The sequence below is a fragment of the Schistosoma haematobium genome, chromosome ZW (genome assembly GCF_000699445.3).
Source record: "Schistosoma haematobium chromosome ZW, whole genome shotgun sequence".
Classification (NCBI taxonomy): domain Eukaryota; kingdom Metazoa; phylum Platyhelminthes; class Trematoda; order Strigeidida; family Schistosomatidae; genus Schistosoma; species Schistosoma haematobium.
In genome coordinates, this window is record NC_067195.1 from 75,252,819 (window position 1) to 75,381,236 (window position 128,418).

At 35.0% G+C, this 128,418-nt stretch overlaps 1 protein-coding gene across 1 annotated transcript; it reads right to left on the bottom strand.

Annotated features, from left to right (window-relative positions):
- Positions 1–30,934: 30,934 nt before the first annotated feature.
- On the bottom strand, positions 30,935–120,491 carry ROCK1_1 (CDC42 binding protein kinase). Its single transcript, XM_051212310.1, has 20 exons — positions 120,230–120,491; positions 119,142–119,244; positions 116,613–116,835; positions 113,218–113,470; positions 110,920–111,240; positions 93,945–94,143; positions 88,228–88,710; positions 86,066–86,497; positions 82,539–82,690; positions 68,124–68,579; positions 65,739–65,879; positions 59,497–59,646; positions 56,236–56,496; positions 53,215–53,601; positions 50,656–50,937; positions 46,725–47,118; positions 41,646–42,010; positions 39,596–39,884; positions 38,220–38,980; positions 30,935–31,931 (listed from the first exon to the last, which is right to left on the bottom strand). Exons 3-19 carry the CDS (start codon positions 116,822–116,824, stop codon positions 38,253–38,255), a joined length of 5,505 nt encoding a protein of 1,834 aa, XP_051072480.1. The 5' UTR covers positions 116,825–116,835; positions 119,142–119,244; positions 120,230–120,491; the 3' UTR covers positions 30,935–31,931; positions 38,220–38,252.
- Between the last annotated feature and the right edge of the window lie 7,927 nt (positions 120,492–128,418).

Below are 128,418 nucleotides of genomic sequence, written 5' to 3' on the forward strand. Positions count from 1 at the left end.
ATAGTGATAGATGTAAAATCGATTGTGGATAGATGCCTATATGTCAACGTTAGAAGCGTAATGAAAAGTGTTTCGGTTTCTGTGTTGTGGCATCAAGAGAAACGGTGGCTGCATTGTTCACAAACGGTGTTATGGTTGTCTACAATGCTGCCGTTAATTATGAATAGATTGATGTATTAAGAGAATTTGATTTCGTGCGAGGTTTGAAAAGCCCAAGTGTTGATAAGTCTGGGTTTTTGCTGTCTAAATCTCTATTCTCCACAGCCATAAGATACCTGGGCCGAGATAAATGATTTGTAGTGGTATTGGGCTCTAACCACACAATCCTCAAAGCTGAACACGAGACGACTGGGAAAATAGATATTCAACACTTAATGCAGAGAAAAACCCAAAGATTGTGAAGACAGGAGGAAGGAATTCAATTGAATCTAATCGGGTGGCATGGCTCAGCCTTACAGGTGTGGTTATTCTGTATGACATGTTTTACTCATATTATAAATATTGTTTAATCTCCGGCCTGGATGTGTTCTCCATCATATATTGGTAATTGTTAAGATATGATGCCTCAGTGTAGATAATGATGTGACTTCCACGAAAGATCTTGTAGATCAGGCACTTCAGTCAGTCAGTCAGTCAGCTAAAACATAGGATCAGGCACATATCTGCATCGTTCCCAGTTGCCATACCGCATTAGCACAACAAGATAGATACCGGATTCATAGAAGAATTTACTTCAACGGTAGTAAAAAGATTTCATATAAGTGAACGGTACAGGAACGAAGAATAAGATGGTAGAAAGAAAGATATGATCGATTTTAATCTCTTAGTTCAAGGAAAGACAAACAGTGTTTACACCGACGCCATTGTGATCGATTCTGAGCCATGTCACCAAGAGTCTCCAACCATTGGTTAACATTGTCACGCGGACCCCAACCAAGTAGTCTGCATCTACCAACATGACTCAGACCAGAAGTTAGTGACTTCAAGCACTGATGCCACGTTTTGGTTTGGCCGCCCCTAACATTCTTCCAACCATCTCCAGCACCGGTTAGCATTGCGCATCGTGGTAATCAGTGTTCAGGTATACGTAACGCGTGGCTCAACCATCTCAGTCGATGAAGATTCACAACCTCATCAACTGACTCACTGTTATTTCATAATACCCTGCTTCTAGGCAGTTACAACATGACAAACCTACAATCTCAGGATAGGCTCTATTCTTAGAGCAGTACTAATAAAGAAGTATACCATAATTCTACAGATTTATACCAACCAAGTTGGCTGTAGAAGTGATCAAACTATACAATATGGCAATTGGAAAAATCCCGACCGTTGTTGCTACCTAGACGTGGTGGTCAGGCTTGCAGTTATGACTTACAAAAAATAATTCGCGCTGAACACATAAATGTTACGTAAATATGTATTTTGAATGTTTGCATTCAACTTTATGGTTTATAAAAAGATTGAAATCCACCTTATTCCACTGTCACTTTTCAAGTGAGTTTCAGTCAACTGAAAAGTTGACGGCATTTTACTTACTGTCCGTATTTATCATATTTGTAGGGTAGTTCGGTCCCGAGCTGAGAAAATCGAATAAAATCTCCTTTAGCCAATCAATAATGTCTTTTTGGATACAACAACAAATGTAATTATAAGCTGAACAATCGTCCAGATTTCAAGAAAACTCAATAGACACGAAGATATATTATACTGCTAACATGGATGAATAACAAAGAGCTGGAATGTATGAGTATTTGAAGAGGTTTTGCTCCGATATTACTACAAGTTAATTGTTGCGTAGGATTTTAAATTACTGATGAACGTGACAAAATCTGAAGATAAGGATATGCATCATAAAAAATGAAGTGGTAAGGTTGTTGTAATTTCTCTCATTACAACCCAGCTATTCCTATTGCTTAGTATTCTTGGACATCAATTCACTAGGCAAGTCCTCAATTCAGAATACGATTGAACAGGACCGAAATTATATCCCAAATAACAAGTATCAATAGAAGTAAGAATCACAATAAGAGAAACGTTAGTATATTTATAGTTTTTACATCAGAAGATCCTAGAGTCTTCTCCAAATATTGACTAGCGCTGATTGGGTAAGAAATAGCCAATGTGTCATCTATGATCGATTACAAAGGCTTGCAAACAGTGACTGCGTTACATTATCATTATTTACTTCAGCCTACTTGTCCAGTATGTCAGTAATTCGCTACAATTTGTTATTCCAGTGAACAGAAAGTACGAACTATTAAAGACATGTTACTCGGTTACATTTCAAATAAAAACTGGGGTGTAATACTAAGATACGTGACCACGCCGTAAGAATTCCGGTGACTCCCCACTCAAAATTTCTATCTTTTATTATCTAACTTCAAACATTGAATAGATTTTATCTATATCCTTTAAATTTGCTCGATTGACTTATGCTCTCTCCTAACTTCAGTATTTAAGTAGTGATGATAACCGATTCTAGTAAACAAACGAATATACTTTACCACATATCGACTATATAAGTAATAACAGTGGTCAATTACTTCAGTAATGACCACATAGTCATCATCTATTAAACAGCATCACTTTTAATCATAAGTTAATCTGTTATACAAATTAGAAGTAACCAATATTGATACAAACAGATAACAGAGCTATAAGACACAATCGGAAAAGTCCTGTATATCATATATATAATATTGAAAGCAACAACCATTTGCTGTTATATCCTAGAGGAGATTAAATTACGAGTAACTTCTGAGAACTATTAATGGACCAATATTATACATATATTCCTATTGTATAACTATTCAGTAACTAGATTGTGTATATCTATGTTCCTCTTATTATAAGCTTCATTTTGACCTATAGATTATCATTATTATACGATTTACTGTTTTTAAAGTATGTTCAGTCAAGAAGTATGTTTGAATTAAACAATTCGCATAGTAGAAGCTGCTATGAGCGCTCTGGACTCAACTGAACGGGCTAGGTGAACAAAGAACCAATAAGGACGCTAGGCTGCTCATACCGGTCGAACGTCATTGGTTTGACACAATGCTAAGATTGTATAAGTCGTATTTCGATTGGCGGATGAATCATGTGATAACTAGTCGGGCTTAAAGTCACGTCTACCATGAAAAGATCTATATTAAAGTGGTGATTTTGTATCTTACTGGTCCTGTTTCGGTTTGGGCACCTGGGCAATGTCACAGCCCTCATACAAATCAAATGAGATTGGTGTGGCGCATATGTATTCGGTGCCCCTTTGTACCAATATTTATGTGTTTAAATAAATACATAATCTTACTGATGGGAAACCGATTTATCAGATTTTTTTTGTCTTTTTTGGAGATATGTAACATTTGTCCAATAGCAAGTGGGAAGTCAGAAACTTAACTCGCAGCGCACCCACGTGATCTAAGTCAAGCTGGTTCCGGTTAGCAAATCTATATTGTGAGAAACAAACTGCAAATAATGTTGATCAAACCACGTAAGTAGTGAGGCTATGCTAACTATAATTATCATTATCAGCAGTCACTTTTTATCCACTGACGTCAACTAGATTAACCAATAGGTACGAGAACAACAAAAATAACCCGTATTCCAGGGTGACGTGACACAAACTGTTCAAAAACCATGACGTATTCACATGCAAAAGATGTAGTTCCAAATTGAGCGCAGAAATCTCTGCTTGATTACTGAGTTGCATCAGATCCCAGGACGCAAGAGCGATGAGCAGAAACCTGGTACCCTTAAACGGCTGACCATTTATGACTACGACCAAGGACGTTCTACTCAGTGAATCTATGTGATATTTTTACAAGCGAAAGTAAACAATCAGTGCAAAACTAGGTTGAAATATATGGCAATTGGAAAAATCCCGACCGTTGTTGCTACCTAGACGTGGTGGTCAGGCTTGCATATCGTGATGAAGAAACCAAGCTATACTGGCTGGAACAATCGTTCCTCAAGGTCCTACTATGTCAGACAGGTCGGTTGAAGAGCGGTAAGACTAAAAGCAACAAACCTAAGGTCCGAAGGCAAAGTCGTACTGCTGACTGTACAGAGGTGTGACAGCAGTAAAGTGTTTCCTTCAGACAACCAGCACGACAGCGATGCTGCATTCCCACAAGGAGGGGTGGGGTTAGAAAGGGTCGACCCTAAAAATGCACACCTCGCCTTATCCCATGGATATCCGTCTCCGGCGGTAAGGTCTCAACAAGTACGGAGCTAACACAAAAGTTACCCACAAAAGGTCGTGTGTGACCGACCTCAAGCAGTTGTCCCTTGGGCACTGCGGTCACTAAGACAAACTCTAACCCAATTTCCCTTTCAGGTACCTTCAGAAGAACCCTTCCACTGTGGGGGCAGCCGGGAAGTGATAACCGCCTTCATACCTCTAACAGCACTCAAGACCACTGTATTCATAATCAACCTCCCTCTTCAATTCCTATTATTTCTCCTACATCGACTTTCACCTCTAAACTTCCTCTTTCGGCTTCCCCTCAAGTGTCACTACAGCCAACGATTCTAGTGCGCAAAACACTGTCCCACGTCTACTGAAACCTCGCTTCGAACTACACATTGGAGCCTTTAACGTACGCACCCTATGTAAAATCAGTCAACAGGCTTCCTCGGCTAGGACCCTACAATCCAGTGGATGGGTTTTCGTAAACCTACGTTAAGGTTATTATAAGCTTCATTTTGACCTATAGATTATCATTATTATACGATTTACTGTTTTTAAAGTATGTTCAGTCAAGAAGTATGTTTGAATTAAACAATTCGCATAGTAGAAGCTGCTATGAGCGCTCTGGACTCAACTGAACGGGCTAGGTGAACAAAGAACCAATAAGGACGCTAGGCTGCTCATACCGGTCGAACGTCATTGGTTTGACACAATGCTAAGATTGTATAAGTCGTATTTCGATTGGCGGATGAATCATGTGATAACTAGTCGGGCTTAAAGTCACGTCTACCATGAAAAGATCTATATTAAAGTGGTGATTTTGTATCTTACTGGTCCTGTTTCGGTTTGGGCACCTGGGCAATGTCACAGCCCTCATACAAATCAAATGAGATTGGTGTGGCGCATATGTATTCGGTGCCCCTTTGTACCAATATTTATGTGTTTAAATAAATACATAATCTTACTGATGGGAAACCGATTTATCAGATTTTTTTGTCTTTTTTGGAGATATGTAACATTTGTCCAATAGCAGGTGGGAAGTCAGAAACTTAACTCGCAGCGCACCCACGTGACCTAAGTCAAGCTGGTTCCGGTTAGCAAATCTATATTGTGAGAAACAAACTGCAAATAATGTTGATCAAACCACGTAAGTAGTGAGGCTATGCTAACTATAATTATCATTATCAGCAGTCACTTTTTATCCACTGACGTCAACTAGATTAACCAATAGGTACGAGAACAACAAAAATAACCCGTATTCCAGGGTGACGTGACACAAACTGTTCAAAAACCATGACGTATTCACATGCAAAAGATGTAGTTCCAAATTGAGCGCAGAAATCTCTGCTTGATTACTGAGTTGCATCAGATCCCAGGACGCAAGAGCGATGAGCAGAAACCTGGTACCCTTAAACGGCTGACCATTTATGACTACGACCAAGGACGTTCTACTCAGTGAATCTATGTGATATTTTTACAAGCGAAAGTAAACAATCAGTGCAAAACTAGGTTGAAATATATGGCAATTGGAAAAATCCCGACCGTTGTTGCTACCTAGACGTGGTGGTCAGGCTTGCATATCGTGATGAAGAAACCAAGCTATACTGGCTGGAACAATCGTTCCTCAAGGTCCTACTATGTCAGACAGGTCGGTTGAAGAGCGGTAAGACTAAAAGCAACAAACCTAAGGTCCGAAGGCAAAGTCGTACTGCTGACTGTACAGAGGTGTGACAGCAGTAAAGTGTTTCCTTCAGACAACCAGCACGACAGCGATGCTGCATTCCCACAAGGAGGGGTGGGGTTAGAAAAGGTCGACCCTAAAAATGCACACCTCGCCTTATCCCATGGATATCCGTCTCCGGCGGTAAGGTCTCAACAAGTACGGAGCTAACACAAAAGTTACCCACAAAAAGGTCGTGTGTGACCGACCTCAAGCAGTTGTCCCTTGGGCACTGCGGTCACTAAGACAAACTCTAACCCAATTTCCCTTTCAGGTACCTTCAGAAGAACCCTTCCACTGTGGGGGCAGCCGGGAAGTGATAACCGCCTTCATACCTCTAACAGCACTCAAGACCACTGTATTCATAATCAACCTCCCTCTTCAATTCCTATTATTTCTCCTACATCGACTTTCACCTCTAAACTTCCTCTTTCGGCTTCCCCTCAAGTGTCACTACAGCCAACGATTCTAGTGCGCAAAACACTGTCCCACGTCTACTGAAACCTCGCTTCGAACTACACATTGGAGCCTTTAACGTACGCACCCTATGTAAAATCAGTCAACAGGCTTCCTCGGCTAGGACCCTACAATCCAGTGGATGGGTTTTCGTAAACCTACGTTAAGGTTATTATAAGCTTCATTTTGACCTATAGATTATCATTATTATACGATTTACTGTTTTTAAAGTATGTTCAGTCAAGAAGTATGTTTGAATTAAACAATTCGCATAGTAGAAGCTGCTATGAGCGCTCTGGACTCAACTGAACGGGCTAGGTGAACAAAGAACCAATAAGGACGCTAGGCTGCTCATACCGGTCGAACGTCATTGGTTTGACACAATGCTAAGATTGTATAAGTCGTATTTCGATTGGCGGATGAATCATGTGATAACTAGTCGGGCTTAAAGTCACGTCTACCATGAAAAGATCTATATTAAAGTGGTGATTTTGTATCTTACTGGTCCTGTTTCGGTTTGGGCACCTGGGCAATGTCACAGCCCTCATACAAATCAAATGAGATTGGTGTGGCGCATATGTATTCGGTGCCCCTTTGTACCAATATTTATGTGTTTAAATAAATACATAATCTTACTGATGGGAAACCGATTTATCAGATTTTTTTGTCTTTTTTGGAGATATGTAACATTTGTCCAATAGCAGGTGGGAAGTCAGAAACTTAACTCGCAGCGCACCCACGTGATCTAAGTCAAGCTGGTTCCGGTTAGCAAATCTATATTGTGAGAAACAAACTGCAAATAATGTTGATCAAACCACGTAAGTAGTGAGGCTATGCTAACTATAATTATCATTATCAGCAGTCACTTTTTATCCACTGACGTCAACTAGATTAACCAATAGGTACGAGAACAACAAAAATAACCCGTATTCCAGGGTGACGTGACACAAACTGTTCAAAAACCATGACGTATTCACATGCAAAAGATGTAGTTCCAAATTGAGCGCAGAAATCTCTGCTTGATTACTGAGTTGCATCAGATCCCAGGACGCAAGAGCGATGAGCAGAAACCTGGTACCCTTAAACGGCTGACCATTTATGACTACGACCAAGGACGTTCTACTCAGTGAATCTATGTGATATTTTTACAAGCGAAAGTAAACAATCAGTGCAAAACTAGGTTGAAATATATGGCAATTGGAAAAATCCCGACCGTTGTTGCTACCTAGACGTGGTGGTCAGGCTTGCATATCGTGATGAAGAAACCAAGCTATACTGGCTGGAACAATCGTTCCTCAAGGTCCTACTATGTCAGACAGGTCGGTTGAAGAGCGGTAAGACTAAAAGCAACAAACCTAAGGTCCGAAGGCAAAGTCGTACTGCTGACTGTACAGAGGTGTGACAGCAGTAAAGTGTTTCCTTCAGACAACCAGCACGACAGCGATGCTGCATTCCCACAAGGAGGGGTGGGGTTAGAAAAGGTCGACCCTAAAAATGCACACCTCGCCTTATCCCATGGATATCCGTCTCCGGCGGTAAGGTCTCAACAAGTACGGAGCTAACACAAAAGTTACCCACAAAAGGTCGTGTGTGACCGACCTCAAGCAGTTGTCCCTTGGGCACTGCGGTCACTAAGACAAACTCTAACCCAATTTCCCTTTCAGGTACCTTCAGAAGAACCCTTCCACTGTGGGGGCAGCCGGGAAGTGATAACCGCCTTCATACCTCTAACAGCACTCAAGACCACTGTATTCATAATCAACCTCCCTCTTCAATTCCTATTATTTCTCCTACATCGACTTTCACCTCTAAACTTCCTCTTTCGGCTTCCCCTCAAGTGTCACTACAGCCAACGATTCTAGTGCGCAAAACACTGTCCCACGTCTACTGAAACCTCGCTTCGAACTACACATTGGAGCCTTTAACGTACGCACCCTATGTAAAATCAGTCAACAGGCTTCCTCGGCTAGGACCCTACAATCCAGTGGATGGGTTTTCGTAAACCTACGTTAAGGTTATTATAAGCTTCATTTTGACCTATAGATTATCATTATTATACGATTTACTGTTTTTAAAGTATGTTCAGTCAAGAAGTATGTTTGAATTAAACAATTCGCATAGTAGAAGCTGCTATGAGCGCTCTGGACTCAACTGAACGGGCTAGGTGAACAAAGAACCAATAAGGACGCTAGGCTGCTCATACCGGTCGAACGTCATTGGTTTGACACAATGCTAAGATTGTATAAGTCGTATTTCGATTGGCGGATGAATCATGTGATAACTAGTCGGGCTTAAAGTCACGTCTACCATGAAAAGATCTATATTAAAGTGGTGATTTTGTATCTTACTGGTCCTGTTTCGGTTTGGGCACCTGGGCAATGTCACAGCCCTCATACAAATCAAATGAGATTGGTGTGGCGCATATGTATTCGGTGCCCCTTTGTACCAATATTTATGTGTTTAAATAAATACATAATCTTACTGATGGGAAACCGATTTATCAGATTTTTTTGTCTTTTTTGGAGATATGTAACATTTGTCCAATAGCAAGTGGGAAGTCAGAAACTTAACTCGCAGCGCACCCACGTGATCTAAGTCAAGCTGGTTCCGGTTAGCAAATCTATATTGTGAGAAACAAACTGCAAATAATGTTGATCAAACCACGTAAGTAGTGAGGCTATGCTAACTATAATTATCATTATCAGCAGTCACTTTTTATCCACTGACGTCAACTAGATTAACCAATAGGTACGAGAACAACAAAAATAACCCGTATTCCAGGGTGACGTGACACAAACTGTTCAAAAACCATGACGTATTCACATGCAAAAGATGTAGTTCCAAATTGAGCGCAGAAATCTCTGCTTGATTACTGAGTTGCATCAGATCCCAGGACGCAAGAGCGATGAGCAGAAACCTGGTACCCTTAAACGGCTGACCATTTATGACTACGACCAAGGACGTTCTACTCAGTGAATCTATGTGATATTTTTACAAGCGAAAGTAAACAATCAGTGCAAAACTAGGTTGAAATATATGGCAATTGGAAAAATCCCGACCGTTGTTGCTACCTAGACGTGGTGGTCAGGCTTGCATATCGTGATGAAGAAACCAAGCTATACTGGCTGGAACAATCGTTCCTCAAGGTCCTACTATGTCAGACAGGTCGGTTGAAGAGCGGTAAGACTAAAAGCAACAAACCTAAGGTCCGAAGGCAAAGTCGTACTGCTGACTGTACAGAGGTGTGACAGCAGTAAAGTGTTTCCTTCAGACAACCAGCACGACAGCGATGCTGCATTCCCACAAGGAGGGGTGGGGTTAGAAAAGGTCGACCCTAAAAATGCACACCTCGCCTTATCCCATGGATATCCGTCTCCGGCGGTAAGGTCTCAACAAGTACGGAGCTAACACAAAAGTTACCCACAAAAGGTCGTGTGTGACCGACCTCAAGCAGTTGTCCCTTGGGCACTGCGGTCACTAAGACAAACTCTAACCCAATTTCCCTTTCAGGTACCTTCAGAAGAACCCTTCCACTGTGGGGGCAGCCGGGAAGTGATAACCGCCTTCATACCTCTAACAGCACTCAAGACCACTGTATTCATAATCAACCTCCCTCTTCAATTCCTATTATTTCTCCTACATCGACTTTCACCTCTAAACTTCCTCTTTCGGCTTCCCCTCAAGTGTCACTACAGCCAACGATTCTAGTGCGCAAAACACTGTCCCACGTCTACTGAAACCTCGCTTCGAACTACACATTGGAGCCTTTAACGTACGCACCCTATGTAAAATCAGTCAACAGGCTTCCTCGGCTAGGACCCTACAATCCAGTGGATGGGTTTTCGTAAACCTACGTTAAGGTTATTATAAGCTTCATTTTGACCTATAGATTATCATTATTATACGATTTACTGTTTTTAAAGTATGTTCAGTCAAGAAGTATGTTTGAATTAAACAATTCGCATAGTAGAAGCTGCTATGAGCGCTCTGGACTCAACTGAACGGGCTAGGTGAACAAAGAACCAATAAGGACGCTAGGCTGCTCATACCGGTCGAACGTCATTGGTTTGACACAATGCTAAGATTGTATAAGTCGTATTTCGATTGGCGGATGAATCATGTGATAACTAGTCGGGCTTAAAGTCACGTCTACCATGAAAAGATCTATATTAAAGTGGTGATTTTGTATCTTACTGGTCCTGTTTCGGTTTGGGCACCTGGGCAATGTCACAGCCCTCATACAAATCAAATGAGATTGGTGTGGCGCATATGTATTCGGTGCCCCTTTGTACCAATATTTATGTGTTTAAATAAATACATAATCTTACTGATGGGAAACCGATTTATCAGATTTTTTTGTCTTTTTTGGAGATATGTAACATTTGTCCAATAGCAAGTGGGAAGTCAGAAACTTAACTCGCAGCGCACCCACGTGATCTAAGTCAAGCTGGTTCCGGTTAGCAAATCTATATTGTGAGAAACAAACTGCAAATAATGTTGATCAAACCACGTAAGTAGTGAGGCTATGCTAACTATAATTATCATTATCAGCAGTCACTTTTTATCCACTGACGTCAACTAGATTAACCAATAGGTACGAGAACAACAAAAATAACCCGTATTCCAGGGTGACGTGACACAAACTGTTCAAAAACCATGACGTATTCACATGCAAAAGATGTAGTTCCAAATTGAGCGCAGAAATCTCTGCTTGATTACTGAGTTGCATCAGATCCCAGGACGCAAGAGCGATGAGCAGAAACCTGGTACCCTTAAACGGCTGACCATTTATGACTACGACCAAGGACGTTCTACTCAGTGAATCTATGTGATATTTTTACAAGCGAAAGTAAACAATCAGTGCAAAACTAGGTTGAAATATATGGCAATTGGAAAAATCCCGACCGTTGTTGCTACCTAGACGTGGTGGTCAGGCTTGCATATCGTGATGAAGAAACCAAGCTATACTGGCTGGAACAATCGTTCCTCAAGGTCCTACTATGTCAGACAGGTCGGTTGAAGAGCGGTAAGACTAAAAGCAACAAACCTAAGGTCCGAAGGCAAAGTCGTACTGCTGACTGTACAGAGGTGTGACAGCAGTAAAGTGTTTCCTTCAGACAACCAGCACGACAGCGATGCTGCATTCCCACAAGGAGGGGTGGGGTTAGAAAAGGTCGACCCTAAAAATGCACACCTCGCCTTATCCCATGGATATCCGTCTCCGGCGGTAAGGTCTCAACAAGTACGGAGCTAACACAAAAGTTACCCACAAAAGGTCGTGTGTGACCGACCTCAAGCAGTTGTCCCTTGGGCACTGCGGTCACTAAGACAAACTCTAACCCAATTTCCCTTTCAGGTACCTTCAGAAGAACCCTTCCACTGTGGGGGCAGCCGGGAAGTGATAACCGCCTTCATACCTCTAACAGCACTCAAGACCACTGTATTCATAATCAACCTCCCTCTTCAATTCCTATTATTTCTCCTACATCGACTTTCACCTCTAAACTTCCTCTTTCGGCTTCCCCTCAAGTGTCACTACAGCCAACGATTCTAGTGCGCAAAACACTGTCCCACGTCTACTGAAACCTCGCTTCGAACTACACATTGGAGCCTTTAACGTACGCACCCTATGTAAAATCAGTCAACAGGCTTCCTCGGCTAGGACCCTACAATCCAGTGGATGGGTTTTCGTAAACCTACGTTAAGGTTATTATAAGCTTCATTTTGACCTATAGATTATCATTATTATACGATTTACTGTTTTTAAAGTATGTTCAGTCAAGAAGTATGTTTGAATTAAACAATTCGCATAGTAGAAGCTGCTATGAGCGCTCTGGACTCAACTGAACGGGCTAGGTGAACAAAGAACCAATAAGGACGCTAGGCTGCTCATACCGGTCGAACGTCATTGGTTTGACACAATGCTAAGATTGTATAAGTCGTATTTCGATTGGCGGATGAATCATGTGATAACTAGTCGGGCTTAAAGTCACGTCTACCATGAAAAGATCTATATTAAAGTGGTGATTTTGTATCTTACTGGTCCTGTTTCGGTTTGGGCACCTGGGCAATGTCACAGCCCTCATACAAATCAAATGAGATTGGTGTGGCGCATATGTATTCGGTGCCCCTTTGTACCAATATTTATGTGTTTAAATAAATACATAATCTTACTGATGGGAAACCGATTTATCAGATTTTTTTGTCTTTTTTGGAGATATGTAACATTTGTCCAATAGCAAGTGGGAAGTCAGAAACTTAACTCGCAGCGCACCCACGTGATCTAAGTCAAGCTGGTTCCGGTTAGCAAATCTATATTGTGAGAAACAAACTGCAAATAATGTTGATCAAACCACGTAAGTAGTGAGGCTATGCTAACTATAATTATCATTATCAGCAGTCACTTTTTATCCACTGACGTCAACTAGATTAACCAATAGGTACGAGAACAACAAAAATAACCCGTATTCCAGGGTGACGTGACACAAACTGTTCAAAAACCATGACGTATTCACATGCAAAAGATGTAGTTCCAAATTGAGCGCAGAAATCTCTGCTTGATTACTGAGTTGCATCAGATCCCAGGACGCAAGAGCGATGAGCAGAAACCTGGTACCCTTAAACGGCTGACCATTTATGACTACGACCAAGGACGTTCTACTCAGTGAATCTATGTGATATTTTTACAAGCGAAAGTAAACAATCAGTGCAAAACTAGGTTGAAATATATGGCAATTGGAAAAATCCCGACCGTTGTTGCTACCTAGACGTGGTGGTCAGGCTTGCATATCGTGATGAAGAAACCAAGCTATACTGGCTGGAACAATCGTTCCTCAAGGTCCTACTATGTCAGACAGGTCGGTTGAAGAGCGGTAAGACTAAAAGCAACAAACCTAAGGTCCGAAGGCAAAGTCGTACTGCTGACTGTACAGAGGTGTGACAGCAGTAAAGTGTTTCCTTCAGACAACCAGCACGACAGCGATGCTGCATTCCCACAAGGAGGGGTGGGGTTAGAAAAGGTCGACCCTAAAAATGCACACCTCGCCTTATCCCATGGATATCCGTCTCCGGCGGTAAGGTCTCAACAAGTACGGAGCTAACACAAAAGTTACCCACAAAAGGTCGTGTGTGACCGACCTCAAGCAGTTGTCCCTTGGGCACTGCGGTCACTAAGACAAACTCTAACCCAATTTCCCTTTCAGGTACCTTCAGAAGAACCCTTCCACTGTGGGGGCAGCCGGGAAGTGATAACCGCCTTCATACCTCTAACAGCACTCAAGACCACTGTATTCATAATCAACCTCCCTCTTCAATTCCTATTATTTCTCCTACATCGACTTTCACCTCTAAACTTCCTCTTTCGGCTTCCCCCTCAAGTGTCACTACAGCCAACGATTCTAGTGCGCAAAACACTGTCCCACGTCTACTGAAACCTCGCTTCGAACTACACATTGGAGCCTTTAACGTACGCACCCTATGTAAAATCAGTCAACAGGCTTCCTCGGCTAGGACCCTACAATCCAGTGGATGGGTTTTCGTAAACCTACGTTAAGGTTATTATAAGCTTCATTTTGACCTATAGATTATCATTATTATACGATTTACTGTTTTTAAAGTATGTTCAGTCAAGAAGTATGTTTGAATTAAACAATTCGCATAGTAGAAGCTGCTATGAGCGCTCTGGACTCAACTGAACGGGCTAGGTGAACAAAGAACCAATAAGGACGCTAGGCTGCTCATACCGGTCGAACGTCATTGGTTTGACACAATGCTAAGATTGTATAAGTCGTATTTCGATTGGCGGATGAATCATGTGATAACTAGTCGGGCTTAAAGTCACGTCTACCATGAAAAGATCTATATTAAAGTGGTGATTTTGTATCTTACTGGTCCTGTTTCGGTTTGGGCACCTGGGCAATGTCACAGCCCTCATACAAATCAAATGAGATTGGTGTGGCGCATATGTATTCGGTGCCCCTTTGTACCAATATTTATGTGTTTAAATAAATACATAATCTTACTGATGGGAAACCGATTTATCAGATTTTTTTGTCTTTTTTGGAGATATGTAACATTTGTCCAATAGCAAGTGGGAAGTCAGAAACTTAACTCGCAGCGCACCCACGTGATCTAAGTCAAGCTGGTTCCGGTTAGCAAATCTATATTGTGAGAAACAAACTGCAAATAATGTTGATCAAACCACGTAAGTAGTGAGGCTATGCTAACTATAATTATCATTATCAGCAGTCACTTTTTATCCACTGACGTCAACTAGATTAACCAATAGGTACGAGAACAACAAAAATAACCCGTATTCCAGGGTGACGTGACACAAACTGTTCAAAAACCATGACGTATTCACATGCAAAAGATGTAGTTCCAAATTGAGCGCAGAAATCTCTGCTTGATTACTGAGTTGCATCAGATCCCAGGACGCAAGAGCGATGAGCAGAAACCTGGTACCCTTAAACGGCTGACCATTTATGACTACGACCAAGGACGTTCTACTCAGTGAATCTATGTGATATTTTTACAAGCGAAAGTAAACAATCAGTGCAAAACTAGGTTGAAATATATGGCAATTGGAAAAATCCCGACCGTTGTTGCTACCTAGACGTGGTGGTCAGGCTTGCATATCGTGATGAAGAAACCAAGCTATACTGGCTGGAACAATCGTTCCTCAAGGTCCTACTATGTCAGACAGGTCGGTTGAAGAGCGGTAAGACTAAAAGCAACAAACCTAAGGTCCGAAGGCAAAGTCGTACTGCTGACTGTACAGAGGTGTGACAGCAGTAAAGTGTTTCCTTCAGACAACCAGCACGACAGCGATGCTGCATTCCCACAAGGAGGGGTGGGGTTAGAAAAGGTCGACCCTAAAAATGCACACCTCGCCTTATCCCATGGATATCCGTCTCCGGCGGTAAGGTCTCAACAAGTACGGAGCTAACACAAAAGTTACCCACAAAAGGTCGTGTGTGACCGACCTCAAGCAGTTGTCCCTTGGGCACTGCGGTCACTAAGACAAACTCTAACCCAATTTCCCTTTCAGGTACCTTCAGAAGAACCCTTCCACTGTGGGGGCAGCCGGGAAGTGATAACCGCCTTCATACCTCTAACAGCACTCAAGACCACTGTATTCATAATCAACCTCCCTCTTCAATTCCTATTATTTCTCCTACATCGACTTTCACCTCTAAACTTCCTCTTTCGGCTTCCCCCTCAAGTGTCACTACAGCCAACGATTCTAGTGCGCAAAACACTGTCCCACGTCTACTGAAACCTCGCTTCGAACTACACATTGGAGCCTTTAACGTACGCACCCTATGTAAAATCAGTCAACAGGCTTCCTCGGCTAGGACCCTACAATCCAGTGGATGGGTTTTCGTAAACCTACGTTAAGGTTATTATAAGCTTCATTTTGACCTATAGATTATCATTATTATACGATTTACTGTTTTTAAAGTATGTTCAGTCAAGAAGTATGTTTGAATTAAACAATTCGCATAGTAGAAGCTGCTATGAGCGCTCTGGACTCAACTGAACGGGCTAGGTGAACAAAGAACCAATAAGGACGCTAGGCTGCTCATACCGGTCGAACGTCATTGGTTTGACACAATGCTAAGATTGTATAAGTCGTATTTCGATTGGCGGATGAATCATGTGATAACTAGTCGGGCTTAAAGTCACGTCTACCATGAAAAGATCTATATTAAAGTGGTGATTTTGTATCTTACTGGTCCTGTTTCGGTTTGGGCACCTGGGCAATGTCACAGCCCTCATACAAATCAAATGAGATTGGTGTGGCGCATATGTATTCGGTGCCCCTTTGTACCAATATTTATGTGTTTAAATAAATACATAATCTTACTGATGGGAAACCGATTTATCAGATTTTTTTGTCTTTTTTGGAGATATGTAACATTTGTCCAATAGCAAGTGGGAAGTCAGAAACTTAACTCGCAGCGCACCCACGTGATCTAAGTCAAGCTGGTTCCGGTTAGCAAATCTATATTGTGAGAAACAAACTGCAAATAATGTTGATCAAACCACGTAAGTAGTGAGGCTATGCTAACTATAATTATCATTATCAGCAGTCACTTTTTATCCACTGACGTCAACTAGATTAACCAATAGGTACGAGAACAACAAAAATAACCCGTATTCCAGGGTGACGTGACACAAACTGTTCAAAAACCATGACGTATTCACATGCAAAAGATGTAGTTCCAAATTGAGCGCAGAAATCTCTGCTTGATTACTGAGTTGCATCAGATCCCAGGACGCAAGAGCGATGAGCAGAAACCTGGTACCCTTAAACGGCTGACCATTTATGACTACGACCAAGGACGTTCTACTCAGTGAATCTATGTGATATTTTTACAAGCGAAAGTAAACAATCAGTGCAAAACTAGGTTGAAATATATGGCAATTGGAAAAATCCCGACCGTTGTTGCTACCTAGACGTGGTGGTCAGGCTTGCATATCGTGATGAAGAAACCAAGCTATACTGGCTGGAACAATCGTTCCTCAAGGTCCTACTATGTCAGACAGGTCGGTTGAAGAGCGGTAAGACTAAAAGCAACAAACCTAAGGTCCGAAGGCAAAGTCGTACTGCTGACTGTACAGAGGTGTGACAGCAGTAAAGTGTTTCCTTCAGACAACCAGCACGACAGCGATGCTGCATTCCCACAAGGAGGGGTGGGGTTAGAAAAGGTCGACCCTAAAAATGCACACCTCGCCTTATCCCATGGATATCCGTCTCCGGCGGTAAGGTCTCAACAAGTACGGAGCTAACACAAAAGTTACCCACAAAAGGTCGTGTGTGACCGACCTCAAGCAGTTGTCCCTTGGGCACTGCGGTCACTAAGACAAACTCTAACCCAATTTCCCTTTCAGGTACCTTCAGAAGAACCCTTCCACTGTGGGGGCAGCCGGGAAGTGATAACCGCCTTCATACCTCTAACAGCACTCAAGACCACTGTATTCATAATCAACCTCCCTCTTCAATTCCTATTATTTCTCCTACATCGACTTTCACCTCTAAACTTCCTCTTTCGGCTTCCCCCTCAAGTGTCACTACAGCCAACGATTCTAGTGCGCAAAACACTGTCCCACGTCTACTGAAACCTCGCTTCGAACTACACATTGGAGCCTTTAACGTACGCACCCTATGTAAAATCAGTCAACAGGCTTCCTCGGCTAGGACCCTACAATCCAGTGGATGGGTTTTCGTAAACCTACGTTAAGGTTATTATAAGCTTCATTTTGACCTATAGATTATCATTATTATACGATTTACTGTTTTTAAAGTATGTTCAGTCAAGAAGTATGTTTGAATTAAACAATTCGCATAGTAGAAGCTGCTATGAGCGCTCTGGACTCAACTGAACGGGCTAGGTGAACAAAGAACCAATAAGGACGCTAGGCTGCTCATACCGGTCGAACGTCATTGGTTTGACACAATGCTAAGATTGTATAAGTCGTATTTCGATTGGCGGATGAATCATGTGATAACTAGTCGGGCTTAAAGTCACGTCTACCATGAAAAGATCTATATTAAAGTGGTGATTTTGTATCTTACTGGTCCTGTTTCGGTTTGGGCACCTGGGCAATGTCACAGCCCTCATACAAATCAAATGAGATTGGTGTGGCGCATATGTATTCGGTGCCCCTTTGTACCAATATTTATGTGTTTAAATAAATACATAATCTTACTGATGGGAAACCGATTTATCAGATTTTTTTGTCTTTTTTGGAGATATGTAACATTTGTCCAATAGCAAGTGGGAAGTCAGAAACTTAACTCGCAGCGCACCCACGTGATCTAAGTCAAGCTGGTTCCGGTTAGCAAATCTATATTGTGAGAAACAAACTGCAAATAATGTTGATCAAACCACGTAAGTAGTGAGGCTATGCTAACTATAATTATCATTATCAGCAGTCACTTTTTATCCACTGACGTCAACTAGATTAACCAATAGGTACGAGAACAACAAAAATAACCCGTATTCCAGGGTGACGTGACACAAACTGTTCAAAAACCATGACGTATTCACATGCAAAAGATGTAGTTCCAAATTGAGCGCAGAAATCTCTGCTTGATTACTGAGTTGCATCAGATCCCAGGACGCAAGAGCGATGAGCAGAAACCTGGTACCCTTAAACGGCTGACCATTTATGACTACGACCAAGGACGTTCTACTCAGTGAATCTATGTGATATTTTTACAAGCGAAAGTAAACAATCAGTGCAAAACTAGGTTGAAATATATGGCAATTGGAAAAATCCCGACCGTTGTTGCTACCTAGACGTGGTGGTCAGGCTTGCATATCGTGATGAAGAAACCAAGCTATACTGGCTGGAACAATCGTTCCTCAAGGTCCTACTATGTCAGACAGGTCGGTTGAAGAGCGGTAAGACTAAAAGCAACAAACCTAAGGTCCGAAGGCAAAGTCGTACTGCTGACTGTACAGAGGTGTGACAGCAGTAAAGTGTTTCCTTCAGACAACCAGCACGACAGCGATGCTGCATTCCCACAAGGAGGGGTGGGGTTAGAAAAGGTCGACCCTAAAAATGCACACCTCGCCTTATCCCATGGATATCCGTCTCCGGCGGTAAGGTCTCAACAAGTACGGAGCTAACACAAAAGTTACCCACAAAAGGTCGTGTGTGACCGACCTCAAGCAGTTGTCCCTTGGGCACTGCGGTCACTAAGACAAACTCTAACCCAATTTCCCTTTCAGGTACCTTCAGAAGAACCCTTCCACTGTGGGGGCAGCCGGGAAGTGATAACCGCCTTCATACCTCTAACAGCACTCAAGACCACTGTATTCATAATCAACCTCCCTCTTCAATTCCTATTATTTCTCCTACATCGACTTTCACCTCTAAACTTCCTCTTTCGGCTTCCCCTCAAGTGTCACTACAGCCAACGATTCTAGTGCGCAAAACACTGTCCCACGTCTACTGAAACCTCGCTTCGAACTACACATTGGAGCCTTTAACGTACGCACCCTATGTAAAATCAGTCAACAGGCTTCCTCGGCTAGGACCCTACAATCCAGTGGATGGGTTTTCGTAAACCTACGTTAAGGTTATTATAAGCTTCATTTTGACCTATAGATTATCATTATTATACGATTTACTGTTTTTAAAGTATGTTCAGTCAAGAAGTATGTTTGAATTAAACAATTCGCATAGTAGAAGCTGCTATGAGCGCTCTGGACTCAACTGAACGGGCTAGGTGAACAAAGAACCAATAAGGACGCTAGGCTGCTCATACCGGTCGAACGTCATTGGTTTGACACAATGCTAAGATTGTATAAGTCGTATTTCGATTGGCGGATGAATCATGTGATAACTAGTCGGGCTTAAAGTCACGTCTACCATGAAAAGATCTATATTAAAGTGGTGATTTTGTATCTTACTGGTCCTGTTTCGGTTTGGGCACCTGGGCAATGTCACAGCCCTCATACAAATCAAATGAGATTGGTGTGGCGCATATGTATTCGGTGCCCCTTTGTACCAATATTTATGTGTTTAAATAAATACATAATCTTACTGATGGGAAACCGATTTATCAGATTTTTTTGTCTTTTTTGGAGATATGTAACATTTGTCCAATAGCAAGTGGGAAGTCAGAAACTTAACTCGCAGCGCACCCACGTGATCTAAGTCAAGCTGGTTCCGGTTAGCAAATCTATATTGTGAGAAACAAACTGCAAATAATGTTGATCAAACCACGTAAGTAGTGAGGCTATGCTAACTATAATTATCATTATCAGCAGTCACTTTTTATCCACTGACGTCAACTAGATTAACCAATAGGTACGAGAACAACAAAAATAACCCGTATTCCAGGGTGACGTGACACAAACTGTTCAAAAACCATGACGTATTCACATGCAAAAGATGTAGTTCCAAATTGAGCGCAGAAATCTCTGCTTGATTACTGAGTTGCATCAGATCCCAGGACGCAAGAGCGATGAGCAGAAACCTGGTACCCTTAAACGGCTGACCATTTATGACTACGACCAAGGACGTTCTACTCAGTGAATCTATGTGATATTTTTACAAGCGAAAGTAAACAATCAGTGCAAAACTAGGTTGAAATATATGGCAATTGGAAAAATCCCGACCGTTGTTGCTACCTAGACGTGGTGGTCAGGCTTGCATATCGTGATGAAGAAACCAAGCTATACTGGCTGGAACAATCGTTCCTCAAGGTCCTACTATGTCAGACAGGTCGGTTGAAGAGCGGTAAGACTAAAAGCAACAAACCTAAGGTCCGAAGGCAAAGTCGTACTGCTGACTGTACAGAGGTGTGACAGCAGTAAAGTGTTTCCTTCAGACAACCAGCACGACAGCGATGCTGCATTCCCACAAGGAGGGGTGGGGTTAGAAAAGGTCGACCCTAAAAATGCACACCTCGCCTTATCCCATGGATATCCGTCTCCGGCGGTAAGGTCTCAACAAGTACGGAGCTAACACAAAAGTTACCCACAAAAGGTCGTGTGTGACCGACCTCAAGCAGTTGTCCCTTGGGCACTGCGGTCACTAAGACAAACTCTAACCCAATTTCCCTTTCAGGTACCTTCAGAAGAACCCTTCCACTGTGGGGGCAGCCGGGAAGTGATAACCGCCTTCATACCTCTAACAGCACTCAAGACCACTGTATTCATAATCAACCTCCCTCTTCAATTCCTATTATTTCTCCTACATCGACTTTCACCTCTAAACTTCCTCTTTCGGCTTCCCCTCAAGTGTCACTACAGCCAACGATTCTAGTGCGCAAAACACTGTCCCACGTCTACTGAAACCTCGCTTCGAACTACACATTGGAGCCTTTAACGTACGCACCCTATGTAAAATCAGTCAACAGGCTTCCTCGGCTAGGACCCTACAATCCAGTGGATGGGTTTTCGTAAACCTACGTTAAGGTTAACGTACCTTTTGCCATACGTAGCGATAGATTTTCTGTTTGCCGCCTGTAATTTAAAACCGTTTCATGATGCCGTTTGTTGCTATTCGCTGGGAGAACGCTAACCTCTGCGCCAATATCGATGAAGTGGCGAACTCTCGTTGTCACATCTGTGACGTATAACAGACGGCTTTGTTCGCCGGCTACGGTTGCCGTTAACGCGTGCCGGCTTGGAAGTTTCCTAGTTGTTTTTCGAGTCAGTCGGTTTTGAGATGGGAAAATTGCAGGGTTTTCTGCAATTTCTGTAAGACTTTCCATAGTGGTTATGATACCAGCACCAGTCAGGATTGCCCGTCTCTTGTGGTCTACATACAGATCGCTTACGTGAAATGCTTCTACGTGGTGTGCGCGATCTCTTACGGTCGGTACGAAGACTAAGATAACGCGTGAGTGTGTGACATAAGTCGGTTATATCATTTTGAGTCGTTTGAGGCTTTTCTTTGACTGAAAATATCTCGGTAGTAGAAGATTTCGTAATTTCTAAGATACGATCGGCAGATGCAGCCAGTTCGTCTGAGGCGTTGTTCTGAAACGAGACCAGAACCACTTGCACCTGTTGGGGAAGTTTTGACAAGAAGAGTTGTTTGAATAGACCTTCGTCGAAAGTTCTTGGGCATATAACCTCTCTCATTCTTTGCAACATGTCCGTCGCAGAACCGTGTTGCAGGTCTATGTTATTAAAGAGTTGGTCTAAAATTTGTCGACCGGTTAGGTCTTTTCGTTTAAGGATAGAACGTTTTAAGGTTTCGTACGGTTCAGAAAAATCGCTAGTAAACATACTAGGTGTTACGTACCTGTTGAATTTCCGCGGTAGTGCCTTGACTACTGCGAGGAACTGTGCACGTGTGTCGTTCACACCGTGCTCGTGGAAGTCGGCTTCTGCGTAGCAGAAGGGCATGAGTTGAAACGAGGGTGGGGACATGATCTTAATCTTAAATACCTTGGGGTCTGTTCAGTCATAGGGGAAAATTAAGTACGAGAATACGAGGGAAAAATATATAGATATCGAAAAACGCGGGGAAAATATCACAATGTATAAAAAATGAAAATAAAGCTATGATATATAGAATCCCAAAATGGGATAGACTCACAGTTTACGATTTGGTGTACCAGATCACATCGGGCTCACCAATGAAGATGGCACAGGTATTCAGTATTTGACAACGCTTTTACCAGTAACACCTTCTAATATAACTCGTACCCACCAAGAAAAATCAAAAGACAGAATCGACGAGATCAGAAGTTGTATTAGACGATTGCCAATATATCGGAATTGTCTGATCTAGTCTGGCTAGCGATTGCAGTAGATGTTGACCACGGCGTTCCCACACGTGATGTGGTGCGGATTCATGAATGAGGGCCTTCAGCTAGGTGAGTCCACTAAAACTAATTTGGTCAGCATCCAATGTCGAAAACTTACAGAGATATTTATTTTGAGGATTTATTTACCGCTACAATTGCTTGTATAAATACCACTGAAAAGATATGTAATGGTTTTAAAGTCGTTTGAAATAGTGGAGCTCCTAGTCAGCATGCTTATAGTTTCTATATTGACGTGTTTTTTGTGTGGTTCGGTTATAAGAGGGATAGATAAGGAGAGCAGAAACCTCTATTTTATGATAACTATTTCCAACTTCATTGTATACTTGTACAGATCGTTGGACGACATCTCTACTAGGGTATACAAAGCATGTATAAGTCAACTGCTTCCTCATTTAGTTTCGATGTCGCAGCGATAATTTCGGATATTTGATCAGATACTGCTTCAGAGTACCATGTTTCAGTGATAAGTATGAAATTAGGCCAGTCAAGTTAAGGTTCTCAAGACTGAAAGTTTGTTTAGAAGTGAACGTGCATTGATAAGTAATATTATTATGTATTATGTATTTTTGATTTGCCTGGACTATGGTTCAATATGTTTGATTGATCGTATGGGCTTTGGCTTGAACAATCTGTAGTTCTAGTGGGACCAGGGATTTCTTAAGATCAAAAAGCTATTTTAATGAGGTGGACTAATTTGCAGAAATTAACTTGATGAACAGTTAGAAAATCCACCTGTTGTTGGGCGTGGGTTGGTGGTACGTAACTAAGTAGTCGTCATGCCTATTTGGAAAGTGATGGAAAAGGTTATGTCTTGCAGATTGAATACTTAAAACGTTTGGAGGTGACCGTTGGACACATTGGTTCTCTGAAGTCTGTCCAATTTTATCAGTGATTATACGACGGTTGTAGTGGCCGTCTTGTGCGATGTTTGAACGAAGTGTGCCCATATAACCACCCCCAAGGATAGTAAGGTAAAACATATTGTCGGGAAGTATATTTTTGTGTGATAGAGTTACTGCAATATTTTTGGTATTAGGTCTGGAACCAGACGGTTCTGTATATACTTTCTTCTCACATGGTATAGACATTTTAATCTTAACAGTGTTTTGAAGACCTTTCACGTTAGATCTAGGTATTTGGGTAGATATACATTGGTTGCCTGAGATCACTACAGGCATAAGAGGCAAGTTAGAACTCTTTATTCGTAAGTCAGAGTACTGGCTAACATGAGATAGGTTGGCCGCATTAGTTAGTCCTGCTGCTGGGGGAACGCGATTTGTTGTTTTTTTTAATGGCATTATTTTCGTTCAAGGTATGCTTTCCCGTAAGTCTTGGATCGGTGGTTTTATCTGAGACGATACGAACGTTCCTAAACTTTGTAAGCGCGCAGATTAACCGTTCGGATTCCTTCGGCCGTTCAGCTAAAAAACGTGAACCGAACCTGAACAGGATAGGACACGTGTATTTCTCGTTCTTTTTATTAAGGCGAATACATTGACATGGACTATCTTGATGGTTAGCGGCTTTTAATATTCGATTCCTTACATACTAAAGGGTGATTTTTCAGATATATTGTGAATAATCACGTTATTCCTAGAGATCATTCACTTAATAAATTCGCTAGCGATAAAATCCATGACAGATACTGTCTTATTAACATCTTCAAGTTCCACAGGAACCACGTGCCTCGACAAAAGCTGTCTAAGTAGTGATAGTGTGTTTACTTCTTGCTTAAGATCATCATGCTTTGGTAGAGCCCGTAAGAGACTACACTGTAGTGTGCACATCACTTAATTGCTAGTAGATCTTGTCTATCTCATTCTTCATATTATCGATGCTTTTTGGTCTTGATGTAGAACTGGTTATTAAATTAGAGGCTGAGTCATCCAGCAGCAGGTGTGGTGTTAGTCCACTCCCAACATTATCTGGTTCAGAAAGAGTTAAACAGCATGGGGTATTGGCAATAACAGAACCATTATTATTTGAAGAATTTAATCTTTTCAAGGCTCGTTTTTCGACAGTCAACTCATTTTGATAAAAGTTAACCCTAATGCTACTTATGATTTATACGATAGGGTTCAATTAAATCTAAATACTTTATATTAAATACCGTATTGTCGTAACGCAAAGTTCAAACATACTGCATTCTCAACGTCCTAATTTTTAACCAACTTAATATGTTGTCCTGGCGTTGATTTCGTTGGGAGAATAAAATTCCGTCCAATGATTTTAGACGTGTGTGGTTGATGGGAAACAATGAAAAATTTGTTAGTTAACAATTCGTCTAAGTTAATATCCGCATGTGGTAGTCTGTATATGAGTCCCATTAGTGGGTAATTTTGCTATCCACGATTTATGGTAACCCAAGTGGAGTCATCTTGTAGTGTCAGTTATTAGGTTAGGCCCACATAACTTATTCTAGCTTCTGAAAAGGCCAGTTTATCCATTCTTCTTGAGTCACGTTTGACCTTGTTAATTATTCACTTATCAACCTTGACCGCTTTTATGTAAGCGTATGTGTGTTTATTTCCTATCTTACTCATCAAATGTCTGTAATTTATTTTTGTTCGGCTATAAATATCGATTAATACGTGATCGAATCTAGTTGGGTCACACTCCTATTCTACGCGTCATTTCGTTTCTTCGGTCATTTGTTTCGATTGCCAATTGCACGAAATATATGTATTCAAGAATCCATTCTCTTATCTGCCTTCTTTGGTTCAGTTATTCACCAACGCGAGTTAAGTCAACCATTATATACGAGGATTTGCGATATGTATATCTCAATCGCAATCAGAAATGATTCAACTAGTCAGATCTCGGGCCATTTAAATCCATAGCATCAAGACATTCATTCTCAAGTTTACATCCTTGTATGTTCGAAAGAACATAGATAATGCACCATCGAAAGAAAACGTGTTTAAGGAGTAGTCAGAAATGGACGATTTGTACTACTTTTCCGTAATAAGTACAATGCTTTTTTTCAAAAATAATAAAAAGGTTTTAAGATCACTCATTTTATTGGAGAGCAGGCATTTAATGGAAGAATAAAAAACTGTGAGGTATCATGAAGAGCCAGGCTAGAGAATAGATAAGTGGTAGCTCAGTGGACACTCGTGGGATTGGTCAATGTAAGGGGAGTGAATTAGTCAATTTTGTCACCATTTGTGGTACGTTCACCGTTGCCAATAGAGAAGCTGGGATAACTGTAAAAGCCTCGTGACTGCTGTCGAATTTAACATCTGATATATGCATATTGTACATCTTGGGAGTCGAACCAAGAAGGCTATCAGGTCTGTGTATACGACTAAGTAGCTACTTAAAATTCGAATTACGTTTTATATGTGATAGAAGTGTAATATGTTTCAGACGATTATTTTCAGGGTTTATTTCGACTCTTTTGTAATTTGGTGTAGAATCGAGTGTTATTAAGCACACTTCCAGTGGTTTGCCAGGTTCAAGCATATCAATGTCTAGTACATGATCAGTTATCTAATTTTCGCAACAACTTTACCTGTTGGGCCTTGCACAATTACTACAATCGAGTGTATTATCTGTATAACTGTTTATAGTCAGATCCAAATCAACATTTTTTACAAGAAAGGACAGCATCTACATCAGTTTGTCTGAATTTCAAGATATTTGGGAGCGTATGTCAGTGGTGGCGTATTAGTAAATTCAGAGGTTCTTTCAGGCAGACTTGATTCTATGGCCTTGTGTTGGTCGGTATTCAATATTATCCTTAACTTCTTATACAGTTCGTCCCGATAACCGTCACTAGATAGCGCCCAACGGTGTACTAATCAGAAGGTGAATACGAAGTGCTGATTAAGTTTATTATTGCACCACACACAGATATCCAACATTACAGGTACGTTAAGCAAGCATAAAAAAGTAGTGCCGGAAAGCAAGCGGGCAAGCGAGTCGAATGAGTGAACAGGATTAAAATGTACATACATATACATAGTGAAATGAATGAATCATCGAATCAATTAAGTGACTAATGGTAAGGGTAGCAAAATGAATATATGCTTACACAGTAAGCAATGCTCAAGCATACATATCCATATAAGTGCAACAATGATAAAGGTACAATGGTATAGATAAGTTGTTATTGTACGAATGACTTTATCTGTTAAATAAGTTAACGAAAAGACTTAACCAAATTTAATGTGGATAAACTCGTCAGCTGCTATAACCTTCAGAATTAGGATGCATTTCAGACCTTGATGATAATCGTGTAGATTTAATGACGTAGCTTATTGTTCCTACAAATCAATGATTCACTTTCCTATTTGGTTTTTCAACACGGTTATTGGTGCCATTACATGTAAGTGGATCTCCAAAATCAGTAGTTTTGTACTTTTTCGATATTGATGATTACCTCATTAGTTTCGCTGGACACAACCTATCTGAAGGCCGTCAGTCAAGAATCCACAACTGAGTACTTCGTGCTGCACATCCCTTGCAACAACTAGTCGGGTTAGATCATATGCTTGTCGATGCATCGACCATCTCCCAGATATATCTCCGAACTTCTTCATTCCTGACTTTTAGATTGACTGCCGTTGAAATCATCAATTTTAAAGAGCGTTACGAACAACAGCGTCGTAAAGCATTGAATATCCGTGATATGTTTATATGGACGTAAGTATGCCAATGCTGAACGTTGCATACCGACTGTGTTTCTGATTATTAAATATCTATCTTTATTATTTCGATCATACTTATGTTTAGGGAATACGTATTTAATCTCGCAATCGATTCCTCGCGAACAATGGGTCATATTTATTGTCTCCTACTTGTAGATCGGGAATTTTTACACAGCACTCTACAAACATGGAAAGCATGTAACATGATCTTTGAGCCGTGGTATGCTTCTTTAATGGTAGACTTCATGGATGTAGTATAACATTTTTGAATCAGGTTAGAAACAAAGAACAATATGATTTGGGACAAGCGAATGATAGAAGGTAATACTGAGAAGTACATTGATTTAATTTTTGAATTTCTAACTCCGCCTGTAGCTCTTCTAGAATTACTGCCGGTCCCAAGCCCGGGTAAAGGAGGAGGGTTGGGCATGGGGTTAGCGTACCCATCCCGTAGAAAACTAACTCGCTAAAAAAACGCTCACCAGAAAAAATTATTCAAACCATTCTAACTCTGCCCTGAAAGTTAGAAGGTCTTCATTTGGAAGAATTATAACGACTCATGGTGAAAGCCGAGTTCCTTCGGAAGCCACGAGGCCGATGCCCCTTCTAACAACCAGAGCAAAAATTTTCATAGGTACATGGAACGTTCGAACAATGTGGGAAACCGGGAAGACCAGTCAAATATCAATGGAAATGAGGAGATACAACTTGGCAGTACTGGGAATCAGCGAAACCCACTGGACCCAAACTGGACAGAAAAGGCTAGCTACGGGAGAGATGCTGCTATACTCCGGTCACGAAGAGGAAAATGCTCCACACACTCAGGGAGTCGCTATAATGCTGTCCAAAATAGCACGAAATGCACTTGTAGGGTGGGAGTTTCACGGATCCAGAATCATCAAAGCATCATTCAAAACAAAGAAGGAGGGTATCAAAATGAATATTATCCAATGTTATGCACCCACCAATGATAGCAACGACAACATTAAAGATCAATTCTACGAGCGGCTGCAGTCAATCATTGAGAAGTGCCCAAGAAAAGACCTCACCATTCTGATGGGAGATCTAAACGCGAAATTCGGAATAGACAACACCGGATATGAAAATATCATGGGACGACATGGACTGGGTGAGAGAAACGAAAATGGAGAAAGATTTGCAAATTTGTGTGCATTCAACAAATTGGTCATAGGGGGCACCATATTTCCACACAAACGTATACACAAAGCTACATGGATCTCACCGGACCATACTACAGAGAACCTGATAGATCATATTTGCATCAATAAAAAATTCCGAAGAACAATGGAAGATGTGAGAACCAGGAGAGGAGCTGATATAGCTTCAGATCACCACCTAGTTGTGGCCAATCTAAAACTGAAGCTAAAGAAAAACTGGACAAACAGCGCTACAAAGGTTCAATACAGCCTTCCATCAAGATACTGACAGACCCAGTGAATTCAAGATAGGTCTCAACAACAGGTTCCAAGCCTTACAGGATCTACTGAAGGAAGAAGAAACTACTATGGAGGACAACTGGAGAGATATCAAAGAAGCATTAACTTCAACGTGTCAAGAGGTTCTGGGTCTAAAGAAGCACCATCATAAGGAATGGATCTCTATAGAAACACTGGACAAGATCAAAGAAAGGAAGAACAAGAAGACAGCAGTTAACAACAGCCGAACACGAGAAAAGAAAGCCCAAGCACAAGCTGAATACATGGAAGCAAACAAGCAAGTGAAGAGGAGCATTAGAGCCGACAAGAAGAAGTACGTGGAAGAACTAGCAACGACGGCAGAAAAAGCTGCTAGAGAAGGAAATATGAAACAGCTTTACGATACAACGAAGAAACTAGCAGGGAAATACAGTAAACCAGAGAGACCGGTCAAGAACAGCGGGACAGATGGGTAGAATACTTCGAGGGACTCCTGAATGGGCCGGCTCCAATGAATCCACCGGACATCGAAGCAGAACACACAAATCTTCCTATAGATGTCAACCCACCAACGACGGAAGAAATCAGAATGGCCATCAGACAAATCAAGAACAGGAAAGCAGCAGGACCCGACAACATACCAGCTGAAGCACTGAAATCAGACGTCGAAGTAACCACAAGCATGCTTTACCTTCTATTCAAAAAGACTTGGGAGGAGGAACAAGTGCCGATGGACTGGAAAGAAGGACACCTCGTCAAGATTCCAAAGAAAGGAGATCTGAGCAAATGTGAAAACTACAGAGGCATAACACTACTGTCAATACCAGGGAAAGTCTTCAACAGAGTGTTGATGAACCGGATGAAGGATGCAGTAGACGTCCAACTTCGAGATCAACAAGCTGGATTCCGTAAAGATCGATCGTGCACAGACCAAATTGCGACACTACGGATCATCGTCGAACAATCAGTTGAGTGGAACTCGTCACTGCACATCAACTTCATTGATTATGAAAAGGCATTCGACAGTGTGGATAGGAGAACGTTATGGAAACTTCTTCGACACTACAGAGTTCCTGAGAAGATTGTCAATATTATCCGGAACTCATACGACTGACTACAGTGCAAGGTCGTGCATGGAGGACAGCCGACAGATGCATTCCATGTAAGGACCGGAGTCAGACAAGGCTGTTTACTCTCTCCCTTCCTCTTTCTTCTGTTGGTCGACTGGATTATGAAGACCTCGACATCTGAAGGAAAACACGGAATACAATGGACAGCTCAGAATCAATTAGACGATTTGGACTTCGCAGATGACCTAGCCCTCCTATCGCATACACACGGACAGATGTAGACAAAGACAGCCAATGTAGCAGCAGTCTCTGCATCAGTAGGTCTCAACATACACAAGGGGAAAACCAAGGTCCTCAAATTCAAAGCGGAGAACATCAATCCAATCACTCTTGATGGCGAAACTCTGGAAGATGTAGAGTCCTTCACATACCTGGGAAGCATAATCGATGAACAAGGAGGTTCAGATGCAGACGTAAAGGCGAGGATTGGCAAAGCGAGGGCCGCATTCCTACAGTTGAAGAACATATGGAACTCAAAACAACTTTCAACCAATATCAAAGTGAGAATCTTCAATACCAACGTCAAGGCAGTTCTACTGTATGGAGCTGAAACTTAGAGAACTACAACAACCACCATCAAGAAAGTACAAGTATTTATAAATAGCTGTCTACGCAAGATACTCAACATCCATTGGCCGGATACCATCAACAACAGCCTTTTGTGGGAGAGAACAAACCTGCCTCCAGCTGAAGAAGAAATTAGGAAAAGACGATGGAAATGGATAAGACATATACTACGCAAATCATCAAACTGCATCACGAGGCAAACCCTAACTTGGAATCCTAAAGGGAAGTGGAAAAGAGAAAGGCCAAAGAACACATTTCGTCGGGAAATAAAAACAGATATGGAAAGGATGAATAACAACTGGAAGGAGCTGAAAAGGATTGCCCAGGACAGGGTTGGATGGAGAATTCTGGTGGGCGGCCTATGTTCCTTCACGAGGAGTAACAGGCGTAAGTAAGTAAGTTTTGAATTTCTACCATGGTAGGATTTTCTAGTTTCTCTACAGATTCTCAAAAAGATATACTTTTAAAAAATTCACAACTTATATTCAACCAACTTAATGTATACACGTAATAGAATAATCTTTTTTATGACATAGAAACACTTTTCAGCACATTTTAAATATAATAAGCAAATAAAGCATTCAATGAAAAATGCGAAACTTTTGCACAACAGCATTATATATATATAAGCCTTTTTGCTCTTGTAAATTATATGAAACATAATAAGATACCAGTACCTGTTGCCATATTCCATGTAGTCAACTTTCAAATAACAAAACAGGCACTTTTGTTCTGTATGGAGCTCATCATGTCCCTTTATTTTATTGAGTTCATTAAATTTTTATACGCTCAAGAACTAAAATAATACTCTATTTGTTTAAATTGAAAATGAAAAGTCTATGCCTATTGGGATTAATTAAAACTGTTGACAATACAATTATTATTAGTGATAAAACAAGATGAATAAGTAAAACAGAACAAGTACAAACAACAATATGGAATAAAACAGAAAAAGTAAGACAAAAAAAGATGAAGAAGATGACAAAGAAGGAAAACAATGGCAACCAGGATCAAAGTGAAAATGTAAACGGAAAATATCTATTTATATTATTAATACCAATGTACTGGCATTACGTAAGTGACAGTGACGTGTGTGCGATTTATGAGATGTATAACTATGTATATATATATTCAATAGGTTTAAACAAAATTACGAATTTGAACTTTACAGTTTTATGAAAAAAAGTTGAAATACAAACATAATTTTATGTGATAAACGCAACAGCAAAAATATTTGCGCATATATATATATATATATATATATATATATATATATATATATATATATGGTCGGTTATAAAAGATGAGATCATAGGTAGGGATGAATGAATTATGACTATTCTGATTATTTAATATATCCTTTTCCAATTAGATTGTTGATTTTTACTATGTCATGGTGTACACATAGCTCGCTGTAATTAACTCGCAACATTGCTCATATATTTTCACTAACTGTATTGTGTATGATACAACTGTAAAATATAGAGAAGTAGAAAAAACAACAAAATAACCATTAATTAGATTGGAATAATACACTATGAAGGCATTATTAAATATTCCTTTAAAAATTTAATCGTAGCAAAAATAATAATATTGATCGGTAATACACTTAAAATAGAAAAAATAATTTGGATCCTGCGTTAGAAGTGAAAAACGACAAGTAAGATAAATTGTAAAATAAGATTTACTACGAGAATATCAAGAAATCTGGCTCATAGTTGAACGTGGTCAACGTCTTTTTAACAGTTATGTGATAAACTGTTGATGTACATGTTGAAACAATGATCTTATGACTTAACTTTGAAGTAATATCCTTCTTCGTCTTCCAAAAATTGTTTAAATGGAATTCATTGTGATACTACGAACTAAATGGTGTGACAGAAGGTAGGTTATGTTGATTACATATTAATTCTTTATGGTAGAGTTTATTATAAATTATCATAGTTCAAAACATCCAGAAAAATGAAAATAACGGTGTTTTATCTTATCACTTTCATCGACAATTTATAACTATATACAAAATTTGTAAAAGTTCTAGATGGACGTCAATATATGGTTTTTACATTTTTGTGACCCATCAATCTGACTCCGCGAAGTTGGTCTTATGATGACGCAATCAAAATATACTACTCGGCTACCCTTATAAATAATTATCAATTCAATTCGCGTTAGAGAATAACGGAATGAAATAAGTCAAATCTAACAACGAACTTTGGATACGTATAATTCGTACACTTTTTGATCCAGACAGACATTCAGGACGAAAGGCTGAAAAGCGAAGCGCAGAAGGCAAAAAGATCAAGCGTGACTCAATATTTATAGTCAGCTAGAATAACCCATGTGGGAGTGACAAAGTACTAGACACAACACAGTAAATGGGGATCTGTTAACCGATGAAGTAAACATATAAGGTCAAAAAATAAGCGATGAAAAACAGTCAGGCGGAACACATGTGTTAAATGTAAAAACACTGGTATTGCGTATAATCAACTACATCAAACATTAGCTGAGCATCATGTTGTATAAATTATTGATTAATGTAGCTATTTTTTAGAGAAAAATTATTAACCTAGTTTGGAAATCAAGATTTCATCAGGTAATTGTCCTGAATCGATATTTTTCATTATTGTAACCATATTTAGGACGTAAAAAACCTTGTCAATACACAAAGACAGGAATTTTAACAAAACAATGACTATACTGATTTACTGCAGACATTTTCTAGGAAGCTTTTACACTGTTGGTTTTTGGTCTCAGTTATGTATAATTCCTTTAGAAAATCATATCAGATGTGAATAATGTTTTTCAGTAAGATGAACTTTTACCACATCTAAATGCAATATATTTCACAATATGATGAAATATATAACGCAACAACCCGTTGTGAATTCAAAACAAGAGTTAATCAGAATCATATATTTAAATGAGAATGAATTAACCGAAATCTGTAGATGACTTCAATTCCCAGAAGAATCATGTTGAGAACCCCTAGTGCTTGCATTTAAAACAAACAAAAGTGGCTACCTTAAACTTTAGATGATTAGTTTTTAATAATTGAAGTTAGACGGTGCGATGATCTTTAATGATTAGACTAGATTTACATGAATTGACATCATTTCACTTGAACTACTGACCAAAAGTAAGTAGCTAAGAATCAAGCATCATAAAATACTATTTTAATTACTACTACATCATGTTGATTAATGAAAGAAATTGTGTTACACTAAATGAAGCATCTCGGTAGCAGTGATATGGGGCAGCTATATTGACTAGAATATTTGGAAGGTGAAATGAAGAAAACGGATTGGTCATTGAGCAAGACAGAAAGCAACGACATGAAAGGTTTGTTTCGATCAACAAGTTGACTAAAATGTTAGTTGTTTGTCATGTCGAATAATTGTGATTCGAAATTATGTGACTTTTAATTATTAGACATTCCAGCGTTCGTAATAGCAAAAAAAGCAGTCTATCCCATAGAAAAACCCAGTCGATGAAACATTCTTAATTTCATACACAAAACATTCTTAAAATAGTTCAGATTAAGCTATTTGGTGTCATATAAATGAATCAACATGACAGTGCAAACGGTCAAACGTTAAACGTTTAGTCATATCGTCTACATTTAGCATCTAAATAGGACTTGTCTGGACTGATCCCTTGATTACTTAGTCAATTCTTACTTTAAGGCACGATAAATGTATATCAAATAGAAAAACTAAAAACTTAGTGCCGTATAAACGACTACAGATGTCAGATTTATGATATAGCTAACATAATAATTGATGAATCAAGTTATTAAAATTCATAAGAAGTACATTAAGAACAAGCGAGACATATTTATAACGCTATTTCACACTTTGTAGGGAGAAATAGTGGGTCAAAGTTCCTCTGGTTTTAATTTTAATAATTTCAAAGATATTAAATTTAAACTAGGTTATTATATAACATAACTCAACTACCAGTATGAACATTTGAACAGGAAAATATGAGATTTATAACTTCTAGTCAATTAAATTGATTAGAGCTGGTTGATTTCAAGAGCCGAAAATGTGTGCCAGATAATTACTGATTACATAATTATGTTGAGTATCAACGTAGTTCTGTGGCTATCATAAAAAGAATTGTTATCGCTTTGCAAACGGGTGGAATATGCTATCAGCTGTGATCTTTACAAGATGATTAGAGCTGACTATTCCGTCAGTAGGACCCGATTCATTGTCAACTTTCAGTAAGAGATAGACTCACATAGACCAATTAATTGCATTGAGGACTACGTAGTAACAAATTTAATTTATAGCAAAGTATTTGGTAACCTAAATGTTAGCATGTCAATGTAATATTATTAGAGATTATAACTATGATACTACATCAGTCAGTCGGTTATCAAGCTTCTCAAAGAAATCTGTCGAATTTTATCTACTGGGTGTTGATCAAATTTGAAAGCAAAAATTATCTCGAAATACATATTCTCTGTGTACGTATTATTTAAGTGACTAATAGCGGTTAAATGAATTGAAATTTTTATTTTGAATGAGGTTCATTGATTTATTACTGGTTCCTTTAACCGGTAATCCTAAATAACTGACCACTCAATGTAGAGTTCCTATCTGTATATATCACTTAAAACTTGGATAGAAAACTTTGAAATTTATTATTTAAATCATATAAAGTATGAGGTACTGGGTGAATAAAGTGATGTATGACATAGTCAATCAGTTCATAATATACGTAGATCTAGTGGAATCTAACTGATTTTGTTGGGTTGTCTGAATTAATGCCGTCCAAATAATGGTCAGATAATGCAACATCATTAAAATTATCTGCGTTGCACATTATTAAAGTAACCTCGTAAAACCTAAATAGCACAGTTAAAATACAAGTGATAAGCTAACTAAACAGGTCACATTATATAAATATCGATTTGATTGTTACGTCAACAATATTAGTAGCTAACAGTAAACAAAAACAAAATGCTACAAGTAACATCCAATTCACATTTTATAGAATATTTTCAAAATAATTTCTTTTTAGACTAATTTAATAATTTATCAGACAATCCAGTTGTTTTCATATTTGTGTATAAAAGCGAAAAGAAAATAGATAAGATACTTAATACAGAATGATAACAATGTAAAAATCAAATCATACGATCTGTAAGAAAGTATTGATAGCCACGGAATTACGTTGATGCTCAACATAATTATGTAATCAATAATTACTATGATAAACTTATAAATTATTTGTGATTAAAATAAAACAACAACATTGAAACAAGAACAACAAAGTTTGCAGAATAAAATGGATTTATTATTCTACTTCATGATTTCTCATCATTTGAATACACCCTAAAGTTATAATTATTAATATGATTATAGTTATTAACGAATGTTTATAACATACTTTAATTTGTGAAGTTTAGATCAATGTTGAAGATGTAACGGAAATTATAATAATCAGAAGAATAGGGATACAAAATGTATGAATAAATATAATTAAGATCAATGTGTATTAACATGTTGGGAAGTAATAATTCACATGTTAAAAGACTAGTATTTGAACGAAAAGTATTCTTTTCGATAAATCATATTCAGGTTCTACAATTATATATCCAAATTAATAATCCGAAAAGTGGCCAAAGGCAAAGTACATCGTTTAAAGCATGTGAATTCACATGTTATATAAATGTGATAAAATGAATAAGTGATTAGGTAATCATTCAACATGACAAAATAAACAAGTATGTAAGACTGTAAGAGATGAATATCAGAAAATGAAAGAATAATAAAAATAAAAAGGTTGGGGACAGGGTTGAAAAAAAGATTAAAATTGACAAAGGTTATTAGACAAATATCCAATCAGTATGGCAGGGAAAAGTTAATCAGACTTCTCTACTGTATATATAGGTCAGGCCGAAAACGTTTGAGAGTGATTGCCTCTGCAAAACAGAGAGAGATTAGTGGTGTTTTTTGTCTATTGAGTGCATTATTCACATTCATTGCGTGCCCACCATCTAAAAAGTGTTTTGCAATCGCATATACCAAGAATTTACTCTTTTTCAGCCGTAGGTTCTTAGGAATGTGTTCAGAAAACCTAGTAGAGACCCTTCTCTCTGTCCTTTCTACATGCTTGCTACCTCAGGTTTATGTAAATTCATAGATACCATTGGAGGCAACATCGGAGGGATACTGATCTACCTTTGAATAGTATAACTAGCAATTGCTGTTGTATGGTGAAACCAATTGAGCAGAAGGAAAGCTTCCTTTCAGTGCCGCCTTGATTCTCCCATAGATCTTTCCTGAAATCTCATCTTCCTTGAACGGAAGAGGGATGAAAATAGGTTTTTTACCAACAGTTAGTTGTTTATCATCCTTAGGATGTTCTTAACCTTATTTATTTTACTTTTTTAAACATAACATTCTAGCTCCACTGAAGAGCGTTTTGACTGGATACCTTCTGTAACTGGTAGGTTAAAATTCATCAAGGTTTAACTACTTTCCTGTCCATGTTTCTTCGCTTTATATACTTTTCTCAAGAGTCCCATTGTTTTTCCGTCACACACTAAGATCTATTCTATTGAAAACATTATGTTTATGTGAGAGTTGTTGAAATGATTAGGCAACCAAGAAGCGTGATCCATACCATCACAGATAGTGAACGTATCATTAACATATGATTTTGATTACATTACGAACATTTACCTAAACTTCACAGACTAAAATATGTTACATATTTGTTAGTAGTTATATTAATTATTGTAATTTTAAGTTGTATAGAGCTAGCTGATGAGGAACCATGAAGTAGAATAATGAATTCATTTTATTTTGCAAACTTCGTTATCTTTGCTCGTTGTTTAAATTTGTCAAGAGAGCTGGTTACATGAAATAACAGAATGAATATCATCAAGATAATTCTCTTGAAAGTAGTTAACTTTCGTAGATGATTTATGAATATATACGTAGTGAATAGTATTTGTATTATATATACATATTAGAAACGACAAATTTAACTTAATGCATAAAATTATGCATATATATATATATATATATAAAGATTATTACTAATGGTAACAACTAAATATGTAGGTGTAAAATAAATGCAGAAATATATCGACCCCTGAAATATGCTTCTAAACAGGAAGTTATATTAACAAGAGCTCGGAAAACAATAAGAACAACACAGACTATAGGTTAGTGAACAGAAAATGATAGAGATACAAAGGACAATAAAACGAATTAAGGAGAAAGAGATTAAGCGAAAAAACCCGCTAAATAAAGTAGTATAATGAAATTTTCAACATTCGTTGTAAAATAATTAGTCAAAACCGATATTTCGATGTAATCAATTGTCAGGAGTATTATTTCATTCTGAATAGTGGTTATTAGCTGAATACTACATATGGTGCATGTTTTGTCGTAATCAGGACTAATGCATTAATGACCATCATTTAAATGGCATCAGATGTCTGCTTTCATACAACGTTTACTCTATTAAACAAACATGTACTACTTTGAAATAAGTATTTACATCTATTTCATTATGTAAAGTTCCGATGATACTACTGTTGTTTGAGAAGCAAATGTTGAATGCACCCTTAAAATATGGCAATTTACATTAATCAGAATGGCTCTATTGATAATGAAGGGGAAAATTTATTGAAAAAAATAATTTCCGCAAACATTAAAAAAACACATGATAACCCTACATAGTAAACTTTAAATATATGCGATATTATATTGGTAAAAGAGAATTGCGTTACTAACTTGAATAATATGTCCAGATGATAGTTGGCTGATTTATGACGACGACGTATCACCACCTCCACCTCCGCTTGTGGAATCTATCGATCCAATCGAGCTAGTTTGTTTTTGAGGATGATGATGAAGTGATGAAAGAATAGGCGGCGAAAGGTCGTATGATGCTTTACTGATATTATTGTTATTATTATTACTACCAGTATAACTATTACTATGGTGATGATTACTATTATTGATCGTATGGAAATTAGGACTTTCTCTCTTGGAAATCGATCGAACCACAACACCAGAATAATGATGATTACTACTACTATTACCATTGACTGAACAATCAGTATAATCTTCACTTCGATATTTTGTTAAGCCAAGTGTGAAGCTCCGACTCATTTGTTGTTGTTCATGATAACTGTTCACTCCTGGTAATTGTGACGTTGCTGAAGGAGTTGATGATTCTATCGAAGTTGTTGTACTACTAATATTACCATTACTAGGATTATTATTATCATTATTAATAGTGCATGTTGGACGTAATGAATAAGACACTAATGTAGGAATATATGATTGATGTGATAATAATGAACAGTCATTAGTACTATTATTAACAGATGAATTTTCAATAGGACGTGATTTCAGTGAATCTCGAACACATATTGAAGATTTTGAACGAGCGTGAGAAATCTGATGATCCGATGACGGTGTTAGATTGATAAATCGTATTGGTATAGCCAGATTTGTGCTTGGACTTGATGGTACACTTGGTGATAGAGCTAAATAGTGTTTTTTTAATCAGGATAAAACATTCAAGAAAAATTTCATTTACTTGCCGAATAGGCGTTGGTTTAATAGTTATTTTTTGGTATAATTATGAATTGATTGAAGTTAGATATGTAAACCATTAGATACTAAACTAGTGGTTTGAAGGTTAAGCACACTCCATGCGACTTGAATGTACTGCGTTTGATATCTAATGAAGTCATGGATATTCATTGTTGAACAGTCGCGTACTAGGAAGAAATAGCCGTTCTGTGCCTCCATGTTTTCAATGATTTTCTAAGATCCATGCGTGGCGTCAGCTGTGAAACTTTATTTAATCATTAGGTTTGAATGACTATTATGCACTTCGCTAGTCTAATATTATTGAAGAAAAGGAATGGAATTATCTCCATTCTTTGAAATACTTCCCTACTGCCACTAATTCATTCAGTAAGAAGATTTTCTGAGAACACGATATTTCTTATCCATTGAATTTACATGTTAAAGACGCAATTTTAAAAAGTGAAAGACGAAACCGAACGATTCATGTCGATATATAGAATGTTATAAATGATAGTATTACTCTGAGAATGATAATATAACACTAATAATAAAAACTTGGAACTTACATTGTAGTGGACCACATCCATGCACAGGAATACAACGTCCTGTTGGTGATGATGGCAATGTCGTAGATGGTATTGATACATTTGATAACTCTTGATTGAAAGATTTACGAGTTGTTATGTTTGGCGTTGAAGACAAAGATTTCATTGTTTTCATAGTTAATAATAAATACTCCATCCATTGTTCTTTATCTTGTACTGTGCTTGCACGTAATAAACAAACACCAACTGCTTTAGCACATTGTGGTAGAGGATAATCATTATTTTCTAGATGACATGCGTGTAATTTAATCTGTACACGGTATGATTAGATTATAAGAGGTATTAATCAATTAAAATTAGCTTACAAAAAAGGGAAAGAAGAGATTTAATAATTTGAAAATTTCCACGAGTCTCCATACACTAATTGTAATCATATGCTCACTAGTGCATAGCTTTAAAATGCAAATCCTGGAATTTTAGTGAGGATCTGTGACTAATGGAGTTTAGCCATATCGGATGTGAGACAATTATCAACTGCATATAATGGAAAATGGTCGCGAAATATCGTGAATTGATCGAAGTTAAGCAATGATAACGTTCGATTCCGCCTTAGTGGTCTAGAGGTTAGGCGTTCATGAGGAACACCAGAGATCCTAGGTTCGATCCTTGGATAGTTATTGTGTGTGTGTACGTTTGTTTTCAAGTTGAACAATCATATATAAAAAAGCATGGACAATAGTTTTGATGTATTGATGAATACAACATGTTATCCAAAAAACAAAAAAAAGATATATTCCAAATAAACGTGAAAGATATGCATAAAAAAGTTACGCACGCACACAGATATGAGAATTGACCGAACAGTGAAATATAGAATAACTACATGGATATTACTGTAACAGATTGTTAGTCATATCAATCACTATATATATATACTGAGAAAATCAAATAAACTTTCATTTATTTGCCTGTGGTTTGTTTGGTAACTTGCCCCGATATACCTAGTTTGTATATTTTAGTAGGCTATGACGCGTCACATGAAACAAATAGCTGATACCAAAATTAATGGAAAATTCAAAATCTCATCAGATATCTCAACTTAATTGCCTAGAACCCCGAGAATACCATCTATTCGGTGAAACATATATACTGATGGTCTCAAGGAATGAATAAGCAATCAAATGTCAGCTAATTAGAATGTAGCTGTCGCAAAAGAATGGAATATTACGAACACGATAAGACTACAAAGGATATGGTTTTAGAATGCCAGAATTAGTGTTAGGGCCTAACCTTTATATCTCAATCTCAAAACTAACCTAAACAGTCAGAATGGAGGTTGTGTAAACGACCTATAACCTTGAACTTGCAAGAAAAATGCCATTTCGAAAAGACTTCTCTTAGTAACAAGTAGTACACTATAAAACAATCTTGTTCAAGACTTCACAATTTCTTTATAGGTTGCCCCACAATTACGTGTCATGCCACTTTTTAATAGTTCAATGTCCTGTAAGTGATCACCGGTGATATATCACCATCATCCAAATGAGTAAAAATATGAAGTCTAGTTAAAAAAAATATGGTTTTTAAAAATTATGCTAAAATTCAACAATCGCTTTATTTATATTCCGATGGATCATTTCGACTAGTATTAAGGGCATCGATATAATTTAGTTCTACTATTTATATTCTAATATGTCTGTAATTACTATTTGTAGAAAAGCTTCTCAAAACAAAGTGTGTATTATTAAAGGGAATAAGAATTCTTAATTACTAGAAGCTACTAGAAAAAGAAATTGCAGATTTTTTATTTTCTTGTACACATTGATATGGAATTTACTGCCTTTAAAAAATATTAAGATTATTAATTTATTCGAACTGATGCTTTAGTTCACGAATTCAGTCAGTTAGCCAGTGATTCTGTCTTTTGACCACTAACTTGGCAAGTGATATACAAGTTTTATCAACTAATTGTCCGTTCTACTACCACAGTCATTTCAGTAATTAAATGGGTTGCTTTAAGAAATTAACTTCAATTAATAGTATTAACATTGTGGAACTATTAAACTCTTACCTGGCAATCTGTACACTGATAAGACACAGGAGGATGAAAAACACCGGAACATGAGTTTTGACAAAGATCACATGTTGCATATGACCTGAAGAGAATACGTTGTAGAACATGTCCTTTAGTGTAAATTGTACTCGACTCTACGTTATGAGGTGATTCACTAGATGGCGAATTTATTTGATGCTCAATAGTAGAATTTTCAGTTTGATTCAAACGTTTATTGGATGCATTTGAAACGGAGTGTGGATGAGAACTAGACACAGAGTCATTTCGTACAACCCGGCGTGAACTTGAAGGATGAGGACTGGAGGTAGAAAAGAGGGCAGATGATCCGAAACTTGATTTACGCGGATGAGATGCAAAATCACCTAAAATATTATTGGTAAATAAAGAACATCTTGACGCATAGAGAGAACTATAAGATTGTTTATGTAAAAGCCGTATTAACAAGATTTTGAATACCGTCAAAGAGAAATTAACTATAGGCAAAGGTTGTTGTATCATGAATATCAAACTATATGGATAAATTCGTAAAATCTCTGTAAATGAATGTAGTATTGTATGTTGAATGCTGAAAAACTATAGAATCTAGTTTAAAAATCCCTAATTCATTTATTGAAAATAAAATATGTATGTAAAACAAATAGATATAGGGTAACAATAATTTTAAAAAACAACAGCGGGTACTAAGTACGTGTGCATTCATAAGCTACTTAGCTGTATTTAAAGCATGAAGGCTAGTGATCTGTTAAACTGTTAAAACATAAAAATGGGGAGTGGGGTTTGAATTCAATGTACCATGGTTCTATATATACATCTCAGTGGTAAAATGAGACTGTGCCATAAATTAACCTTATTTTGTGACGATAGTAACATGAATTTGTACACAACTCGATAAACATGATATAAAAATATATTGATTATTTTTATCATGGAAGACTAATAGAGTAAACCAAGTTCCGGGTAGGACAATAACTCATTCATGTGTTTGGATGAGAATTATACTATGCAACAGACTAGGTATGGGGTCGGCAACCCCATCCCATAAAAAAAATCTTGCTAAAAAACGCCAACCAGATTAAACAAATTAAACCATGGTGGTAAAATAGTTATTAATAGGAGATTAAACCAATCGTTATTCAACGCAAGATTCCATGTTGTTCTGTTTAATAACGTCAATGTTTCTATCTATCAGTCTACCAATTTAACTTATTATCTACAAATAATTACATTAATTAAGTATTATCAGTTGCTGGTTACATTTTGATGGATATAAAAGAGGTATTTCATATACAATAGGTATGTTAAAATATTTTAACTGTGATAACAACGAAAAATGAGTAGAAGCAGGTTGTATCAGTACACTAGAACAATACGTACATATACATATTAATAGATGACAAATATTTTAATATTTATGTCATACTGAACAAGTTACATCAAAGAAATGATTATCACAATACTGACTGATAGTCTATACTAAAATCTTGATTTCATTCTTTAAAAGTATATGGAATGAATCATTCATCAAAAGATTATACAAAATGTCAAAAATTATAGCGTAAAGTTATAACGAGGATCTTATTTAGTTTAGTCAACAAAATGTTACACATGTAGCTTTCTGTTTTACATATAAAACATAATACTTTTCTTTGAGTATATTTAATTAATCGGTGAACAGTTAGATATATGTCACAGAAATGCATCTAATATTTTGTTATTTAGTTGAAATAACAGTAAGAAAACATTAATGTTATGTGTGTTTGGTCAGCAATATTCAAATCTGACTTCAATTAATTATATGTTACTTATATGTTGGCTGATTTTATGAGAACGTTTTAGTAACTCTGAAGTAAATTTCATTACGATTTAATAGCTAATTATTAAATATGTAATTATAATTGAGGTGCTTGTAAATGAATAAGATTTAGTTTGCTAGCTATAATTTAAAATGGTAAATTTAATCTCTTCTATACGGATGGAATAAGTCGGCATTGTTTTTCTCTTTGATCACATCGATCGATATTTCAACAAGTGCGAACAACATAATAACTAGCCCTCAATACTGCTCATATTGTGTAAGTGAAGTAGTGATTCGACTGAGCTGTTTACCATAGTAGTACAATGAGTGAGTAGAATGTTTCTGACCAATATTTTGAGCTTACTAAAACTTTTTAACAACGTTCTTGTTTCCTTTAGGATTCAGAGTAGAGATATGCATATCTACATACATGTATAAAACGCAATATGTATATATGAACGAGTTACTACACAGGAAATCAACCAATCAGAAGAGTACTCAGCAAACGATCGAGGAAAGGTATAGAATAGTACTAGTTTCAAGATTTAGGAGATGGAGTAGGTGCATCTATGTTACTGCAATAGTTTCTAAGCTAAATTAGCAGTGTCTATGTTGTAAAGCTTTGTCGAAAAATTTAACAGTCGTGTCTTTTATGTATCTTACTTTGAGTGTCCTGACTAGATCATTCTATGACATCAGGAATGAGCATCAATAATTGAATATCTGTGACTACAGATGATTATTCTCATTTTATAACCGACTCATGGTCAGTATACTTGTGTAGTGAACAAGAACAACAATGGGGACAATCGAATGTACCTAACACAAATTACAGGACTTGTTAATAAAATCTAACAATCATATGGTAAATGCTTAATATGCAAATGTCCACCAATTGTCTCAAAATGACTCAGACTTCATTGTCCTTGTATTTTCATGCAAATTGAATTCTGTTTCCATTCTTTACTGTTCGATCCTCTTGTCTCTCTGCTGCCAGAACTTCTGTTTACGACTAACATCATATACTACTTATGTCAATATAAGTAGCACACACCACACTTGGACTTTATTAAAGATAAATTTGCTTTATCGGTACAACAAGTGATATTAGTTAGGAAGTACAAAAACGTTTTTGACATCTACTAAAAGAAATCCTTGGCCAAATTACCCTCTAAAAGTGATGGAATCCGTATTGCAAATCTCATACTTACCCACCATAACATCACTATAAGAAATACGTACGTAAAACGAAAAAGTAGTTTAACTAATTTAATTCGATATTGTACAACAATCGATTATTTGATTTCAATATCCTTTACTTATACTAAACTAACACTAATGTAAAGAAAAAACTCTTTTATCAAAAGAATTATTTAGATACGATATGCCTGTATGAGTAAGTTGTGAGTATAGATAGATTATGATAGAATTCGGTAATGAATAAATAAACAAACTACTAGATTTTCATACACGGAAACATAATCTGTCTAGACACAAATACAAATGGATACACATGAAAACGAAATCCATGGTATAGTTCTACGTTTAAATTTAAATGTTATGTAAAACTACTACTAATATAGACACTATTATTACTTTATAATCTCAATGACTGTCGATAAAGAATCGAGAGATTTTACGTCACAACGATGTTGATCTTCTTTTTTTTATTTAAGCAAGGCACTTTCGTTTATAAAAAGGATAACACTTTAAGTGTATCTTTTTAAAGAAAAGGGAATTTTTTGGAAAAAAATCATCTACAACTACGCTGGAACAAGTTGGGCATTTTATTGATGATTGTTTAATAAATGAAAAGAATTTCAACATTTTGTTTGCTTAACTTGCTTCAATCAGTACTTACACGTAAAGAATCATATCAAACGTGCATATCTCACAAACCATCCACATATCTAAATAAACATACGACTCATAAGTTATGGACTGAAACTTATTTAATCATGGAGTACACAATCCAGTACAGGTAACTATAAACATTATAACATGAAGTAAATAGGCGAAACTGGATCTTTAGTATGGTTATGGTTGAAAATTCCCAAACTAAAATGATACTACTGTCTCACAACTCTTTGACTTTATAATCGATTTGAGTTTATGAGGATGATGAGCAAATGAACCAAGAAAAAAGAAGTGAATTTAAACAAATGAATTCTTGGAAAGTATAAGATTATGACTAGACTATTGAATGAGAACATTATTGTGCAATAAAATGAAAAGAAAAATTTTAACGATAAGAAACACAATCATGAATTCTAGTTACCTTTATTTACACTGCCCTATTCGCTCTAAAGTATAAGTTTATTGAGTTAGAGATAGTAGTGGTGAAACTATCTACTTCAGTAGTGGAATATTCCTTATCAATAGTATTGATAGTGTTTAGAAAGATTTTTCAATATGAAGTTCATTTTCATTTTTCAACATGAAAAGTAACTTGGAACAGTTCACAAATCTTCTACAGAAGTAGTAGTTATATGTTCATTAGTGGCTAACTTGAAAATCAGTCCTAAAGCTTTAATGAGGTGTCATAAATGGGTAAAGTCAACCAGATTGGAGATATTTAGACAGAACCACTAATGATAGGGCTATATAGCAAACTGAATGAAGTTCGAAATGTGTGAACTGCTTGATTTTCAAAGGGATTGTTTAAAAGTATTATGTTTATTGCTGGACCTAAATACCCCTGAATGGGTGGAGCACGAACGGACTGTCCAAGAGTCTGAAACCACAATGGCAAACATCTGTTTGGTGTTTTACGGTGATCGGATATCTCTGCGGACGGGTGTTAGCCCATGATGAAGAATAAAATTTATATAGAATAGATAGACTGGCTAATGTTACAGTCCAGGAAGCTTTTTTATCCTATTTAGGATTTTCTTGCATCCCAGAGTTGAAATCTACCCCGAGATTCGAAATCCAGTACTTCTGTTTTAGACGCTATCGCGTTAATCATTTAACAACTGAGTTGAGAGGGTTGTCCACTAGTGAAGCGGTATAAGTTTTACTTCAATTTAAAATGATTTGGATCGCATATCTTGGATTCCGCTGCTTGTCATATTCCATTTATTCTATATAAACTTATGTCATAATGACTATATCGAGGCGATCAGCAAAGGATGCACATACGCCAACTAAGACTGATCAATTTTTAATAAAGATATTAACAAAGGGATAATCCGAACCACCGTGAATCGAATTAACCTTAAAATATCAATATACTCACGCAAAAGGAAGACAAACAGGCATAAAGAAAATAATTGATTTACCTGAATGACTTGTATTTGACATTTTACCAACATTACTAACTGCATTACCACTTGAAGATTGTTTCATACCTCCAGTGTATATACTATTATTATTACTAGCATTATTCTTATTAGTAATACTAGTACTAGTACTCAAGTACTGACGATCATAGATAATTTGAAAAACTCGAGGCAAATCTTCAACACGTTCATGGCATACATCACATGAATTCACCGAGCGTACATGATATAATGAATTCAATGGCATTTCTAAACGTATAGTTAAATTGTTTATGTTTGAACTGATTGTAGATGCAACAAAATTAGATACAACTAAGTATTTACTTTGTAATTCATGTACACGTTTGCATAAATCACTTGGTATATCCCATAACATTAAATGAGTCCGTGATAGCTAAAAAACGAAATAGAGACAAAAGGAAGAAATTACATGAAAAAATATTGACGATTCAATATATATGTGGAAATAATAATAATCAACGAAACAGTTCGATCGTGTAACGACCAAAATCGTAACAGTACGGATCATTGTAGAACAATCAATTGAGTGAAATTCATCACTCTACATCAACTTCATTCACTACGAGAAAGCATTTGATAACATGGACAGGACAATACTATGAAGGTTTTTTTCGACACTACGGCATGCCTGAGATAGTCAACATAATGCGGAATTTTTATGGTGGATTAAACTGCAAAATCGTGCATGGAGGACAACTGACAGACTCGTTCGAAGTTAAGACCAGTGTCAGGCAAAGTTGCTTACTCTCACCATTTCTCTTTCTCCTGGTGATCGACTGGATTATGAAGACGTCAACATCTGGAGGAAGCATGAGATACAATGGACAGCTAGGATGCAGCTGGACGATCTAGACTTCGCAGGGAAAAGCAAGATTCTCCGATGCAACACAACATGGACCAATCGAGTCATACTTGATGGGGAAGTAAAAACATTTACATATCTGGAGAGTATCACTGATGAACACAGCGGATCTGGTGCAGACATAAAGGCGCGGATCGGCAAAGCAAGAGCAGCATATATACAATTGAAGAACATCTGGAACTCAAAACAACTGTCAACCAACACCAAGGTCAGAATTCTCAATACAAATGTCAAGACAGTTCTACTGTATCGGGTGGAAACCTGAAGAACTACGAAAGCCATCATCCAGAAGATACAAGTGTTTATTCAGTTTTCTACGTAAAATACTTCGGATCCGTTGGCCAGACACTATCAGCAACAACCTACTGTGGGAGAGAACAAACCAGATTCCAGTGGGGGAAGAAGCGCTGGAAGTGAATAGGACACACATTGAGGAAAGCACCCAACTGCGTCACTTAGAATCCTCAAGGCCAAAGAAGAAGAGGAAGACCAAAGAACATATTACGCCGAGAAATAGAGACAAACATGAGAAGAATGAACACCAATTGGATAGAACTAGAAAGGAAGACCCAGGATAGAATAGGTTGGTGAATGCTGGTCAGTAGCCTATGCTCCATTGGGGGTAACAGGCGTAAGGAATTAATGAAACAGTTAATCAGTGAAAAGTTTTAATAACTATCTACAAAATTTTATATGATAGACTTGTATGTAAATATCTAGCGATTTTAATCATATACTTCAACAAAAAATAATTTCAATGGTTAAGATCATGAGTCAGTTGAAGCTAGACCACCATGAAAAACCTGGAAGTACTGAACGGCCGTTTCGTTCTATTGTGGGCCGTCCAGTGCTTCCAGGTTTTCCATGGTGGTCTAGCTTCAACTGACTCGTGATTTTAACCATTGGAATTACTATAATATCCACAAAACCCATCTGAAAAAAATAATTTTTAAGATATAAATATTCTTTAAAATTCTTCATACTTTGTACGATCATAAAAAAAAAGAAATAATCTATTCATATGGATATTATTTTTGGCATTAAAATCCATTCATTCATTTCAATGGTATTGATTATTATTTAATGTTAATTTAATTTAATAAACAAGTACAAGATTTTTCTCTAAAAAAAATAATCAAATTCTAGTCAAACTACTTATAACTACTTATTATCTAATTGTTTAAATCAAAGTGGAATTTTGTAAAGTATAATTAAATCATTATTATTTATTAGCTAATTTGATATTAATTGTGAATTAATTAAGAGTATAATAACAATATAACTCGTTAGATTTTTAGATAAAAGAAATAATTCAAAGCAATTAGCCCCTTATATAAATTTCGATAGAACAATGAGAAAACGGAGTTGATCTGAAAAAATGTGATGTATTTGCACTATAACATACACAAGTATATGTGTGATCAGATTGTTCGAAACGGATAACACAAATACATCACCTTTTTCCCGATTAACTCCATTTTCTCATTGTTCTATCGAAAATAAATAATAATAAAAAAGCCGCTTCTACCAATTATTTGAAATCAACATATAAAAAAAAATTTATAAATTGATTATTTATTGGTGTCGATTGACTTATATTATTAACAACTCTTCTACCATTAATTTTACTTATGGTTAATTGTTGTCAAGCTCTTCAGTTAACTTAAATAACAGATAGTGTTATTCGAATAATGATAATAATAATAATTTTTCTATTTCTTTATATTATTATTACGATCACTATCATTCCTGTATAAACTAGTATTCTTGAATTTTATTAATTGTCTTCGCTTCGCCATGATTCGATTTGACTATAAATTTGTCCATGTATTCGCTCGCTCACACACATCAACCTCTCTGTTCCAATTCGCTCGATGTGCTTGTAACTTTGTTATCTGTGCTATTCAGTAATAAATTGTAGTCGCCACTTCTTGTCGCCTTCTGGATTCATACACCGTTGGGATTTGTGTAACAAAAGTTATCAGGGTGATCGATTAACAAAGCTAGGCCATCATAACATTGTAAAATTTAAGTGAATATTATGGGTTTGCTGAGTTATTTTGTTAGGTCACCTGTCCTGTTGTGCTTACTTTTTTTAAATAGTCTCAGACGCATACTTTGAACTAAGCTACTTTAGTAATAACTCACCAATAGACTAGATGTAAATGTACTAACGGTAGTAATCTATTTACCTTTATTTATTTAAGCTAACTAATATATTTATTCGTTCAATTAGTCTTTTAAGAAATGGAGAAGAGTAAACGTCAAAAATAACAAATACGAACAAAACTACTTGAGAATATGTATGAAAAAAAAAAACTCTCAACTACAGAATTATTCTGATATAGCAAACTCAAGTAACTAATAAGGGTTGTATGTTTAGATTAAGCAGTTAGAACAAGATGACCAATACATGGTTCTCCTACAATGCATATCTAAGTTAACTTCTTATTTTGAAGTGTATGTGCGGTAGTCACTTTAAGTTTGCCAACACCATGGTGGGGTACTTCTTGTTGAGATGCCTGAGCGTTTGGAGCATGACATCGGACCTTAAAAAAACAAGTTGGGGCTGGTCATATATGGCCTTTATTCGACTATTTTTCTATACGTTACTTTGATACTTATCAGGCCCTATAATCAGCGATGAAAATTCGTAGAGGCAGATGGTATGTTATTTTTAGGGTTAAATTTTAATACTTTCCCTCGTTGTGAGAAGACAGCAGTGCTCGAAATGCTGTTCGTCTGAAGAATGACTTTATCTGAAATCACAGCCCAGAGTAATTAACATCATTTTGTTTTAAAACACTAATTTTACTGCTTCTGGTTTTACCGCTTTCCATCAGACCTGCCTGGGACGGGTTTTCCAACGAGTACAGATAGATCGAGTCTTCACGATAGATAAGCTCGTCTACCATGTTAAGGTTGTGGATATGCTCATGAACTTTATTTTTATAACATAAAAAACGTGTAAAAAGTTTGATAACCTCAATGAAGATAAAAAATATAAATAAAGCATATTCTATTAAAACAAAAACAAATTGCATTCACCTGTGCAAAGCATGGTTCCCAATGTAGTTTATTCCGTTTCCCACGCTTTGGTCCAACCTCAAGGATACCATAGAATTTGAAATCGCTTACTAAAGGATCATCAATAGTAGGTGATGTATAGGAGGATAACATTTCGGTAGAATTACGAGAGTTATTTGATGAACATGTATTGTTAAGTGGTGAAGGTTTTAAATGACTACTGTTATTATTATTAGCAGTAGTACCACAATTATTGATAATAGGATACTTTACGACAGATTCTTGTGAAACAGATGAATGAGGCTGAAAATAAAGTAAAATTTGTAAGTCCTTTTACTGATGAACATGGTCATCATGAAAATAAAAGTTTTGAAAAAGTATTAATTTTTAAAAAGAAATTCTGAATAAACCAACTTTTACACCCACTGCTGCAATCCAATATGCAGTATTTGTAGCTTTTTATCATAACTGAAACAGTCTCATATTGAATCTTCTATCTATGCGAATTACTTTGCAAGCAAATATTGGAGACTCTGGGATAGTTTACTACAATAAGTCAATGAAATAAAATCACTTTTACCTTTCCATCTCTACATTGATGGTTACCTCTCTTTCGAAACTGTCATAAAAATATTAATACCTGTGATTATATTTCATTTCACTAGTGAAATTGAGTGGAAATTAAATGTCTTATAATTGTTCTTACTGAACAAAGTTATCGAACTCACCATTTTACAAATATTTCACATCTTACTTATCCATGGTTGATTTTATTTATTCAAATGTCTATTTAAGTCAGTGGAATTTAGTATTTGTCTACTAGTTATCTGTAATGCCAACAGAAAAAAATCCTATTCATACACCAATAAGATTTTATAATCTCTCTACTCGTAAGAATTATGGTTTCAAACTGCTGCTTTACATAGTTGTAATCTTTGTGACAAAATGCCCGTCAAAAACGATCGATGAACCGCATCATTTCAAACAATTTGACTATATATCTCTGTCCATTACATGTAATATTGCTTTCTGTATAAACCTAATCATGCATGTATTTTGTAATAACGTCCATAATATAGTAGTTTAACTTAATTCGTGAATCTGTATAAATATGCGGGTATAACAATAATATCAATCAAATCCAATACGGTGAAATCGCGAAATTAAAATATAAAAACATGAGAAACTGAAAACATTCGACAAATATTTCAATCATAATTTATCTATTGAAATTAAACGCAACAAAGGTTTCAAAAGAAAATGTTACTAATAGGTTGAAGCTTCTAAAATTTTTCAACAACTTGACGTCTATCTTTTAAAAAAGATGAGAGTTGTTGATCATCTTTGAATTTTTCCATTTTTTGTCTCTTAAATATATAGTTCTTAATATTTCTAGAACAGTAACAATCAAGGATAGAGTTTATATTACGCATTAAACCAGTCAAAAGTGACTACAAAATGAGTATTATATGTTAGTTGAATTAAATTTTTGACGACTGAATCATAATACAATAGACACCAGTAAATCTTTTGTATTTTTTTCTAGTGTTTTTCTTAACCATAGGTCGAAAAATGCCCATGAAACTTCCTATCCTAACTAAAAGTGATTATTGTTTACCGTGCTTTTTAAATAAACATTGGTGTGAAAAAGAATATCCCCAGTTTTCTACCACTAAAAATTTATAAAACGTTCACATTATTTTAAGTCGTTCTATGTAATACGATTACGATTGTGGCGTCCGCGTCAAAGAATCTCCGAGTAGCAACCGACGTCAAATGACGGCCTAGTTGCTCCGGTCAGTATAGAGTAGCCTCCCTAGACCACGACTTACAGTGTTTATTTAAACACTTTGTATCTAATCTCAAAATAAATCACTTGCGGTTTCCACATTGGGCTTGGTATTGTTGTACCTCACGATTTGTTCGGGTTCCAGTTACAAAAACTGCTACTTACGAACACGATCGAGATGATTCTGATACGAACGAAATCTATTTTGAACTGACATACAACTGACATACACGACACTTCAATAACCATCTCCAACGAGTAGATTCCCCCATAAATCAGGTAGCAACATATATGAAAAGTTTGTATTTAATTAAGACAAACTGTAATGGAACAATCTTCTCAATATGTAATAAAAAAAACATGACCTCGAAACAGAAAAATTAGCAAACGTGAAGTGACAAAAAACTGATAGCACGTGGAAACAGGGATTAGAAATATCATACTCGTGATTATTATGACAACGAGGAACTAAAACTTATTTACAAAAACTAAGTAACTTTGGATCTTCTTAGCACGAGAATAGTACGGACTAACTGATATATTATTATTAGTTTAAAAAGATAAAATTATTGAGAATGGAATTCGAATAGAAAGGGAACTTAGTACATCAGTCATTACTTAGATTTAGATACAAATTAATACTGTCCACAAATTGTCATTATTATGCTTCATCAATTTGAATATTCGTTCAATTATACTACTTATCATATTTAGCTCTTCCTTTCAATAGAACAAGATTTTTAAAAAAAGACACAAACTAATCGAAAAATTAATAAAAATACCGTACTTACAGTTGGCGGTATAGTAGAAGTAGGACGTGTTACACCGAATGATTTATTTAATGTAAAATCACAATCAATATTATCGTTATGTATATTTGTAATGATATTATTATTATTGCTATTATCGTTGTTTGCTACACTAGAAGGGATATCAGAAGTGAGAAGAGATTTATTGAATGATATATTATTACGATGACAGTATTGATTTAATTGCTGTTGAGATGAAGGGTTCTGATGATTATGATGACGCAATAATCTAATTGACTCATTATTATCTATACATTGTTGTGATAATGAATTTGTAATTGATATGGTATGCAACTGTTCTCTAAGCGAAGCCAATTCTAACTCCATTGACATTGTATGCAATTCATTTGAGTGTAATTTGCTTTCGTACTTAAAAAAGTATGTACAAAAAACAACAGAAAATTATGTAAACGTAAAACACACACACACGCAGGGAATGCAATACCGACATAAAAATAGAACCATTGATTGTGTAATTCTGTTTCAGGATAAAAATATTTATTTGTCATCATGTTACATAATTATAAGCATGAATTAATTTATTAAAAGTTAACTTAAACTATTAAATGAGGATTGTTATTTTTCTATACTGAACTTTAAATCATACATATTACATGAAGGCTATTGATACTGATCATCTGTTTAAACTAAAGTAGACAATATAGAATTTCAGTTTCCCAATCTTTCAGTGAAAAATTAAATGTTCTAATACACGATTTCACACAAATGTAAGATGAAATTATCAATATAAAGAATCAGAGTAACAGTAGAAGTATAAAGGGTGATAAAAAAAAGATTAGAGATGGAAAAGATTCAAGAAGTAAAAATGGATTCATGGAATAAGAAAAAATAGAAAACAATTTTGAAACCCAAAATCTAAAGAAAAAAGAGTGAAGGAGTGAATTTTGAACATTGTGATCGATCGTGAGACATGCAACCCAATTTATCATTTCAATCTAATGTCAAAGTTAATAAACTGATTTTTATAAAAATATAAATGGAATAGCTTAATAAATTCATAGAAAAGAAATTTACTTATTACGTGTAACTGTTCTAGTTACAAAGTTTATATAACAACATATACGTTTAATCTAGCTGAAGAGAACGATAACAATTATCAAACCATGTTAGTATATGTAGTTGGGTTTTTTTTTTAAAAAAAATTTACTTCGGCGTCTTTCATTAACTATCCTCAAGGTTGAAGCACGAATATTGAAATATTAAAATAAAAAAAACCTTTAAGATGACCTTATATAGATAGTACGAATTAATTTTATACTAAATTATAAACGACCCAGGATTCATAATTATGAAACATTTGATTTTCAATCTATATCAATTTGAGAGGATAAAAGTGTTGTTTACATAAATAGATTGAGGTATAAACACATATATTTTTGTATTGATATGAAGTCAATATATGTGCATGTATTTCAATTTAATTAAACATGAATTGAAACACAGCTTTGTGGCATCCATGTAAACATAAACATATGGAAACTTTTTTTTATCGAGAAATCAGTTAAGTGACGTAAGCACTTGAGAATGATGGAAAAAGAAATGACAGACATTGTTGTTGTAACAGTAATTAATATTCAATTTGGTCTATAAACAACTAAATAAAAATGGTAACAAAAACGGGATTTCCTATCAGTATTTCAACTTTTATCCTTACAACCAAACTATATATGAACAGCTTGATTTGTCACAATTATTTAATATAAGATCTAGTAAAGATATTTTACTAAATAAGCTTTTAAAAAACCTCAGTGAACAAATAAAAAGAAGAATGGACAATTATGAAGACTGCAGTATTTTAAAAGTTGAATCCACGAGCCGATCTAAGCTAGACCACTATTGAAAACCTGAAAGAACTGGACGACTGTTTCATCCTAGTAGCAGAGTCCTCAGAAGTACACTACGCACCTACGACACCGCACGCGGCACTCGAACTCAGGACCTTTGATATCGTGCGCAAACGCTTAACCTCTACACCACTGAACCGGCACCCAACGATTAATGATCTTGTGCAACACTTCATCCATCGTCTGAAGTGAATAACTGTCACCACTTAACACGGACCGGACTCCAGTGGTCACGGCTTCTCATTAGAATTCCAGGAAATGCATCTTGAAGCCACTCACTAGTGAGCACACGATCATTATGAGAATGAGGATTTGTGGAGATTGTAGTAGCAGTAGTTGAATTCATGGAGTCAATAATGGGATGAGAAAGCCATCCAGTGCTTCTAGGTTTTCAATGGTGCTCTCCCTCAGACCGATTCACGAATTCAATCATTAAAATAAAAAGCAGTTGAAAATCTAATAGTAATAAAACCAAGTGAAGTTTGTACGGGAAGGTGGATGATGGCTAGCAGTGGAGCCCAGAACGCGGGCTTCCTTCTATTTAGGACTCATCAGCCGGATTTATGTTTGGTTATTATAGACATTATTTTTAGAAAACAAATATCTAAACTTGCCGAAACTGAAGGAAAGTAAGTTTGATGACATAAAAAAATAAATAAACAGGTTTAGGAAAACGATTAAAATATTGGGAAAGATACCTTAATTTCTAAAAGTAAATCAACATTACACATAGTAAGAAATAGGATAAATGTAGATGATGCATGTTCCCTTTCACTTCAACTAGTTTCTTAATAGATGACTATGAATACCTGGTGGGATTAAAATCTAGAACAATTTTCGAAAGACACACTTTTGAATTACACACTTAGATAATTCAAACAAACGTTATTATTTCTATTCTTTGAATATTCAATCTTTCAAATGAATGAATAAAGTTTTGATTTGACTTTGTTTTCCTAACTGAAAATTTTGATTCAAGACTTATATCAACTGACAAATCTTTGAAGGAAAAAATAATTCATTTCATTTTTTATGCATTAGATCTTCAACATACAAATTACTGTTAGAAATTTATAATTAAAACGAAAAAACTAAAAAAAAATTATGAAAAAATACAATTAACTAAATGATTGCATACTTCTTTCCGTAATGTAGATAATTCATCATTCAATCGATTAATTTCAGATATTAAACGTTTATTTTCCTTGTGACGTTGATTTAATTGTAAAGTCATACGTTTCTGTTGACCTAGTCCTTTCAAATTGGCTACTTTACCACGAGCTGAATTGGAGCCAAGAGAAAATGGACTGACGGTTCGTCCACCAGCTTCTTGTTCCTGTTGTTGAAAACTTGCAAGCCACATTAATTCTAATGTATCCGGATTTTTACCAGACATAACCTGTTAAAGAGGGAATTATGAGAAGAAAAGAATAAATATACAGTTGAGAAGCGTGAAGAAGCCAGTCATATATTAATGAAAATAATTCATTGATAGTGACGATGAAATTAAGTCGTAATCTATCATTGAATTAAGTTTGTGCTACCTGATGGACTGTTTATTGGAGGATTTTCACAATAACTATTAAAATAGGTGAGCTGAATTTACACAAGCACTTAATTTTCCTTTCACTATCTAACATCAGAGTTTATATTATGCAGACATTCGGTAAGAAATACGTCTTCTAGGGTTTTGGTCTAGTGGTCTACAAAACCCGGTCTGAAATGAGCAGCGGTCAAAAAGATATCAGTTCATAACTACTAAATAATTAGTATATTTAAGAGAATCTTATGATAGAAATGTCATTACGAAATTGTCGTAGAAAAGACAGCATCTCTGACTGCAATATTAAATTATACAGGTCTGAATATCTTGTAATATAATAATCTTCTTGAGATTGTGAACGTTTTTTTAAAGGTTTACTAATGGAATGAAATGAAAGTGGTAGAAATCAAGTTAACATTCTGAAGATTATCTGTAATGAAACACTGAATGAACAGACTATGATTGATTCAAAACATGTATTGCGCAGAAATTTTACATGACGAAACAATGGGAAATCTGGTAAATTTCAGAAACTAAAAGGTCAACTTCTAATTTAAGACATTTTAAGCTATTTACACCAATATGTTGAAAATTTCAGGTTATAAGACACTTTACTATTCGAATTTCAAGTTGTAATCATAGGTCATAGAAAGTAAACATTTAGTATCCGTCATCAGTTATATTCAAAGTGTTTTTTACAAATGCTATGCATGAAGAAAAGATGAACCCTGATATTTTCTAGGATAAATAAGTGGCAATTGTTATGAGTTTTAAAAAATTTGTTGTAAGGAAAACTGAAAGATTTACAGCTGTAATTTTAATTGCAGACGTCTCTTGATCAAATCGTTTTGTGTCATCACCAATCAAAATATTGTTAGCGTTTATTACAAAATCGACTTTCGATTTTATATATATATATCGTTTACAACAAGATTATCAATGCATTCTCTGACACTGATCATGAAAGTTTCTAAGATTTAACAATTAACAACTGAACTTATATGAAAAAAAGCACAACTATCTTGGATTGCTAAAAACACTGTACCAGGTAACATTTTTTACTAAAACCAGTTTGAATTATATTTTAGAAATAATAGCCTAACAAATTTCGGAACCGATTTTAATTTAAGATATCCGAGTAAAATAGTGATAATGGGTTTAAATAAAACAAAACTAGTAACAAGTAAATTGACAAGATGTATCTTTGTTGGAGAAATCAGTAAAGAAATATGAAGATTTTTTGGCAATCTTAGTTAAAAAAAGGTAACTGATTAACTAACTAACTAACTAACGCGATTCATCAAAACCTGAGAAAATAGAAAAAGCTAAGAAAATCAGAGAGCCAATCAAACCACTTTGTTAAAATCTCACAAAATCACCTGACTGTAAATAGATTAGTGTGAAAATCTGTATAAACATCAATGAACTTTTCTATTTGATAGAGGATGATGTTAAGAAAAAACAACTGTGAATAGGTTTTATAGAAAGTAAGTAGATAGAAGACAGTGTGAAAAAAAACCCACTTGGAACAGTGCAGACAAAGGATTAAAAATGTTTTGCAGAAAATCTAACTATATCAAGTTAGTAGATGGAACATGTAATTATTAGGGGAAGAATAATTAATTCGAAAAGATTAGATAATTACGGAAATGACATGCCAATACTGATGTTATATATATATATATATATATATATATATATATATATATATGTAGAGAGAGAGAGAGAGAGAACATATGGCAAAAACATTTATCTCTCTTGAAGAAAACAACTTTTTCTAACCTTTCGTTCCGTTGACATGATCAAAACAAGAAAAAAGAAGAGTAGAAAGTGTATTAGATGAGCCAGACTAAAGTTTTGTATGTGAAAACAATTTTAGCGATATAGTAAGTTAATGGTTGGAAAAATGTGTAATGGCTTGTATGAGTTATAAATTGAAATATTTCTTCTTTTTTTTAGTGTTTTATTATCTCTTTCACCGCAAGTTAAATAGTGATTGTTTGTTTCAAAATAAGAAAAATAAAAATAAAACACGAATACGTGGATTATATGCAAGTTTATAGTGAATTTGGAAAAGAAAGAAAAAACAAATCTCATTTATCAATGTAGCAGCAATAAATAAAACCTCAATTTAATACATTTGCCAATAACCTATAAATTCCATATCATAAGTAAATGTGTATTTAATATTATATTTGATGTGCCATTTAGTTTACTTATCACTGCGTTCATTCATTGTGTTGAATAATTTTATTTGCTGACTAATTATTCTGTCGTTTGGAAATCTGTTCATTAAAAAGTATTTTTTTTGTAAATCAATCTGCTCACAAAATGATGTTTTGACTACGCACTATTTCTATCAATCTACACGAATACAGAGTTTAAAAGGTCTGCAAATTATCTAGTCTTGATAAATAGAAAGAGTGATTCTGAAATCCAAGGAATTTCGCGGTAACGTTTTGCAAACATATTTTTTCACTGATCTTTGCTGTTATTCTGTTGGTTTTTATCATTTTTAGTTTGCCATTTTTGTTGCATCATGTTATTTGCCAAATTAGTAGAGCTGCTCTATTATAATTTTAACCCATATTAAGGATGAAAAATTCTTCTGAAAATCTCATCTCTCTCTTATATGAATACGGATTATTGGCTTTGGATTGTTGTAATGTACTAGTCATCGGATGTATCTAGTTCGTATAGATCCCTCTCATTCATGTACAATACGCAATTACCGCATGTTATGTCGTAAACTGACAACATTCATTTCTTATAGAAAACGACTATGTAAAAAGGGAGGTAATTAAATTAGATTAATTAGATTAAGAGCAGAATAAAAGAAAAGAAAAAACAACTAACCTCAGTTAATTTATTTACAGTGGCAGTACATTTTGTTTGTTCTTTTCTATAAGCTTGAGTCATTCGTTCAAGTTCAACACGTAATTGAGCTACTTCACTGCTAGCACATGCTGCTCGTTGAGTCGCAGCATGAGCGCTTTCTTTAGCATTCTGTCAAGAATTCATAAAGAAAATTTATACACAATAATGATAATTTATGTGATAAATTACTAGCCAAAAAGGTGATTAGAATAATTACATAAGTAAACATAACCTGGCCAATGGTGTAAAAAAGTAGCTTATATGATCGAACTGAGGACGACCAATGACGATTCAGAACGAAATACATACACCCAGTTTCATCACTGAACACCTTGTGAACATGAGTCATCCAATCGAAACAGATTCAACATTCAAAGTCATTTATAAGGGAAATGGAGATCTGCCAATGATAATAAACTGCCACATTTTAGCGCTGCTTAATCCTTTGTTACATATTTAGAAAAGCTAGGGCTGTGCATACAAAAGAAATCTTATTTTTATTTACTTTAGCACAAAGATATTGATACAAAGAGGCACCAAATACATGTGCGCCACACAGATGTAATTTGATATGTGTGAGGGCTGTGATACTGCCCGGGCGCCCAGACCGAAGCAGGTGGTTTTCTGAGGAGGCCACACCCAGAGCCTTCGACCTGAAGGTTTGATCCACAAGGCAGTGGAGCATCGTAAGGAGTTGCATTCCCATGGTAGCCGGTGAACAACAATTGGTTCATACTCCATTTGTTCCCTCAGGATACTGGAGCCCATGTACATCATTGGTTTGGAATCAGGGTTTTCCAACTCCCCTAGGTGGACTCTCCATGTCCACCAACCCAGCTGAAGCGCCGGACATTCGCTTTTCGTCCTCTCGATTTCGTAAACAACACCCGCGCCACGAGTAGTCTTGACCTCCTGTTTCCAAAAGTCATTACCATTTCCTCCCTTTCCTTCAATATTGACCATTTATCACAAGCCGACTTATTTCAGTTCTGAACTCTTTTCGATTACATATTATCGTTAACTTAAACCTTTCGCTTGATGAAGTTACTCAATCCCTTGTTTCATAATTATTACTCCCTTACCTAATGTGTATGATGTTCTCAATGAATATCCATAGTCCTACCAAACAGATTTGCAGTTTCTTTATACGAATGAATCTTTCTCTGTGATTTTGTTACTATGCTTAATAAATTACTGTTTTTACCAAACACATTGTTGATTACCATTGTGAGAAGAACGTATTTGCAACCGTACGGTCTTGAGGGTGAATTAGACGAAACAGAACTCTTCGCACTGAATCAATATTCCTTGATTCATTTTTTAGACAACAAAATTTTGACGCAAAACATTCAATCAACATTTGCACAATTTACTGTACAAAAATTTTAAAACACTAGTGTGATCTGTAGTAATTATGGGATGGATCATTAGTTTTTTCTATACATATGCAAATCGAATAGAAAATTCACAAGAATGGCCAATGAAAAGATAAACAATTCAAGATAAGTGACAAACAAAAAACTACGTAAAAAATACGTAAAATAATCCGACAGAATACCTTAGCTAACTTTGTTTAACATAACTGGTTTACTTAGTACTAAAAAACAGTTTCGGTTTATAAAACTGTGAAACTTTTTTAGTATAAACAAAACTAGTAATGATTATTACAAGTACTTGCGGAGACTGATGAATTTCATGGATTTTATCAGGTCACTTTGGTCCTAAACTACAGTCTTAAGTTGAAAAATTGTCGATTAAGGAATCACCGGACTTGGAAATAATAATCAGTAAATTAGCAGCACGCTTCCTATTTGTTTGAATCAGTACAAGTTCATAATCCTACTTAGTTAACTAACTTTGTGTAATAATTCATACCTACGAAGTTCACGTACCTGACCTGAGCTCAAAGATTGATTAGTCTTAAAATATCAAAAAAATAATACAGATGAATGTTAATCGGCAAATTCAGCAGCTACATTGATGTTTAAAATGTCAACAAAATGTTAGGATCATATATTTCTGACTCTTAATATATAGTGTCCGATACTTCTAGAATGTTCTTCAATCAATAAACAAAACCCATTATCATAATCATCAGCATTCAAATAAAGGAATATTATTAAATCAGAATTTGTTAGTGTTGTATACACTTTTCAGGTTAGTGATTGTTAACAATTGTTTATATGATATAGTGAATGAATAAAAAAAAATCAAACAGTCAAGAAATTATATAACATTGTCAGAATCTAACATTAACTTCTTGATTAGTTTTCCTTCTACAGATTGAATTTGTTGCTATATCCAATCATTTTCAATATTAAACTAGAAGACTTTGACGATAGATCTGTCACATAGAAAAGTACTAATATATATATATATATATATATATATATATATATATATATATATATATATATATATATATATATATATATATATATATATATATATATATATATATATATACGAACAAACTAATTTGCTGTCAGAATTCCCATTAAAATCTGAACATATTACCAATCTAAGTTTATTAAGCTGTTATTATTCTATAATAACTGTCAATCTGAAAATAAAACCAAATTTACAACTGTTCAAATTAAAAATGATCGACTAGTTGTATGTTGTTGTATCTCATTGTATACACCTTTTACCCTATCTCTCTCTCTTTCTTTCTGTAATAAATGAAACTACCTTCTTGAATATTTTATTTTACAGAAGAAATAAACAAAAAACAATTGACCATATGACTTCGTTTCTTACTGTTTTCTGTCTACAAGTACAATAACAGATATTTACTAAACTTTTCCAAAAATGATTTACAAAATGTGACTTAACATGAATTTCACCTTCTTTTTAAAAAAAAATATAACATGATGTGTATCATGCTAATAGTTCTATGTATGAAATGAAAAAATAAACTGTACACTGACCAAGTTATGTAGAGTAGGATAAAGATTAGATCAAATCCAGGATAAAATGAATTAAAAAAGACAAATTGAGCAAAGAAATACATTTTTGTATTTAGGTATTCATCAGGGCTCTACACTAATATATATCATTTTAAAAACGAGTAGTAAGTCAATACCGATTAGATGGTGATGGAAACACTCAACAATGTAAGTAACAAAACATTTGAAAAGTTAAGATTAAAACTACAGTGAGGACGAAATGGACAACCCTAGGTATGAAGATATCATGGACAACATGGACTAGCGCAAAGGAAAGGGAACGGTGAGAGATCTGTAAATTTATATCCATTTAACAAAATGGTTATAGGTAGCAAAATATCCTTCCATAAACGCATAAACAAAGCTACATAAGTCTCACCATATCACACTGCAGAGATTGAGATCGATCATATCTATATCGCTGAAGAATGCAGAAAGTCAATGGAAGACGTGAGAACAAAGAGGAAGGTTGAGATAGCTTCAGATCACCGCCCACTGGTGGTTTCCAAGATCAAACTGAAGCTAAAGAATCATTAGACAATGGGAGAAACAGCATTAAAAAGGTTCAATACAAACTTCCTTCCAGGTAATGACAAACTCAACGAGTTCAAGGTACAACTCAACAAAAGGTTCCATGCCTTACATAATCTACTCACAGAAGAGTAATCTACTTTAGAGGACAATTGGAAAGGTATCAAAGAAACGTTAACTTCAACGTGCCAAGAGGTTCTGGACCTCAAGAAGCATCATCATAAGGAATTGATTTCTGTGGAAACCCTAGACAAGATTCAAGAAAAGAAGAATAAGAAGACAGCGATTAACAACAGTCAAACAAGAGAGAAAGTCAAGGCACAAGCTGAGTACACAGAAGCAAACAAGCAAGTGAGGAAGAGCATTAAAGCCGACAACCAGAAATACCTAGCAACGACAGATGAAAAAGCTGCAAGAGAAGGAGGAGATATGAAACTATATGATACAACAAAGAAACTAACAGGTTAATATAGTAAACCAGAAAGACCAGTCAAAGATAAAGAAGGCAAGCCAATCATTGTGATTCAAGAACAGAGAAACAGGCGAGTAGAGCACTTTGAAGAACTCTTAAATAAACCAGCCCCACTGAAAAGAACGGACATCGAAGTCGCATACGAAGACTTTCCTATAACTGTCACTCCGTCAACAATCGAAGAAATTAGGATGGCCATCGGACAAATCAGGAGTGGGAAAGCAGTAGAGCCTCACAATAAACCAGCTGAAGCACTGGAGTCACATATAGAAGTAACTGCAAACACGTTCCACATTCTCTTGAAGACGATTTGGGAGGAAGAACAAGTACAAAGAGACTGGAAGTAAGGATACCTCAACAGGATAACAAAGAAAGGAGATCTCAGCCAGTGTGAGACCTACAGAGGCATCACACTACTATTGGTACCAGGGAACGTTTTCAACTGAGTGTTGCTAAACCGAATGAAAAATTCATTAAAAGAACAACTTCGAGATCAACAGGTTGGATTCTGTGAGGATCGGTCGTTTACAGGGCAGACCGTGACGCTACAAATCATTTTTGAGTGATCAGATGGGTGGAACTCTTCACTATACATCAACTTCCGTGACCATGAATGGGCGTTTAAGTGCGTGAATAGGAGAACCCTAAGTAACCACCTTCGACCATATGGTGTACCTAAGAAGATTGTCACGATAATAGGGAATACTTATGATGGACTACACTGCAGAGTCGTGCATGGAGGACAGTTGATAGATGCATTCTGAGTGAAGAGCAGTGTATGAAAAGGCTGTCTAATTTCTTTTGGTGGTCGACTGGATTTTGAAGACCCCCACATCTGAGGGAAAGCACGGAATGAGATGGACAGCATGGATGCAACTAGACGATTTAAAATTCGCCGATGACCTAGTTGTTTTATCCCATACACACCAAAAAATACAGGTGAAGACAGGCAGTGTAGTAGCAGCCTCTGTAGTAGTAGGCCTCAACATACAAGGGGAAAAGCAAGATCCACAAATAAAACACGGAGAACACCAACCCAATGACACTTGATGGAGAAGCTCTGGAAGAGGTGAAAAGCTTTATATACCTGGTGACCATTACTGATAAAAATGGGGGGGTCCGATGTAGAAATGAGGTGGTAGTTTGAGAAAGCGAGAACAATAATCCTACGAATGGAAAGCATCTGTAATTCAAAACAACTGTCTGTCAACATCAAAGTCACAATTTCCAAAATGAACGACAAGACAGTTCTATTGTACAGAGCTGAATTTTGCAGAGCTACTACTATATAAATAGCTTTGTAAGAGCAGTTGAAATGATAAATACACACAAAGGTAGAGAAACTAGGCAATTTATCTTCATTTCGTGAACTCACTATTGGCCGGTTGAAGAATGCAAGACATAATCTTGCCCAATTGAATGTATGTTATAGGGCTCAATGTAACCTTACAAAAGTAAAAATTTGGAGACTATCGCAATTAGATGGATATATGTATAATGGAGAGATATTCGTTTATAGGAAAGACTTTAATCTGTTCTACTCATGTGACTCAAGCAACCACGCGATAAAATATATATCGAAATTTGTACAATATATAGAATCTAAGGGATAATCACTAATTTTCAACCACATATTAAACGATTGATGGTTAAATTACTTTCTACAGCATACAATAGTATTAAATTTGTTTAGATTTCATAGGAAGCCAACAAAATACTCGGTAGTTAGTTAGTAAGCATAAAAACATTTGATGTTGTTGGGTTATTTCAACATGAAGTAAAGTTAATCGTGTTGTCCACACCACCAATTAAAGCTTGTCTATTGAACTATGTAGTTTGAAAAACTCAACAAAACCAAAAGCACCCAACTGAGCTACATATCTTCTCCATCCTTTCAGATTAAAACATAGTCAGTACTGTGATCCGTCTAAGTGGCAATCACTAATTGGCAAGGTGGACTGTCTTCAATTCCTACTAAGTCGAAACATGTATCGTAATTGTGGTGCAATCACAATTTAAGAATCATGGTTAAATGACTTTCAATAAGATTGCTCAATATCACTACAAGATTTCAATATTTATCGTCAGGATCGATCAAGCAATAAGAATAGGAAACTTGTTGAAATTACATGTTGTACCAAAAATACAATATTGAATAAAGCCATTAATAATAGTGATAATAATAATTTTAATTACTTCTTATATATCGTATGTTACACACAAACGCAATATATCAATGGATTAGCTTGAAATAAGACCTAATGACTAACCTGTGCTGCTTCTAGGTAACGAGCAGATTTTTGTTGTTCTTCATTAAGAGCTCTTAAAGCAGCTTCATATTTTTCACAAGCTCTTTGATTTGCTTTACAACTTTTCGCATAATTATCATGCAATAATTCAAGCTCACGAACCTACAATGTAAACGAAACATTACAACGTCTTTTCAAATACTTAAAAATGAATGTATCTTATACCATAAAATATCATAGGAAAAACTGATATCATCAACAGAAGATTAGCCGCGGCGCAAAATATCTCAAACATAACATCTCAGACTGAGGAGTTGAATAAGGCAGGGGTCCAGACCTCACAGGGACAATCAATTCTCCAGAATACCACAGATACACAATGTTGATGAGTACTGAGTAGTACAAAATTTAAACCTAGGGTCTCCTGCTGACCATAAGCTCTGACTCGCCTGGTAGTGTCCGAGTAGAGAGCCTTTACAAGGTTTAGGTACTTCTGAGGTACAACTTTCAATGACAGACACTGACACAGAACCTCTCGGTCAACGGAGTCAAATGCTGCTTGAAAGTCAAGAAACACCACCATCGTCGGACGCTGATAAGCATGCCTGTGTTCTAGAACCTGACGAATGGTATGTGGTCAATGCGGCCACGACCAGGTCTGAAGCCAGTCTGATTTTCACGTGTTTGAATGTATAAACTGCTTTACTTATCTTGAGAGTCTCATCAGTCCTAATGATCTGGTGTCTCACGAAGTCTCGGCACGGATTCACAAGGCTCGGTTTGTTTTTGCTAACATGAGTCACTTGTGACGTAGGCAAGATATCCGCCTTCTAACCAGAGGCCGAGTTTACTACACAGCAGTTTGATTGATTGTACCTTATAAATGTGCAATATAAATATTAAAACTGGAGGATATTCGTAGGTTACTGGCATTCGTTTATAGATGTCTACAAAGCATAGCTCACGTATTTTGTGACCACGGAGTGAGCAATGCCTGGAATGAGAATAGAGTACTAATTAGATATGGGAAATCGATTGAAGATGTAACAAATCTTCATGAACTGAGGTGCTTGGAACTTGTGTTACACATGCCTAACCACTGACTTAGTCAATAAGCAATGGTTTATTAAGAAAAAAAATCAGATAAATAAAGGCGATTGAAAACTGAGGACAAGAATCGACTGAAAACGTGATCGAGTTATAAAAATAGTAAAATAATATTGAAATTACTGAACGAATTACCTAATGGAACGGTATTTGTATGAATTAAAATGAAAATAGTAAGATTACTCACGACGTAATGGAAAAAGAAAATGACAGTGAAAACTTTGTAATAAAAAGTACGGAAAAATAATAAAAGCGAATCGATTTTAATAAAGAAAACAATTGCACAAGTTGATTTTATTAAAATAGATCTGGAGAAGTGTTAATGCTTGCCTACTGCAAACGCAACACGTAGGTATGTTTCTCAGTAGATGCTGTAAATGACCTTAAATGATGAGGAACAGATTCATTTATCAGCCACGTTTTAAGTGTGAATGATACCCAAGTGCTAGAGGTTTTATATTGCACTGTCATAATTATGTGTTGTTTAACTAACTCAAGTTGATTCATTTTATTATAGACAGTTTTCTTTCCGACTAGTAATTACTATAATGTTAAAATGGCAATTAAATTAAGTGATAAGATCTGTGATTCTAAATTAATCATCATGCTTAACATGACAGACAGATAAGTAAAACGATCATATATACAATGTGTAATCTTGCACAACATTTACATTATATCCAGTTTCCAACTGTTTGTAGCAAGTGAACATATAAAATAATTCCGGTTTAGATTTAACAAACAATTTTTTTTTCTTTTTTAAATTTAGTATTGAAGAAAAAACACTCATATTCTCATAAGTTTTATGATACTGGGTCTGGATACAGAAAACAACAGATTATTGACACTTGTTTATCGTTATGAATGAAACAAAATAAATTTGAATGAAGAGGTAGAGAAAACCACACAATAAGTTTATATGATTATACCATAAATATTAATTAGTTGATTAATGCTTAGAGAATGAATTTAACAACTGTTAAATAATATCTGACATCTGTGTACCGTTACTCTCTCTTTCTTTTTCTGTCTTCCTTTGTCTATGTACAAAAAGTAATAAACATCTTTAAGTTTGGAAAAAAACAACAGCAAACCCAAATGAAGATTTGCACATTTTCATTTTACATTTAATCATATAAATGTAAGTGTATTCAGGGAATCATTCTTTTTGATAAAAAAAAATAGATTTATTACCCATAGTGTTATTGCGTTGACATATTTTTCTCTCTTTCTCTTTAAAGACTAATATACATAAATGGAACTCATTCATTAACACATTTTAGTAATTGCACAACTTACCTTTTCATTTAACTGATCTGTTTTCTCTGCACATGTTTCTTTATATAAACGACTAAAATGCTTTTCTGCTTCTAATTGATCAACTGCTTCTTGTGTGGCAATTTCAGCACGATGTGCACGTTTAGCCACTTCTTCCATTCGATTAATTAATAATTCTGTAGCTGTACTCGGATTATCTAATGATTGATTTATTTCCGGCATATCAATATCACTATGATCTGATAGGTTGTTTAAATCAAGATTTGAGTTTGAGTTTATTAAATTGCTTGGATCACTGGTTACTACTGCATTAGGTGATACTGCTACACGTGATAAATTATTTCGAGCACCTGAACGACCTAACCGATCAACTACCTCAACTGCACGACGAGCTAACTGAGCAGTAGCTGTAGCAACGGCAATGCTGCCAGCTGTTTCGGCTGACTGTCTAGCTGCTTCTTCTGATTGTGCGAGGGTCTTGAAAGAAACAAAAAGAAAACTAGAAATATAAAGCTGAAAATATACGTCAAAGGCAGAAACTAAATATTGAATTGATTTGTTAATAATGTCAATTAATTATTATGGATAATGGGTTAGAAATTGTAGATAGACATCAAACGAATGAATAGGACCTAGAAACAAGTGAAAAAAGGAAGCCTGCAGAAAGTTAGCTAGGAATTTCTGATCAACAGCCTGAAGTAACAGGCATAAGTAAGTAAGTAAGTATGTTCAAATTTATCTGCAAACAAACAAATGATATTAAGTAATTATCATGTATGTACGTTTCAATTTAATTCAGTGTAAAGATGCTTGATCACATACAACAACTACGATTTATAATTGGTATTTACGGAATAAGATGAATTCTTTCTTATCACTGACCAAAATTATAAAAAAAACAAACTCGTAGAACAGTTCATTAGTAAAGGTGATTTAAAACTACCTATTAAACTTATCACCTTTAGATTAGTTGTGATTTCAAGTTGGAAAAATATTCATTCACTATTTTTAAAAAAACAAAAATTATCAAATGAATATAAGTATATAACCTACTGATAAACTATATTGACTGTCGAATAATGAATGGTTCAAATAAAATCATCAGGTTACTCTAAGTGAACTTCACTAAATCTTAATTTTATAACAAGAGAATACAAAACATTGAAACAAAAACAAATGATCTCAAACCAATATAGACGATTATAAGTAAACTTAATTAAGTGATCAATATACTTTACATTATGTGATCACATTAATAAATGATTTGAAATTTATATGGAACAAGTATTAGAAAAGTTAATATGTATAAATGAAACATTAAAGTAAAAATTTCATTCGAGTTTAGTAATAATTAGTTCAAAAATAATGAAATTTCAACATTAATCTTCAAAACTGGCAAGTAGGTCAGGAATACTGTACAATCATTTTTTTTGTTAATTGAATGTAAACTATGAAGCACATACTCAACTATATATATATACCAATTGATTTATTATAGTTTATAGAAACATTTTTGCATGATCTAACATTAGCAAAGTGAAGGCACTAGTAAACAGTTTCATTCTACGATTCACATAACAAACTAATTTGGATTAGAGAACCAGGATGCACTTGATAGATGTTTCGTCTCACTACAGGACATTTCAATAGTACACCATGTATTGAACATAAGACATACAAACGCTACGATAAGAGTTTGGAACCCAGACAACTGGGTTTCATTTCAGTTGAAAAAAAAAATGAGAGCGTCAACCTACACCATTACATAAAAATAAATAGAATAGCTGTAGGCACTATTAGTTATTTATAATTTAAGGAGTCCTAATTTAATAGCATACATATATTGTTACTTCTGTTAATTCACGATTAAGTGTGATCTTCAATTGATACTGTAGTCTCATAGCAAATTTGACCGATTTAATCGATCGGGGCGTTCGACAAACAATGATGAAAGCATCATTTCGAAGCCACTTTCAAATTAAGAAGAGATCGTCTAGTGCTTATTTGATTTCACCCCCATTGCCCCAGTACGGTCGAGGGTGGGGAGAGTCAGTTCACCCTCACGATATACTCTCACATGTCCACGCGTATAGGGACGCTGTTAGGGAATTAATACTCATTATCTTCTCGCACCAGGAGTGTTGTTTACGAAATTGCGAGGACGCAAAGAGAATGTTTGGAGCTTTAACAGGGTTGATGGACACAGAGAACTAGCCTAATGGAGTTGGAAAACCATGATTCCAGACCAATGGTGCATATGGGCTATAGTATCCTAGGCGAAAAAATGGCGTATTAACCCATTATTGGTCACCGGCCTGTAGCTCTTCTAGAGTTACTGCCGGTCCCAAGCCCGGGTAAAGGAGGAGAGTTGGGGATGGGGTTAGCGTACCCATCCCGTAGAAAACTAACTCGCTAAAAAAACGCTCACCAGAAAAAATTATTCAAACCATTCTAACTCTGCCCTGAAAGTTAGAAGGTCTTCATTTAGAAGAATTATAACGACTCATGGTGAAAGCCGAGTTCCTTCGGAAGCCACGAGGCCGATGCCCCTTCTAACAACCAGAGCAAAAATTTTCATAGGTACACGGGACGTTCGAACAATGTGGGAGACCGGGAAGACCAGTCAAATATCAATGGAAATGAGGAGATACAACTTGGCAGTACTGGGAATCAGCGAAACCCACTGGACCCAAACTGGACAGAAAAGGCTAGCTACGGGAGAGATGCTGCTATACTCCGGTCACGAAGAGGAAAATGCTCCACACACTCAGGGAGTCGCTATAATGCTGTCCAAAATAGCACGAAATGCACTTGTAGGGTGGGAGTTTCACGGATCCAGAATCATCAAAGCATCATTCAAAACAAAGAAGGAGGGTATCAAAATGAATATTATCCAATGTTATGCACCCACCAATGATAGCAACGACAACATTAAAGATCAATTCTACGAGCGGCTGCAGTCAATCATTGAGAAGTGCCCAAGAAAAGACCTCACCATTCTGATGGGAGATCTAAACGCGAAATTCGGAATAGACAACACCGGATATGAAAATATCATGGGACGACATGGACTGGGAGAGAGAAACGAAAATGGAGAAAGATTTGCAAATTTGTGTGCATTCAACAAATTGGTCATAGGGGGCACCATATTTCCACACAAACGTATACACAAAGCTACATGGATCTCACCGGACCATACTACAGAGAACCTGATAGATCATATTTGCATCAATAAAAAATTCCGAAGAACAATGGAAGATGTGAGAACCAGGAGAGGAGCTGATATAGCTTCAGATCACCACCTAGTTGTGGCCAATCTAAAACTGAAGCTAAAGAAAAACTGGACAAACAGCGCTACAAAGGTTCAATACAGCCTTCCATCAAGATACTGACAGACTCAGTGAATTCAAGATAGGTCTCAACAACAGGTTCCAAGCCTTACAGGATCTACTGAAAGAAGAAGAAACTACTATGGAGGACAACTGGAGAGATATCAAAGAAGCATTAACTTCAACGTGTCAAGAGGTTCTGGGTCTAAAGAAGCACCATCATAAGGAATGGATCTCTATAGAAACACTGGACAAGATCAAAGAAAGGAAGAACAAGAAGACAGCAGTTAACAACAGCCGAACACGAACAGAGAAAGTCCAAGCACAAGCTGAATACATAAAGCAAACAAGCAAGTGAAGAAAAGCATTAGAGCCGACAAGAAGAAATACGTGGAAGAATTAGCAACGACGGCGTACAAAGCTGCAAGAGAAGGAAATATGAAACAGCTTTACGATACAACGAAGAAACTAGCAGGGAAATACAGTAAACCAGAGAGACTGGTCAAGGAAAACGAAGGCAGGCCAATCACTGAAATTCAACAACAGCGAAACAGATGGGTAGAGTACTTCAAGGAAATCCTGAATAGGCCGGCTCCAATGAATCCAGTGGACATCGAAGCAGAACACACAAATCTTCCTATAGATGTCAACCCACCAACGACGGAAGAGATCAGAATGGCCATCAGACAAATCAAGAACAGGAAAGCAGCAGGACCCGACAACATACCAGCTGAAGCACTGAAGTCAGACATCGAAGTAACTACAAAACATGCTTCACCTTCTATTGAAAAAGATTTGGGAGGAGGAACAAGTGCCGATGGACTGGAAAGAAGGACACCTCGTCAAGATTCCAAAGAAAGGAGATCTGAGCAAATGTGAAAACTACAGAGGCATAACACTACTGTCAATACCAGGGAAAGTCTTCAACAGAGTGTTGCTGAACCGGATGAAGGATGCAGTAGACGTCCAACTTCGAGATCAACAAGCTGGATTCCGTAAAGATCGATCGTGCACAGACCAAATTGCGACACTACGGATCATCGTCGAACAATCAGTTGAGTGGAACTCGTCACTGCACATCAACTTCATTGATTATGAAAAGGCATTCGACAGTGTGGATAGGAGGACATTATGGAAACTTCTTCGACACTACGGAGTTCCTGAGAAGATTGTCAATATTATCCGCAACTCATACGACTGACTACAGTGCAAGGTCGTGCATGGAGGACAGCTGACAGATGCATTCCAAGTAAGGACCGGAGTCAGACAAGGCTGTTTACTCTCTCCCTTCCTCTTTCTTCTGTTGGTCGACTGGATTATAAAGACCTCGACATCTGAAGGAAAACACGGAATACAATGGACAGCTCAGAATCAATTAGACGATTTGGACTTCGCAGATGACCTAGCCCTCCTATCGCATACACACGGACAGATGTAGACAAAGACAGCCAATGTAGCAGCAGTCTCTGCATCAGTAGGTCTCAACATACACAAGGGGAAAACCAAGGTCCTCAAATTCAAAGCGGAGAACATCAATCCAATCACTCTTGATGGCGAAACTCTGGAAGATGTAGAGTCCTTCACATACCTGGGAAGCATCATCGATGAACAAGGAGGTTCAGATGCAGACGTAAAGGCGAGGATCTGCAAAGCAAGGGTCGCATTCCTACAGTTGAAGAACATATGGAACTCAAAACAACTTTCAACCAATATCAAAGTGAGAATCTTCAATACGAATGTCAAGACAGTTCTACTCTACGGAGCTGAAACTTGGAGAACTACAACAACCACCATCAAGAAAGTACAAGTATTTATAAATAGCTGTCTACGCAAGATACTCAACATCCATTGGCCGGATACCATCAACAACAGCCTTTTGTGGGAGAGAACAAACCTGCCTCCAGCTGAAGAAGAAATTAGGAAAAGACGATGGAAATGGATAAGACATATACTACGCAAATCATCAAACTGCATCACGAGGCAAACCCTAACTTGGAATCCTAAAGGGAAGTGGAAAAGAGAAAGGCCAAAGAACACATTTCGTCGGGAAATAAAAACAGATATGGAAAGGATGAATAACAACTGGAAGGAGCTGAAAAGGATTGTCCAAGACAGGGTTGGATGGAGAATGCTGGTGAGCGGCCTGTGTTCCTTCACGAGGAGTAACAGGCGTAAGTAAGCAATCCTAGGCGAAAAAAATGGCGTAATAGTCCATTATTGGTCACCGGCTACCATGTGACTGTCTCATAACTTCACTCCACTACCTTATGGATTAGGACTCTAGGTCAAAGACTCGTGGTGTGACTCCTTAAGAAAACCATCTGCTTCCGTTTGGGCTCTCGGGTAGTATCTCAGCCTCCTTGTACCAATGTTTATGGGTCTAAATAAACAAATAAATAGGAGTTCAAAATACACATAATTTATTTTATTTGAAGGATTTACCTAAAGGTTATGTTGAGTTTAAATGAAACTATACTCCACAAGTTTAATATAAAAAAAACAACTTAATAGTTGACCACTTAAGTTTTTAACGATACGTATATTGATTGGTTACATAATTATCTTGACTGTACATAAACTTAATAAAATTTCCATTCCGTTTACACTAAACTTGTTTTTACTGGAAATTTAACAAGCATCCTCTCAATTACTTATTGATTATAAAGAGGTTAAGAAATTTCTAAAAAATATTTTTAATCATTTTAACACCAGAATCGATATTTTTTATAGAGTGAAAAAAAATTCAAAAAGGATGAAGCCTGTTACTTACTGCTAAAAGATTTGCAGTTAAAATTGATTGATATAAATCAGAAAATGGTTAAAGAATATGCAATTCAGAAAAAGTGATGTGTTTTATTTTGATGCAGTGTGGTGGTTAAAGATAGCAAACAGAACGCATTGAATCTATGTTTCATGCTGGTTGGTATTTTTCATTGTTGCATACCTGAAATCTTTGGGAAACTGATGCTTCCTAGAGGATTGAAACATACGTCACCTACACTAACAGTTAGACTGAACTATGTAGAATGCAAAGAATTAAATATGAAAACACAGTGCATGAGATGTTGAGTATGGTGGCGCATTTGCAGTTTGATTGATAGAATTCAATCAACATTAAGAATATCATGAACATGACGCTCGATACTGCTTAGTGACTAGTCAATGTATATGAACCGTGTTATGACGATCGATAAAAAATTAACGAACAAACCAATGGATAAGCAAAGAAAGGAATCAGCCACTTATTTGCCAAGTAGGGGTTTATTTCCACGGGTTGAATTCATACTATTTATGTGAAGACTAATGATAATATACAACTGCCTAAATGAAATAAATGTTTCGAAAACAGAACCTGCACGATTGATAGTTGAATGCTTTAAACCACTAAATATACCTATGAAGTCACTAATAAATTAACAAGCATTTTAAACATATGATTCAAAGAATGGTAAATAAAAAAAATTACGTAATAAAAGTCATTAATATGAGCAGAGATGGATGGTGATCGAGAATAAGCAAAAGCTATGGAAAATAATGAGATTAGGAACAAATATACGATAGTTTCATCTCAACTACATTAACTATAATGTATGCCGAGGTATAATTTTAACTATTAAGTGATTTTATTTTTAATAAGTGTCCATCAATAAAGTTAATTTTCTCTTGACTATAAAGATTAATTATATAAATAACTATTTCTATTATTAATATTAGTAGTGGGGATGTTACTTTTTCTTCTATAGTATAACTAGATATTTAACATAAGAAATACATATAGATGTGAACTATCCCGTTTATTATTATATTTTATTTTTACTATCTCTTTTTATGATCGTCTTGATTTCAAGTTGTTTGGAGCTGGTCAGAGAGAAATCATTAAATAATAATGAATTTATTTTATTCTGTCCTGCAGACAATCACTGATGGGGTCATTAGTGAGTATTTTTGAAGTGTTCTATATTAGGATGAAAAAGCTGTTCTCTTTCCTAGTTTTCGACGGTTATCTTAATAGAGTCAGTCCATGATGTGAAACTACAAATGTAACGATTTCCACAACCCTAGAAAAAATTGTGAAAAGTAACTATTCTCAATATATTTGTGACGTTTTTCCCTATAAATATACTGTGCAAGAGGGTATCTTTACTTCGATTTTCAGGAAAACCGAACACTATTTCATCTTTTACACTACGACCTGAACAGCACAGCACAATCCTGTGGAGCAACCACACAGACACCAGAACGCTGATAGACTAAAGGAAAGAATTGAACAACCAATACTAATATATACTCGACTTTTTGGAATACAGATGGAATAAATGAAAAAACTGTACAATGCACCAGGAAAATAACTGATGAACCATGAATCATGGAAAAGATTCACTGAAATTTACCCATATTATTAAACATTTTAAGCTTGTAGAAATGTGTAAATGGAGAGAAGTTTGGACTGGTGAACAACGTTTTAAGAAAAATAATTATGAATGAATAGTGCTTTCCATCAAGTCAATCTGTTATCATTTCGATAGAACGATTAGAAGACAGAGTTGATCTGTCGTTGTGGTTCTATCGTAATTTGTAAAAGGGACCAATCGCTTTAAATTAAGAGAAGTTTGCCAAAAGCGGTCAGGCTCCGAATTATCTAGACAACAGAAGTTAACAACAAATGAATTTAACAAATCATGAAGCTGTTTTTCTGAACAAAGCAGGTATGAACTCTTTCTATACATAAGCCAACCTCGTATCGAATAGTCATTTTTGTTTGAAAAGTAACTCAATAAGCTTAATAAACAGAATAACACTTCTTTAAAACACAATAAATTTAGAAAGTCCAAAAACAAATTTCATGTCATAGACACCGAATAACGATAAGCTCACTGGCATTATATATTGGTTTCGTAATAAATAAACACTGATCACTCGAGAGAAAAAAGCAGGTGAAAGTTATGTACAAATTACTAAAACCAAAAAATAACTCCATTTATATCTACTTCTTTACATATTAGAAAAATAAATAATTACTATAATGAATAAACAACCCAAAACTCGGGTTCAGGGTTTCCTGTTGACTACCTCCAACCACCATCTAATCTCAAGATAGTGCACGCAATGTCGAGTTACTTGGATTAGTGGCCACATTGCAACTTGGTCGATAGCATTCGATCTGTACTAAAGACTTGACACACATGACATTGATTATCACCCAGTGATCAAACAATTATGACTACATCTCAGTGCTACGGGAAGTCGGTCGCGACCCGGATATCCCAGTGGTAACGTCTCTGACTGTGAAGCTGGGCGACACGGGATCTAATCCTTCAGGGAGCACCAGTTCCCTCAAGATTACAGGTACACCTTGTTGACTACCTCTAACCATCATCTAACCCGATGTTTAATTAATTTAAAATTATGAAATTGTATATTCTTTGGAACATTGGGAATTTTTTAAAAAAAAGACTCATAAGACAAAACCTAATGGTTTCATTTTAATAACACTACATGTGTTCCTGTCGCTTGGTTGTCAATAAAGAGTTCTACTTTCAAACCAAATTAAGCTTAGTAACATACTTGATTACTTGTATTTATAACTGTATAAACGATATTTATGTTCTTGTAAAATATAACATGTTACATTTACATTAAGAGGTCATTTAAATATACTCCATAAAAAAAATATAATACGTAGATATTGTCAGTATTAATCTTTAAATTTTTAGGCTTTCTCTTTTCTTTAGTAAAACAAAAATAATTATAAACGTAAGCCAAAATTATCATGGGACTATCATGTGCTCACATACTGAGAAAAAGATGAATAAGAGATGAAGGGAGGTGGACTACTAAAAAGTAGTATATATCTATAACAGCAAAGTATACATTAAATTACATAACGATCCACAAGTATGCATTATGTAGAATATTTAAGAGATATTTTCCTTTGATGAAATAATCATGATATGGATATTAATAACCTATAAGCATGCTAATTATGTAGATATCCTTTTAATACGTAGAGTAAATATTAAGGCGCTGGATTTCTGAGTCCATCAAATAACAAAACCAACAAAATTATTTAATGTGTGAGTGTAAGCGCACACACTGTAATTTAAATTAAAGTAAGCTTAAATTTATAGAAAAACAATCAAAAGAAACCCATTCACACAGTGGTAATAAGTAGTAGATTTAAGAATGCATGCTTTTCTTTATATTGCTACAACTTAATGGTTGAATGATTACTGATAATAAACATAAGTGTTGATAATGTTTGGTATTACAATGGAAAATATTTCACTACTTCACTTTGTATGAAACAGTGTGAAAATTCTCTATATCAATTCAATAGTCTTTAATTTGTATTGTGAAAAGAAAAATTATCTGTTAAATAAGGTACTCGAGGAAGCGGTGCTTATAACTTATCAACGTAGTAGTCACTGTAAGTTGAAAACGCCTAACCAAATTATGGAATATGGGAGATAAATTAGCCGTTTATGCATAAGAAAATCCACTTGGAGCCCTCGTATGGTTGTCTCCGGTCCCAAGCCCGGATAAAGTGCGAGGATTGAGCATGGGTTTAGCAATCCCATCATATAGAAAAGAACCATATATATATATATAGTATTTATCTACGTATCTAACAATGATAGTTCATTATGAATAAAAATGCTATTACAAAGCACAAATTGATAAATAAGCAGTACACAGTATTATGTTATCTAACTGCATGTTTATTGAGTTATGCCAGTCAAGTTAACAGATGTCCACTAGTTTGAGCAACTCAATATTACGATGCACCTTAGTTGATTTTAGATTATGGGAGGCAACAAGTTTACGCCTGATGCTAATTTACAATCAGGATCAAGGTGTACTTGAATTCTCAAGGGAACTGATAATGATACTAGGAAAGTATCAGTCCTTCACAAAATGCTGAATAGCAAAATATCTAGTTTCAAAGCATCCAGCTGGTTGCCTACAATCAGCTAAAGAATCGATCCAAACAAATAAACGAATATATGGTTTATGAAAATAATATAGGTCAACACTTATTTTGTATATTTTTCAGCTACTCAAAACAAAGTACACTAACGTAAATTTCAAAAATGTGATCAAATAATCGAAAATTTGATCCTCAGAACCATTCATTCACTTCTTCACATAATTTATATTTAACGTGAATAACATTTATTAACAGAAATCGGGATCTATTCATCCTTATAAAATACATAAGCGATAACTCAATTTGATGGGACTATGAAACCAGGTAACAAATTCATACAGTTACATTTGAATTATATATATATACCGATATAACAAAAATCAAAACATATTGTTCAGAAATTGAAAGTTTGGTACATTACTCTCTAAACCATAGATACATACAAACCTATGTACATAAGAAGAAAAAAACACTACTCAAAAAATCAATAATCATTCTTCTGAAAATCTAATACAAATCAGTGAGTATATTTTATTCAATTTACATTTTACAAAAGGAATACTTATAGAAAATGGTAATATCTATCATAATTATTTATAAGACGTATTTGAAGATAGATAAATTTCTCAAGATTCATAAAGATAATTAAAGGATTTTGTTTGGTAAAAAAAAGAGCTAATTATATTCTTTTACTTTGGAAAAGAAACGTATTTTAAGTTATTAGTAATATATTTTTGTACATGTAATTAACTATATGTACAACATGTATGATAAGTACAGGGTTGAAGCTTCATTTTTACGATTAGATTATAGGTAATCACCAGTAAAGTGGGAAAATAACACATTATCATTCAATAATAAAAAAAACGTGATGTAATGAACATGAGAATTATGTGTATAGTACAAAACAGAATGATAGTATAAATGTTAGATGGTTGGAGATAGTTGGCAAGAAACTATGTTAAACACCAAGGCGTATGTTGCCAGTAATCTAAGTGACTGGACATTTTGTGAAATATGTTTGATATTATTTGGTTGAGGATAGTCATTGAGAAACCGAACAAATGTAAACTGACAAAAAACAGAACAGAAGAATAGAATGTAGCTAACATTAGTTTCGTTCTATCAGAGAGTTGATTTTATATTTTATAAAGAGATCGAGAGAAATCTACAGTAAAACACATACCAGGAGTTACATCCATTCGAACTCACGATAAACAAATTCACACTAGTGCGAAGTGTCTTATAATAGCCTAATTGATACTGACCAATATACAATATAATAAGCAAGATCATTTGATTATTAATAAGTTTACTGATCTACACTAAACAATTTAGTGGATGACGTGATGGGATTTAAAGAGATTGACAGTGGATCTGAGTCTCAGAACGAACATCAAAACTAGGGGTTTAGATATATCCAACTGACGCGTCCTAAACAGGACGAGTCGTTCATCTTGGATACTAGTGCTAGCCACAATCCAAAAGTATACTAAAATCCGTTCAGTTTGAAAATCTTTATGAGTTTCCGAGATTTGAAGGATCCATATCCAACAACATTAAATAAGTACGTGATATATCAAATATAAGTATTAGAATATTGTTGAAACAGAATTGAGAAAACGTTTTAGAAAATACTCACAATAGATATCAAATCAGAATATGTATACTTTTATTGCGGTTCTCGTATTTCATCTAAATCATGAAAAATAGTTATAAAAAGTTTTCAGAATATTCACAACCACAGCACACACATACTATAATTGGCCACATGTCATCGTTCTGAAACAAACAGAAATATTTTGAATATTCAAAAACTAATAATTAGACGACAGACACAACAACTGTATGAATAATAATAGCACATTTTAGACGTATTGTGTATTTTCGTTGTTGGGATCTACCACTGACAACTTCAAACAACAATAAGAGGAAACCATAACAAACAAAATAGACGGAAAGCTGTAATATAATATATTATCCCTTCTGCTGATCCCTAGCTCTATCTCTTGCTATCGGCCACCAAAATAACAGACAGAATATACAAGTCTACTGTTATGACAAAAAAGTGTATAAGTGAGTGTGAAGGGGTACACACACAAGTACATATTTGACCTCATCAATCAATTACTACATAATAATAATAATACTTCAATACGGAGAAAGGAAAATAGTAAGGAAGATCAGTATAAATAATTTCATGACAAGACAATCAACAGTGAATAGCAAACCAGTAAAGTCATTTGGCAGTAAAAATTGTATAGTTAATAATATTATGTAATTCTATTAAAAATTTCTATTGCAAAGTCAATGCTAACTCCAGAGAGAATTTAAATCGGAATATAAAATAGTACAAGTATACCGAACGTCTAAAATAATCATCTGACTATTGGTTCACTTGAAATCTACAAGTAGAAACAAGTCACAAATAAGTACAGGACTATTGAACATTAGCTTACTAGTTGAATGGTATTTTACTTCATGAAATATGTGAATTTTTAAGGTTCATCCTGTGTATAATTAGACTACTGCACAACTATCGGATGATTTTATATTGTTAATAGCATTTTATATAATGTAAGGGGTGACCAGCAAAAGTTATTTACATGGTGATCATTACCGTATACGTAGCGGCAATATTTCTGTTAGTATAGAAGGGTTGTAAAACTTGTTTTACATAACGGACTAAGCTAAGTTAAACAAGTCATGAAAATAGGGAAGTACTTGGAATATAAATCGTCGATTATCAACTCAGTAGTTTAAACGAAAAAGTACTGGCCGCAAGGACTAAAGGCCAAAAGTTTGATATCTGAATGGGTTGTGGATGAGGATTATCGAAGAGTCTTATAGCAGAACAAAACATATGTCCAGAACCTCTTGTGTTTTAACGGCTATTTAACTAGAATCAGTGCAAGATGTAAAGTTAAAAAAATTTCACCGTTGGATTACTAGAACCAATTGAATAAGTTTGGTGGACACAGAGTTAAATATGTCTACAATCTCAAAACAATCTAGATCTTTAAACAAACGAAATACATTCGCAATCTCATTTTCACAATTTGATTATTTTGACAACTTAGAACTGAAGGTAAAAATAACACTAAAATTAGAACACTTAATTTTCATGCATAAACTGAAGTTAGGCTGTCATGTTAATAGTCCTTTTCAGATGAAACTACCACAATAGTTAAGAGTATATTGGTTCAAGAAAAACAGCTAGTTGATGTAACAAGAATAATTAGTACATACTAGTTATTCACTGTATTGGATCTTAAGTAAAAAAATTGATAATAAGTATCAAAGGTTCATGGAAACTGTTGAACTTCTTAATCCAGATCACAGTCTTATCTTATTTAGACAAAGGTAGGAAATACTGGACACTTATTTGGTTTTATTGTGGGACTCCTCACTGGTGCACATCCACGATCCTATGAATTGGTTGAATTCAAGACCACCACGTGTCATTGACATCACTTAACTTTCGGAATACTGAGCCAGAATTCAGTAGCGTACATTTCTATAGTCAACCTACTCACAAAATGGCCTAACCACATCCAAATGTTATGCTGAATAACTGTCTCAAACTCGATTAGCTTTTCAGAATTCTAAGAATTGCCCCATTATTAGCATGTTATTATGACTGCTAGTATACAGGGTTTATGGAGATTGTTGATAATTTAGTTTGATAATAAATTATGTTGCACTTCTTCTTAACACTAATTAACGCTCTCTATCACCATAGCTAAATTAGGTTGACCATACATATTTCGAATAGTAAATCTTTTATTTTATTTACTTAAGAAAACACTTTTTAAAAAGTGATAAATCCAACAAATTCGGATAATGTAAATGCAAAAAAAGGAAAATTAGTCGAAACATATACACATACAAGGTAAAGTTAGACATAAACACCCTTGGATGCTGGCTCAGTGGTCTAGAGCTTGAGCGTTCGTGCGTGAGACTGGTTTGGGTCCGAGTCCTGAGTGCGGGATTGTGTGTGCGCACTGCAGAGGAGTCCCCTACTAGGACGGAATGGCCGTCCACTGCCTCTTGGTTTTCAATGATGGTCTAGTTTAGAGCGCCTAGTGATTTCAACAGTGAAAAAAATCAATTTATCTGTCGTTTAACTAACGTATATTAGACACTTACTTTAAAAAAAAGACAATAATAAAATCCTACCTTCCATTTGATAATTTCTGCTTCTAAATATGAACGATTTTTAGCGGCTTCTGCATGAACATTTTCCAGTTGCCTTTCCATTTCTTCATGGATTTTTTTGAAATTAATTTCTTGTAAAGATAACTTATTTTCCAATTCATGACATCGAGCGTCTTTAGAGAATCATTGTTAATTTTAGTTGAAAAATAGAACAAAACATATGTAGTACATAAGAGTAATGCAAAAAATGAATATAATCATTAAGAGTACAATCTAACCAGAACAAAAGAACTTACAAAATAACCAGTTATATAAAATATTGAATCTTAGAAAACTCAGTGAACGAAGTGTGAAGGTTTAGGTCATATATACTATATATTTATTTGTCTGTGTCTATGGATACTGACATCGAATTTCGGCTCCAGTTATAATATAATGATTTGACTCTCGAGGTATTTTCACACAAAATGATACTTAATTTTCTTAGACTAGTGAAGTGAATAAGCAATGTATGCCTATTGAATAAAATCTATGGTGCAACGGATTCAGACGATTGAAAACCAAGATTGATGGAACTCAGAAAAGCTGAAACTGGTTTAAATGGATTAAGATGTTGAGAATAATTGAATGTTTCGCTTACTTTATCTTCTAGTTACAATGGTCAATCAAGAACCAAGTAAGGTTTTAAGCAATTAGAGCCGCTTTTGTTACATAGGGGATGAAGACACCCTGCACAGACTATTATCCAAAGTAATATTTACGAAAAACAAACGGTTCGGGGACTCTAAGTTTAAAAATGCATTTGTAAACTATTAAATTAGTTTTAAAAACCTTAACATATTCACATTATCCTTCTACTACCGTAGAATTTCTCTACACTGAACACTATAGGAATATATTAATTCAAACTGATACACTATTTTGGCAGAAATAGTTTTGTTTAAATAAATCTGACAGTTACTACATTTTTGAATTGAACTACAAAGAGATGTGAATATTGTAACAGCTTCTGAAATCAATTATACCAATAACAACAAAATTTTCCTTCAGTTTTCGTCACAAATGACATCTATTGGACACAGTTACGTTAGTAATAATAATACATTAATTTCTGACGCTTTGGTATTAAATTGAAAGTGATTCAGTACATCCATTAACTCATACATACAATGTGAAAGTCAGTTGATTGTAACCGTAATTACTTGAAAAAGGGTGTTGAATTAACATATATAAATGAAGGATATAAAGCTTCTAATCTTAGAAACTGATATTATATTACATTTTAAACTTCTGACTTCGAAGTCAACTATTATTTAGTTCATTCATACGATGTATAGTTCACTATTAATTTAGCCAATAAAGAAACATAATCAAACAATACCTGGTTATAAGAAATAATAATAAAACTGAAGATTTAGGGAAATATACAGAATGAAGAAAATTGCAACATTTTCACTGATTTTGAACAACGTCACTTAAAGTGAACGATCAAAGATTTTTATCTTAACAGAGAACCTCAGCAAGCAATTGAGTACATTCCTTACGCCTTGGTATAAAGACACGTAAATCAATTTTATTTTTTATTTCGTTTTCCTCATAATTCAAATGGAAGTGTTAGTGACACTACACCGTTCCCTAAACAGAAGTAGGATGGTATTCAAACTCATGACTTAGAGGCTGAAAGTTAAACTCCGTAATCAATGAGTTACTATTCCACGACTAAATGACACGTAGCCTATTTTGGTTGGATAGTATAACCTAATTTTCAAAAACGCAACAGTAAATTTTTCTCATCTATCGTAAAAAAATCGATTCTTCAATATATTTATGAAGCAATGAATATCGCAATCTCTTCGAACAAACTGACACAACATTAATATCCTACACACACAACTCCCTCCTTATACTGCAGTTTGAGGCTGACAGCAACTAATAACTTGAAAAAGCGTTTTCATATAGATTTTCCTTTAAATATTTAATGAATTAACAAACGCAAACATAGTTAATCCTTAATGGGAACTCTGTGTTAATCCTTAATTTATTGACTAAATGGAATGTGACTAGCAGTAAAATCCATGACGAACGTTTCATCCTGGTTGGCACGGCAGTTGGGTGTACCTCCATCCTAGTAATCGAGTTCCGGTGTGGACAGTAATATTGAGAAGCAGGCACATCGAGCTGGCGAGTCCTAAATAAGACGGAACGACATTCTTTTGTCCCACTACTAGCCGCACTTTATTTATTCGATAAAAACGTGATATACAATAGCTAAATCGAAGCATTCCGCACAGGATGCACATATGGCAATTAAGATTAAACAAAATTCAGTCAAGAATATCAACAATAAGATAATTCAAATCATTACATAGTGAATTATTAATTTAAAAACAAACAAAATGTGGTTCGGGTAGGATTAAAATAATACATAACGTGTAATATTAGATAACGGTCAATTTCGTTTCAATGTCTAGCAATATCATACCGAAGAAACAAGACAATATTGTAAAAAAGGGAAGTAAAATTATACGATGAAAAAGTAGGATACGAATGGATATTTAAGTGACACTAGCAAGATGAATAAAACATACAGAGAAACACAAAAATTTGAATGAATAAAGGCTACTATAATTGATTTCCAGCTTGGTCTATGAGATTTCATTAGTGAACAGATATTCAAAGAATACTTATGAATAGAATGATACGTCAGACAAACAGTTCATAACTGTGAAGTGATGATAATAAATATATTTAAGTATAAAAATAGTCTACTTTCAACTTAATTAACTTCAACACAGATATTTCTAGAGGTAGTAATTTAAAGTATCTTTTAACAACCCTAATCGCTGTAAGTTTGAAGCTTAATCACTTTAAATCTGAATGTTATCAAATAAGATGACAAGTTGCAGAAGAAGTATTTTTCTCTTACAAATTACTTTTTAGTTCCAGTATGTTATAAATACAAGGTTAGTATATTGATGGAATTCAATCAATATTCGCTGTGCAACTGATAAAACAGATTTGTTTAACTATATCCAACATATTTCAATTAAGACATACATATTATACGCAATATTCCCAATTAGTGAATGACAGTAATTCCGAAGAGTCCTAAAGTCCTGGTGGTGATTCCTAAAATGCTTTCGGTCCTCTGAGTGATTCTGTGATTGCATATGGATTTGCTAGACACTTTTTGATGAAGTCACGTGAGTAGCGAATATGTAATTTATTGCTTATCGCTTATTCAGAGGGCCATGAAATAAATTCTGACTCTTCTAAAAACTGTCCAATACACCAATGCTTTCGTGCACTGTCATCTTTTTTGCTGTTATAACTACGTACTTTGAATTTTATTTTTAAATTCTAATGTAAATTTCATCCGGTGCTGAAGATATTGTTGACCGTCTTAACTGATGAATATTTTCAAATTTATCTGTTTGTGCCTTGAATGACAAGAAATATCTTATCACAATATATAACAAGCTGTTCACAATAAAAAGTAAATAACGTTTAAAACAGATGGGGAAAAAAGATAGGAAATCTAATCTTACTAGCTTGTTCTAATTGTACAGTTAATGAGCTGATTTCATTTAAATGTGTATCCGACAATGTTAACGCATCGTCTAATTGAATTCGTAAACCAGCTAGCTGTGATTCACATTTTGTATGATTAGAAATATTTGAATCCATTACATTTTCATTTTCATTATTTATTAATAAATTATTTATACTGCTAACATCACCATTAGATTTCAGGAAAGAATTTTTACAATTATCACATTTATTTTCTTGTAATTGATGATTCATTGATTTATCAAGTTGAACTGAGCCTAATTTATTGCTATTATTATTAATATTATCACCATTCTTGAGTAGATCTGATGATGATGCCGATGCTGTCAGATTCGATCCACGTAATGGAGATGAATGTAGTCCGTTCAGCAAAGCCAAATGGTGTGGATGAGAGGAGGAGAATGAGAAACCTAGAAAAAATTGTTCAGAGAAAAGAACGAAAAGAAAGACTTACTATACACCGTGAAATGGATGTTCAGGTTCCATATAGATTCACAAACTTTTATCTCTTAACACTTAAATGTTAATGTACACTAAGAAATTATATACTGTTTTATACTGCAATATACAGACATATCAACAAAGAGTATTGGTAAAATGCTGAGAAATTTAAATGTGTTAAAATAATAATAATAATAATAATAATATGTAAGCGTCAAAACCATTAGAATGTATGTAAGATTAATTTATCACACTCTCAATCACTGAGAACGCTGACTTACACAACTTTCATTAACAAGATAAATAATTTCAAGTTATCAGAAGTACAACTACTAATTATTTACATTGCCTTTTACTAATTATTATTACATTGCAAACTTCGTCATGAACCTGCACCAGCAAAGTCACGAGAGGTCCCAGTCAAGTCTCCAAATAAACAAAGAGTAAATCGCGCTAATCCTGTATACTAACTAGATGAGGCCAGGTGAATGATCACACTCGGATTCTGTATGGAAGTTCTGAAGATGTAGCATATGTCAGTGACAGGAAATTCGAGGGTTTTAGTGAATGAAGTCTGTCGTCCTATTCGACATAGAATTTAAACATCGGAAACTCCAAATTGTAGAGTTTGGAGCACATTTTCAGAAAGCTAGATGTCACATTTTGTGAAATCAAATGATTGACATTAATGATAGATAGGGAAAAAAGATGGAACCATAGGCAAAAATTTTATAGTAGGAATAGGATAAACATTGAGAAGTGAAGAGTGCATATATCTAACATATGCTATGAGAGGTGTATGTCAGCACCTGTCATTTCTCCGTTGTACGCATCATGGAAGGATAATTCTTACTGAAGTATTTTATAATTTAATGACTATTGAATTGAGACATATTGGTAGATGCAAACTGCCGAGTTGTCATTTATAGTATTATCATAACCAATGTTTGGAGATGTTAGGTGATATAACTCAGAATCGGTCATAACGATGCAGACATATTCACCATTTATCTTTACTTGGTTGCTGAGTTTTAAAATCATTTTATGCCTTCTTTTTGCAAATTCATTCCTTCTTCTGGGATTACAACTTCGGTCTGAGCACTTTATTCTCACAGTTTTTGTTAGGGATCTTCAAATCGCAGGAAAAATAACTTGTACCACTTACCATTTCATAAATAACCTTCTTAAAATTTTTCACTGCCAAATCAGTCTACTTTGTATATTGTTCATTTAAATTGCAGTCAAACAGCTATTATCTGTTCATGTTTTAGTACACTATTTTGCTACCATATATCCAAGAACCATGAAAATATGTTTAGTATCAATAACAGTTAATCGGATCAATTTTCTTTAATGAATTTATGTTAAGAATGAATCGCTGCACGGAATTGACTAAGAGAAGATGCAAAAAATATTATTTTTATTCATTATTTCGAGCAACCTATTGTTAGAAGACCCGTTCTATTTATTAACCTGCACCAGTTATGGATTTTGTACCAGGTGAATTTATAGACTATCGTAAATGAAAAGGTATGGAAAAAAAATATGGAAAAAGTACTTCAGCGCACAGTAGATCAGCATTAGACTTTCTATGTTAAAAGATATGACATATAAACAACTCTCAGAGGATTGGATTTATATTAATGATAACACCACATCCTCTTTGTATAAGTAAATACGTCAAAAATAACACACCTACCAGCAAACACTAATTGACTTCCTGGCAATTCTAACAAACTATCGGAACAACGTCCAGAATATTTATGATCACTGTTAGATGATTCAGGAAAGTCACCACCTCTAGCTACATCTTTACATTTTCCATTATTGTTGTTATTTGTTACATCTACTAGTTCTGAATCATGCCCATTATTTCGTCCATGGTTAGAAGAATCTTTATCAACTACATTTTCACCATCTACCATTAATTCATCATCTTCGTCATCAGTTTCTGGTTGAAAATAAGACGTATCAGTTTCACTACGTAAATGAGGTTGAAACGGCGCACGAGAAGCACGTATATTAGACCATGTCCAGTCAGCAATTGATACATCCATAGAATCTAAATGTCCATCGGTCTGTTGGGATTGAATCCAGTCAATCGAAAACCAAGGATGATTATATACTTCAGATAAACAATGAGCTTGACTACCAAGTCTTTGAGTACGATCACAGAGAAGTTCTGAATGAAAATAATAATTAACAGATCAAACAAATAGTTTGTCAAACAAAAATAAAGACGAATAAAATTCCGACAATGTGTTTTATTTTTTTCTTTTATACCAACTAATTAAACGAACACTGGACTTCTATAGTTCATTTTAAAGTAATTACATAGCATACATTGATTTGATAAGGTTTAAGTCATACATATGGTGTAGGGGTTAGAGATATCACCTTGTTGCTCAAATTAAAGTGATTGGATTAGCGTTTATCATAAATAAAGGAACGAAAGCACTAACCTGAAGATACTTTAGATTAGCGACGTGAAGTACACAGGGCATTTCTAAACCGTACTCAATTTAGGTAGGAGGAATACCCTGAGAATGCTTCCAAATTCAACTTCAACGAAAAATACTTTGAAGAAACATCATAACAATTTTAACTCGAAAAATAATCTTATAATAAACCACTTCTGGAATGACCGATAGGAAATAGTTAGGAAGAACGACTAGGTAATCAGTAGTTTAGGACAAAGATAATGAGGCGAAATAGAATAGAACAGACTGTCAAAATTAATTCAAATAAACAAGAGATCTCCTCAGAAAACAAGTTTAAATTAGAAATTTAAGCTAACAGCCTATAAATCTGAAGAATTATAAGCTCAATAACTAATCGGTTAGGTAATATCCTGAGATACGAAAGTAAACCAAGATCTAGGATATTTTCTGAGGAAATGATTATTAGGCAAAATATTTCAGGATAATGGAACGAGATTAAAAGTGAAACTTTTGATTTATATGAAATATGGTAAACAAAATAAAGCAAAGAAAGAACAAAAATAAAGAATCCGAAATCGAATAGTTATTAATGAAAATCTGTTTATCCTAATAGTGTCAAGTAAGACGAAATCAACGCAAGCAAAGGGACTACGGACGACGTTGCCACAACATTTCAACACAATAAGATAAAACTAACCACATAAAAAGCGGAAAATTCGAAGTAACAGAAGTATTAGTGGTAATATAAAAGGTTAAACATGTTATAAGTTTGAAAGGTAAGGACAGATTCATGGGAAAAAGACTGTGAAACAATATTGGAACCCAGAATTCAAAAGATCAAGAATGAAGGCATTTGAGCTATTGTTATAGACTTTCAGCCATATCATCTAACGTCTTCAACCGCTTATCACAGCTATCGAGTGGATCCCAACTGAGTAGTCCTCACCTAACAACACGGATCAGGGCATCAGTCAACGACTTGAAACTGACGCCATGTCAGGGTTTGGCACCCTCTAGCTAACTTCAAATCTGTACCTACATCAGTTAGAACTGCGAGTCGAAATGAATAGTGGTTGGACAAATGTGACACACATACTAGTTAATTACTTCAGCCAATGAAGATTCACAGCTTCATTGACTGATTTCCCATCTCTACTTGCTGAGGTATGTATAGCTTCAGTATTATTCAATCAATGATTCCTTCATATGGGAGAACTGTACCTACAGAATCTATGGTTAGATACTAGCAACCTATGTTTAGTAAAAACCGACAAAACTAGTGGATATTTATACTCTTAGCCTAATAAATTGCTAGTCACTCGGACAATACCAGACCACATTCGCACTGAATTTATCGATGCCCATATTTAGATATCCGTTTTATCATTAAATATGATGCAAAGTAATGGAATTTAGCTTTACCTTCCAAGCACAATCACTCCACAGAATTAGTAACTCCATTATTTATCAACTTATTCTATAAATTCATTCCAGCCAACTATTATATTAGACAATAAAATACTAATAAGACTTATGAAACCAAATTATGGGAATAAGTGTACGTTAACAACCCTAAAATCTGGCGTTTGATATATACATTATTCAAAAGACTAAATTCAGAATACCAATCAGTCAGTTATAAGCAACGTGCAGCCTGCTAGGTTTGAAGCTATTACGATTTCACTTAGTATGTGAACGGAACAAAGACTTGTGACTGTAGACCAATAAGCTAGATATTTGATGCGTCCCAGTTCCGCTAACTAGAGGAAGAAGTCCAAGCTTGGAACGGGAAAGTATATTCTGTAAGCCAAAAGCACGAGTGAATAATAACAGAAACAAATCAAATGTATATATACAGCATAAAACTGTCCGTGGGAAGCGTTGCAAAAATAGCATACTAAAAATACACAACGGACCAATAGCGTTAAAGATTCTCCCAAGCGGAAAATACGACATGAAGGTGAAAAGTGCGCTTTTGGCGCGAAAACAAGGAAATTCGAATTTCCAAAATAAAATTACAAAATTAAGGCATTTATCAAGTGAATTCTGGTGATCTAACATCCCCAACACAGCCTGAAATAAATGTGCGTTAGCGCAAGTTTCCATAGAACATTGAAACGATGAGATGAATTTCAAAAGATGAATAGCGAAGAAAATCGACATAATGTACTAGCCATGATAATAAGAAAGCATAAATACTGAGAATATTGTTTGAAAACTTAAGAATAAAAGGTATGGATGAAAGAATGATGAGAATCAAGATTTGGAGCAAGATGAGGAATGAATACATAAGAACTATGTTATCCAACGTCTCCAAACACTGATGATGTTTAATGTGAGGAGCCTAGTCAGATAGTCCGCAACTAACAACATTTCTCAGACTAACAGTCAGTAGCTTCATGGACTGATATTATTTTACGCTTAAAATTAACTCCCACTAATTCTTTCCCAAAACATTTCTGTACTAGCTAACACTAACCATCAAGATAAGAGATGCTTAGACATACGTGAAACAGGTTTTCTGGATACCGAATTCACTTGATGCATATATAAAAATTTTGATTTGTATTTTTTAGCTAAAAATAATTTTTTCCAATAATGATTAAAATCAAGAATCTAAATTATATTTTTTCAGAATATATCTAAATATTTATAAAATGCTGAATGAAAAACATCTTTTATTATTATTATTTTCTTCCTTACTTATAGTATCCAGTTTATTAACAACTTCAAGCACACTAAGTTAGTAAAATACACATAGAATAAACGAATTTTCATACTAAATAATGAAATGTAAGTTTGACAATGATGAAAAGATTCAGCATTTCAAAGATATATACAAGCACTATATATATCATATGATCGAAGGTTTAAGGTGCATAATCTGAACTAAGCAAAATCACCTGATGATCGGTGATAGTGATGACGATGATGATACCAATATAAGTACAGATTTCAAACAACAAAAAAGAACCAATAGTTCAAGTGAACATCTTTGAATTAATCTCTTAATATACAAATATACATACACTAAAAAACAATCTAATTTTTCTCGAGAAACATACTACTTTTTTGTTTTACATCTCTAAATTCTCTTGTTTATCACATATTTGCACACAGTTATCACGTCCATTACATAAAAAATGCAGAGAATGATAAAATAAATTGTCAGGAGAAAGGTTTTGTGTATGTGTGAGGAAGAGAGAGGGAGAGGGAGGATGATCTTTTAAATTAAACTATGATCGAACATTTAATCATTGAAGATTTCACCATTCGTATGTGAATCTCACTTCAAAGTTTATATTTCAATATGAATCAAAATATTTGACAGGAATTAAAGGAATACTCACAATTATAACTTAAAGTCTATCATCTTGGAAATATAATACATAACAAACTAAGTTAAATGATATGGTACTGTAAAACATTATGTTTTAAGAATCAATCAATCGAAGGCTATTGATGGATATTTTCACTTTTTTAGCACTATTTTGTAAAATATTTATTAAGGTGAAGAAACCATTACTCTAGTCTGCATTCAATATAAGATTAGTCATTTACATTATAACAGTAGATCAACGTTTCCTATGCAAAATAAAGTATCGAAGACAAGAAAGTTAAATAATGATTAACCATTACTTCTTTATCTTCAGTTAAATACTGATAACCATTTTGTATTCATTAAATAGGTCTTGAACGGAATACCCATTTTAAATTATTTTTGTTAATGACCTGTTTGTATTAAATGCTTAATGAGTTTAAATGAATAAATTTCCAAATATATTTCTTTTAAGTGAAACCGATTGAGTTGGTAAAGTTATTCAAGTGTACAAAGAACATCAAAAAATATACGTCAGTGAGATAGTTCTACTGACGGTCACCTAGTAATCATGTTCTAAGGTTTCTTATGAGACTTGACTACCGTACTCATACATGTAAACCAGGCTGGAAAATATAGTAAATGGATAAAATTAAATTATTGACCAGAAAGTTACTCAATTTTAGTCTACTTCCACACAAAATGTTTTAAAATAGAATATTTGATGAAGACGAAATAAACCTAAGTACCTAGAGGAATTCAATGTACTTATATTTACGATAATTATAAAAGTATTTCAAACTACTTGAACAATCTGATCTATGTCAAAAATATGAACACATCCCTGATAATTCTTAAATAACGTACATAGGTGTGGAGTTTTTTAGTGAATATAGCTGACAGTAAATCATGTGCAATGTAAAACCTGGCATATACGTGCATTGGTTGGAGTTTCCACATTATATCAGAACAGCGAGATAAAAGTATTTCAATACAAATTTCAGAGTAGTAGAAGTAATAATAGTACTACCGGTAGTGGTCGAAATGGTAAAGATTAGGCATAGAAAAAGGAGAAAAAGTATAAAGAGCTTTCAAGACTCAGATTTTGAAAGAACGCAAAGAGTATATGCACCCGCTTTATTGTGGGTGGTTCTGAGCCATGTCACTTAAAGCTGATAAATTTAAATAAATGTGATATGAAAAAAGTTTTAAATCTCCATATTGATTAACTTGAACTAATATAAATCGAAGAGACTACAATGAGTCGACGCGTGAGTGAAGATTTGAATTATTTCGTTGTTGAAATTCACGACTGAATTTCAATCAGTCTTATTGTCACAATCCGAAAGAATGCACATATTACAACTAAGACTGATCAAAATTCAGTCCTCAATATTAATAGCTGGATGACTTAGACCCTCACTAATGACAATATAAACATAATACGCATTGAACAACTTAGTGGATAACTGGATAATAAGTCTTGGTTAGCACAGTTTCATTAAACAGCATAAAATTGATAGTCGTTGGTAGATTACTACTTTCTGAACAACAAAATACTTCAAACAGTATTGGAAATAAAAATATTATTGCGAAAAAGGACAAGAAAATATTTATGCGTATGTAAGTACTGATGTATATATATAGAAAACTCACTTTTCATGAAGTCCAAACAAGCATCGGAAACATTAACATTTTCAGGGAATTTCAAACTATTTGCATGATTCATAATATTAGCATAAGTATTGACTAATGTTTCTGAATAGAATGGTGTAACACCATAAAGCATTTCATAAATAACAACACCTAATGCCCACCAATCCACTTCGAATCCATAACTCCCACCACCAATTCCCTTGTAAAAAAAAACAAAATAATAATAGTAATTGGAGAAGAAACGAACAAAACTGGACGTATCAACAAAAATTTAGTCAGTATTTGTAGGAAATAGAATACAGAATTCCAAGTTAAGCTAGACTGGTAATTTTTGCAAAACAGTGATAGTGTGGTATTGTCATGTGGTAGATGGTATGGGTGTAAAATGTGCATTATCGATTGTCAGTTTTACTTACGAAACTAAAGCATTTCAATCTGTTCCCAATAGAAGTATATAATTTTCAAAAGTTTTACAATAGATCTTTGAATTGGATCAATATATGATGAATAAAATTTCGCAAAAAAGCAAAAATTGCAGTACATATAGAGTTATAAATTTCTAAACTAGTTTATTTCATATGATTAATAGAATTTGGAAATCATTAGTCATTTTGTGACCTTAAATAATTTTATTCTCGGTTAGTCTTGGTTCTTAACTGCTCAGTCAAACAATTTTGATTGAGTATGTAGTGCATAAATGGTAGTTTTAATTCTATAATGTATCCACTCAGTTGACTGTCTGCTCGTTACATCTTGAAGTAATTTAATTATATTTAAAGTATTTTAATGCAGACAAATCGTTATCAGAAAACTATGCGAACCGAATAATATTTAATCAGAAAAACGATGTACCAAGAATTAGGTGTTTGGTAGAATGATCATTTCAGAAATAAACTAGAAATTATTCACAGATTCAAAAACAGTGTACTTGAAGAAAACAAAAAGTTAAGGTACTTAGTATGGGGATGTGAAGATTGTTGAACTTCATTGAAACTATGAATCTCAATTAGACCACCATTGAAAACCTGGGATCACTGGACGGCCATTTCGTCCAAGCATGGAACTTCTCAGCAATGCTCATCCACGATCCCACTAGTGGTGTCGTGAGTGCTACTTATATTGATATAAGTAGTATATGACGCGAGTCAGGAATGTAATGTCTGGCAGCAGATGGGGAAGGCCAAGAAAGGAAGAGCGGGAATATAAAGCAATTAGTATGGAAATGCAGGAACAACGAAGTTCGAGACAATTATTGAACATTTTGCAAATTAAGTATTATAGTATGGTTTTTCTATTTTACCAAATAACTGTGTAATTTTGTGCTAGATGTAATTCGGTTGTCCTCACCTGTGTTCTCCTTCACTACAGTGGGAGTAACTTAGACTGGTTCATGATTTCGATGAAATAGTCTAAGTGTAACATAGAAAGTCTAGGTGGCATGCGAAATTTTGTGTTCGATGTCAACGTATATTACTCATAATGTATCTGTGTAGTCATGTTTATGCAATAGAATATGTACAGTAGTCAACATTAAATATTTCCTAAAAATTGCAAAATCATGAAATCAAATAAGTCTGTTCATTTTTTCTTAAAAAAACAGCAATTTTCAGATGAAAACACAAAATATTGTGACAATTAAAAAGCGAAGAAGATTACGCAAAGAAAATTCAATTCATGAACTCAATTATTAAAACAAATTATTCTTTACATTAAAATCGATCCAATACAGAACGAACAGTCAGAAAATATGTGGAATTGTTTGAAGACATTTCTTCAAAAATATTTTATATATATAATAAATCAAAAATTTGGTAAATACCATTAGTATTAAACCTAAGTTTAAACAACTTATCAAAAATGAATAAATACCAAATGAGCTTTAATTATTAATCTTCAAAATCCCATAAATGTGAATAAAACTGTACACATAGATGATAGGTAATATACCAACTAAATATGATATAAGGTAAAAAATGGTCAACTGACTAGAACCAAGACAAACAACAAGTTTAGTAATAAGCAACTATAAGCATTAAAGTAAGACTGAAATTTAAAATGTCAAACTAATCAACAAGATCCGAGGAGAAGAAGAACAAGAAGAATGTAAGTTAAAAATGAACATGAGCTGACAATGAATAAATAAGTTGTACCCATCACGAACCTACTGTGTACCGAACTTAGATTAACTTCAGGAACACTATATTTATTTTAATTGAAATACTGAACCCAATCTCAACTTCAGATAGTCGTTGATGTTAACTAGTGCTGAGGATTTAAAAGTAGACGTTCTTGTCAACTTGTATATTCCGCCAGCTGCATAATGTCATTAGAACCAAAATTAGGCATTCAAATGAAACAATAAAAATATAGAGGAAACAACACAGAGGATATACAAGGAAGCAAATTCAGAACAATCTTCGTTTTAGATTATTTTCCTTTTTGACAAAACCTATATATATAGAACAAAATCTAGTTATATTAACCACGAACACCTTTCAGTTTCAGAAAGTACTGGTCAAAGTCTATATAACATACACAAACGATAAATCTTGTGATCCTTCTTCATTTCCCCTCAATCATAACAAATACACATCCCTGTCATACAACATGTACATCTAAATCTACTAATAAAATGATTCAATTAGGAAAATTCAAAAAATTGATTGTTTATAAATGTTGATGCAGAGAATGGTGATAATGATGATTGCATGTAATCAGTGTACCGCAAACAACATTCTACACATGAAAATGTTGAAGTCAAAATAATAATAATAATAATAATAATAATAATAATAATAATAATAATAATAATAATAGTAATAATAACGCAATGACAACAAATTAAAGTACACAGTAATTTTGATATTTTTTCTCCTACTTTATTTTTATTTTATAGAACCAAAAAAACAAACATAAAAAAGGCAGTTAATAGTAGTAATGTTAATAGTAATAGTAGTCATGAAAAGATTTTAGACAATCAGACACTGTTGTAAAATGCTTCATTTTTCTTCTTTCCAGTTTTGTATATAAAATTAAGTGTAGATAAGAACAGAACAACAGATTTTATATGTCACTTAGAATAGATGTAGAAATATTGATAGATTTCGATGTATATAAGCGTGTGTATATATTGAAGTATAACTAAACAAGACAATGAAAAGATGTAAAGTGTGAAATGGGAATAAGGAAATGTATATACATATACTATTCACAAACACTGGCCTATTGATTATTCTTATTTTCCAAACTCCGTTAACCTCATTTCTCTTGTAATGCAATGTAACTTTTTTTCTCTTAAAAACAAAGTAGATTCAATTGTGTATACGGTTTGTGTTTGTGTGTGTGTGTGAATATGAGTGATTAATAAATATGTTATACACACACACAAACAAATACATACACATATACATACATATAAGATCAATCAATTTCCAATTGTTGAAAGTGCAGATTTTCTTTAAATCTACACTTTAAGAAAAAAAACGAATGGATGATTCAACCAAATATCTGTTAAACTTTAATACTTTTAATAATAATGATAATAATAATACATAGATTCTATATCTAATTCAATTTTCAATAATAGTTTACAGGTTGAAATCATGAGTCAATTGAAGCTAGACCACCGTGGAAAACCTGGAAGCACTAGACGGCCGTTTCGTCCTAGTATGGGACTCCTCAGCAGTAAGCATCCACGATCCCGCACCCCGCGGGATTCGAACCCAGGACCTACTGGTTTCGCGCGCGAGCACTTAACCGGGAAAATTGAATTAAACATGTAAATATGTAAATTGGTTTAATTTTGAAAAAATTTTTTAAAGGAATATTTAGAATTGTGAAATGATGTTGAAGAAAACAAAGGGATATTTCACATTATTACTCAAACTATATTCAATTTAATCATTTATGACAATATCATCTAATGAATTCACGCTCAATAGTGATTACGTTAAGTAGTAAGATAAACGACACGAAATGATCGATCCTATTTAGATTACAATTTATCAATTGAAACTAATAGTATAAACAAATGAAGTAGAAAATAAGAGTCCTTTACAAAAGGTACAGCTTGCTGACAAGTACCAATTAGCACGAAATCTAGTTCCAGGGTGTATTGTTGACTACCATTAACAAAGTATAGTAGTAATTATAATGATGTGACATAATCATGTAATTGATAAAATAAAAGTCTTTTTTGAAAACACTCGATTTATTCTTATACACGAGGCTGAACACAAATGGTAATCTTAAGCTCCGGTAATGAGAAAGAGGACAATACAGTATGGTGTCGCGTTTAGATTCAGCTTTTCTTAACTCTTCCTTATGAAAACTGAAAGACTATATTTTTATTCATGTTGGTTATCCATAAGTACCGTAGTAAAGGAAAAATTTGTGTGGTTTAACTCAACTGCATAATCAACTCACACGACATAGCAAGAAGTAAAGAAAAACTTTAGGTGGGACTATAATTTATAGACACCCTTTGAGCGAATCTAAAGTGACCTTGAGAATGTCTACCTACTAACTACGACCGAATGAGGTTTATAAATCAGTGAGGAATCAGAAGTGTGATTTACAGTTGATGGTTAGGAAATAGATATAGGATTTCTATCAAGAAATGACATCAGCTGCAATGCTAAAACGCTATCTGTTATAATCCCTTTCTTACGGTTATGACCCAGCTATTCCTATTGCTTAGTATTCTCGGACACTGATTCACTCGACAAGTCCCCAAATCAGAACACGGTTGAACAGGAAAGAGATTATATTCCAAATAACAAGGTTAGATGGAAGTAAGAAGCAAGTAGGAAGCACAGTAGGGAAAACGTTAGTACATTTATAGTTTTTACACGAGAAGATTCTAGAGTACTCTCCAACTATTGACTAGTGCTGATCGGATAAGAATTAGCCAATCAGCGTGCAGCAATGCAATCGTGCATTGAGCATGCTTCAATCCAGTCTATGTCCCGCCAACACTATCTAAAACCAGCTGTTTCGCATCCGATTCGTTCGTCCACAAATTCTAGTGTCGCCACTCTTTATACAATGTGGACAGATTTGTTTTTTATAATAAACAAGCACAAGCCCAGAAAATGGTGGGAAGGTAAAACGGTCAACCAGGATATGTCCTTTGGTAATGACGTTTTTACACTTTACGTAATCAAACCACCTGGATTGAGCCGCCACTTTTTTGGAATATTGGTGCAAAGCTTAAAATTCATTCGGCAGCTAAACATTAGAAAGTGGTCAGTTAAAATGTAAACTACCCTCGTTAGGGTGTCAGCATAGTGAGGCCTTTACCTATTCAAGCCTGTTCCGGTAGAAAAGCTGATTTTAAGTTCTTAAAGAAAATGTTTCAAGAAGAACTACGTAGTAGAAAGCAATAAGAATCGAGAGGTAGACATCCGCAATGACGCTGGTATCGAAAACGCAAGACATAACGCGTACAAAATTGTTGATGAAAGACAGGCAAACATCTTCGCAGGTAGATTCTTGCATACCCGAATTGGACGAATAAATAATTACGATAGTATGTTTTTACGTATATCAAGACAATGCAACACGTTCTTTTGTGGGTACACTCAACACGTATTGATCAACAGGAAAAACACAAGTTGTCATGAAAAATTTATAGTTTATAAAGTGTTTTACATCGACTTTTAGTTTTACAGAGATAATTTATGGTAATAAATACAGAAAAACGAATGGTTGCATGAGTGAAACACTTTGATAATTTTAAATTATAATGTTGAGTTGAAAAAACGTTAGTATACTGGGCGATGGTTTAGAGTTAAATATATATCACACACAAAAACTATTCGGTGATCAATTAAAAGTTCGAAAAAACATTGTAGTATGGAGATAATGATGGAAGATAGTTGTGTAATGTCATGATTTAGTTGGAGTTAGACATATACAGCAGTGGATGCTGAGTTAGTGGCCTATATGTCGAATGTTCGCCTCAAGATCGGAAGTCTTGTGTCCAACCTGTTAGGTATGCAGAGGAATACACCAATAATTATCGTGTCAAGTCTAATAGTGTCCTTGGACGTTAAATGTACACTTCCTATTGGTCGGTATTTATTTCACTTGTTAAATATTGTGTATATGTTGTTTTCTATTTTTATGGTACGATGTGGTCTGTTTGGTTGGTATATAAATAGAGTATGTCTGAAATACAATGATTCATATCTCAGAGGCTGAGACTTGTGTTCTGGACTCAACTGGCTGGGCTAGATAGCGAAGCAGGGCCAATCGGGACTCTAGGGCGTCCATTACGTGTTTTACGTGTCACTAATCCGATCGATATAAACACTGCTTATCAAACCCTGCAGTCCACCCGTTACAACACGACCCCCGGTTGTTTGGTCGTGAATGAGTACTGCTAAACCGCATACTAGAGTAAACAACCTATCCAGTCCTTCATGGTTTTTAATGGATGTCTAATTTAGACCGATTTGTGATATTGATAACATTCAAACAAACCCCTGACAATGAATACTGTTATAATTGTAACAGTTTCAATAACGGTCACATTTTCACCGACATTCGGTCTTGTAAAGGCATCACCAATAAAAGTAGGTCAACTTGAGCAGTTCCCATAGTTATTTCATTTTTGTAAGTGTTGTGTTCACTGAGTTCAATAACTTAACTGTAATGTTTTCTTTCATCTTTCTGGACAAAATTATCAACACATACTTAAAAAAGAAATGAGCTTTTAGAATTTTCCCACAATTAATTAACAGTCTTTTTCTATCGATCTGGAGTTAAATTGGCTGTGTGCTTAACAGTGAACACCGATGAAAAATCTCAAACTACGAGGCGAAAGCAGCTAATTCATAGATTCCTGGATTTCACAGATTTTATAGTAAATAACATAATTCTAAAAATTTTCAGGTCCAACCATGATGGATTATCTGATCATTTCTTATCAGAGAAGTGAGCAAAAGAAAGTCATCAACTAACATCCTGGTCAAACAATTAATTTGGTTTACTACATCAAATTGATTTCTGCTGCGATGTGGATAACAACAAGAGTACTCATCATCAAAATAACATTTTTCTGAATTAGTAAGTCAGTAAATTACAACATAAAAAATTTTTAAAAATTTTCAGCCAGATAGAGTATTATCATGAGATTAATTAAAGAATTTACAGGTATACCAAAAACCATTTATGAAGTTATCAACTAGTGTATAATGACATCCACGATTTGGTTGAGTGATTTGATTGTGTTTGACATACAATGCACTAAACCATTTCAAACATATGTAAGACCCCATTGTCGATAGTTATTTCATCACTGAGTTGTCATAAGTTTGGAGGTGGATTATTTGTCAAGAATTGTTCAATTTCAAATTAATTTTTCTTACAGACTATGATTAGTTAGGGAAGAATTACCCCAGTCTGAGATAAAACAGTCGTCTATACATACATTGTGCTCGCCAAAACACCTAACTCCTAAGGTTCCAAATTATAAATGAATGTATCGGTATGGACTACAGAAAAATCTTAAATTAAGGATGAAAGTAACTGTGTGGTGATACCTAAATTTCAGAGATTTCCAAACTAATAATATCGGTTAATGACAAAAACAATTTTGAAATGGTTGTGGGATAAATAAAATTAGAACAACACATATAAGCGAACAATTGTTTTCAATTAGATCATCATCAGGCTTTACTCTAATATACATGAATATTTATATATATTGATAAGAGTTTTGTTATTGTATTTTTTATTATTCTCACTATTATCAGTTCACCTGTCTTCCTACTACTATCAACTTGTACTTTTACCTATTATGTGTAGAGACTAATTCTATTTCATTGTGATGATTGACCCATATTGCCTTGATTGGTTTAAAATTTTCGTATAAATATTCATGTATATTAGAGTAAAGCCTGATGACGATCTAATTGAAAACAATTGTTCGCTTATATGTGTTGTTCTAATTTTCACAATGGATAAATAAAAATCAAGTTGTTACTACTTAATGCATTTTTCATTCAAATTTTTACTAGTCATTGACACATTGTAATCTACAGAGCTCGACCTGTCCCAATCCAGTTCAGCAATTCAAACAATCTAAGGAATGGATTTGCATGAGCTTAGTTACTAAACTGCACTTTAATGACTAATTCATATTTCGAATAAAATAATGGGGGTACTAAGTTAGTCCCTCAGTAGACTCAAATAAAATTAAATAAATGCTGTCAGCAAACAAAAATTATAGTGGTAACGAGGGATTAAGTTTAAAGAAGAGAATTTTGGGAGAAAAGAGGTGATAAAAATGAACTGGCAAAATGACAATGATAGTAATAATAATAGTCAAAATAAGAAACCTTAACATGGATACATCAACACACACACACACATGGATTATATTCTGCACCTATAAATCAATAAAAAAAGTTTTGAAAACGGATTTATAATGTTGAAAAAGATCGCATTTTTGTTTAAACACAAAAATGACAATTGGTGAAACTCCACTTCCACTGTATACAAAAAAGAAATAAAACAAAACAACGACAAACATTTGTTCATTTTTCTAAAAAATTCAATTTCAATAAAATCATGACAACATGAAAATAGGAATCAATAATTTTCAATTTTACAGATCAATTTGATAACCAGAAATTTGGAAATTTACATGAAACAGAGAATGGAACAATTTGATTCTGATTAAAGAGGGAGAGACAGAAATGTGAGATCTATATATTTTCTGTGAAAAATGGATCAAATTAAATAAGATCTGTTTGGATGTAACCATGGGAATTTTTTTAATTTATTGAAGGCAGAATAATAATAATAATAGTGAGTATTGTTATTTCCTTCTTATTACTATTGTTCTTAATAAAAATCGTTAGACATTAGGAATGTAGAAAAAATTTCCGGTTTCAATTGTTCACCGTTTATATATATACAAAGTTTTTCAACACAGAATGCTTATGCGAATTCGAATTTAGATTGATATCATAAATGGATCAATTTTAGACCACCATCGAAAACCTGAAATCACTGGGCTGCCGTTTTGTCACAGTACGAGACTCCTCAGCAGTGCTCATCCACGGTCCCATATGCAGGATTCGAACCCAGGAACTTCGGTCTCGCGCGTGGACGCTTGACCTCTTGACCACTACGCTGGCATCCAACAGTGTTAGTATGTAACGTCGCGCGCGAGTCCGAAGTTCCTTGGTTCAAGTCCTGCATGCGGGATCATGGATGAGCGCTGCTGAAGAGTCTCATAATGGGACGAAACGGCAGCCCAGTGATTTCAGGTTTTCGATGGTGGTATAACATTTATTCATTCATGATATCAATCTAAACTCAACAATCTCCACAACCCTATACTGATAAATTTGAATTTGACGAAAATAACTGTTCTATTTATAATGATGATACCGGTCGGTTAGTCAGTCATAAATGATCTAGAAACTGGTATATGAGTTGCATCGGTTCAGGCTGCGATATTTTATCAGGACACAAATAACTCACAGTGGTAGAAATAATACCAGCGACGGTAAGAGATGAGAAAATTAAGCGCAAGTAATATGATCCGAGAGGAAAGAACGAATTCCCAGAATAAAAAAGGTATAATATTGTTGTGAAACTCAGGCTCTAAAGGAAGACAAAGAATGAATGCATCTGTGACATCGTAACCGATTCTGATCCATGTCATCCAAGGTTTTCTACTAATGGTTCCGATAATCCTGCTGCTACAACAAACTTCTCTGAATCTACCTTCACCGCGCAACTTAACGGTCAATAACTGTATGAATTGGTGCCCCTAGCTCTCTCCCATATCACTTCCCCGCTAGCCAAGTTCACAAGCCACTGTAGGCAGTAGTTAGGCATAGGTACTACATGTTCCAGTCACTTCAGTCGATCAAGATGATACTGGAGATCAATAGTCGTAAAAGTAAGACGGGAAGTAGAATGTTACTTACTATATATTTAGTATCTTTTTCGGTTCACTTAGTCAATAACTTTCTAAACTTATGTTACAGTTTTTGATATAAACTCTCGATAATGTTTACTGAATTAAACTGACTAACTTCACTTGACACATAAAATTCCTAAGTGTAGATATCTTGAAATGAATATGTGGTTTTCAAGATTACATATAAGAACCTAATGACAAATAAATGTACTTTAAATTAATAAGTTTTATGTTGGTAATTTAAAACATACACTTTGGATGTGGTTTTATTCATCAACTGATATCAGATGGAAAACTTCTAAAAATTAGAAAGCGTCCAACAGTTTTTTTTAATCTGAAAGTCTTTTGAGATACACATTCATGACTATGGTAAAGGACTAAGTCAAGAACCTTCAGCTTAGAGACGATCATGATACCCGTAAGTTATTGGATCAGGATTTCCAACTTTAGTAAATATGTGATATTATAAAATACTCATTCTATGTCACAGAGTTAGTGTCATACAACTTAAATATGTTTGGACTAATATCACTTCATGAAAGAAATTATATGCAAATCTGTACAAAACTAATTTACTACACAAATGTAATTAGCAATATATTTTGTCACTTATTTAAACGTATCTGAAATAAGCTTTCATTTCATATGGTTACTTAACAATGTGATAAATAAACAATATTCATCAAAGATATTATTCTCAAAATAACTTTTATTGTTTTCAACAATACTACTTAAGATTAGAGTTTTTCCTTGAAATGTAAGAACTATTATTAAATAATCTGAAGGTAAGTTTATAGAAGAGTTTGTAAATTAATTCAAGGAATATTAACACATGAACTATGCAAATCACTGATTTGTACTAAGAACGTAATTATAGTATTTCATGTTAATCAAGTGAAGTTTTAAGTACTGCTTTCAAGACTAACATAAACTATTTTTCATTTCGTTGTTAGTATTTCACTTATGATGTTTTCTTATTTAGTATAGCATTATTAATCTGTAAATTTCATTTCGTTATTGATTAATCGGAATTGAAAACTCGCCGGCATATTCAGATGCTTTTATGTAGTTTTAACAACTATCTAGTTAAAGAGGATGATAAGAATTGGACAAAATCTTAATTTATTGTTCACTGTTTAATTGACTGACATAGTTTTTAATTGTTAATTAGATGGAACTTCTCTAAATTATTGGTTTACAATGGATAAAAAAATTTTAAGTCAATTCGATGTACATTTTTGTACGATAATAAGTGAGTGGTGGAAAAATAGAACAAAAAGGAAAAATTAATGTTTTGTTAAATACGATTCATAAAAATGTTCACTTGTATTTATGGGATTTTCATTACATATAGGGACTCGATGTTAAAGAAAAGGCTAATAGCTATTAAAAATTTAATATCATTTAAATAACAGTCTATGTCCCATAATCACAGAATATTTTCTTATACCGGTTTTGTTTGAGGTAGATTGAGACATTGAATAATAAATATAATAACATTATATTATTGGAAACATAAAGTTGGTACACATTTCAATAAAACTTAACAGATATGACAGGAAAAACAAAAAAAGCACAACTCACTCACTGAATACAAGAACATGTACTAGACAGTGCGAGATATTTAAGTACGAAAATCAAATGAAGTTAATAAGATTTTAATAAAACGACTGAAATGTTGATAAATGAGTGTACAAATCAAACTAAAGTACAATAATCAGTTACTGCATGATGAAAGCATAAAATTTTATTTCGGCTATATCTCCATTTTCAGTTGTAAATCTATACTGGGGACACCGAGTGTGCAATATTGAAGTTAGAGGCGGAGTAATAAATGGAAATGGCAAAAGAGTTGGTAAATTGGTCCGTCTTAATCGACTGAGGCGTTTGGGACATATACAATAGGTACCCAACTACGATCAAGCTCGATAAGCGATGGTGGCTAGTGTAGGAGAAGGTTGGAGGAAAGCTAAGGGGCCCCAAACTAAGAAGTGGCATCAGATCATGAAGTCACTGACCATTGAGTGAAGTCGCCTAGGTAGGTGCAAACAATCTGGTTGGAATTCGCACGATTATCGAAACTGGAGTTGGGAGACGTTGGATGAAATGGCTCAGAGCCAGTTGTGATGGTTTGAGTGAATTCACTCTTTGTCTTAAACTACTACTTTTATTTCGCGAACTCATTCTTTTCTCTCGAATCATATTGTCTATGCCTAATCTTTTTCTATTTTCACTGATACTGTTTTACTAGTTCTACTACTTTGACATTTTTCTGATTATTCCATTTCACTGCGGAAAAGTGATGTGGCAAATTGAACCGATTCATATACATGCTAGTTTCTATGTCGTTTACGACTGACTAATTAACTCTATGCTTCAAGGTCATTAGATTAAATAATTAAACACTCATGTCATGTAACAGATCATTGTTATCATCCGTTTAAAGAAATGCTAGAAACCGAAGAAGGAACATGACTTATAGCTTTAAATAAATTACCGGAAATCAGTAAGATAATAAAATAAAGCTTAATAAGTTTACACCAGATTCCGAGTAGAAATTTATTCGAATAAAATCCATTATGTTACCCGATTATTGCAGACTAAACTGAATTATCTTATATTTAGTAAATAATACAGAACTTAATGAAACGAATAATAACTAATGCAAGGCTGATGGAAATTTAAACATCAGTCTACTGCTACAAACTTTAATGGAAAAAATGGAAAACATTTTTTTTACCAGTTGTACTATAAAGAGTAAATGAAGTAATTTTAAATGGCTGTTCTACGGTTAGCGACATGCAATAAATGTAAATATTAATAAGAAAAGCAAAGTAAATGTAAAAAATAAAACACATAATGAAAACGAAATCAACGAATACTGGATGTTATCATTCTTAATACCATTACTATGATTGTTACATGTATGTATGAATCAGATGGATGCAGATTTATAGGGTCAGTTGTCGGTAAATAACTTCAGTTAAGAAAAATACACCTGACATCAAACTGAAATGCATATATATATATATATATATATATATATATATATATATATATATTGAAGTTGACCATAAACGTCTGTTGGTAAATCAATAACAACATATATTAACCCTTGAAAAGTAGGAAAACAAACCAATGAATAATACAACGATGAAAGAGATTCTGTGTACGGATCAAAACATATAACGGTTCGAATAAAGGTAAATATTATTGTTTTTCCCTTACATGATATATATATATATATAATTTCGGTAGTTAAGTGAATAGGATTAATATCCCATAGATCACAGGTATTAAAAAAGAATACTAGTCACAGAGACGAATTCCTCATTTTAAATTATCGGTAGAAAGAGGTAGGAATGAAGAACACTAGTTTATGATGACTTTAGTAGTTATAGTGGATGTAAACCATTACTAGTAACAATTATTAAAATAACTGAATATGATTTAGCTAGACAGCTTACACAACCATCGGCTTACAAACTTGCAAGTTTATTTAACTTACAGTCGTTTATGCAACACCAACTTTAAACGCAGTATAAGCGGCTAAATAACACATAAGTATACTGAGTTATAGGTCGATAGAGAGTAATTAATTTCAAAATTTTTAGTCGACAATACTAATAGAATTCCATTAATCAAGTGTTTGATTAGATTTGTTAGCTCAGTTAGGGTACTATCTGTTAGATACCAGAAGGGGATTCTATCTCTATAAATTATGAACTAAGTGAAACTTGATAACAAAGGTAGATTCACCTATAAGAAAACCGACGTATCGTCTGAGATTCAATCGGCAACAATTATATAATTACGTTCATGAACTTTCTAGGACATGAAAATCCCCCTATTATATAAATTTTGGATTATAGGTCAAAATACTACTAAGATTTTATACTTTTTTTGTTATAAATAAATTTATTATTCTTAACCGGTAACTGTGCAAGGAAATAAATATTAACTAAAATTCTACCTAAGTTGTACATTCGAATTTACAGTTGTTTGATAAAGGTATAATTTTATAAGAGAATAGAAATAGATTACATCGTAAAGCGATCCGAGATTCAAAATATAAAAAACGTTGAATAATAGTCGAGAGGTTAAGAAAAGGAATAATTTACGGTTGAGGAGTATGAAAAACAATCATTCACTTAACAGATATGAAATGAAAGGTTTCTTTATTTGTATTCGCCCCCAAATGCCCTAGTATGGCCGAGAGTGGGAAGATTCCGCTCTCCCTCTCCAAATGTTCTCACATGGCCACGCGTATATAGCTTCTGCCAGGGAAGTCCTACTCACTGCCTTCTCATGGCGGGGGTGTTGTTTACGAAAATGAGAGGACGAAAAGCGAATGTCCGGCGCTTTAACTGGATCTCAAACTAATGGTGCACATGGGCTCCGGTATCCTGAGGGAACAAATGGCGTATGAACCAATTGTTGGTCACCGGCTTCCATGGGACTGCATCTCCTTACGATGCTCTACTGCCTTGTGGATCAGACCTTCAGGTCGAAGGCTCGGGGAGTGGCCCCCTAAGAAAACCACCTGCTCCGGTTTGGGCACCCGGGCAGTATTACAGCCCTCACACATATCTAATGAGATTTGTGTGGCGCATATGTATTTGGTGCCTCCTTGTGCCAATATCTATGTGTTAAAATAATAATTATTTTTATTTTTATTTTTATTCAGTAACATAACAGGTTACTTTAAGTGAAATTCTAACGATTATTTCCCTGACGTTATTTCTTGAGATAGTGGTATATGTATAAAAATTCTCACTGAGTATTTAAAAACAAAAAAACAGGGTAGACGATCGTTTCCGATAACTCCTTCATCAGGCTCTACACTTATTAATTCAAAATTATTATGAATGTGATATAACAGAAAAGAATGAAGTTAAATGAATCCATGTTCGCGCAAGATTGCGCTAAGTTGGTGTAGCAGAAGCAATTAGAATTCATTCAAAGAAACCCAACATATGTATACAAAAATTATACATACAATCCCTGTTTACTTTAGTCCACAAAATTAGCAGTTTATTTCTAGCTCCCTTCCCTCTTTATTATGATTTGTACCCCCCTCCCGGTCAATACATTTTTCTTATCTGTAACAGTTGGATGCCGGCTCAGTAGTCGAGAGGCTACGTATCCGTGAAGGTTTTGGGTTCCATTCCAGGTTGCACAGACGTGAATAAGTGCTGATGAGGAATCCATACTAGTATGAAACAGCCTGCCAGTATCTCTATGTTTTCATTGGTTGTCTGAGATCGATTCATACCTTTGACGAAATTCAACAATCTCCACAATCCCATTCTGACTTTAACAATCTTTTCTTATTTTACACGATACTGTTATTCATAATTACTTTCAGTGTTATTATTATTATTATTAACACCACAACAACCACGCTGAAACATTCCCTATTTTGTATTCACTTGTGTTTATACTACTATTTCAACTTATTGATCAAAGCTCAACAGCTTAATTAATGTACATAATTTTATGTATGACCTTGACTATACATTATAAATGACGTTATTTTACTTTATTAGTAATTTGTAGCATTTGAGGCTAAGTCGATGTGAAATTTACAATTTTCAATTTATAACATGAATTAAATCAACTTCAATATTTTATCTCTTGTTTCATAATAATAATAACTTTGAATTTGAAACTAGAACCTGATGAAAGTGTTAGCGAAAACGATCGTTCGCTCTCATACTCTTCGTTCTTAACTAGTGACATATATAAACACTTCTTTCATATTTATTGTCCCGTTAATATATGTAAAGTATAAACCAGTACCAACATATGTGAATAAGAGAATTTAATGTCAACCAACGTAAATCTCGTTAAAAACTTTGTAAACATTTGCAAAGTTGTATTTATCCATTTCTTTTAATCTTCAAAAGTGTACAATATGGTAGATTGTAAGCCGTCCAGTGCTTCCAGGTTTTCCATAGTGGTCTAGCTTCAATTGACTCATGATCTCAATTACTGAAATTACTACAATCTCCACAAAACCCTTTCTGATACGAATCAACATATGCTCACTAGTGACGGTCTCCAAGAGGTATTTACTGGAGTTCTAGTGAGAAGCGGTGACCAGTGCATTTCAACAGGGTTTGTTGTGAGATAGTAACTCACTGATGACAATGATGGATGTGTCGCTCAATTTCGTGGATTGGTTGAAGTTAGACATTAACACCGTTAGATGCCGGCCGCCCCAGTGGTCTAGAGATTAAGCGTTCGCGCGCGAAACTAATGGGTCCTGGGTTCGAATCTTGCGAGGTGGGATCGTGGATACGCACTTCTGAGGAGTCCCACAATAAGACGAAATGGCCATCCAATGCTTCCAGACTTGGTGATCTAGCTTCAATCAACTCATGATCTCAACTATCGAAATTATATTGGTAACCTTGGTAGAATTAGTACTTTCTCTGGTATATCCGAAACCCAGGTTAGCCAGAGTAAAAAGTTGGACGTCATAATCATTATTTCTTGACGGAAAAAGGATATTTCACGGACTGTACACGGACAATACAAAAAATTTAGATAATCGCTTGGCTCATAGGTTGAAATGTTTAAAAATAAGATCAGTTTATCAAGCTATCAACAGTAAAAGAAAGCATTTTTTCACGAATGAAAAACTTTATGGAGTTGTTCCCCATAAAATAAATGAAAACCTTATGATTTATAGCTAACGTTTTCTCGTTCCAAACAGATTTATCTCGGTAATGCTCTCGAAGTAGGAATATATGTTTTAAAATTTTTACCAGGGGTACCACCACTATGAAGTGAATTAGAGAAACGTTATAGTTCATGGTGTATAATGAATAGTTTAATTACTGATAAAGTAGTTGATGTGAACTGATCACCAGACTTGTTAATATGTAACCAGTAAGTTTGATCATTATTTTAAAAGGAAATATACTTTCGAAAAAATACTAGGGATTTTAACTTTTTGGAAAGGTAAAAAATCTTATTGATTAAGAACTTTTCTTCAGGAGAGAAATAAGTCATAGAAACATTTACCTGTGATAAAAGAACTTCTGGACTAAGATAATCTGGTGTTCCAACAGCTGCATCACAGTGAATTAATGAAGTTTCCGGATCAACACGTATAGCAGTACCGAAATCAGCTAATTTTAAATGACCACCAGCATCTAATAATAAATTGTCCGGTTTTAAATCACGATGAATAAATCCCATTGCATGTAAATCAATTAAAGCAAGAATTGTTTCGGCTGCATAAAATCGACAAGCTGCTTCTGACATGAACTCCACTTCATCCATCCAACTGACAAGATTACCACCGGGAACATATTCCATAACCATATACAAATTTTTTAAATCCTATATATTTGAAGGGAAAAAATAGATGATAACACAAATTATTTATTTATTTAAACATATAAACACTGGGGAAAATCCGCACCAAGACATATATGGGCCACATAAGATATCATTAAATTTGTGTACGGCCTGGGATACCATCAGGGTACCTAAGCCGAAGCAGGTAATTTCCTTAGGCGTTCATTCCCTTCGCATTTGATCTAGACGTCTAATAAACAAGGCAGCGTAGCGACGTCAGAAGATGCAGTCCCATGGTAGCCAGTGACCAACAATAGGTTCGTATGCCATATGTTCCATCAGGATCTTGGAGCTCATGCGCACCACTAATTTGGAATCAGGGTTTTCCAATTCCTCTAAGTGGATTCTTCATACCCACCAGCCCGGTTTAATCACCGTACATTTACTGTTTACTCCCTTCATTGCGTAAACAATAGAAATAGTTAGTACCATTTATAAAATTATTTAAGATGGTAAAGTAAGTGGTGAAAGACTGCTGTTAAGGAAATACTGAATTAAATTTGTGTATACAACATACTTTGAGTAGTATTTAGTAAAATTTTCCTTGTCAGAATGTCAAGTAATTTCATGACAAAAATATTGCCCGGATGTACTTTCGGTGTAGTCGTGTTCTCTGGGTTAGGTGTGATGACCTTGAAGCTTCCACTGTCATTTTGGGAAACATCATCAGTACAAATTTCAAATAGAAGTAGGCTATTCGAAGTTCCCCATATATGAATAGTAGTTCATCCCGCCGACTTCGTTTTGATTAGTTGATGTTGTCCTGTTCTGCCATTGTTTGTATAAACCACCTAGCCTAGAGAAAACAACTCCACCAGAATCATCAGCTTGAGCTAAAAGTCTTTTCCAGAACCCATGTGACTTCTATTTCAAGTTAAAATAACAGTCTACAATCAACAAGTGCATTAATGAAAAGAAAGTGAATTCAAAGATTAACATGGATTAGCATTTTAGCTAACCAATATCACCAATATTTTTGATCAAATTTACCTGTAAGTGTTATGATAATACAGATTAACACTCAGTAAAGTGGAGATCAAGTGGGTGCATTATTAGATATCTTAATTCTGATATTTCACCCTGACCCTTCATCAAGAGGTCGCAAAGTGACTGTCTTATTGCTGTGAATAGAGTTTTCACACCATCCATTCTTCAAATGTTTGTGCAGATAAATAACGGATCAAGTTTTCATTTTCTGTATCAGGAATGACTGAATACTGAACAAATTATTTAGTATGTGATACGATTAGAGTTTAAGAAAGCATGTTGAATTTCATCTCAGTGAACTAGTTGTTTGCATGTTTACTGCTCACTAAATGTTTGAAAACTTTAAACAGTATTCAAGGCCTTTATTAGTTGCAAATACTAAACACAAGGTTTGTCTTCGATTTATTGAACACAATTAGACTCTAAAATTAATAATTAGACATTTTCTCACAAAGAGACTGCTTAACGATATTGAACGCCTTGTATAAACATATGTCAAGAGGATTGAAAAAATAACCAATTATTTCCCGTGTCACAAAAATAGCTGTAGTGTTAGACAGAGACATTCAGTTTGCTTATTCCTCATTATTACCATCCATCGACAATACTATCGAATGATGTGTGGTTTGTACAAGAGGTTGACTATAATGGGTAATACGATTTTGTCTTGAGTTTACGAAAGATGTTCATACTTTGTGTTTTCGAGTAGGAACTACACATCTATGCGTTTGCATATGGTATTTACAAATTAAAGATGCCTAACCAATGTAATCAGTGCCGGTATGTAATATAAAACAACTATCATCAAATGAATCGGTAATAAATGATGAGGATCGGTTAAACTGTTTGATTGTAGGTTTTTTACGGCATCCTGGACGTGGTTTCATTCAATAACTTAAATTGCTTTTTATCATTATCGAAATAAATATCACCATTAAAAGTAGCATATAAGTAAAAATAATTATAAATTACTTGGTAAGCATAATATAATTGTACAATCCAAGGACTTTCACCATGTGACATAATTTCCTTTTCAGCCCAATAATCTGTGTGTTGTGCAAGCATTCGAGATTTCTTTAATACTTTCATCGCACATACACGACCTGTTGTAATTTCACGAACAAGTTGAACACGACCAAATGCGCCGTGACCTAATGAACTGATAAATGAAAAATCTTCCGGTTTACGACGATATGACTGTAAACATACTGCCACATTGAGAAATCTTGGAAGAAAAGAAAAAAATAACGAAATCATGAGGATATATGAATGACCAAATTCATTTTGACCACAATCAACGCCAATACAATGGTCATTTGTTTTATTTTCACATGAGAACTGTATACACATATCTTTTTTCACTTACTACAACTTGAACACATTTCATATCAAATAACTCATATTCACACACCCAAAATACCATATCTAACTGTTATTTATGAAAGAAGGTTCAGCTATTTTAAATATGAAAAATTGTTCGAAAATGTTTTGTGATTTGAAGATGACATATATAAAAGACTTTCTTAAGTTAAGAGAATTCATTGTAAATCAAGAAGTACAAGATATTTTGTACTGACAGGGAATCTAAATCTAGAATAAAAAGTCGTTCTATGTTACCTGTTTGTCAATTTTTCTCCAGTTAAGATTGATACATTAGGTAAATTACCTTTTAAAGTGTTAACCATACTTTAATAAAGATATTTTTTATTCTTAGTACTTCTGAAGAATCGATCAATGTAAAAAGAATAATTATCTCAAACAGAAATCAACCGAAAACATGCAACCAATCAACATTTAGTTCACATTTAATTTGAAATAACTTAGGAGTATGAAACTTCTATACATCTCCGCTACTAAAATCATAAGCAATTGATAAGAGTTAGAAATATAAACTAATGAATCTCGAAGAAGAAAAAGCATTTGTAGAGACGCCTGAAGGTTCTGAGTTCGATAACTGGCGAGGTTGTGTGTTCTTATTGCTGTAGACTACTGTACTAAAACAAAGCACTTGTTCTCTAGCTAAAATTGGTCCGCGATGTAAACTATAAAACAGACATAAATAATAATTGAGTTGGAATTCAATGTTAAAAACATGTTTCAAATACAGTCTGATTTATGACATATAGATGTTTCTCAGTAACTGTCTTTGATATTTATAATTTATCAGTGTGCTGATATTCTTGACTAGGTTCATCAGTCATTAATGACATGCATACACAAAAGTCATGATTTCTACTATGTTAATTTCCGCCAATATGACAATACATTGTTTTGTAAATAGAACCTTAATTTCGTACGTACACCTTGAACTAAGAGAAAACATTTCAAATTTCCACAAAAACACCAGTTTACGCAATTCTTTAGACTAGAATACAAAAAAAAACAAGCAAAATAATAAAAATACCTGTGAAAAAAAAGTAAGGTTTGTAAACAAAGCTTGACACACTTTTCGCTATGGTTCACGAAACACTATGATTGCTTGAACACAATCATCTATATGATTTGAAATAGAATGGAATTATTCAGATCTATTCTTTAATGTTAAATTTATTAGTTAATTTCAGCTCATCGTTTGATTTAATTGCCAATCGTACTGCTTAGATTTATGGTAATGAGAATCAAGTTGGTGCCTAATCAGTTTTTACATTGTTATATCTGCTATTTTTTAATGCTAGTTAGGCAGGCCATAACAATGTTAATACAGCACTTTCCTAAGGTAGTTAAGAAAATATATCACTGATGTAAGAAGAAAGGAAACAGAAATCGCTAGGTTACCGTAAGAATTAATAGCGATCATAACCGTTACTCTTCCGTTTCAACCAAACGAAACAGTCAGGCTTTATCTGTTATCGTTTAGATGTTCAACGACATTGCTCACAACATTTTCCGTCATTATTTCAGAATACTTCCCTAGCGAAAGTGATTCATCTGTATAAAATCTAGATTTTTTATTATCAGGCTGAGGAGTTTCGAACATACTCCATTATGTATGAGTTGAAGTCGGATAGTATGGAAATTTAATCAACCCTGATTGGATGACGTTTAATTTAGATTACCTATGGATTAAACACGGTATCTGTATGCATATTAAAGAAGAAATCCCATCTATTTCTGTTACATCCTCTTATTAGTTAACGCAGAATACGATATACAGCTAACGGCACAAGAACGTATAGAAACTCAAAGTCGCAAACCAGAAGACAGAAGGAGGCAGAAGTGATTGTTGGGTAATAATCAAAAATGTGCAGAAAAACGTGTATTTATAGTTATTAGCGTCGGTCATAACATCATTACAATTCAGCCGATCCACAAGGAGGTAAGTTATGCTACAATCCAATCATAGCATGCCACGTTGATATTCCCAAAAGTTCCAGCAGGTCCTGATTGGGTGTTTCTCGAAGGCCGTTCCAAAAATTTCATTTTATGATCATAAAACACGTCCTTTAATTAATTACTGAAGTTGGATGACATGATTGGGAATCGGTCAGAATAGTGCAGATGTATTCATTCTTTATTTTCCCGTAAATCCTGAGTTTCGATATTATTCTATACTTTTACTCTACAAATTCGTCTTTTCTTTCTGAAACGTGTTATATAACTTCAGCTTTATTGTCACCAATGCTTCTATTATTCTTGACTCGGTGCAATTCATCTTATTGACTCCTTTCTATTTATTTTGAACTGTGTAAACCTGGGTTGATGCACATTCATCCCAGGTCCTACATCCAATATGACTTACTTGTAATAATAAGCCTTACGACCTATAGATTCTACTACTGAATCGGATTAAATACATTAGGTGACTAGAGTGACAGACGTTAGGAATCAACTACATAGATACTCTAACTTCGGATAAATTAAGCACACAAAAATCCTCTCGAAACCACTGTTGTCATTTCAAGTTGACTAAGCAATAACATGTACAACAACTTGTTCGAACATGAATGTTTCAAAAAGCAACCCTTCATTTTAGTAGAGATCATTTTAGGATTCATGAGAAGTGATATTCCTGAATTTAAGGTCCAGTTAGTGTATCCCTCATTTATAAGGATCATCAACATCAATAACACCCAGACGGTACTTTATCAGTAAGTATGAATCCTAACAACTTATTCAGAAAAGAAAAATATCCACGTAAACCGATTGATAAGATCACTTCGTTGAATCAATTTTGCATGGTTCTCATGCATCGATTTACTTCGTTAACACTTTCCTGATTAGCTTTTAAAGACAGTTTTAGTAAATATTCAAAATACCATTAAAGCAAAATAGCTGAGAAACAAATTAGTTTCATATTATTGAAAAGTTGATACATGATTAAAGAACACACTAAAATAACTCCATAACTAAGATGTAAGTAAGCATACCTTTGCAAAAATGCTAACATGTTCTCATTTTTCACGTTTTTCACAGTTTTTGTACATTCTGTGACGCATGCCACAACCACATCAAGGAGACGTTCAACATAACAATCTGAAAAAGGGTCCGATAAGTGCTTCTCCAAAGCCACAAGTCTTTCCTTGATGTCTATATACTGATCAGTATGGAATTCGCTAAGATCTAAGCATGACTTGTTCATGATGACTACAACTGGAGAAAAAACAGAATTGAATTTATATATGATAGAGTAAAATTTTGGAATTTTATGTAGTTCATGAACAGATGGGATGTGATGCACTGTCTAAAGGTTCAAATACGTGCACAGAATATTATGATGAATGAGGATCATCAAAATAAAGAATAAACTAAAGGTATCAAGACCTGGCTATTTTGGATAAGGTTCTTTAGACTTTGAGGGGAATTTCACTTTTTTATCAGGTACCTGGAGAGTCAATGGTTAAAACTCTACATGACTTCACAATACTCAAAGACTACTCGACAGTTTACTATCATAGATGTCAGTACCTCGAAATGTAATCCGTTTCGACTATACTTGTGGGGGGAGTTTGGAACTTACGGAAACGGCCATCAATTTTCTAATGCTTTCGCTGCACCACTGCATAATCATTAAGTTTGCGTTTACGGTTGTCACTGTGATGAGAGTGAGAAAGAATATCTTTTAAGATAATCAACAGTTTAAGAAGGTATTTAGGACATAGAAACAATTATTTAAGCTTACTAATCGGTCACACATAACTTGAACTGATATTTATACAACAAACAGGAAATGTGCCAAACCATACAGTTTTATGTACGGTTAAAACTAAGTAATCGATGACTTAATTTGTCTACACAATTATTTGCATGTTTATTTAACTTCCTAGAACATTTTGGTGTGCATCACTTAGCATTGCAATTAACGATATCACAGGTGACGTATTTCATTCCTAAAGTTAGAAATTACACAAAAAGCTTAGAAAACAGAGCCACTTCCCTAACATTTTGATTAGCTAATTCTAATGTATGGCAAATTTCTGGAGGTGCCCAGCTATTAACCAAATATACTCCTTCATTTAGTCTGATTAAAACGATCCTTATATCTAGCTGCATATAATATAGTTTACTGGTGTTACGTCACATAAATTAAAGTCGCAAAGCTCAGCGAGTCTACTGCCAGTTACTTTGAAATTTGATGACTAGCATCTCCCTACTTATATACCCCCTTTCTATTTCTGAAATGAGGTAAGCAAAAATGTCGCTCTTAAACCTGAAAATATAACCTTAATTTATGTAGACACCTTTTAGGAGCAAGTTAAGCATACGACTAAAACCAACGTCATGTATATTATCAGTGTTATCCAGCCAGCTACTCAAACTCATACTATCGGGCGTTTTGTAATCTGAGATTTTTAAGGAAAAAACTGACATTTTAAGTACTCTTTAGTCAATTTATACGATTTAGTTGACATTTTTAATCTGTGTGTTCTATAATATCATAAGCAACAAATCAACTTAGTGACCTTAAAGACCGTTAGGTTCTATACGGAACCATATCTATTACCAAATCGGGATAAATTAGATGGAACGGATTATAGTTATGTGATCCGATAGATGATAATCGGATACTTACACTAGAGAGTTACATCTGAACTATAGTTCTTACTAAGCAATTTTCCTTTCAGGTCCACTATTTTCATCAAAACCATTACATTACAGTATGATCATTGATAAATTCCAAATATTTACTGGAAAATTATAAGAAACTGCATAGTAAGTAAATCTGTTATTAGACAAAGTATTTCTTTGGTAGTATACAGATGGGAATACACAGTTTATTCAACTGATGATTGTTAAGTAACAAACTGTTCACTTGATACGCGTTTATGAAAAAAAAACAGTACGTTTCGATCAAGAGGTATCTCGTGTAAAACACTACTGGGAAATTAAAAGTGATGCCAGGGTTTACGGAAGAAAACAGAAACGGAAAAGTAAATGAGCAGGGCGACCCGTATGTATCCATCTTGAAATCACTTCGGCTGGGAGGGATAGTGATATTGTTTGGGTAATCGAATCAAAGTAGGTGAGATGAGGTGACGATCATCACCTTAAAGACTGAAAGGTCAATGCTTTTACTCGATAATCTACCAACCATATCATATGTTCCAATTAGACGTGACTAGTCAAGTTATTCAGAAAGAACGACAGTCTAGTAAACTTCGATCTTATGATTCCCTTGTAATATGATCAGTCCATGTAAAGCCGGGATGCGAAACGCGTATTATAGGGCCTCAATTAAGTTAATGTTAAATAAAACCAGGTTTCTGACTTGGATAAATCAGTAGATGACATTTTCCACTACATTACATGGGGATTTATGTCATTTTTGACATTGCGTCTATTGGACGAATTATTTGCACATACCATTCAATTAGTCAAACAGTGTAAGTTATGCCAACTCATATTATAATCTGGTGAGACGATAAATTGAGTAAACTTGAGAAAATTCATCTACTTACTAAGGTTAAAGGAGGTTATAAACCAGCATGAGGAATTGAGATTAGTAGTTGGAATTCGGAGTTAGAAATAAGAGTAAGAGTTTCCAACAAGAACTGATATCAACTAAAATGCAAAAATGCAATTTATCAAACGTATAAATGAATATTGGGCCAAAATCCAAGAATTGGTAACCTTAATTCTACCGGTTCCTCCACGTACTACAGTCTCGCGCATAATTTTAATCCTGTTGAGCGTTAACCCGAGTATATTGTTTATCAGTAAGTTTCAAAAGGTGATAGCTTACTAGACTTAATACATTTATGAATGAGCTTATGAATTCCTCAGTGAAGATTGACAAGCTACACTTATTTGAAGGCAAGCTATGGAATATACAGAAGGCTGACTATCCATAACCCGACAAAAAAATAAAAAATAAATCTGACCAATGTTCATGATGCTTAAAGTGAATATTTACTTTTATAGGTCAATCAACGAGATTTTCACAATGTGTACGAACAAAAGTTCAAAAACGTATAGGTTGCATCACTACGAAATGCAGAAGCGCAAACAACCAGTGTAGCTAATTTGAGAGTTGTATTATTAGGCGAAATTTAATTCCAGGTAAACAGTTGCTAACAACGTTTCACGGGTCAGTATCAGCAAAACTAGACGTCTTGGTAAAATAAATGTGGATGTTAAGTATAGACAAGTTGGGGAATTTAGCAGCCCAAGACGCCAACGCATAGTTTATTACTCTTATATTAGTGAAAAATATTTTGTTACAAAAATCCGATGGTTTATGTACTAGGATCATAAACCAAACCATCGAAAATTACCAGTCACAACTTGGAAATTTTGAGTATCCTAACATACAGTCAACTATCAAACGACTTCCATTGGGAACTCTTTGGCTTGAAATCGTTCGAAATTGGATCAGCACCTCTGCAGTTGTTAACATGGGCTATTGGGTAAATACATTTTCCAGGCTATAAAAAGCCTAAATGAGGTCCTGCTTGTCTACAGAGATGATTACTTTACTAACACGGATACAAGGTCAAAAACATGGGGGTATATGGTAACGGACTAAATCTACAAGTTGACAACAAACCTTTGGTAAACACAGAAGTAGCGTGTTCATTTAACTAGCCACTACTTGTGACCTCATTTTGTTTGATGGTTTCAAACGAATGAGGAACCGAAAAGTATATCCATGTAAAAAAATGCCATGTATAATAACATAATTCACCTCTTCGGGCAAAAATAGTTGCAATTAGAAGCAAGGTAGGAAAGACTGAAACATGTTTGATAAGTTCGTGTATCATGCTTGAAGTGGTCCCAAATGGTCGTGCGGCCATAGAAGAGCATTCTAATAACCATCTTCTGTCTAGGAAAAACGCGTGTTTGGCATCCGCAAATGAGGATTTGCTGAAACGAATACAATCACAAATAGAATAATTAGTCAACCGAAGTGGGAATCCCTTCGTGATTTGGTGAAATTAGGTTTTTCTATGGGATCCTAGTCCAGTTGATTAGATCATTTTAAACAGCAAGAACACCCCAGCACTCGGAAAATCCTGAGAAATACAAGTGGCTCCTTCAATTTTGTTTGCGTAAGTAAAAAATGATAAACGGTTAGCACTGATTGTGATTCCTGTAATGGATGAACCTTGTATAACTTTAGTGTCCGACTATGGGTGTTTGACATTACAAATCACTTCCTTGCACAGCAATTAATTTTTGCTATCTTAAACGTTGCCAGGCAAATACTTTTGGCTTTGTGGCAATAACAGAGTAACAACAAGTCTTAGTATACTTCCTTGTTTTTCGGCTGTTCTAGATTTCAGATTGTTTGGGTTTTGAAAAAGCCGTCCAATTTTTGTTCGTTGGTTCTCCGGAGCAAATTGAGTGACGGAAGTAATGTCCATGTTTATTCCAGATCCAGAGCATATGTGATACTTCTAGGTTTCCTTTGTCGTTTTCGGATGGTGCAATCGTTGTTGTATATAACTTTTCGAGGTACAGACTGCTTCACGAATATGAAACATTGTCCTGACATGGTTTGCATTTATCAAACTTTTATTGTATCCCTACTCAACATATTTGATACAAATAATCTGTCTTGAATCTAACGTTTGATAAATTGCTTTTATTTCTGAGTATTATATGAGTAAGTAGTTAACTGTGGTTTTACCGCTCCTTCCTTTTCGGTTTATACGTTATTTCACGTCAAGGCTAGTTTTAGCATACCTTAACTTTTTTATTCTACTCGTTTATATCTGTTTCAACATACTGTTTTTTCACGATCGTAAACTTTCGCTAGGATTCATTTAACAGTATATATTTAACCATGATCACTAAGATCACTTTTAAGGGACCTGGGTGCCGTTTTGCTGTCATCTGTAGTATGCATTGTGATAAAGGAGAAGGTTCATGAAGCATGTACGGACCTTACTATAACTGTCTACAACATAGCAGTTCATATCTCAAGTGTGCATGTAGAACACGCAACATGAAAGCTGAAGATTTGCTAAGCAATATCTTCTTCTGTGGAAAAAAATTAACAACAACCAGTAAAAACAGCCCCGAAATGGGTGAACAAACAAAGACGAACAGTCTTCGACAGTATCAGTATTGATGGAACACGCTGAAATTCAGCACTTCTATTACATTGACAGTGTTGGATCTTCTCAATCAACTTGTGTCCCCCACAACAAATTCTCTAAATAACTGTGGTTCCCAAAACTTCTATTGTAAGTGACTTGATTATTAGAGTCAAACCGGGATTGGACGTCACCGTTAAAAAAGCTTGGCAGCCCAGGTCCTGTAAAAAAATCATCTGATGAATCGGCCTTGCAATCTTACCCTAAGCAAAGCACACAAAAATACGGAACTCAGTCTAACTGCCAAACAAAGAAGATTCGTATCTCAACGCACCCGAAAGCCTGAGAAAACGATCATGGTTCGAGATGATTCTTTCATAATTACTAACCTTAAAGACAGCGTCCACCTTCTTCTCAATCTACAGGACAAAAACGGCATGGTGCTTCATGAAAAGTTAAACAGGAAACTCAGAAATGTGAACACGAATAGCGAAGATGACGTAATAAAAATATTATAATACTAGATTACGTAATACGACCAATAATAATAATCGGTTTTGATTATCTTATTATATTCACTAAATCTAATGTTAACATTCGTATTAAATAAATTTGTCTCCAATCAGAAAAGCTTATTCTGTCAAGTAGCCTGTCACAAAGGGCGGCCTGCTTGAGCATCTGGGCTACCTGTTCCTACCATCTAGATATTTCAACAAGTTATCTATTTTTGTTTGTTTCAATATATCATTATGTTTATCAATCGCATAACCTATTCTGCTGCGTTTCTGAAAAGTGTACAACCTTTCGTTGTCAAAGTTACAAAATGCTCAATAAGAGACAATGTGGTTGCTGGCAATATACAGCGAAAAGAATGCACATTATTCAGATGTTCATTTACTGAACTGCTAACATCTAACTGGTGATCACTCAATATTTATCGCCAGGACCGACCAAGAAGAAGGAAACGGAAATTTGTCGAAATACTTTACGCTGAGAATTCGATATTGTACCAAAAATATAATATCGAATAGAGCTGATGATAATAATAACAATAATAATGGCCTCTCTTCGACAAGTCAAGACCAGATTTTTCGAGTTTATGTTCTAATGGCTCAACCAACAACGACATTGACACAGCTGACCTTCCGGCAGAACAATATTTTCAAATTTTTCGACCATCCTACACTAACTACATTGACAGGGGCTTCCCCTACAACGTAACGTATTTTTTTGAAGTGAACCCGAGCGCTAACTTGGTGGATCAGAAACTGCAGCATCTAAACAAGAACACATTTCCTGGCCCCAATATGGTTCATCCCCCTATGCTGAGGGGATCAGCTTCAATTTCGGCGAAATCTCTTGGCGTGATGTTCTCATATTCGCCTAGCCGAGACACTGCACCAGAAAAGTGGAAGCTGGCTCACATTACAAACGTTTTCAAAGGATGTAGACTTTCAACCTCTTGGCAGGGAGCACTCTTCTCAATACCCTTAAAAATTAAGAGTTCCCTTTTATACGATGGTGTACATGATTACTTATTATTATTATTATTATTCACAAACATCTTATGGGTACATAAGTGTTGTGAAGAAACCATTTCGGGTTTCTTCAAAAAATGCAATAATACACAATTTTCAATAATGTCAGCATTATACTTGCCATTTAAAAAAAAATTAGAGCAATAATAGTAGAATATTAATAATAATAAATCGGGTCTGTGTAATTGAGAAGAATATTGAATTGAGTTTAAAGAAGGAAATGGAGAAAATAAAAGAATAGAAATAAAGGAGACGTGAAATACGCAAACAGTTTAATTGGCGTGTTTATGAACATAAAACAAGAACAAACGACTATGTATATATCGTCAAATTAGTAACAAAAAATAATTAAGAAAAAACAACTTATTATTGTAGTAAGATATGACGCTAGAATAAATGTTTGTGCAGCCATAGTTTGGAGTGATGCGATGAAAGTTACAATTAAATGAAAAGGATAATAAAATATCAATATGTATGAGTAGTCATATATGCATAGTGAAGATAAAACGGGTCTGAGAATTTAATTTAAGTGTAACACAAGTTATTGTTTTAATTACAAACTTCGTAATCTTAAGAATAATATTTATTTAGAGGGAAAGGAGAGAGAAAAGAAGTGAACACTTAGTGAAAAGTTTTGATTCATGATAAGGATAATAATTGTGTAATGAATATCAACCTCACAAGGAAACCAGCAATTGAAAAAATAAAATAAACTTCTTTTCACCACAACAACATGGTTTCAGGGAGGGTCACTTCTGTATAACCAACCTTCTGACCACGGTGGACAGAAACAACCATTATTGATAGCAAAGGCAAGGTTAACATCATATTCCTTGAATTCTAAAAAAACTTCCAAAAGCATCAATCATATACACCTCATCGATAAAGTCAAACGGTTAGGTATCAAGTCGCTAGTAATTGATTGACTTACTTGGTATCCAACTGATTAACTTTTTAGGGTCTGGTTCTGCACTGGAACCTTCTTTAGCAAGAATCGTTCGATTCATTGATTTGCGCGGACTATGTGGGGCCTTGAATCGAGGTGTGTAACTAACAGGATAAGCTGGCATTTTAGTAGGATCTAACTCGACTTCGAAGTTACGCGAATAGCGATGTACTTGAACACTTCAAAGTACAAAGTGGTCCAGCTGTGATATGTCGCAGACTACGCGTATAACTTAAACAATACTCCCTCCACGAGTACATCAAGTTGAAGGAGACCTACACCTGATGACACCCTATAATCTTCAGTCTTGTGCAAACTAAGAAAAAATGCCTTTCCAGCAGACTTTGCGCATTCTTATCTAGTTCGACGATGAGACTTTCCATCGAATCTTCAACAGTTTTAATAATAACAATGAAAATTTACTCTCAAATAACAATTTGTTACATGAGACATGCCAGTTTACAGGCAAGATCAAATTATTACAAATTATACAATATCCACTGTAGTAAATTACTCAGCAGGGTTGATAATTTGTAAGATATGAAATGTAAATGGTTGTAGTCAGTATCACAGTTGGCGCGCTTCATGAAAGTGGCGTTGCGACGTGCAACTGATGGTCAAGGACAGATCCATTGAAGGTGGGAGCATCTAGAAATCACAACCATATATCCCTTTGGAATAACTGGGGCTCTATTGATGGTGCAGGATTGAATCACCCGTTCCATATCTCAAGGGGGCTGAAAAAAGGAGCAACTAAAAGAAAGGGCGAGAGGCAGAGCAGCCAATGTTCATGAAAGAAAATTTAAGGTATGGCTACTCAGTCTCATTTTCTTTTACTAGAATATTTACTAAGCAAGAGCATTCTAATAGGTTAAGGAAAATAAGTGTAAACCAGTTATGAGTGAATAAAAAATAACAAATGAAGGTGGTTCAGAAAGGAGCTGAGAGTATGGGATAATGTGCAGTAATAAAATATAGTGCTAAAAACAGTGTTGTGATACACAATTGGCTATTTCCCTTCTTTCGAAGCTATTGGAGCCTTTTTATTTCTATATTAGTTTTCTTGTAGATTTTATAGAGTCTTGAGTAGGCTTCGTATTTTAGTGAATTGTCTAGTTTCCTTGTAATAAGTGTATGATCCATTTCGAAGGTTTTGTGTGTTGGTGAAAATCCCTCCATGTATATACTTGTACTTTGTTCCTATTGATCCCCTTAGTTGTACATTGTTGTATTTTGATTACATTTGAATTGTTAATACTTGTATTTTTGATTATAGTTTTTGTTTTCTTACGCATTCACTAAGTTTGTGTTTCTTCCTGAACTGCATCTGTGTTGTTTTACTTGACACTTGTTCTTGGCGGTAGCCATATTGATTTGCTCCTCCTTTTGTGTGTGTTCTATCCAGTCAGGATAGAATAACGTTCATTTGTTTTGACTGGTAATTTTCCCTCATCTTCTATCAACTTCTTTATTTATTGTAATTTAGATTTAATCGATTGAACAATTATTGGTTGAATAGCCGGGTGGTAATATTTGTTTAGGTAACGATTTACATTTAAATTTAAGATGAATTATAGAACCGCTACTTACCCGATTACTTGTTTTGATTTCGACGGGAAAGGGCGCGTGTCTAAAGTCCCCGGTCGGCTATTCTTCAACATCCAAACCGTAGTTTGGATTTTACAGTTCTAAACAATTATTACTTGGCCGAAATCCTTTGGTAATCGTTCGCGGATTTTCTGGAAATAATTGGTCGTTTCGCTTATAATGCCAGTTAATCGTCGAAGGAAATCAAGCTCAAAGTTCGTCGATGTTAATGAAGAATCCCCTATTGTCAAGCAAGTGCCTTTTGACGTCCTTCATGGTCATAGTTCAGACTCAAATAGGGTTGATTATCATGGTAGTGATTCTAGTCTTAATTCGATGTCAGATGACGTAAAAAATCTTAGTTTAAAGGAGAAGCAAAGGCATGAATTACCAGGAAAGAGCATGTCGCCTATAGTTCATGTTGTTGGCCCAGAACTACCAAAGGTTGAATTGAGTTATTTCGATGGAGAGCCAAGAGGATACTAGAAGTTTATAAGGCAATTTGAGACGTATGTAGCATCAAGAGTCACGGATGATAGCCAGCGCTTGCTCTATTTGATACACTATTGTAAGGGCAAGGCTAAAACAGCTATTGAAGGTTGCGTCATGACGGAGGCATCCTCTGGCTATAAAAGAGCAAGGGAGATTTTAAAATGTTTTTTCGGACAGTCTCACGTAATTGCTCGAGAAACACTAGAGGACTTATTCAGTGCTGTGAATTTTGAGTATATTGACGGGGACCAACTATCAAACTTGGCTATTAAAATGGAAAACTGTGCTATGGTCTTGGAACAGATGAATTATACTTCTGATCTAAATTCCTTAGTTACTTTGGAAAGAATAGTGAGACTCTTGCCTCAACCTATGCAAGCCCAGTGGGCGGACTGGGTGGATAAATTGACTGAAGATAACAGGGAACCGACCTTCGACGAGCTCACTCAGTTTATCGCATCGCGTGCGAGAGTGGCTTGTAGTAGAATTGGACGGTTAGCAAACCGTTCAAGAAAAGGGCACAACGTAAAGACGAGCTGTCACGTGCAATCAGAGCAAGGGAATAGTTCGACAACGAAAACTAAATGCAGTATGTGTTCCTACGACCATGCCATTGATAAATGTCCACAGTTCTTAGCGCTTACAGTTCAAGACCGATGGTCTCACGCTAAAAGCAAGGGTATCTGTTTCGTCTGTCTTAGACAAGGACATAGAGTTAAGGAATGTAAGCTGACAAAGCGTTGTAACGTTGAGGGTTGTGAAAAGAAACACCATTCTTTGTAGCACAGCGAGAGTGAGAAACCTGGTATCTCGAATTGTTGCGGATATACTAAATCACTAATCAGTCAAGTGTGTTTAGGCACGATTCCCGTACGGTTGAAATCGCGAAAGGCCGAGATTGTGGGTTATGTTCTGTTGGACAACGGTTCTGATGTGACACTGATAAAATCAAACTGTTTGAGGTCTCTCGGGCTGAGCGAAGACGAAGCATCAGTGGTAGTTGAGACTGTGGGCGGTAATAGAACAATGAAGGTCACGAGTGCGCCTTTTGAGGTATATTCTTTAGATCGATCTGAACATGTTACGATTGAAGGAGCTCTGATTGTGGCAGGTATACCAGGTCATAAGCCAACAAGGTCAGCAATGAACAACCCAGTTAAGTGGCCGCATTTAAGTGATGTGCCAATAGATAGCCTAGATTCTGAAGAAGTTTTACTGTTGATTGGTTGCGACGTACCAGAAGCACATTGGATGTTAGACCAACGGTTGGGTGGAAGGAAGAACCCTTAGGCTGTGAAAACGTTGCTGGGGTGGACGGTTTTCGGACCTGCGTCGTATTCGGAATATAGGAAAAGAGTTGTTAATCATACCAGTAAATTACAGACTTTGGAGAACGAAATACGTAAACTTTATGATGTAGAGTTTTCTGATGTTTATTCAAATGATAAATCAATATCACTAGAAGATAAGGAGGCTATAAAGATTGTGGAAGGTGGCACGCGCCTCGACAACGGTCATTTTGTAGTTTCTATACCGTGGAAAAAGAATCGAGATATGAAAGTGGATAATTATGAAGTAGCAAACCGTAGATTACAAAGTTTGAAGGGCATGTTGTCGAAGGATGTCAGTCTGCACATCAAGTATATCAAAAGTACTGAAAGTGATCTTACTAAGACTTATGCGGAGAGGGTCTTTGAAATATATCTGCAGTCTTATTATCGCCCTCGATGGTATTTACCTCATCATGCAGTATTAAACATGAAAAAACCAGATCTTAGAGTGGTCCTTGATTGTGCCGCCCAGTTTGCAGGGGTTCCCCCAAATGATATGATTTATCAAAAACCCGATACCACCGCTGAGTTAAGGTGTATGTTAATAAGTTTTCGCAAGGAGGAAGTTGTAATCCCTGCAGATGTTGAAGAAATGTTCATGCAAGTGAAGGTCACTGAGTCTGATCGAGGAGCTTCAAGATTTCTGTGGTGGCAGGAGGGAGACATGTCGAGGGAACCATCCGAGTTTCAAATGACATCCCATCCATTTGATGCCACATCATCGCCATTTTGCGCGAACTTTGCCCTGAATAAGACGGCCCAAATATTCTCTGACGGTTATGATGGTTATGTTGTAGATGATG

What these genes read in the sequence shown, in the direction of transcription:
- ROCK1_1 (XM_051212310.1), bottom strand. Translation starts at nt 116,824, where the DNA reads ATGAACAAGTCATGCTTAGATCTTAGCGAATTCCATACTGATCAGTAT. An exon ending in ATGTTAGCATTTTTGCAAAG is followed by an intron (nt 113,471 to 116,612) that starts GTATGCTTACTT and finishes TTTTCTTCCAAG; the next exon opens with ATTTCTCAATGTGGCAGTAT. An exon ending in GGGAACCATGCTTTGCACAG is followed by an intron (nt 47,119 to 50,655) that starts GTGAATGCAATT and finishes TTCGTTTTTTAG; the next exon opens with CTATCACGGACTCATTTAAT.